Source organism: Ochotona curzoniae, unplaced genomic scaffold (genome assembly GCF_017591425.1).
Source record: "Ochotona curzoniae isolate NIBS_2020 unplaced genomic scaffold, NIBS_Ocur_1.0 contig_3819, whole genome shotgun sequence".
NCBI lineage: Eukaryota > Metazoa > Chordata > Mammalia > Lagomorpha > Ochotonidae > Ochotona > Ochotona curzoniae.
The window spans coordinates 6,479,458-6,604,439 of NW_024466004.1; the positions used below are offsets into that span (position 1 = coordinate 6,479,458).

At 47.2% G+C, this 124,982-nt stretch overlaps 6 protein-coding genes and 1 non-coding gene across 18 annotated transcripts in view; 5 read left to right on the forward strand and 2 right to left on the reverse strand.

The window, feature by feature from the left end:
- Positions 1–43,384: 43,384 nt before the first annotated feature.
- Positions 43,385–63,391, reverse strand: UNC5CL (unc-5 family C-terminal like). Of its 3 annotated transcripts, XM_040983324.1 has the most exons (11): positions 63,016–63,102; positions 59,522–59,649; positions 56,963–57,041; positions 48,685–49,124; positions 47,894–48,194; positions 46,965–47,227; positions 46,395–46,496; positions 46,065–46,132; positions 45,163–45,263; positions 44,869–44,982; positions 43,385–43,845 (listed from the first exon to the last, which is right to left on the reverse strand). In XM_040983324.1, exons 4-11 carry the CDS (start codon positions 49,073–49,075, stop codon positions 43,623–43,625), a joined length of 1,563 nt encoding a protein of 520 aa, XP_040839258.1. In that variant the 5' UTR covers positions 49,076–49,124; positions 56,963–57,041; positions 59,522–59,649; positions 63,016–63,102; the 3' UTR covers positions 43,385–43,622. The 3 variants fall into 3 exon arrangements, 1 of the variants encoding a protein (XP_040839258.1); XR_005884197.1 differs by lacking the exons at positions 43,385–43,845; positions 44,869–44,982; positions 45,163–45,263; ... (3 more) ...; positions 47,894–48,194; positions 48,685–49,124 and adding exons at positions 56,341–56,651; positions 63,323–63,391 and having other exon boundaries at positions 63,016–63,151; XR_005884196.1 differs by lacking the exons at positions 43,385–43,845; positions 44,869–44,982; positions 45,163–45,263; ... (4 more) ...; positions 48,685–49,124; positions 56,963–57,041 and adding exons at positions 58,692–58,888; positions 63,323–63,390 and having other exon boundaries at positions 63,016–63,151.
- On the forward strand, positions 61,395–66,553 carry TSPO2 (translocator protein 2). 5 transcript variants are annotated; one of them, XM_040983328.1, is made up of 5 exons: positions 61,395–61,416; positions 62,455–62,646; positions 63,003–63,144; positions 63,335–63,575; positions 66,154–66,553. In XM_040983328.1, exons 2-4 carry the CDS (start codon positions 62,474–62,476, stop codon positions 63,539–63,541), a joined length of 522 nt encoding a protein of 173 aa, XP_040839262.1. In that variant the 5' UTR covers positions 61,395–61,416; positions 62,455–62,473; the 3' UTR covers positions 63,542–63,575; positions 66,154–66,553. The 5 variants fall into 5 exon arrangements, with proteins under 5 accessions (XP_040839262.1, XP_040839261.1, XP_040839259.1 ...); XM_040983327.1 differs by lacking the exon at positions 61,395–61,416 and adding an exon at positions 61,704–61,748; XM_040983325.1 differs by lacking the exon at positions 61,395–61,416 and adding an exon at positions 62,059–62,163.
- Positions 66,554–73,015: 6,462 nt separating this feature from the next.
- APOBEC2 (apolipoprotein B mRNA editing enzyme catalytic subunit 2) lies at positions 73,016–85,829 on the forward strand. The gene is made up of 3 exons (XM_040983331.1): positions 73,016–73,280; positions 80,355–80,918; positions 85,450–85,829. The coding sequence occupies exons 1-2, from the start codon at positions 73,138–73,140 to the stop codon at positions 80,896–80,898; spliced, it is 687 nt and encodes a 228-aa protein (XP_040839265.1). The 5' UTR covers positions 73,016–73,137; the 3' UTR covers positions 80,899–80,918; positions 85,450–85,829.
- Positions 85,830–87,587: 1,758 nt separating this feature from the next.
- On the reverse strand, positions 87,588–94,478 carry OARD1 (O-acyl-ADP-ribose deacylase 1). 3 transcript variants are annotated; one of them, XM_040983332.1, is made up of 6 exons: positions 94,036–94,455; positions 93,501–93,580; positions 93,020–93,164; positions 90,844–90,902; positions 89,756–89,868; positions 87,588–88,468 (listed from the first exon to the last, which is right to left on the reverse strand). In XM_040983332.1, the coding sequence occupies exons 2-6, from the start codon at positions 93,537–93,539 to the stop codon at positions 88,366–88,368; spliced, it is 459 nt and encodes a 152-aa protein (XP_040839266.1). In that variant the 5' UTR covers positions 93,540–93,580; positions 94,036–94,455; the 3' UTR covers positions 87,588–88,365. The 3 variants fall into 3 exon arrangements, with proteins under 3 accessions (XP_040839266.1, XP_040839268.1, XP_040839267.1); XM_040983333.1 differs by having other exon boundaries at positions 88,389–88,468; positions 89,734–89,868; positions 94,036–94,474; XM_040983334.1 differs by lacking the exons at positions 89,756–89,868; positions 90,844–90,902 and having other exon boundaries at positions 94,036–94,478.
- Positions 94,479–94,672: 194 nt separating this feature from the next.
- On the forward strand, positions 94,673–121,115 carry NFYA (nuclear transcription factor Y subunit alpha). 4 transcript variants are annotated; one of them, XM_040983336.1, is made up of 10 exons: positions 94,673–94,780; positions 100,935–101,082; positions 102,762–102,848; positions 105,515–105,661; positions 112,071–112,202; positions 112,407–112,512; positions 113,728–113,894; positions 115,524–115,697; positions 116,457–116,558; positions 119,320–121,115. In XM_040983336.1, the coding sequence occupies exons 2-10, from the start codon at positions 101,008–101,010 to the stop codon at positions 119,371–119,373; spliced, it is 1,044 nt and encodes a 347-aa protein (XP_040839270.1). In that variant the 5' UTR covers positions 94,673–94,780; positions 100,935–101,007; the 3' UTR covers positions 119,374–121,115. The 4 variants fall into 4 exon arrangements, with proteins under 4 accessions (XP_040839270.1, XP_040839272.1, XP_040839273.1 ...); XM_040983338.1 differs by lacking the exon at positions 102,762–102,848; XM_040983339.1 differs by lacking the exon at positions 102,762–102,848 and having other exon boundaries at positions 113,746–113,894.
- LOC121158896 lies at positions 117,676–117,782 on the forward strand. Its single transcript, XR_005884267.1, has one exon. It is a non-coding gene; the product is annotated as a U6 spliceosomal RNA (small nuclear RNA).
- Positions 121,116–122,859: 1,744 nt separating the features above from the next.
- Positions 122,860–124,982, forward strand: part of LOC121158364 (adenylate cyclase type 10-like) — a 21,368-nt gene continuing 19,245 nt past the window's right edge. The window contains exons 1-2 of the mRNA XM_040983060.1: positions 122,860–122,923; positions 123,416–123,520. Coding sequence (XP_040838994.1) covers positions 122,860–122,923; positions 123,416–123,520 — 169 coding nt within the window. The remainder of the gene's footprint in view (positions 122,924–123,415; positions 123,521–124,982) is intronic.

Consider the following 124,982-nt stretch of genomic DNA (forward strand, 5'->3'; position numbering starts at 1 on the left):
AGCAGTGAGTTATCACTGCCCAGCCCTCAGAGCACCCCTGGAGCCCATCTGTCAAACATAGCTGAAATTTCCGTCAGCCGGACTGGCCCCTTGCTCTGGACAGCCCTGGACAAACAGTGACAGATCATTGTTCTTCAGGGCCCCCTTTGCTCTAGGCCAGGCACAGCCCACCCGCTCGCTGAGTGCCTTCGTTGTCCACACAAGGCACACCATGATCAATTATATTTCACAATTGATTAGCCTTCACAAACATGGACACTTAGCTCTGTTATGCATGGATTCTTCTTGCGAGTTTTTCTTTCGGAGAACAGCCACCGCATTCTGAGAACGAAAAACGGAGAAAATGAAAAATGCTGTGACCAAATACTCTCTGACCTACAGACTAATTATACCTCATTCCCAAGCCAGCAGTGGTTCTTGACCCTCAAGTGAGCGCTTTGTGTCAGGAAAGGGTCCAGTTGGTGTCCTCGCTTTGTGAACATATTGGGTAGCGGTTGTGAGTGGGACGACGTGATGGGATGAGACCAAAAACACACCGGGGGTGGGCAAGCCAGTGCTGGCACCAGGACAAAAGGATGACTATAACGTAATTCAGTTGGCTTATGTAATGGCCGTGTGCAGCCTACCTAGACCAAGGACTACCTGCTAGGGAACAAAACCCTCTGACTGATCGCAGAACTTTCTGGTACTGTGTGTTACAGCAACAAGTACACTGAGCACCTCCAAAGTTCTGGCTGTCATGTTACATTTTCACCTGCATGTATTAGCCATCCATTGCTGAGTCATCAATTGCTCTCCAAGACTTAGCAACCCTCAACCACGTACAGACATGGCCGTTGCGTGGCCCGAGGCACAGCTGAGTCCTCCGGCACACTAGGCTGCCATCTCATCTCAGGGCGCCTCTGAAGAGGACCCATTTCCAAGTTCACTGGTGCTGTGGCTGTTAAAACTGGCTCCTCTGGAGCTGTTGGACAGAAGCTTCAGTTCCTCACATGAACTTTAGGTTGGAGACTTCCCCGGTTCCTTCCTGTTTACAGGCCTCCCCAAATCTTCCATATCAAGGACACTCACTTCATCAGGACAAGCAAGAGAGGGCCAGCAAGTGCTAGCCAGGGGGCAGGCACAGCCCTTTGTGGTCTACTCAGGACAATAACATCCCATCCCTTTGCCATATTTCATTTGTTAGAACACAGTCACTAGTTCCTATGTGCCCTCAGAAGAAGGGATATGGAAGGGGTGAGCACCAGGTGGTGGGGATCAGGAGCCACAGCTAAAGCATGCGGTCTCCTCAAGCCATGATCTCAGCACAAAAACCTCAAGGCAACCCTCTGAGTTAGGAGGAGCCCTGTAGGATGGAAGGCACTCCTGCTTGCTTCATTTCCTAGGTGCAAAAGCTGAAACTCAGGAAGATTAAGCTCTCTGCAGTCCTACAGTTCATGGCTGGTGGAATTAGAACTGGAAATCCCTGTTTCATAGCCATTCACTGTGGGGCTGGCTCCTGGCTAATCTTCCACCTGCAGCACCAACATATCATATGGGTGCGGCTTCATGTCCCGGCAGCCCAGCTTCCCATCCAGCTCCCTGCTTGTGGCCTGGGAAAGCAGTCAAGAAGGGTCCAAAACCCTCACATGGAATACTTAGAAGTAGTTCCTGGCTTCAGATAAGCTCAGCTCAACTCCAGCCTTTGCAGATATTTGGGAAGTAAACCAGTGAATGAAAGATCTTTCTCTGTGTGTTTCTCCTTCGCTCTGTAAATAGGCCTTTCCAAATAAATATTTTTAAAATATTAGAAACAGAGCCATTTACGGAGTCCAGCCTGCTCAGGTGATTGTCCCATAGCAACACCCTTGTCCTATTGAAAGGAAGGCTGCCCATTCTGTCACTGCGTGAAGCTGTTTACCACTGATTTGGCATGAGGCTAACTTGAAGGTTGCCCAAATATTGGAGATCTTGAAGATTCACGTCTGGGCCTCTGCTCTTGGCCTTGCTACAGGAGGGAAGCTCCCCCTGCCCCTCCCCCCGTCAGCGTCAGGCAGTGACTCACTGTGGGTGGCTAGCAGGTTTCCCTACCTTGTTACAGTAGCTGGTGATGACACGTGTCCCCTTGGCAATCTGTCTCCTGTTCTGACTCTGTGACTACCTGCATTAGTTCAGTCACATATCATAAACACTAATGAGGGCCTCCATGCCACCCTCTGAGTGATGCAGGGAGAACTCACACCCTGTGCCTCTCCTGAAACTACTCAGAGCTTCTTGACTCCACCGCTGCTCCACCCAGCACTGTGGCTCCTGCCTATAGGTGGCTGCAGAACTGTTCAGATGTAGCAAGGCTGAAATGATATGTGCTGACACTAAAACAGAGGTGGATCTCAAACACAGTTGAATTTTAAAAGAGAGAAAGAGAGAGAGAGAGAGAAAGAAAGAAAGAAAGAAAGAAAGAAAGAAAGAAAGAAAGAAAGAAAGAAAGAAAGAAAGAAAGAAAAGAAAAGAAAAGAAAAGAAAAGAAAAGAAAAGAAAAGAAAAGAAAAGAAAAGAAAAGAAAAGAAAAGAAAAGAAAAGAAAAGAAAAGAAACCAGTCTCATGGAATAAATGTTAAGATGATAATATTTTGGGCCCAACGAGGTGGCCTAGCGGCTAAAGTCCTCACCTTGCATGCACCAGGATCCCATTTGGGCACTGGTTCTATCCCAGCAGCCCTGCTTCCCACCCAGCTCCCTGCTTGTGGCCTGGGAAAGCAGTCAAGAATGGCCCAAAGTCTTGGGACCCTGCACCCACGTGGGAGACCCGGAAGAGGCTCCTGGCTTCAGATTGGCTCGGCTCTGGCCGCTGCAGTCACTTGAGCAGTAAATCAGCAGGCAGAGGATCTTCGTCTCAGACTCTCCTCTCTGAATATCTAACTTTCCAATAAAAAAAAAAAAAGTAAACCTTTAAAAAAAAAAGATAATACTTGAGGCATATTAGATCAAATGAAATATACTATTAGAATAAATTTCAATTCTTGGTACTTTGTTAAAAATTCATTCATGGCTCAACTACATGGCTCCGGTCACGTCTCTCTTGGGTGGCACCAGGGGGGGAGGTCACTTGATTCCAACAGCCACAATTTATTGAGGGCTCACCATGTGCCCCGCCCTGTGCTCCCAAATCTCTCCAAGTCCCTCTTTCCTGTGTAAGGGGGGGAACTCACCTGGCAGTCACACTAGGCCTGTTTAGTACTCAGGTGACCACCTGCAGAACTGCTCATTCTCAGGACAGAAGTAAGCTTTGTCCTCTGGTACTTTCGACAAGAACATGCAGGGGCACTCTGAGCCCATGGCAGTCTGCTTCTCCAATACCTGCATATGGCCTCCAGCTAGCACTTCCAAATGTCCATGGCCATGATCTCCTAAGTCCTTCCCTCAAATGCCAGTGGGGCCTTAGCTGGCTCTGGGCCCTTGGTCACTCCCTCCCGATTCAAAATCCATCATGTCCTGCATTATAGGATCGGGCACGCTCCAGGATGCTTACCAGGAAAATTCCCGTCTCTCCATACAAAAACCACTTCTCCTTGAGCAGCATGACTTCCAGGCTTTTCTCTTCTCCCTGGGACCCCTCTCCTCTTCAGCGAAAATCTCATTCCTGCGTCCCTCTATGGCTCACATACAATCTCTCCCCTTCGAAGGAAGGCCCTACCCAGCCTTCTCTAACCCTCTCCAGCCAGCCTTCTGCAGTCTACACTTCCCCGGTGGCTTTCCCCTGTCCCATCTATTGTTTATTCTCCTGACGAGCCTTCCTCATCTTCCCCAATGGGCCTGGAATGTACTTTTCCGTCTGCTCTGCTCCCAGGGAAATCCCATGCCCCTTCAGGGCCCTCAGAAATGGGAATGTGACTTGGGTAAAGTTCCTTGAGGTCCTCTCCCAGCAAGAGAGGCCCCCTGCCTCCTTACAACTTCTTGCAGTGTGAACTGCTCATCAGCATCTCATCTTTCTGCTGTTCTATTACAGACCTCAATCCCGAGGACTCTAACCGAAGCTCACAATGGCAGAGAGTATGAGAAATTGCCTTTTGTCTCCCTTGCAGACCCCAACACTATGATCAACCCTGTGATTGGCGTGATGGGTTTTCCCCCACATGGATTTGAACACCATGGATACTTCCTCCAACTAAGACAAAGTAGCCAGGCCTGCTGTGAGCTGCGTCACAGGGTAGTTCACTTGTTCTGCAATCTTAGATGCAAGCAGGGGGATGAGGCCTTGGTGTCCCTGGGAGCAATGCTGTTTGCTGGACCCACCAAGGACCCACAAGCAACATGCAATTCTGTAAGGAACCACGTTGTGCCAGCAGCTGTGCAGAATCTTGCCAACCCTCTTGAACAGCGCACTGAGCAGGGCTCTCAGGGGTACCCTAGCTCCACGGCTGTGGGATATCTCTGAGAGGCCTGGGTTGCCCCCACGTGCCAGGTAAATACCACTTTCTGTGTATTCTTGAGAAGAAAAGGCCTACAAAGCTCTGCTTTATGGGAGTCCTGAAATCCCAAGGCCCGGAGTCTTGAAGTCTTCATCCTACGGAGGGTTGTAGAGATAAGCACCAAATCAAGAACTCATAGATGAACAAAAAAGGATAAAATGGGAGGTTCCAAAGGGAATGGGCTGTGTTGAAAATTGTGAGGAAAGTGGAGATGGACCGGGACAAAGATGAAGTGGACTAGACAGGATATCAGGAGGGGCTGGTGTGACATTAGTTGTGGCAAGAGCAGAAGACAATGGGTTAGAAAAGGAACACATGGGATCTGTGTGGAGGAGAAGGGAGCCAGGCTCCTCCCTCAAGCCCTCAGTGACTTGCTCAGTGTCTCTTTGTCACATCGCTCTTCACCCTGACTGATGGCCCAGCACAGATGAGCCTCATGTTATTTGCTGTGTGTGCAAACAATGTGACCCCATCTGCCTTGCCAGCTGACTCGGTTCAAGGCCCTGAGTGTGACTGATACACCAAGAAAAGCCCATTGATTGGGAGGATTCCTTGCTTCATGATCTACTGTCGAATTTTTGCTTTATTTCCCAGCACTAAATTTAACTTCAGGATCTCCCCATCATTTCATTGCCCATTGACATCCTAGGTGTCCACACTGAGCCAGCTCTAACTCTATCTACCTGCGTCCCAGGAACTGTAATGGCCCACATTGCCCATTTCCAGCTCTTTTTATTTTCCTGTTCCTGTTCCCAGCAAGCCCTCTGCCTTTCCAGGTCCCACTCTCACAGCTCAAAATCCTTTGCAATTTGAGCTGAAGTCAAACTTTTTCTCCTTTGCCTTTGCTTTCCCACCTCCTGTGGCCTCTCCTGTCATTTATTATTTAATTCAGCCACTGCATTATAGATGCACAAGAACCATTTCAGAATATAACTGGAAGGAAAAATGAGGACCCAAATCAGAGACAAGTTCAGCTCTGCCCACCCCACGTCACAGCTCCATTGTCATTCTGCTGTAATCCTGGGCTAAAGAAGCCAAGCAGCAAGCATAGATCTGGCCAACAAGCCCTCAGATGTTGGGTTTGGGGCCTTGGGAAAGTTCTAGATGGCTTCTTGTTGATATTCTTCAGTGTCTGTTAGAGATGCCTCTTTGGAGATGGATGCTTGAATGGAGTTCCCTGTGTAACGCTGAAGGTGCTATTGTGAGTGCAAAGCACACAGAGTGATTGTTTCAGGACCCAGGTGCTTTTCTTTAATAGCCATCATTAACTTCCTCCTGAACCTAGAGCAAGACCTTTAGCCTCACAATACCTCAACTTTCTCATCCATAAAACACAAGGGCCATTCAATAGGTCCTTAGGCTCCTTTCGGTGTGAAACGCCACTAAAAACTCACATTTGCCCAATGAGCCATGGAATTCCATAGGAGATCCATCCCCACAGTTAAAACTCAACTCATTCGTGATCAATAGGTAATTATGGAGCACTCATCACGCTGCAGCTGCTCATTAAAAGAGCTTTTGGATTAACCCAGTGAACCTCTCATCTTAAGTATGAAGATACCCAAGACCCAGAAAGAAGTAGCAGTAACCCAAAGTCACATAGCCAGGGAAGAGCAGGGTCTGACTAGAATTCATGGCCCCAGACACTTCCCCTTGTAAGCATGACTGCAATATCCTGATGCCTGCTTCTACTACAAGATGGCTTTGCAACCTTATTCTTCATCCGGAGTCGTCCTTGGCTCCTTCCACCAACAGAGTACTTGGAAGAAATGCTAGTATTAGTCATGGTGAAGGCAGAGAAGGCCATGCCACCTTGTGTTTGGCTCTCAAAGAGCCTTGAGCCCCCAAGTGAGCAGTCCAACAGTCCAGGGCTGGCACGCTCCAGAGAGGCCACATGAAATGACGTTGACAGCCATCTCAGCTGAGTGCGTCCAGCAGCCAGCCCAGCCCAGCCAAAGCATATATGTGCAGGAACTCTACATAAATAGGGAATCCTCTGGCACCCCACGGTGAAAAGAACCCTAGCCATCAGAGTCCCCCAGCCCCACTGCTGCTGCCATGAAGGGTGGACCCAGACCAGTGAGTGCACTTTCTAAGTTAGAGATACTATAGTCTCCCCAGCTCTGCCCAGAAATGCAAAACACCCACCTGGGAAAACCTAATGAACCAAGGAAACTCACCCCAACTGAGGAAATACTGCAGTTACACATATGTTTCTGGGACTGCAAACCATACTGTTACAGGAAGCCTCTGGGCATCCTACCCACAGCTTTCTCACAAGTATATGGCAATAGTCACCTTAACTGAGTAGGTACTTCCACTACACATGTACCACTCAATGTCAGCTTGTTGTAGTAGAGTTAGCTTTGATCTACTATCCGTTCTGTTTGCTTTATGTTTTGTGATATCCTTGTGTTTTAGTGAAGGCTTTTAGTATCTATAATGCCACCTCCTATATGAGCAGAAATCATCCTGAGCATTTGGAGGTGGCTTTTATGCATAGCTATGGTTTAGTGGGACAGTTGAGGACGTGTGGCTTCTTGTGCCTGAGTCAACAATGCTAGAGTGTCACAGCACAGGCAAATACCTGTCCTTTGCCTCATGTTCCCCTACCTGCCCCAACTCTTTCACTTACATCACTATGAGCAAGATCTGGAGAAGACATGAGGCATTTCCTTGGGCACATGGTCAGCCCATAGTAGACAGGAAATAAGTGTGTGTGTGGAATTCAGCAGACAGACTCCATCTGCTTTACGTTAGTCCCAGAACAGGGAATTGGAAATACCTTGAGTTGTAGGTGGAGCTCTACAAGGAGGGCTTGGAGGTGGGGTGGGAATGAGTTAAGCCAGGGAGGAGGAGGCCAGCTGGGACCAGGAGCAGAAATGAATGGAAGCATTCTGGGAACTGACTTGTGGGTTTTTTCGTTGTTGCTTTTATGAGCATACATGTCCTAAAACCCTGGTTAATTTTCTTGTTCAAACACTAATTTAAAATTACTGGCTCTGGGAGAGATATTGTCCTTCAGTAGATTCTGTTAGAAACTTTGCAACTCCAAGGTGTGATTCAACAGTAAGCTGGAAAAGTTCCTCGTTGCTAAGAGACCAGAGAGCAAATTACCAGCTCACAAAAGGACCTGACGAAGGCGAGTTAAAAAAAAAAAAAGTAGGAAATGGAACTCCTCGAAATCATCAAAATAGAATACACAAACCCCAGCTAAGAAAATGCCTGATTGGAAAAGACAATTAAGCGTGTTCTTCCCACTGAGAGGCAAAAATGCAGTGTGCACAGCTGAACTCAATCTTTATGGGTTCTGTCCCTTAGCAGCAGGGGAACCCCTTTCCAGGCATGAAAGGCTGAATCATGAGGCACAGGGAAAAACAAACTGTCCCAGTCGATAAGGCGGCAAAACAAGGCATGAAATAGGCTGCTTCGTTCATGATCTCTCCCTGCCGAGATGGTAAGTGGACTACCTTGGCCGTGACCCAGAAACACCCCCACAAGCCACCCTCTAGGACAGGTCTCCGTTCAGGGCCGGCCCCCACATCCACCCTCAGCCAAGCAGAGGAGCTTGACTCCGACAGGAATCAGACCCAGGCTGGGCATCTTTCAAAGGTACGTGTTTGTCAGGGTCTAGCACAGGAGGGAGTCCATGGCAGAGTAGAAAATGGGTCCCTGGTGTTTTGTTTGTTTTGCCAAAGTATCCCCAGAGGTACAGTGTTCAGTGATGTCTGTGTCAGCCAGATGATAAAATGAAACATCTTGTCAAAATTCTTGCTAATATAAGGAGAGAAAAAAAAAACATGCCAGATCTTTGGTGAATTTTGAGCATTTCTGCATTTCTTTGCATGGGCCAGGGGATGGGGGATGATGGGAGAAGCCCCCGGGAGAAATGACCAGCCTCCTTCCCTCCACCCTCCACTCCCTACCATGGGACAATTTTGAAAATCTCAGGCATCCACATTGGAGGCACAGCTAGCCGGGTTTTTCAGCCTGGAGAAGCCAAGTGGAGGCTTTTTTAAAAAAAAATAAAGAGTGCGAGTCAGGAAGTAAAGAGATAGGAATTGAGAGAAAGTGAAGCCAGTTAGTGTATGTGAGTCAAGAAGCTGTGTAGGATGTCACCAATGCCCACATGGCACAACGGTTTCCACTTACCGATACCTGTTGTACAGCTGAAGCAGAACGGGCCCAACAAGCATGAAATAATCTTCAGCGGGGGGTGGGGAGGGTCACAATTCCGCACCTGGCAGCTTCCTTCAGATCTTCTCTGACAATCTTGTGTGTCAGAAACCCACACAGTGGGCAACTGCCAGCAGCTTCCTGAAAAAGATTGCGTGAGAGGACTTCAGAACATTCATGGGAAAATGGGATCAAAGATAGGTTTGGAGCAGGCTCTGGCATAGTGGCTATACACCACTTGGGTCACTGTGTCCCACGTTAAAGTGCCCCAGGGTTCAAGTCCTGGCTCCACTTCTGATTTCAGCTTCCTACCAAAGTACAACAGGTAATGGCTCAAGCACGGGGGTCCCTGCCAGCTGGGAGACCTGGATTGGGGCCCGTGTCCTGGCTTTGCCTGGCCTAGCCCCTGCCGTTGCATGCATTTGAAGAGAACCTAGTGGACAGGAGCGCTCTTGTTCTCATTCTGTCTCTCTCTGTTTCTTTCCATGCACAATTTCCTCACATATGCACCTGTGTCCATAGGACTTGCTTTGGCTCATGGGATCTGAGCAAAAGTTACTCTTGTATGCAGATTTTAAGAACATACATGTGGGCCTCTGGCTGTGCTTTCTTCTCCTACCATAGACTAGAAATGTCCTAGAAAGGGGTCATTCCATAGCCTTGGTCCCCAGGTGCTTGGGCCATCTTCCACTGCTGTCACGAGTTCATAAGCAGAGAGCTGGATGGAAAGTGGAACAGCTGGAATTCAAGCCAACATCTATAAGGGATGCTGGTATAGTAGATGATGACTTAACCTGATGAGCAACAATGCTGGGTGCCCCCTCTCAGTTATTTTTATTTTTGCCCCAAAGCCTTTCTTGCCAACCATGGCCCACAGCCACTCCACTTTAAGATTGGTCTTCCCCACAAAGTCTCCTCTTCTCTTTCCCCACAACCCAGGCTGTATCCCTATCATCTGTCCTCCCTCCTCCTATTGCCATGTGGTTGCTCCATTCACCGTTTTCCTGTTCTCCCCCTCACTCATGCTCCACCCATTGAACAAAGTCCAGGCAGTAGGTCTGGCTCAATACCACACAGTCTCCTAAGAGGGAGGAAGTAAAGGAAGGGCTCGGAATCTTTCCAACATTTTGTTCCTAACTCGTGGGAGAGCCAGGTTGGAAATCAGCAGTGCCACTCACTAGTGGCAGACAGACTGTGGTGAGAGCGCTCGCTCTCCAGCAGGATGCAAAGGCAGAACCTAGGCTATGGCTAACCCCAGGAGCCAGCTGAAGACCCCAGCAGTGCCTCCAGGTCCTGAAATCAGTGCACTGATCTCAGGGGTCTTCCGTCCAGCAGGCCCCCAGACCACCAAGGGGTGAGGTGACAGAGCTCTTCCACAGCAGAACCACCAGAAACAAACTGGTGAGGGATGTCCCTTTATTTGAAAGCAATTACAAGCTTATATAGAATAGGAAAAAAGGAGCGAGCAGAAGGGCAGTCTGATAGTACTCTTACCCAACAATTACGTTGTGATATCTGGTCTATTTCTGTGGACCCTCCAAACAAGTTAAAGGTCATGTTTTACAGCAGGGCAGCAAGGTGTCTCAGGGAAAACTCGTTACATGCTGAAAAACATGATGAACGTAACATTTGCCTTCCTAGACTTGTTTACCAAGGAAATCCTAACACAGCTTGTTTTAAGAGACAGAGAAGAGAGAATAGGGGGCACTCCAATGATCTTGCATGCCCAGGGAACAGGTCAAGTTGGAATCTTGGTTAGCCGAGACTGTCAGAGGTTTCCCCAGGGATTTCCCCGGGGACACAGTGTGCCATGTGCCTTAGGCCTCCCGCGTAGGCCGGGTGAACTCCCACACACTGAGCCAGAGCTCAACAGAGAGGGGGCTCAACCAACAGGAAGCTTGAACATGTAATGAATGGGATGTAAAGGGGGCATTTCTTGCAATCTCAGCATTTTGCAGAAGATACTAATTGGAAGAGACTAGATATAAGTGTTCCCCACCCTGGTATATACAGTGGTTTAACAGACCAAACCTCTGTCTGCTAGCACCTGCATCCCATATGAGCAAAGGCTCATATCGTCCCAACTGCTCTACTTCCTGATCCAGCTCCCTGTTTATGCCCTGGGAAAAGCAGCAGAGGACGGCTCAAGTCCTTGAACCTCTGCACCCACATGGGAGATATGGAAGAAGCTTCTGGCTCCCAGGTTGGACCAGCCCAGCTCTGGCTGATGCAGCCATTTGGAGAGTGAACCAGTGGATGGAAGATCCAGCTCTCTCTCTCTCTTTCTCTCTCTGTCTCTGCCTTTCTTCTATCCATAACTCTGACTTTCCAAATAAAATAAATAAATCTTTTTAATTAAAAAAAAAAATGGGCCCAGCAGAATGGCTCAATTAACTATCCTCCCCATTCTTCAAGCGCCAGGATCCCATATGGGCATTGGTTCATGTCCCAGCTGCTGTACTTTCCATCCAGTTTCCTGCTTGTGGCCAAAAGGCAACAGAGGCTGGTCCAAAGCCTTGGGACCCTAAATCCACATCGGAGACCAGTTAAAAAACTCCTGCTTCCTAGCTTCAGATCAGCTTAGCTCTGAGTACTTGGGGAGTGAACCAGCAGACGGAAGATCTTTCTCTGCCTCTCTTTTTCTCTGTCTCTCCTTCTCTCTGTCAGCATCTTCCTGTGAGTCAGGAGTTGGCATCCCAGTGGGTGACGCTGTGTATGGTGGAGATTCCCCAGCTCTCCCTTTCCCATGAGGGCAGTAAGGCTGCCTCTCCTTGTCCTCAAGGGAGGCACAGGGGGCAGAGGGCAGCTCAGATACCCTGCCCAGCAAGATGCCTGCTGAGCCACAGAAGCCAGTAGCCTGTGGGAGCCAGGGCTGTGGCCTTGTCCTTGCCCCCTGCTTCTGGAACAGTGAGGTCAGCCCCTGCTTCTTATACAGAGGAGCTGAGGGACACATGGGGAACTGCCAGTTCAGTGAGTGTAAGGACAGTTTCCCTCTCATTGGGGTTGCTGCATGAATGCTGGAGGGTGACTCATTCCCCCAGGGGTCTACTATGACTTTCTGACATCTGAAATTGGAAGCCCAGAAGCCCTAGTCTTGCCCTAGGGGCTGGCAAGAACACTGCAGAAAAGGAGTCCTCCCCAGCACAGGCTTGGGTGGAGGGAGGGGAAGAGGCAATAGAAGCCTTGTGTGTGAAGTGAGATTGAACTTTTGACTTAGCTGGGGACAGATCTTTCAGTGCCTGAAAGTGAATTGCAACAAACCCAAGAAAGCATGATTATCAAAGCACAAGATGACCAAAGACCTGTCTGAGATACTGTCAAGGGCAAGGCAAAGAAATTCAACAGGGCCAAACATGATGGCTGTATTGGCTAATCCTCCCCTTGCAAGTGCTGGGATCCCATATGGACACCAGTTTGTGTCCCTGCTGCTCCACTCATCGAGAGTGTGAGAGAGATCACACTGGATCCAAGTGTAGGATGTTAGGAGGAGTTTTTATTTCCCAAGCTTGGTGGAAGCAGCTCCCACTGTACTCCAGAAGCCAATGCGCCGAATGGGGCAAGTCAGGAGTTTTTAAGCTGTCATCCTCCAATTAGATTGAGAGCCACGCAGTACAAGATTCTGGGAAGAAAGGGAGTTACCAGAGCCCAAAGTTATCTTGTAGTTACCCCAATCCAGTACACTAGGAAGCAGGAGGGGCCAGGTGCACTTTTCACGCCTTCAATTAACTTGAATAGTGTTAGAGGAGGTAGGAAGAAACTCTGTTCCATGCCCTGTCCACTGTCAATTAACCTGACAAGTGGTGTTGCCATCAATGGCGGTGCCCCATTACACACTTCCCATCCAGCTCCCTACTTATGACCTGGGAGAATAGTGGAGGATATCCCAAAGCCTTGGGACCTGCACCCACATTGGAAACCCAGAAGCTCCTGGCTCCTGGCTTCTGCTTAGCTCTGGCCATTGCGACCATTTGGGGAGTAAACCAACAGACAGAAGATTTTTCTCTTCTTCTCTCTGTAAATCTGCCTTTCCAATAAAAATAAATAGAATAAAAAAAGAAGGAGGGAAGGAGAGGGAGAGAGGAAGGAGGGAGGAAGGAAGGGAGGGAGGGAGGGAAGGAAGGAAGGAAGGAAGGAAGGAAGGAAGGAAGGAAGGAAGGAAGGAAGGAAGGAAGGAAGAAAGAAAGAAAGAAAGAAAGAAAGAAAGAAAGAAAGAAAGAGAGAGAGAGAGAGAAAGAGAGAAAGAGAGAAAGAGAGAAAGAAAGAAAGAAAGAAAGAAAGAGAGAGAGAAAGAGAGAAAGAGAGAAAGAGAGAAAGAAAGAAAGAAAGAAAGAAAGAAAGAAAGAAAGAAAGAAAGAAAGAAAGAAAGAAAGAAAGAAAGAAAGAAAGAAAGGAAGGAAGGAAGGAAGGAAGGGAAGCAGAGCTGGAAAACACTTGGAGGAAAGGAAGGCTGCTCCCTACATGTACCCTAATTGGGGTCTGATTAGCCAAAAAGTCAATTATGTCAGGAAGTGTAATTCACCGAACAGAGAAATTCTGTCCAGAGAACCTGCCCCGGGGAAAACGTTGCAGGACATGGGTGCCTCCAACTCCTGTCAGTATGTATTGTCCCCACCCAGTGAGAACTGCTTTGGGAAGGGAAGGGGGAGTTTCAGAAAAAGCTTTAATAAAAGATGATTATTATTTTATTTGTTTTTCTTGTTTAAATTTTATATTATTATTTAAAAATCTAAAGAGGAAAAAACAATTTTTTAATAAAGTACCAGAGAGTATATCTAGGCTAAAGAGAAGCAAAGCTCTCCCTGGGGGTGGGCTGGGAGAATCTGTAAATTCTAAGTTCAACACGCACCACTCCACCCTTGCCCAGAGCTGGCATTACCTGGCAGGCTTTAGATTTCAGGTGGCACTGCTCCCACTGGCTTCGCTGTGATAGCCTGCCTTCCGAGGCCTTCATCCCCTCCCTATTCAGGTGTCCTTTTCACAAGCCACAAGAGAACTTCCTTTCACATATTCGTGTAAAGAAAAGCTGTGCTTCTCTGGAGCAAACAGCTTGTTTACCTTCTAGTTGTATCTTTTGTGACATTCGCTATTCATATCTCAAATGCTATCAAGTTTCCCTTTTTGCTTTGGCCACAGGAGAGCTCAGGGCACTTGCAGGAATGGATAACAGGCATACCTGGAACTTTGTCTCTAACTGCTCTTCACATTTTTCTACATGCCATTTGGTCTGAATGTTCTCAACTGGGTTTTAACTCATTGCCATTCCATGGATCTTTACAGGCCTCCTAAAGTCCTTTGTGGAATACATGCTGTGTAATAAGGCAAGAGGAAGACCACCTCTGCCTCCAAGTTTCCTTATACCGTCATTTTTTGTCTAACTCAGTGCAGAACTGAAACATGCTTCATTAGGTTCTGTTTTCATCCTAATTTTCTGGGACATCAAGGTATTGGAAACTTAACCCGTAGCCCAGTCTTTCGCCAGTTCTATGTTACCCTTTGTGTCAAGGAACACACACACATCTGCCTTCATCCAAGTCCCTGACAAACAGGCTGAATGGGGCGTAACTACCCAAGACCTCCTTCCAGCCACTGTCAACACCTCAGTCCCCTTTCTCTTTCGTTGTGATTGAACCTGATGTTGATCTACCCCATTTTGCCTACTACCGGGATGGCCAAGAGACTTGCTCAAATGCCTGTCTGGACTCCAAGTAGCCTCTGCCTGTGTATTTTCAGGCCTATTATTCTCAATATCTTTGCCCCAAAAGGAAGTAGACTGGTTTTACATGCCAGATCTCAGCCCTACTGCAATTGTGTTGCTGTCAAATCTACATTAGAAATTGGAAATTATGGGCCCAGCGTGATGGCTCAATTGACTAATCCTCCCGCCTTCAATCACTGGGATCCCATACGGAAGCCAGTGTGTGTCCCAGCTGCTCCATGTTCTTTCCAGCTCCCTGCTTGTGGCCTGAGAAAGCAGTGGAGAATGACCCAAACCCTTGGGACTCTGCACTCAGGTAGAAGGCCCGGAAGAAGCTCCTGGCTTCAGATCAGCTCAGCTCCAGCCATGGCAGCCACTTTCGGAGTGAACCAGTGGATGAAAGATCTTTCTCTCTGTTTCTCCTCTTTGTAAATCTGCCTTTCCAATAAAAATGAATACATCTTTTAAAAAAGAAACTAGTCATTGTATCCTCAGAACAAGAAGCCTGGGCTGCCAGGCTACACCCCAGGAGTTTTGCGTTTGCTTCTAAATTGAAGTCCAGTGTGAACGTTCCCACTGGTCACACGAATAGCCACACTGCAAGGGATGCTAGGATCCCAGTCCTCTGGCTTCTGCCTTGAGACTGAAGCTTTCACATGTTGGGAATCCCTGCAAGGATCAAAACAGTATTCAAAATGTGATAAGCAGGCCTGGCGCAGTAGCCTAGTGGCTAAAGTCCTCCCTTTGCAAGTGCCAGGATCCCATATGAGTGCTGGTTCTAACCCCAGCGGCCCCACTTCCCATCCAGCTCCCTGCTTGTGGCCTGGAAAAGCAGTTGAGGGTGGCCTAAAGCCTTGGAACCCTGTACCTGCATGGGAGACCTGGAAGAAGCTCCTGGTTTCCGGATTTGTATCAGTTTAGCTCCAGCCATTGCAGTCAATTGGGTTTGAATCATCAGACGGAAGATCTTTCTCTGTCTCTTCTGCTCTCTGCACATCCACCTTTCCAATAAAAATAAATAAAATCTTTTTTAAAAATGTGCTAAACAAACAAATGAGCTGACCACAGTTGCCCCACCCAACCCAGCCTGCATCCTGCCCAGTCCCAGGCTCTCCTACGAGTTTCCAGGAGAAGAACCCCAACAACCTTGTGTGGAGTGCTGACCATGGACAGACTCTGCTGTTTGGCCAGGGAACTGTAGGGTCAGGCCATGCTGTGGAGGCTGTCGGAAAATCTCTCCAGGCCCCTTGGAATCCGTGGCCAGCTCTGCATGCGTTTAGGAATCACCCCCCACAGCCTCCCTTCATCGATGTTGGTGGCCTTATGAGGGGAAAACACAGCCAGGCCTCTCTCCGGGATGTGCCCAAAGAGCTCCCCCAAAGCTCCCGTCAGCAGGGCTTCGTTTCTTCCTCACCCACCTAGAACTATCCCACTTCTTCACCTCCCTGCCACCTTCCCCAATACACTTCCTAACCGCTGGACACGAGATTTCTGCTAGGACCCACTTCGTAGCAAGCAAACCATGAGAAACAGAGACGATGACTATCCAAGACCCATGGTGGAAAACCAAGAGTTATTGCTTGAGAGACAATCATGAGAAGCCCCTCCAAGCACACATCTGCCTCTTCTCCAGATCCCTCCATTCTGAAAGGGAGGCCTGCACCTCAGACCCCCACCTTGGGGCTGCCCTAATCCAGGAGCAGATGTAGAACTCAAGGCAGGCTTGGCATAGGGCACACTCCTTCCCACAGTCCTACTGCAAGAACATTCCAGCTGCTTCCCACAATTCCATTGGTGAGAACACCCTAGCTCATAACCCTGTAACTTCTAGAATTCACTCTTTTCTGCTTTTGGAATGTCAAAAACTCATATGCCCATCTCTTGTCTTTGAACACAAAGTCCCTCCTCTATAATTTATCAGAGATTAATGACAGCAGCTCAGAACTCACATGCCAAGTCCTCCGAAGGTTGCAGGACATAACTCATCAGGCTCAGAGCCCCAAGTTCATTACAGCTGCTGCTGCTGGCTTGGCAGCCTCCTCACCTGTCCTTGACTTCAATCCCCTCCGTGCAATGTTTGTTCTACCCTTTCCAGTTGGAAGACCACTTTCCTCATTGGAGAAGAAGGAGGTAAAATAGTAATTAGGCAGCACTTGCCTCACTTGGTCTTCAGTGAACATTAAATCATTTCCTCCAGGAAATGCCTGCCTTTAATCTTTGCCTGCTGGACAGAGATAAATGGGATTTCTCGTGGAGTTCACAACCCCCAGGTCCTCCGAGGCACTCCCAGCCAAACTGCTGGATCCAGTCCTCACCCGGAGTCATCCCGCAGGGCACCTCTGAGGACCATTTCACAGAACTGTAATCTCCACGGCCACCGCTGAGTCACAGGCCATCCAGCTTCCAGCAGTCCTGCCGATAGCTGTCACTCATGCCTTCTTTGTCCCTTGTCACCTCCCTTCTTTAAGGCCAGGCCAGGATGTCCTTCCTTGCAGCCCCAGGGGCCCCGCCCCTGAAGGCTGGGTTCACTGATCTCCTATTCCACCGCTTTGTGGGGAGGGGGCACCATCCCCTACCATCCTCTAGAAACTCCCCACCACTGGGGAAGCCCACAGGCAATCAATCAATCATCTTGAAGGTCATCTGAAGGTCTAAGATGAGAGCCTAAGAAACCCCTGCTTCCTGGGCTTCCAACTCTCGTGCCCACCACCACCTCCCCCATTTCACATTGTTCATTCTTAAAATGTGCCCTAAGATAGAGCCACTGGCTTTCTTTAAATGCACCTTCTCTTCTTCAGCTGGATCAATGGTATTTTTTTTAAAGATTTATCATATCTATTCGAAAGGCAAAGTTTACACAACAACAATACCAGGAAGAGTAAATGAGAAGCTAATCAAAGTAGTTCTCTACGGAGAGTGAGTTTGGGAATAAGAATGAGACTTCTCCGCATACATCTGGCTGGATTTTGGCTTTACTTTGTTTTGATCATTTAAATGGTTCCACATATCAACAACCAAATTAAATCAGTAAGGAGGAAATCCTAAAGTTGAGTTGTGACAAAAATAAGTACATCTAGCTCTATAGAACAAAGTAAGAGTTGAAGCAATTTTGGACATAGTACCCTGACCAGACCCTGTTAAGGGAGGATATTTTAGATAAGAAGGGTCACCAAGGAGCCGAGAAGCCTGAAGTGTGAGGTGGTCTGTAGTGTGATCTGTAGTTACTGGGGCAGTAACTGAAGCTGCTTGGGTCTGTTGCAAAAGATCCGTAGCTAGATTGGCATTGTCCAGAAACAACTTCTCACAGTCACTGCAATGTATGGAGTATAGGAAAGGAAGAGGCAAAAGGGTGTTGAACCTGACTTGGGAGCATACAAGTAAGTGAATTCGAGATTTTTTTTTTTTAAGAAAGCATTTTCTAGCTCCTTCCACTGAAAAGGCCCATGGTACCAATGCACCAACAGGAATAAGCACCCCACACACCCAGACCATGGTGTTTAATATACTACGCCATAAAGGAAATAGGGCTCCTCAAAAAGATGCCCAATCTACTTCTGGAACCAAGTGTAGAGTGAGCCCAGAATGTCTGGTTACACAGAAATCAAGAAAGTGCTCAAAGACAAACAGATGCCATCTGAGGGGCCCCCACTGACCATTGTAGCGTAGGAACAATCTGAGTGTTAATAAAACAAGGAATTATAACACATTTAATTTTTAAAAGCTCATCAAGTTCAATGTGGTATGCCAAAAGGAAAGGAAACTCTACAGAAGAATGCCTGTTAATGAAGTAGAAGGAATGATAGAATTAACAAATTGCCATCGTACAGTGTGATAATTTACTCAGCCAAGGGTCATTAGTGAACTCTGCCACATCTGGGTAATACTTTGGTCAGCTATTCATGCAATCAACAAGTAAGTCATATGAGTGATCATTGACCTGAAATGACTCCCCATCTTCAGCAGTGGAGAGTGCCCCTTTTCCTTGCAAAGTCCTCAGAATCAAGTTCAACCTGAATTCCATCAGAGGAAAGAATCATTGCTTCTGATGGGGTCATACTCCAAAGCAGGCATAACATGGACCCTTCAAAGATGCCACTGTCAATACAGTCCCAGACACCAAGCCGGGCCAGACTCCAACACCATCTGGTGCTCTGGAGGACCAGGATAAATGTGTGACAGACTAGGCTAGGTCTCAGCCCTTACTTTGCCATGTGTGAGCTATATGTGGGTATGAAAGAGCCGTGACTGGGTTGAAACATCCAACAGTAAGAACCAGATTGAGTTGAAGGCCAGTCAGGAAAAGTCACTGTTCCTGCTAGGACAGGAGGTGAACTGAGTAGGGCTGGCTCATGGACCCACTGGTATGCATGAAATCTGGCACTGGGAAAGCTTCTGATGGAGGAGCCTGGACAACTTCTCTGGCAGGACACAGTCCCTGCAGGTAAGCGCAAGAAGCACAATAGGAAACAGCCCAGAATAGGTAATGGAAATTATCCCACAGGCATACATGGGACCTGTTCACATCACCTGCTGGCGAATCCGAGCACCAGAACAGAGTATGAGTCGAGCCAGGTTTGGTTGCGACACATACCAGTACACGTTAAGCAATGCCAAGGTGAGATGAGCCATACCAGATGTGGTTGCAGCGCCCAAACAGCACATGTGCTAATCAGGGAGAAGAGGCAAAGCCGGCAGGGCAATGTGGGATCCCCTGCTGGACAACTACTTCCATTGGAAAGCATGAGTTGGGATGGGGCAGATCAGACTAGGAAGGGCTATAACACCTGTGGGCCTTATGTGAGCTAGTTAAGGGAAAGGCCACAGTGGGCAGACTGTTCCTACTGGTGCAAGCAAAAATTAGAGTGGGAGGGTTGGTTGGGCTTAGCCTCAGCATTAGCTGGCAGAGGCTGGAACTAGGAGCTAATTCTGTTAAGTTAAATGCCAGAACCACCTGGAGAATGCATAATCCAGAAGTTGGAGCGGCTTCATAGGGAGATACTGGGCACCTCCTTCGTGGGGTTACCACTCTCACTGGAGAGCACGAAAACCAGGACAGGAGCAGGTGTGGCTAGACAGAAAGGCACCTGCCAGCAGGTGTATGGGCTGGATAGTAGGTTGGTTGGGTTGAACTAGGCTTCAATGCCCACTGACATGTGCGAGAGCTAAATGGGATGTGGGACAGATTAGACAAGTCTGCGGTACATACTGGCAAGCATGGGAACCAGGATAGGGGGCGGGCCTGGCGGGGGTTATGGGGAGTCACCCCAACTAGGCTGCAGCTCCAACTGGTTTGCGTGAGGACCGAGTATGAAGTGGGGAGGATTGAGCTGTACTACAATACCCATTGGTTCATGAGGAAGACAGGGCTGGAAACAGAACTGACCCAGCAATTGCAATGACCAGCATGAGCATAAGCTGATTGGTATGACGGACAGTGTTGGACTCTGTACTAGCAAACTCATGCAAGAATCAGTTCTGGGATCATCTCAGATGAAGTCTCTTTGGAGATCCCTCCAACTGAACTGCTGCTCTTAGAACCCCAACCATGAAGAGACTGTCAGCCAGTGAACTCTAAATAGGTTTCATTGCTATTAGAACTTCAAGATTGGCAGCAACCCAGAAATGATGAACTATCAAAACTGTTTGAGCAGGACTTTTGGAGTGCGCCTCCCGTTAGGGATCTGGGATGGGTGGAGGCTGGGTGGGGCTTTTCCCTTTGTTTCTCCCCTGACCCCAGATACAGGGGGAAATGATAATATTAGTGCAGAAACAATGGTATTGCCCACTTTCACCCTTATCCCTTGACCCTTTGTACCCTAATCAACAAGATCATTTTTAAAATAATAATAAATAAATAAATAATACAGTCCCAGAATGCTGGGTGAAACCCTTCTGAATTACAGGATGTTAAAGAGACAGCATGATCTTTGAATTGAGGCAAAGCAGAAGAAGCTCCTTTTCCTAGGCCACAAGCAGGGAGCTGGATTGAAAGTGGAACATCTGGAATTGAACCAGTGCTGCAGGTGGAGGCGCAACTGATTATTGCGACGGCACCGACCCCATGAAATGTACTTTTAAATTCCAGTTCTTACAAACTTTTTTAAGTACCCTGTATGTTTGCATGTTAAATATTTCAGCCTACTTCTGCTTGAGACACGGTCCTCCATAATTACTGCCTACCACACTCAACACATGCAATGCTGATACACAATTGAGTGTGCCCTTGGTATTCATACTTGCTCTGTGGTCGTCAGAATGCCCTTGTAGCTCCTCTTCCTTGCCCTGAGTCAAGGATCACGCAGAAAAGTTTTGCAAAAGGCTCCTGGAGCCTGGTTTCAGCTCAGCCCAGTCCCAGGCACTGCAGCCATTTAGGGAGTGGATCAGCAAACGGAAGACTTCTCTCTCTGTGTCTCTCCTTCTCTCTCTGTAACTCTTTCATATAGATAAATATATCTTCAAGTGGGTAGGGGAGGGTGTAGATGGCACCTACTGTAAGAGAAAAAAAGGAATTCCAAGTGTTTGTCACCCAGTGTCTTCAGTCATTGGTCTCTCCCTCCTCTCTCTCATTGTTTCATTCATTCATTCAGGTATTTTTGAATGAATAGGCAGGGGGAAAGCAGCAGAGTACAGCAGAGCCTCCATGGACTTCTGCTTTGATCTGAGAAAAATGAAGAGAAACAAAATAGCAGCTAAATGACAGAAGGTAATATGGAGGATGATAGGGCAGGGGCAGGCCAGAACAGGATGAATCTGGTCTGAAGAGAGGAGCTAATTAGGGCCAGGAACTTGGGGTTCTTGAGGGTTAAAATGACCTTCAAAACTGGACCTCAGTGAGATGACTGAGAGGACAACAACCATGGATGGTGAGCACTCTGGGATTAGGGAAGTGGCAGAGACAGAAGGGGCCAGGAAGAACCCAAGGCTGCCAGACGGTGAGGAGGTAAGGGAGAGGGTGACCTGGAAGCCCAGCCTGGAGAAGACAGAGGGAACTGGAGGCAGTGAATATGGATGGATACCCATGTCGGGGCTGGGGAAGTCCGGCTCAGGGTCCCCACAGCAGCTGGAAGGCCCAGACAGAAGCCCATGTTTCTTCAGTGTTTGGGTCTCCCCATGTACTACAGGTTCTTAATTGATTGTCAGAAATGGGAACCAGGGATTATGTCCTGCATGGAGGCCAGGCAGTGGTGGGCAATTGTCCCTCACCTCTCAGGCCCTTGCCACAGGCCTTCAGAGACTCCCAGGACAGCCAGCAAGGCCACGGAGTCCTTCTACCCCTGGGATGTGTCAATGTGCTTGCCCAGCAGGGCCTAGGATGGCTTCACCCCTAAAAACCACTCGTGTGGGCCTTCCTGACTGTCCGATCAACCGAAGGCAAGAAGAGAAGTCAGTATTCAGGAACAGGTGGAGGCCTGATGGGGGAGGGCTGACAGAGAGGAATAGCCATCAGGGAAGACAGCAACAGTCATGACCATTGCCGGCATCTTCTGAGCTCTTACTCTGTGCCACAGAGCCCCTGCTAACCCGGGCTCTTCCTTCATCTCAGTCGTTCCTGGGAGGAAGAAACCAGCTGGCCCACCCTGTGATGAGCATCCTGAAGGTCCAGGGCTGGTCTTCCTGAATGATTGGGCAAGAGAAGATAGAGATGGGGAATATAAAGGGCAGAGACAGGGCCACCACTGAACCGCCATCACAGCAAGAAGGGCCGGTCCAACTCCCACAGAGTTCTCCTCTTCCTCCTTGACCATCATCACTGAGGACACAGAAGCTTCCTGAACAAACTCCTGACTCCATTAGCTGGCCCTCAGCCAGTCTTCTTGTGATGTCATAAGTTCACCCTAATGGACATCAAACACACACACACAGGCATGCGTACACATATATGCACACATACACACACAGATCCATATGAGGCTACTACACAAAGCTCATGGCAAATGGTATTAAAAAGTAAGTTCAGGGTCCAGGGCGATAGCCTAATGGCTAAAGTCCTTGCCTTACATGCACCAGGATCACCTATGGGTGCCAGTTTGTATTCCAGCTGCTCCATTTCCACCTCCCTGCTTGTAGCCTGGGAGAACAGTGGAGGATGGCCCAAAGTCTTAGGACCTTGCACTCATATGGAAGACTCAGAAGAAGCTCCTAGCCCCTGGCTTCAGATCAGCTCAGCACCAGCCACTGAGGCCACTTGGAGAGTGAACCAACAGATGAAGATCTTTCTTTCTGTTTCTCCTTCTGTCTATAAATCTGTCTTTCCAATAAAACAAAATAAAATATCCTTTTTTAAAAAGCAAGTTCATTTGGTGTAAGAAGTAAATTGAAAGATTTATTGTTTCTTTGTAATATGCACTTAACATGAATGTTTTGAGACCCCTCACATACACACACACACACATGCACACACCAAGACAATTGCATATATCTCTCCCACAGGCTTGCCTCACATCTGGAATTCCTCCAAATTAAGGCCCAGTGGAGATCTATAGGACTGTTAATGTCAATCAATACATTTGCACTCATTGCACCTCCTAGAAGTCAGAGTTTAAAAACTAGAGGAGTAGAATGAACGAGAGGACAGTTTTCCCACTGGAGGGGTTGGTAGCAAGATAGAAATCACCCTGGGAGTGTGAGAAGGGCCTAGAAGGAACAAGCACCTATGGAAAGGATGGCCTAGCCTTGGATTCAACCTGGGATTTTCCATTGCAAAGTCCTGCCCGGGCCCCAAAAACATTCTAGATGTTCTCAGCCTTCCTCCCTACCCCTACCCAAGGAAAGCTTCCCGGAAGAATCAACACAGCACTCAGGGGCTGCTCTGTCATATCATACTGGGAACAGAACAAAGCACTGGGAGAAATGTCACCAGTTTCACACCCAGCCAACCGTTTATCCGGGGGAGGGGGAAAAAGGACAGAAAAATCAGACTTCATTTCTCTATCAGCCCCAGTTAAAAAAAAAATGTTCGGGCCTGGAGCGGTGGCACAAGTGGTTAAGTCCTCGCCTTGCATGCCCGGGATCCCATATGGGCACCGGTTCTATCCCGGAAGCCCCACTTCCCTTCCAGCTCCCTGCCTGTGGCCTGGGAAAGCAGTCGAGGACAGCCCAAAGCTTTGGGACCCTGCACCAGCGCGGGAGACCCAGAAGAGGCTCCTGGCTTCAGATGGGCATAGCATCGGCCGTTGCGCTCATTTGGGGGGTGAATCATCGGACAGAAGATCTTCCTCTCTGTCTCTCCTCTCTGTATATCTGCCTTTCCAATAAAAAAATAATAAAAATAAATCTTAAAAAAAAAGTTCATGTTCCGTTATTTCTTGTGATGCCCACCTGCTCTATCAGGTCTGTTTCAGCTCTTGGATCTCAACTTTTCGCTGAGGTGCCCACCTGGCCAATCAGGGGTACTCTCTGTCAAACTGTGTCACCTTGCTTCCCCCAGTTGGAATGCCTAGACGCTTTCTCATACAGTCTATCTGCAGAGATGCCCATCTGGTTCAACCGATGCCCCACCCAATAAACCTTGCTACCTCACTGCCAATTCTCGTGTCTCACACCTTAATCCTTTCTTGTGTGAAGACATGACCCTCTATTCCAGACTTCGCTAACTTCTCAAAAGGAAGTGAGGCAAACTGGTCTGGCTGGAAAGAGAGCAGCCCTGGGGGAAAGACTGAGAGTGTCTTGAGGGATGGGAGTTCAAGGCGGAAGAGAAAAGCAGTCAGAATGTCACGACCTGCTCTCCTGAGGATGTGCTTGGAGGTCACGATGGAGAGCAATATCACACAACCAGGGCTCAAATCCTAGCAGTGCCGCTTGCTAATTATGTGGCCTTGGGAAACTTAATCCTCCTATCTTTATTGCTGGATTCTTATAATGGGGATAAAGATAACCCAGATCTCACAGGGTTATCTTGAGGCATCAATGACATAATCCACATAAGGTGCTTAGCAGAGTTCCCAGCACCAGAGTAAGGGCTCTGTAAATGTTTAATATTATGATTAATATTTAACTGAAGCCTGGAGCCTGCCCCCACTCCCAGCCTTTCCAGCTGTGAGCTTCTCTTGGAGTTTGCGAAGGATCCTAGGGTTCGCTGATGCGCTGGGTGTGAATCATTGTAAACAGACAGGGCTGTGTCTTTGTGTCTGAAAAGATTATCTCCCGTTTTTCCATCTGGCAAGTTTCCTGGCAGAGCAAAGGGAGGCTGAAGTACAAGAAAGTCTGATTCTCCCTTTGGGAAAGAACAAGAAGAACATGTCCCAGCAGCACAGCCATGTTCCTTGACCTTGTCCTTGTTCCCAGATGCTGCAAGGCAGAGGAAGGAACACTGGGGATAAAGAAATTGGCACAGCCTCTCCAGAGAGCAGAGGGCTAATAACTTTGAACACTCCAAATGCTCATGTTCTTCGACCTAAACATATCACTTCTATGTTTTCTTGACAAATACATTTACATACATGCAAAATGACCCAAGTGCAATGTTATTCATGCCAACGTTGCTTGTTATTGAAGAGATCAGGAAAAAAAACATCTAAACGAACATTTTTTATTCAGTACATTATGGTCTATCCATATAATGGTGTGGTATGCAACTTTAGAAAAATAGGAGGCAATTTATGTACACTGATTTATGTAAAGCTCTCCCAATTCAATTTTTCAGTGAAAAAAAAGGAGGGTAGAGAAGAACAGTATGTAGAGTATAAATCTGAAGGAAAATTTAAGATACAAAACATTGTCTCTGAGGAAGAGAATCCAAGAGATCAAGAGGCAAGAGGTGGCTTCTATACATTTTGATATTTAAAATGTTAAAAATGCATGACTTTGGTTGAAAAGACCTGGACTCCTGGACTTGGTGTCAGACAGACCTTAGTTCAAAATCAAGGTCCAAAAAAAAGATGGCTCAAGTGGCTGCATCCTCACCTTGCAAATATTAGGATCCCAGCTACTCCATTTCCCTTCCAGCTCCCTGCTTATGGTCTGGAAAAGAGGATGGCCCAAAGGCTGTGATCCTGCATCCATGTGGGAGACCCAGAAGAAGCTCCTGGCTTCAGATCAGCTCAGCTCCAGTCATTGCAGCTACTATGGTAGTGAACCAATGGATGAAAGATCTTTATCTTTTTCTTTTTCTCTCTGTAAAACTGCCTTTCCAATACAAATAAGTAAATATTTAAATAAACAAATAGATAAGTAAATAATTAAGATCAGAGCAGGCATCTGGCCTAGCATCTAAGATATTGGTTAAGATGCCAGTGTCCTGCATTGGAGTACCTGATCCAGTTGTCCGGCTCCCACTTCCATCTTTCTGCTGATCCACACGCGGAGAAGAAGCAGTGTTGGCTCCAGTAATTGAATTCCTGAATCTTCTTAGAAAGACCTGAATTTAGCTCCTGGCTCCCAGCTCAAGCCTGGCCCAGTCCTGACTGTTGCAAGGTGTTCAGGGAGTGACCCAATGGATGGGACCGCTTTACTCTTGCCCCCCTCCAATAACTCTACCTCTCAAATTTTAAAAATTGCAATAATAAAGATTTTACTTTAAAAATTTATAAAACCTCCAGATATACCCCAATTTTTTTTTTCTTAAGAAAAATTCAGCCCACTGGTAGTATAAGTAGGCTAGGCACGCCATCTCCTCTGAGCCTTAGTTGCCCCATAGGCTATACGAGCATGACAACACCTTTTTCACAGAACATTTGTGAACACTCACTGAGATGAATTTTTAAAGTACTCCGTGAGGCCAGTGTTGTGGCATAATGGGTTAAGACTCTGCAGTGCCAACATCCCATATGGGTTCCAGTTGGTGTCCAGCTGCTCCACTCCCAATCTAGCTCCTTACTAATCTGCCCATTTAAGATGATCCAAGTCCTTGGGCCCTAAACAATGTGGGAGACTTGGATGAAGCATCTGGCTTTGATCTAGCTCAGCGCCTAGCCATTGAAGTCATCTGGAAGATAAGCCAGCATATGGAAGAGCTTTCTTCTCTCTCTCTCTCTCCCAGTACCCGCCCCCTTGATAAATAAAACAAATCTTTATAAACAACACCCCATATGGAAGTGGCCACCGAAAAGATAGCCTTCAATATCTAATTACACATTGAGGCTGTGCACTGAGAGTCAGTGAAGGACTCTTCACTGGTAAGGTAAAGGTGAGAGCGGCTGTCCTACAAAGAATGGAGGGTGGCACACGCACTGAAAGCCCACCAAGTCCCTGTGTGTAGTACCGCTGCTTGCTGTGGGCAGTTCCCAACACTAAGTCATTGGAAGTTCACTAAAGCCAGAGTCACCTGCTACCATTTGATAGGAAACGACATGAGGTAATAGGTCTAAGGTTGTTCATTGAACAGATGCAACTGGAAAAACAGCACACATCAACAGGAAGAGATCATGGGTTCTGGGAAGCAATGAACTCCAGCTGCTCACTTTATCACACTATGTCTCAGCTTCCACGTGTACAAAACAGGAGCTGGCTGGTAGCTGGTATGTAGGATGCTTGTGAATTAGAGCTTCAAGCACAGTAACAAGGACATGGCAAAGGTTCAGTCCATGGAAGCTGCAATTACTGGTGGGGGGAGTTATTGTTGGCAGAGGGGATGAGTGTGCTTGAGTTCCCCAAAATGCCCTAACAACTCAAATAAATAATCTTTCCCCTCAGGGAGGGCACAGTATATTTACTGAGACAGAGGCAGGCAGAAAAAAATCAATATGATACAATTGCATCTCTCCAACCAGATTCCCTTTTAATAAAAACGTAGTTTGCATGTGAGGATGTCTGCATACGGTAGCCTCCTGGCTGGTTGAGTTCTAGTTGCTCCTCTTGTCCATGTCCAAGGATTGGGATCTGGGATCAGGGAAGGAAATGTACTATAAGACAGGATGCAGAGCAGGGAGGAGTTTCGCAAGGATCTTTGGACAATAAAGGAAGATGAGAAGGGGTCAAACAGCACCTTGGAGGAGCTTCCCTTCTTGAGTTGTGTGAGAAAGGAGCAGGGTGAGGTATGCCTGCAAGGTGTGTAGCAGAGACCTTGGCAGCAAGTGTCTCGCAGCAAGTATCTTAGGGAACAAGTGAGACATTAGAGCCCCAGGTGTGTTGAAGATGTAACAGGTGTGTCCTCTGACTTTCTTCTCTTTCTTTCTCAGGAACCTTAATTATTCCAAGGTTGAGTCAACAGCCCTGAATCGTAAAATCAAGCAACCTTGACATCAGGATGCTGATAATGGCAGAACATGGTACACTTAGTCCTTTGGAGGTGAGTTCCTCTGTCCTTTGTGACAACACAGAGAACAGGGTGCTGTTTTTATGCCCTCCTTCCACCTCATTCTACAGATGGAGAAACAAGCTCAGAAACATCAAATTATCCATGACCCTGTCACATGGCTACTCAGTGGAAAGACCAGATTCAAGACCAGATCAACAGGTCTCTCCAGTGACCACATTTATGGGACTTGTACATACCTATGGTGTGTAGTATAATTCCTCACATGTGCATGATGGGTAATGTAGTTGGCATTTCCATCTCCTTGAACATGCATCATTCTATGTATTGAGAAACTTTCAGTTTTTCTCTCCTGGTTATTTTGAATTTTTTAATTACTTTATTTATTTGAATGGTGAAATCATGGTGAAAGAAACATAAAGAGAGATCTTCCATCCTTTGATTCATTCCCCAAATGATGGCAGTGACTGGAGCTGGGCAGTCCAAAGCTACAAGTCACAGTGAGAGTCCTATATTTTGAAATTTAAAATAAATTGTTGTAAACTATAGTTACCCTACTGTGATATAGAACACTGAGACTAACTCCTCCTCTCTGTGTGTTGGTACCCTCTACGAACTTCTCTAGCTCCCCCTCTTTGATGCTATGAGCCACAATAGATTTAGATGTGATGGTCAACTAATCTGTACACAGGATAAACTGTTATTGAATTATGAACAAAGACATGCTTGCACAAGCTGGAGAGATCTAAGGAAGGTCAACAGCCTCACTGATAATATTGTGTCACTGTGAAATTTCTGGCTGGGATAATGTGCTCTATGCCCCTTTGTGGGGAAATGAGGTGACAAGTCTATGGAAACTCACCATACTCTCTTCTGTGTGTCTGTAATTTTCTCAAAGCACAAAGGCTGGGGAGAAGGGAAATGCCTGTGGGAAGAGCCTGTTGGAAAGGCAGGGCCAGAGCAAGGGTGAGAAAACGCTCAATAGTACCTGATGAGGAAAGGGCAACACTGGTGCAGTGCAGGCGCAGCCCAACTCAGGGTGAGTTTTACAGTGATACAAAGCAACATACATTCAGTAGAAAGTGTCCTTTGAATGTTGGGTTTGGGCATTTTCTGGCCTAGATGTGTGCTCAGTACAACTCTTCTGTGACAGGTTAGGGAGCAGCAGTAAATCAAGGTACGTTGTAACCCACACGACCACAGAGGGAACAGCAGTGCCCCACAGCATACAGTGCGGCCAGCATTTTTTTGTGTATTGTGTTTTGTCTCTTTCCATCCCATTGTGTCTGTGTTAACCCCATATGTGCTTCCTGCATCTGATAAGAAAAGGCAGGCAATTACTCTAAAGATAGAATTCAAGATATATGCCCGGCAAGAAGGCAGTTAGCCAGTAGCAGCTATCCCTGGTGAATCTGGACTTTCACAGTCGATGATTTTGACCATCTCATAGGCCAAGAGTGTATCAGCAATGCAGTGAGATCATCAGTATTGAGCCCACAGTCATCAGCAGGAACATATCTATTGATGACAATGGAAATCACCCGTCACGTGGATGGAAAACCAGAAACAGAAGCACATACCACCCAGCCTTCTAAAGATATAGCTTTGGGGCTCATATGGTGGCACAATGGATAAAGCTGCCACCTGCAATTCTGACATCCTGTATGGGTGTGGGTTTGCATTCCACTGCTCCAGTCTCTATCTAGCTCCCTGTTGGTGGCCTGGAAAAGTGCAGTGAATGATGGCCCAAGTGTTTGAACCCATGGGAGACCCAGGTGAAGCTCCCAGCTTCTGAGTTTCACCTAATCCAGGACTAACCACTGTGGCCGTCTGAGAGAGTGAACCACCAGATGGATGATCTGTCTCTCTCTTTCTCCCTTTCTCACTTTTTCTCTCTCTCTCAATTTCTCTCACTCTCTCCCTCTCAATCTGTAAGTCTGGTAAATAAATGAGTCTTCAATAAAAAGAAAAGATCCAGTCTAACATAACAAGCCTTCAACACGCTCAAACACACACTGAGGCTCCCATCTACCCACACGCAAATATGTGCAGAGTATCACAGACGGTTCCAACGATTGGAAAAGCATCATCATTTCCATAATATGGATGTCAGCGGTGAGGCAGCAAGTGCCAATACTGAAGATGCCAGAGATTTTAAGGAAAAGCTGCACAGAGTAATTGTAGAAGAGAAATATTTGCCAAAACAAATATTTAATGTTGATGAAATGTGCTTGCTCTCGGAGCATATGCCAGAGCAGACATATATTCATCAAGGGTCCAAGACAACGCCTGCCAAGATCTAAGGAACTCAAAGACTGCGTCATACTGCTCTGGTGGAAATCTTGGAGGGTTCAAGTTAAATCCTTTCTTGGTCTATCTCTCAGAGAACCCAGGGCCTTAAAGACTATGAGCAGAAAAAAAAAAAAGTCTTCCTTCTTATCGTTTATTTTTTCCTAACAAGAAAGTCCAGATGACATCAAAATTAAAAACATTTTTAAAGGTATATTTGTTTCATTTGAAACTCAGAGTTGCCAACTGAGAAAGATCTAGCAAGAGCTTTCATCCACTGGCTCACTCCCACATGGGTCAACCTGAAGCCAGCAACCAGGAGCTTTGTGAAAGTCTCCCAGAGCAGGGCAGGGTCCAGCCTTGGGCCATGCTCCACTGCATCCCCAAGCCACGAGCAGGCAGCTGGATCAATAGTGGAGCAGCCAGGACTTGAAATGACTCCCATAAAGAATACTAGTGCCACAGATGGAGAATTAGCTTACCATGCCACTGTGCTAGCCCCTGAAGACTGATTTTTTTTTAAACCATTTGACTCTACAAGTAAGAGAATATAGAAGACTGAACAGCATCTGCAAGGTTCTTCTGGTTTTCAACAAGGTTCAAGAGCCTTCTGATGTAAATGCTGTGCGTTGGCCACCAGAAATCAATTGTGTCCATTTAACTAATGGACCAAGGGGCAGTAGCTGCATTCAAAGCATATAATATGTACCAACCCTCAGTACAGGAGGCTAAAGCCACTGATTCTAGCCAACCACTCAGAAAGCCAAGGAAAGCTTTTACCATTCTAAATGCTATCTGGAATATCACTACAGCAAAGCAACCACAAAGCCATGCATGAACAGCATTTGGAAGAAATGTGTGAACTCACTGAGAGCCTTCAGCAGAGATTCTGCTGTTGATGGAATTCTGCAGCATAATAGCTTTCATCCCAAATGTAAAAACAAAAACTTCGTAGCTACCCCCTTACTTGATAACCTCGTTTTATTATTTTGTTTCAAGGTCAGTCGAGTTTTTTAGCCTTACTTAGTGACAAAGGGGCTCCCTTTGCAAACATCACTTACACTTCAACGGACTTTTACCCCTACTTCTACCGCACATCCTGCCCCCCCGGGCATTGCTGGGATCCTCTGCAAGGGTCTCATATAAGTCCACTGGCCATGCACTTGTGGTATGCAGCTGCCATCCCCCTATCCACAGACACTCCTGGTGTTGCCTCAGTGGGGCTTTTGAGCCAGAAATGGAGTGTTGAGTCTGAGAACACCCTTTTGATATGGACAATCCTGAACACAACTTCGCTGCACTCCCTGAGGACCCGCGGCGTTCCACACGGGAAGGTAAATGTAGCCGCACAGGTCCAACAGAGCCCTTGTGAAAAGAGCTCTCAACTCCTCCAGTCAGTGATGTGTGCAAGGTTTTGAAACAAGCCTATTAAGAGCTGACATGGACTGAGCATTTACTCTGTGCCAGGCTCTATGCCAAGCAACTCAGATGGGTGGTAAATGCCTCTAGTTCAGATAGCTGGAGAACATACAGAGCTAGCAGAGAGAGGGATAGAGAGAAATGATAGCAAAAAGAGCCAATAATAGCATGCATTTCTCCAGGGGGACTCTCAGTACATTCATAAAGACATTGCTTGGAATGCCTACACCCCTTAACAGAGTGCCTGGGTGGTATCTACATGTGATGGCTCAGTCACAGGGTCCCTGCTGCCTACACTGGACACCTGAATTGAGTTCCTATTTCCTGCCTTCACCCTGGCCCAGCCCCAGCCATGGCAGGCATTGGAATAGTGAGTCAGCAGATGGAAGAGTGAGCTCTCTCTCCATCTCAAATAAATGAGTAAGTAAATTTTGAAATAAAATCTGCTAACTATAATTCCTTAAAAAATAAAAAAGAAGTTAATAAAAGCATTTCTGTCTCATGTAATGCAAAGGAACCTTACGAGGCACAGTCAGCAGGCAGTTCTGCTTCCTGTAGACCCAGGTTCTTTCCATGTCATTTCTCTTCCACTTCCCAAGAACTAGTCCTCTCTTGCAGAGTGGACGCTACATTACTACCAGGCTGAGCACAGCTGCAACAAAGGGGAGGTGAATGGAGGAGACATGCTGACCCCACTGGGCACTGGGCCTGGAGACCTCATCCAGTACCCACTCATGTTCTGCCATGGAGAACATCTTTTACCAGGCTCCCCCTGACTGCAGGGAGACTATGGAGACTAGGAGCGGGTGTTTGGGGAAATTCTCATCTACTGAAATAAGGGGCCACACTCTGGTGAAGAATTGTCACCCCAGCACACTCCTTTGGGAATGCCCCCAAGACGCTCCAAAACGCAGGCACTCACCTTGGGTGACAGTTATTTGATCTGATAGAGTAAATTCACCCAAGGTGGTAGAGATTAGCCCTTTTTTTTTAGGAATCTGGTGAAAGTGCAAGTCTTACCCCACATGCACAGCTTGGAAAGGGGGAGCAAAAGTCTGGGCATGCCTGCTTGAAGGGCATTAAAAGCTTTAGGGATTAAGAAGCTTGGATTTGAGGCCAAGTCCTACACTTAGAAAGATCCCTAAGTCTCCCAGACCAGCCCTCAGATCTCTGCAGGATGGCATTCAAGAAGATAATGAGGGAGGCATGAACCTGTAAGTGGCAAGAGGCTGTCACACCTCAGGAATCACTTTTGGTTTGGGAAAACCTGAACATCTCACTTCAGGATGTTCTCCAGGAAGGTAGTAGCTTAGGATGAATAGGTTTCCAAAGTTCAGCCATAAAGAATGCAACAGTGGGTTTCAGTGAGTGTGTGTGCGTACCGGGACATTTGTGCATTGCATATGTGTGTGCACACACGGGTTGTTTCAGCCAACAGAGTAGCCATTATTCTCGTGGATGAATTCATTTTTGATGGATTGAATCCCTATATCCTAAAGGCCTCCAGGAAAGAGGATACTGCAGGGAACTCAGTATATTTTGGCAAACTTGCCTTCTTTAAATGCTTTAAATGCTAGAATAATAAACAGAAGAAGGTCCGGGAAGTAGGCCTGCTTTTCCTCCTGGATTTCCACACACAACAGTGAGCGTATTCACCAGCAAGTACAGGCCAACCCATCACGCAAATCAATAAGAAACTACATCTGTCCAGTTCTCAATAGTATTCATTTCAACCCCTCACATTTGCTGAACATTCCTTAAATACCAGTTGCTATACATACCACCATGAAGAACAGCAATATTATGCCACTGTTGTTAGCTCATTTTACAGACACAGAAATGAAGGCAGACAGAAAGCAGCTCAAAGTTATACAACTTGTATGAAACACAGGCCTGATTAATTGCTGGCACTGTACCCTAATGATATTTAATTCTCACTGGCCATGAGCCTCTTTCTCCCCATTTATGAAATGAGACCACTATGTCTAAAATAAAATAGAAACAGGACTCACAAAACTAAGTCCCCTCAACCTGTCTGTGCCCAGCTCCGGATGCAAACTGATCAAGAATATGGAATGGCTAGATTCCAGCCACACGACTCCTGATTGCCCTGTTGAATACTTCTCAGACCTTCACTTCTGTCCACAATAGCTTCATGCGACCAACATGTGACCTTCATGGTATGGCAGTAGTGAGCAACACCACCACTTCGAGTGCTCAAAACAAAACCAGCAGCACCTGCACACAGCTGGTTTCAAGCTAAAATAACACGTCACATGCCAGGTGAGAGGAGCCAGAAGTCCAGGGGCACTGAGTGCCATGTCACGAAAGCACCCCATTAGCTCATACGAGGAGCCAGTTGATAGATCACTTCCCATTGTGTTGTCTCCCTTGTGCTCAAGCATAAGCCTCAATAAACCTTATCTGAGTTGCACATCAGCCTCCTGTCCATTTCTATTTGCAAGTGAGCCACAGAACTGGAGTGGGTAACACATCCTGCTCTGCTTGCCCTATTCTTGTGAAGAAATGATTGCCAAGGTGAACAGTCACAGGATAAACTTGCAAAACATTATGCAAAAGAATAAAACAACATTGCTCAAAGTTTTTTAAGATGATTTTACTGTAGGCAGCTGGAGAGTAAGACAATCAGACCAAGATTAAAGTAAACCTCCTTTTACTACAGTTCCTAACAATTCATTTTATTCTTGAAAATCTCTAAGACAATAGAGTTAAGAGCTCCCAGAACAAAGGAGAAGAAAATGATAAGCATGTGAGGTATTGCATATGGTAATTAGCACAATCTAACCATTCCACAATATATGCGTATTTTCAAATATTATGTTGGAAAAGAAGTAAGTTAATAAAGCAGTCTCCTCCATCGGAAACTTCAGAAGGGATTCTGCTGACTTAGCATTCTGAGCCTGGGAGCTTACAGCTGCTTTCATTCCTGACCCTTAACCCGAACCTCTAAGAACCAATGACGCAGTTATTATGTGGTGGGGACCCCACAACTAAGAAGTCCTTCAGAGTGTCCAAAAAGATGGACATCTGGACCAACAGTCAACACCACCATGCCAGCCATGTGCACAAGTTACTGTGCATGCACACCCTCCACTCCCAGCCAAATGTCAGATGCCAGCAACTTCTTAAGGGCCACTGACCAAACTGCCCCTGGGTCCTTGACCCATAGGAAAGTGAGATGTAATGTACTGCTGCTTTAAGCCACTGGGTTTAGGGGTAATCTTTTACATAGTAGGAGCTAACAAATACCATGTGGGATTCAGGCAGGGGAAGACCACCGGAAGAGGGACAGAGTATCCAGGCAGTTTACTCAGAAGAGTTTGTTTTGCAGAGTCTGCTGCAGGAGGCATATTTCACCCTAGATTCAGAGGGGCACTTAGCACCACTCATAAAAGCTGCAACACACAATATAGGTACATGTAGCTTGCTAACAGGAAGCATGTCCTGCTCCTCTTTTTCTATATCCTGGGCATGCTCCCAATCCTTGGATTAAAAGCCTTAGGCTACTGCTTCTCACGGAGGAAGCTTCTCTAGCAAATGCTACCTTCCTACTGTCTCCTTTACATGCAACAAATAAATACATCTCCCACATGAGGCTGATGACTCAGGGACACCCCAGACGGATGGATTCCTGCGTCTGCTAATAGCAACAGTGGGGGCCTACCTACACAAAGGCTGCATAGCACTGGCACCCCACACGGGCATTGTTTCCTATCCTGGCTGTTCCACTTCTGATCCAGTTCCCTCCTTTATGGCCTAGGAAAGCAGTGGAGGATGACCTAAGTCCTTGGGAACCCACACCCACATGGGAGACCCAGAAGAAGCTCCTGGCTTTGGATCGGTCCAGCTCTGGCTATTGCAACCATTTGGGTAGTGAACCAGCAGATGGAAGATCTTTCCCTGTGTGTCTCTCCTTCTCTCTGTAAATCTGCCTTTCCAATAATAATAACAAAAAAAAGTAGTATCGGTATAAGGGTAAAATATTCTCATCAGAGTTCTTGGCTGCAAGCAAAAGAAACCACTTCTGGCAAACATAAGCCAAAAGACCTTTTCTGGATCAACACCCTACAGAACCCTGAGAAGACCAAAGGCAAGGCTCAGGGTCCCCCTGCCACCTGAGAACAGGATACCTCCAGTCCCAACACAGGCAGAGGCCCACCTGTGTAATTCTAAGGTACCACTAACCCCTAGATACATCCTGAGTCTTCATTGAGGCTGCCACCACAGAATTTCATAGTCTGAGTGACTTGAATGGCAGACATTTATTTCTGGAGACTGGGAAGTTCATGATCAGGATATAGGCAGCTCTAGGGTCTGGCAAGGTCTTCACACATCCATCATCTTATTACATCTTCATGTAATATTCAGTGGAGAGGAGGGAAGCCAACTGTCTCATGCCTCCTCCTAACAGGGCACTAACTCCTTTCCAGGACTGAGAACCACCCCTTGATGTCACCCCTTGAGGGGTAGGATTTCACCTGAAGAACATGGTGAGGACCCACATTCCTGAACACAGCACATCCTCCATCGACTATCTCAGGATCCAGTGTCGGCTGTGATCAGCGATCATGCCCTCCCGTAGGGGCACCCAGGGCAGGACAGCAAGGATCTGGCCATCAGTTTCCTTTGCCTCTGGAGCACCTGCCAGTGGGCAAGATGGAGCTGGGGTGCTTTGGGAAGGAAGTTGGAATCCTTTAACGCCAAATGGTAAGTAGAGCCCAGGGCCCTGCCTGGTGTTATAAAGGAGACAGGGGTCCTTGATAATCCTGAAGCAGACCACCTGTGGGCTCTGGGCTGCAATTCACAGCCTCATTGACCCTCATAACGCTTCCAGGGAGGATGATATGAGCCCCAGCCCCCAGAGTAAGCTCCAGAACCTCAAAGACATGATATGACTTTCTGGGAGGTGCAGGAGCCAGTTTGAAAGTGTAGCCAGCCAAGTCTGGGAGGCCCTAGACCCTTTGCTCATTTCATCTGGCTTGCAAGAGTGGGTTTGAAGGGAATGGAAGCACATTCTGCTTTGATGAGATCAAACACATGGATGGGAGTTTACTGAAGGAAAGGAACAGACGTTGAATTCAAGGAGTCACCGGATCTACTCCCAAGGAGGAACTCACCTGAGTCGTACCTGACCCACCTAGAAGGAAGTAGAGTGGGGTCACAGGCAGAAATGACAGCTGGAGCAGGCAGTGAGCAGCAGTGTCCAGACCTGACCTTCCCAAAGCCTCCAATCCTATGCCCTAAAAGTGGTCCCCTGTTGCACGCTGTCCACAGGTCACAAGCACTGTCTTCAGCAAGATGGCCAGAAGCTTGACACTGCATGAGCAATGCGCGCAAGGATTCCCTGCAGATTCCTAGACAACCAGGTCCCCTTCTCTGTCAAACGCTTAGCTCAAGCTTCATTTTTTTTTTAAAGATTTACTTGTTTTTATTGGAAAGGCGGATCTACAGAGAGAAAGAGAGAAAGATCTTTCATCTGCTGGTTCACTCCCTAAGTGGCCACAATAGCCAGAGCTGAGCCAATAAGAAGCCAGGAGACAAGAGCTTTTTCTGGCTCTCCCATGTGGGTGCAGGGTCTCAAGGCTTTGGGCCATCCTTTACTGCTTTCCCAGACCACAAGCTGGGAACTGGAAGGGAAGTGGAGCAGTTCTGGCACAAATCAGCATTCATATGACATCCTGACATCCTGCAAGGTTAGGATTTAGCCATTTAGCCACTGAGCCATCACACCAGGCTCTTGGCTCCAGCTTTGTTTGGGTTCCCATGCACAGAAAGACTGGCTCCTGTCTTAACCAGGCCGTGGACCAACCCCCACCTTCATCTGCACCCTCTGCTCCATGGAGAAGCTTTTTATCACCCTTTCTTCATCCTCCTCAGCATTGCCCAAACGTTATTCTTCATTTTCTGATCACATCTTTCTGAGTTTGTGTAGACACTGCATCTATTCCCACCTGAAGATCAATTGTTAATATTAAGCCTATTCCTGTCCGTGGTCTAATGTCTTTATGACAACATAGCACTAATCAACTAGGATTGATGTCAGCTGTTTGTCAGCCAAGAGCCATGACATCTCTCATGGGCTGGATTAAAGCCAGCATGAGAAAGACGACCTAAAGATAAGACAATAAAAAGAAGGTTCCACCATGAGTCAAAGCACATAATAAACCATCAAATATGAGCTGAGAAAATGACTAACCATACATCCATAAGACTTCAAAATGAACATGCAACACAAGTCTCATGGAAAACCACTCAAAGGCTGCTGTATATCACAGGTCAAATATATATTTTGGTCTGTTTCTTTTTTTAATTTGGGGAGGAGAAATCATTGTAGGAGTAGTCTATTTTGGCTAGGTAGGGACATTTTAAGAAAATTGTCATCTCTCTCACTGTCCTTTCATAATAGTCCCTTACATGCCAGCTGAGCAGCAAAAGAATGATCACAGAATAAAGGAGACAAACACTCTATCGGTCCATTGGCCGGGAGTCCTGACGGTACACAGTGCACTTGGTGTCTAGCCAGTTGCTACACAAATATATTATAGAGCCTGGGTAGTTCACCAGTGACAATGAGGAGTGCAAGAATATTTTTGAAGCTGAACTTGTAATTCTTAAAAATATGAGGATCCATCTTGAGTCTTCATCTACTCTCCACTTGATTCCATCTCAAGCCCAAATCCTGCATGGGTTCAGCCGATTGACAGTCGATAAATATTGCTACACCTTCATCTGCCAAGCAGTCTGGGAAATCCAATTTTCTTTCCAACCCTTGCAGCTCATGAAGGCTCATGAAGCTAGAGGAGCCATCAAGTAAACTCATCCACCGCTGCTGGCGAACACTCACCGGACACTGATGGTCTTAGTTCACTCTGGATGCAATGACAAAAGTGCCATAGATGGGATGGCTTGTAACCAACTGAAACTTACTTCTCACAATGTTGGAAACTGGAAGCTCCAGCACAATTGTTGCCTGCTAAGGGTCTATTTGTGGAAAGGGTTCATAAATGGCATCTACGTGCCATGTCCTCACACAGTGGCATGAGTGTGGGGGTAGGGTCTCTGTCCTAAGAGAGCTAATCCCATTTCTGAGAACTCAGTCACTTCTCCAAAGTCCTCCACCTCCTAATACCTTCACTGTGAGCATTAGAATGTCAACATATGAGTTTGGGGTGGACACAAACATCACCCCATAACATTTATGAGACATTCCAAAGTCTGATTCTGGACTGAGAAATCACCATTGCGACCGCTGGCAGGAGAGCCATTCTCGAGATGTGTGCAGTCTAGTTTCGTTGAGGAGACTAGAAAGGTGAGGGCCTCACGCTGGTACCTTCTAAACATGGGATTCTGCTTGCGAACAGTTTGTCAGATGAGGCACAGCATTTACTACACCGTGAATGCGGGAGACATCTGTCATATTCATGACTTTCAATCAACTTAAGCAAAGATTTTATTTTGTGCATTTGAAATGCAAGGGAGAGGGAAAAACAGGGAGAGATAGATAAAAGGAGAGAGGAGAGATCTTCCATCCACTGATTTACTGCCCACATGGCTCGAATAGCTGGAGCTAAGCCAGACTGAAGCCAGGAGCCTGGAGCTCTGTCTGGGTATCCCATATGGATGGCAGGAGCCCAAGGACTTGGGTCATCTTCTGCTACTTTCTCAAGCATGTAAGCAGGGAGCAGTTTCAGAAGCTGATCAGCTTGAACTCAAGTCAGAAATCCTATATGGAATGTTGGAGTTGCAGCTAATAGCGTAACATGTGGCACCATAACACTGGTGCCTTGTCATTTATTTTTTTTCTTAAAAGATTTATTTTTGTGGGCCCAGCACAGTAGCCTAATGGCTAAAGTCCCCACCTTATGCATGCCCGGGATCCCACATGGGTGTCAGTTCTAATGCTGGCAGCACCATTTCCCATCCAGCTCCCTGCTTATGGCCTAAAAAAACAGTCGAGGATGACCCAAAAAGCTTTGGGACCCTGCACCCACGTGGGAGACCCGGAAGAAGCTTCTGACTGTGTTTCACTGATTTGTCATAAACATTAGCAGGGAGCTGGATCAGAACTGTAGTAGCCAGGACTCCAAATGGTGTTCACACAGGATGTCAGCAATGCAGATAGGATTTTAACCCACAAAACCACTCTTCCCATTCAACTTTTGAGTAACTTTTCCTTACATGGGAATATTTGTATATAGTGGCTCCCTCCTCCCCAGTACTGAAGTCAAAATGCCAATTTCCAGACATCTTTGCAGCTGGGACTCAGGCATGTGGACTTGGAGTCTGACAGCCTGTTACCCCTACCTGAGATTCAACTCTGAAGAAAGCACCATGAAGATGCAGGTGGTGGCTGGAGTTTCCTCTGGGCCTGGACAGCAGCAGGCGCCTCACATCTCAGAAGTGAATGTCATTGGTTCCTGATTCAGAAATAGCATGGAGAGTGGTGACAGCGATGGTTGCAGAAAGGCCAAGTTCCTGATACCTAGTGTTCAGAGCCAGCAAGCACAGCGATCCCAGTCTCTCCACATGAGGTGACCCTGCAGCAGAGAGTAGGGTGTTGTTCCTGGAAACTTGACCTCACACCATTTCCCAAGTCCTTCAAATGATCTTTTATCCTCCAATATCCTTTAAGAACCCCATCTTCCTCAACCAGCCAGAGTGGATCCTGTGAGTAAACTGGAATGCCTGGTGCTGAATCCGTGGCATTTACACCAGGCTGTAATGTGCACCATCTCTGCAATAGAGAATGCTGGTTTGGACTACCCCGCTAATTTTCTTCTTGAGTCAGGTGCAAAGAATCATGGAAGGAAAGTGCCTGCCCATTTCTCTCTAACTCCCACTATCCTAGAGGTTGAACTGCTATTCAACTCCTTATTGAATTTTTATCATCAGCAGTTTGGGCAGGACTTAGCACACAGTGGGTATTCTGCAAATATCTAATGAATACATAAATGCCAAAATATATTCAACTGGATCCGTCATCTGGACCTTGCCTGTCCATGAATGATACCCACCAGCTGCACACAGCTATCAAACATTTGAAATATCACTAGTGCAACTGAGGAGCTAATCTTTGCTTTCATTTTAATTAACTTAATTGATATCTAATTCCACTTCTGGAAAGCTTTTGCTTAACTTGTATGTAGGCAAATGTAATTTCCCATTTGTAAATTTTATGAAAATCTAAATACAGCTTAGGTATTTCCAATAAGAAGTTAGTATTCAATTCGAGGCATTCTGCAATGGCAGGTATATACATCAGACTCCAAATAATATGACAAAAGAGCTTATAATACACCATTAATTGCATATTGATTATATGTGGAAATGATGATACCCTGGATAGATCAGGTTAAACAGAATATTATTAACATTGACTTTGGATCAGGCATAGCCTAGAGATTAAGACACCAGTTAAGATGCCCACATCCCCTATCAGAATGCCCGGGTTCAAGTCCCACTCTGCGTGATGCCAGCTTCTTGACACGGCAGATCTGGGAGGCAGCAGGTGAGGCTCAAGCAGTGGTCCTTGCCACCCACATGGGAGAACCAGATGGAGGTCCTGGGTCCTGACTTTAGCATGGCCCAGCCCTGACCACTAAGGGCATTTTGGAAGAAACCCAGCTGATGGGCTGGTTCTCTCTCAATCTCTCTCTCTCTCTCTCTTGCTGCTTCTTGAATTTAAAAAGTGGGTGAGTGGCTTCACCTGTTTCTTTTACACTTTTTAAAGATTTATTTATTTTTATTTGAAAATCAGAGGAAAAGAGAAAGACTGGGAGAGGAGAGAGAGAAATCTTCCATCTGCTGGTTCAGTGCCCAAGTGGCCACAACAGCCAAGGTTGAGTCAGACCAAAACCAGGATCCAGGAGCTTCATCCAGGTCTCCCACCCAGGTGATAAGGACCTAACCACTTGGGCCTTCCTCTGATGTTTTTCCCAGGCCATTAGCAAACTACTAGGAAAGTTAAAATTATCTATGAACTGTTGCCATATTTTGGTTGGACAGTGTAGATGTAGATGCTAGTGGGGGTGTGGCTCTTCAGTTAGAGGATGCTGAGGACATGTGACCTGCTTGCCCTGAAGGCTATCAGCCTAAGGCAGAGGCCTGGCCTCACCCTGTCACACTTCTCACCGCACCCAGCAGACCCCAAACCCAACAGGATGGAGTTTGGACAAGAGCTGCTACAACATGCATATGAGCAGAAGTCACAAATGTGGTGGTTGTTAGGATCCAAGCATGTAGCCTAGCAGGGAAAGAGCTCAAAGTGGGACCTCAAGCAGTGTTCTGTTTTCTATATACTCCAGGGTGACGTCTCCACGCATGCCCGTGGGATCGAAGCAGGATTCTCGGAGACCCCTTAGGACACTGATCTCCCCTCCCCCTTCTACTGTCTCAAGGCAAGGATGGAGAGTCTGAAACCCTCTGGGATGAGAGCTGTTCTAGTTGGTGCCAGAGCCAGGGTAAGTGTTAAATTTCCCATCTCCTTCAAGAACACTCCATCTCTCAGTTGTAGATGCCAGCAGATACCTGCCAATCGATTCTGACTTGAGAATCAAAGCCCCACTACCACCACCACCACCATCTGCCTCAAGGAATCATGCAGCCTACACCTCCCTTCCCTCAGAATTCTCAAGATCCCCTTCTGCCGACACTGGAAACTCATTCTGAGAAATTCGAGTTTCTCATTGTGAGACACTGGAATGCCAAAAAGCATTGCACCCCCTCATAGGGCCTCCCTGGCTTCTATTCACAGCTCCAGCAGAATTAAAACTCTAAACACAACTTGTCCAGGTGAAGGAAGGAGCATAAAGTTGTGTCTCTCTCTAGCTGCGAGAGCACAGACAGAACCACAGGACTTCAGGGGGCAGGGCTGGCACTGAAGGCAAAGCATTTGCTCTTTGCACCCCCAGCCTGAGCCAAGCAAAAGAGGAAACTGCCAGGGCACCCACCTGCAGTGGGTCTCCCACATAACACTTAGACCATACTCAGCTGCTCCCCTCAGCCACATTAGCAGGAAGCAGGCTCTGAAGTGGGATAGCCTGCACTCGAACTAACGCTCCAAGTCACAGGCAGCAGCTTAACCAGCTACACCACAACACCGTCCCCTGACAACTTTTCAGACAGGAAGCCCAGTCTCCAAAAGGTTTCCTTCCAGTCCATCCCCATTGGTACTCTTTTACCCAGTGAAACCAATCATTGTCACCTAAATGAAACAATCTGAGCAAAACACAGGAAGATAACTTTCATATTTTATTATATAATATTTGTCATAGGAAAAAAGCTAATTTATTTTCATTAAATACAGAAGCAAACTGTTAGTGTTGCCAAAGAGACTGCCTGCCCTGCAACAAGCTAACCACACCTGTTTGCCAACAAAAGCATTCCAAGAGCCCTTTGTTTTCTTTTTTTCAGTCCTGAGTTATTCATGCCTTTTGTCAGCACCATCTTACACATAGTAGGCATTGAATCAGTACTTGTTGACTGAGTGGGGCATTCTTTCATCTCTCTCCTCTATTTTGTGGCTCTAAACAGTATCTTGCAGGAAGCTCTCCCCACCCATCCAATCCTCCTGGTCAGGTGCCTTTCCACAGCCTTTGATGCCTCACGTTGGGAACATAGCATTCAGCCCTTTGATTCCTAACACTGGTTTGAGACACTCGCCCGAGGGGAAACACCCAGCTTGCAGAGGCTCAGCCACCAGGCAAGACACATGGCTTCAAACATGGAACCAGGAAAACAAAGTCAAGATTAAAAAAAAAAAAAAAAAGCCGGGCAAGCCCTGCCCCCAACGCCCCTGATGGTGCATTCTCTTCCAAGGCCCCTGCACACTTGGCTCCTCCCTTCTCTACTCCTCCAGGGTCCTTCCACACTCATCTGATCCAGCCACAGGGCAGGGCGGCTATAGGGTCCGCCCTGGGCTCCTAGGAGCGCGACTTGACCCCTGCACAACAAGGGTGCATGGGGACTGCCCCCCCTCCCTCCGCTCCAGTCTCACAAATCCCAATCTCTCCAGGCTGGAAGCGCCAAGGATCGTATCCTGCTACGTGCTTGTGAATACTGGGGACCTGGCCAGTATTCACCCATCACACAGACCCGGGCCGATGGGTGAGGTGAGAGAAGCAGCTGCGGGGAGCTCCCCCAGCCCACCCCAACGAGCAGCCCTGGCCATCTCCTGGGCTCCCGCGCCCCCTGCTGAGCAGGAGCGCCCTGCACGCGGGGCAAAGTCCGCCAGCCCCAGCTGGCGGGAAGCCGGCGGGCCTCCCCTTGCACCTCCGAGAGTCCAGAGGAGGAGGCGCAGCCTGGCGCTGCTGCTGGAGGCGTCCAAGGACACGAGGGGGCGGGGAGAGGCACCCTGCCAGTCTCCCCGTGCCCACGCCGGCGGCTCAGAATTTCTCGTCCAGCTCCACGCCTCTGTTGTCCTGGGCGCCCCCGCGGGCCGGGGCGGGGCTGCTGGCTCGCGATCCGCTCAGGTAGTTCTGGATGGCGGAGGCACAGTCCAGCCGTTCCATGATCGTCATGAGGTAGTGCAGCTCCTGCAGACTGCCGTTCTGCTCTTCGAACAGCTCCAGGATGGCGGCAGCCGGGCTGCGTTGGCAGGACAGGAACCTGGTCCCGGGGCGGGCCAGCAGGCAAATGAGAGGAGGGAGAAGAGGAAGGAAGTGGCTCCTCCTCTCGCTGCCTCTGGCACTACAGCAAAATCCACAATTCCCTCCCCCCAGAGTCCTGGTGCTTGCCCTGCTCTGGCCTGCCTGCCCAGGGCGCTGAAGCCTGCAAATGGCCTATTTTAAAACTCCTTCTATCTCCTGTTAGAGTAGGAGCTCCCAGGAGCTCATTCATCTTGCATCCCATAGTTTGCAAGTCAGAGCAGGTGCATAAGACATGCTTCAATAAACAGGTGACTTTTTTTTAAATCCACCTGTGCCAGGGGCCAGCGCTAGCCCCACCTCTCCAGGTGAAGCTTCTCTGATCTCTGCACTCAGTCTATGTGCTGGGTCGCAGCTCAGAGTCCTTCTCCAGCAGCAGCTGCGGAGCATACCTGCTCGGTTAGGATGCCCAACCTGCCTCCAGGAGGCCCAAGAAGGAGCAAGTGATGGCTCCACTACTTAGGTCCTTGCCACTTAAGTGGGAGACCAGGACTGAGCTCCCAGCCCCACCCTTTGCCAGCACTTGGAGAGTGAACCAATGGATGGTTCTTTCTCTAATTAATTAATGATGTTAATAAAAGGAATTTTCTCCTGCTGGTTTGTAAATTCCTTCATAGGGCTATGGCTGTGTGGCTGTTATGATTAACAACATTTATTGAATTAACCCGTGCCAAGCAACCAAGCATCCTTAGACATGCTATCCTATAGTATTGCCACTCTGCTCCTCGGGACACATCCTGGCAAGCACTAGGCAGGAATGCAATGACTTCCAGGGCGATTGATTTCTGATATACATTGGTTTAGGACCTACTAAAAGTCAAGCATCATTCTTGATAGGGAGGACACAGCAATAAACAGGAAGATTAACCTTTTTAGGGAGAATAGGGGTCCCCGACTTCCAAGTCACCCCCCTGACTGTGTTCTGAGGATGCCCTGAGCCCAGCCAGCCTCCTCTCCCATCTGCAGCCCCAGGCCCTCTTCCTACCGAATTTTCATGCCACAGAGCCCCAGATGGGAGGCCAGCCGGCGCCAGTCATTGCCCGTGATGCTGTTTGGCTCCAGCAACATCTGTAGCTGCTCAAAGAGCTCTGGGGGCAGCCTAGAGTGAGGGGAGAGGATGCTCTCGGAGGGAAAGGCCAAAGAGACACAGCATGGGAGACACACACGCACACTCACGCACGGCAAGTGCTAGACTCGCCCTGGGGACTCCCAGACTTCTCACGGGCAGCCTCCACCAGCAAGACCCACCCAGACATCTCACGGGCAACCCCCACCTCACCTGTTGCATGGAGGTGACTGGGACACGGGGGGCGGGGCTGCCCAGGATTCCTCCTCCGATGCCTGGAATCTGAGGATCTCCATGTACTTGGTCTCCAAGCCCTGAGTCAACCACAAAGGGGCAGGGAGTGATGGGGGAGGGGGGGTGTGGTAAGGTGGTCCCTGGGCCTACCTCTGTTCCTGGACCTGTTTCCCAGGGACACTTCACCACTACCACCATCACACTCACTCCCCTGGCCTCAGAACCCCACCCTCATCAGCCCCTCTGGGAGCAAGGACATGATGACCAAACAGTGCCTTTTAGGCCACCAGGAGGAGGTCTGAGTGGAATCATGGACCAGGGAGAGGAACAGAGACACTGAATTCAGGCACATCCCTCTGTTCCAGCCTGCCTGGCTTTCCTCCTGTCAACCTGGGAGTGTCTCCCTGCAGCTGGCTGCCACTGAACAGGTGGGTGGGATGGAAGATCGGTGCGGGAGTCCTCCAAGATTCTCCACCCTGATTGCATCCTGTCCTTGGGGCGGGCGGGAGGGGGAGATAGCCAGGTCCCATCCTAGCACCTCAAGACCTCTTTCCTATTACTCCCCCATCACAGAAAACATTGCCTCCGAGATGCAGGCTGTCATCCTAGAAAGAAACCACGTTTCCCCAAGCCCCAGTTCTCCCAAGTGGGGAGAAGGGATGATTCCAGTTTGGGTTTGTTCACCTCATGCTGAGTTTATGCATGGAAAATTAAGAAAAAGCAAGGCAGGAAGGCTGCCCTGGAGGCCAGGCAGGCTAAGCAACTCTAAGAGGCAGCGGCCCCAAACCCTTACCCATTGTACCCAGGCCATCCCCCTCCCCCAAGCCCTTCCCTCCCCCCTCCCCAGGCTCTTCCCTTCCTCTGCCCTTCAGCCCACTCACATCCTGGAAGGTGTGCATGGTGACAATGATCTCATTGGTTAGTGCAGAACAGTCTTCACTCTCATTGGCTGCAAAGAAAAAGTCGGAACATGGCTGCTGGGAGAAGAAGAGGCCCAGGGCAAGAGAGCTGGAGAAGTCAGTGAGAGTCTCCTGGAAGGCTTTGGAGCGAAAGTAGTGGAGACTGGGCCTGGATATTGTTGCCTCGTCTCTGTCAGGAGCTACTGGAGCTGCTGGGCTATAACAAGGGAGTGGCAGAGCTCCCAACCACTCCCCGGAAAGTGAGCAGAGAAGAGAGGTGTTGCAGGGGGCCTGCCGCAACAACTGGGCTACCTGCTTTTCTCCGGAAGCAGAAGGAACGGAAGGGGCACTTTCCGTGCCAGATGTGGAGATGGGGAACCAGCTGGCAGCTGCTGTCATCCACATTCTCCCAACCTGGGGAGGAGGCAAAGCGTGGGGAACTCAGGGACCAGTAGGAGTGAGTGGGAAGCGCCAGAGCCTGGGGGAGGAGGGACAAGAGTGAACTTGCTCCCATCCCACACAGTCACGACCCACCCCCCTTCACCCCCTGAAGCAGACACACTGTGTGCCCTGCCCACAACCTCAAAAACACAGGGGCCCTCACCAGAAATCCCAGGAGCGTAACCCACAAAGCAAAGAGGACCGAAGTAGAGAAGACTGGGATACCTCCATTTCCTGTCCTTCCCACCCAAAATCTGGCCTCATCCTGTCCTGGGGGCCCTGGTAGCAATAACTGAGTGGGCAACTGAGGGAAGAAGTTAAAAACCAAGAGATCTCCTTGAGTCTGGGAGAAAATGTTGGGATTCCAAAGGCCCAATGGGAGGGACCCAACACTCTCCACCTTAAGGGGCTCCCCTTGACCCAGCCCCCCACCTCCCTCACCCTCAGAGATGTACTTGAGCTTCAGGCACTGGTCGCCCCTGGCCCCAGCGAAGTCGAAGAGCTGGCAAGGCCCACGCAGGCGCCCTCCATGGGGCTGCTCGTTGGTCACAGCCCACTGCAGGGCACAGGGAGTGTTGTTGAGGAAGTAGACACGCAGCTGCAGGTGTGTCTGCCCCGGTGCGAGCGGCGAGCAGAAGATAGCTAGCTGCAGCCACTTGCGGGCAGCCTGCCCCCGGGGGGCCTCCAGCACGCAGGTGTACAGGCTGTGCAGGGAGAGGTGTGCAGGGTTGCCAGGGGAAGCAGAAACCCCAACCCCCAACTGCAAAGCACCCACTGGCAAGGGGGCTCTGTGGGGGCTTCCCCAGGAGGGAAGGAGAGCACGTGGCACAGGGGCGTATATGGGAAGGTACTGGGGAGGGGTGAGGCAGAGAAACAAGAGTGAGCATATGTGAGCAGGGTGGCACACCAACAGGTATTGTCTGGCAGGGGAGAGGGGGAAGGTGAGTTCAGGATCCCCATGCTGGACAGGGCTCCCACAGAGGAAACCTCTTCTGATCAGTGGATTGTCGGAAGATTGGAAGGGAGCGTCCCCAAGACTTCAGAAGGCAACAAGATGGAGAGAAATGAGATGAGAGATTCCTGAAGAATGTCAGGAGTGGGGCTGATTCTTCAGTGTGTGGGAACAGGCATGACAGAGGCACAGGGAGTAGTGGGATCATTTCAGAGCCAGAGGTGGAGATGAAACAGACTCCTCCAGACAGGCAGAGACAACCGTGGGATGCACCATCCAGCACAGGGTTGGAATGGGACCGTGGGGACAGAGGACCTGGAGAGGTACTTTGTGACAAAGAGTTTACAGGCTGTGCCAGACAGAGCTGTGCCATACGGAGAGGTTGGGGCGGGAGGCAAACCAAGGAGCACCTGCCTACCTGAAGTGGGACAGCTGGATACGACACTCATCCCGGGAGGTATACGCCCCCTGACGACCCAGGGGCTTCCAGGCCTTGCTGTCCAGTAGGGTGGTATTGCTGCTATAGATGCGGGCTTGACCAGGCTGCTGGGCACAGTGCTTGAAGGTCAAGATGCAAGGCTGTAGGAATGAAGCCCCATGGGGACCACATGCCACCACAGGGCTCACCAAGCCCTGGCTTCGGGACAATGCCGGTGCATCCGACAGATCCCACACTAGGATTAGGGACACCCGCTCCTGGCGGCCCACAGCCACAGCACCTGCAGAGATGGAGAGCTGGGATGGATTTTGAGTTTAAGTATTCAATTACCCCTGAATGAAGTTAGGCTAGAGTGTGGGGGAGGTGAGGTGGAGGTGGGCACCCAGTGGAGAGGGCACCCAGTAGGGCACATGCAGGGAAGCAGCCTGGAGTGAGACCACAGTGAGCCATGTAGGATATACTCTGAAGCAAGCCACAGCCCTTCTCCTCAAGGCCACCACCATCCCTCACAGGGCCTGGTATGAATTTATGAAGAGTGCTCTTTTTTCTGTTTATTGGAGACCTGTCACTGTGGAGTCATTCATTAAAACAGGCACTCTATTTCCACCTGCTGGGAAACTGTCCTACAAGATAGATGCTATGTCCGTCTTGGAAGTTGATATCTTCAGAAGTTGTGCCTTCAGAAGGGTGCAGATGTCTGGGGAATAGTGGGGTGCCCAAATGCCCAGGCTGCACACCTGGCTGCCAAGAAGGGAGTTGGGCGCCATTACCTGGAGGGATGAGCAGGGAGATGCCAGCATCCTGGAGCATCAGGTAACCGCCACGATGATCCACCTCCCGGGCAGAGAATACAAGCAGTTTGTGCATTAGCTGGCGGACGATGGTCTGGCCCTGGGTGGGCGTGTGTAGCTCCTGGTAGAAGGCAGCCATCTCTGACAGAGTGGCTGGCGGGCACTGCCTTGGGGGCTCATCCTCTGGCAGGGGGATGGGCTGGGATACTGGCTCCTCTTGGGCATCTGGCTTCCGGCAAGCCCCTGACAGCCACCAAGGACAGTGCCATCGAAGGCACTGGACCAGAAGGAGGATGCTGGCCATGGGAATGCCCACCAGCAGGAGAATCTGGGAGGGCTGGAAGAAGGTTTCCTGAGCACACATCCACATGGTCACTCGGTGCTGCTGGCTCTGCTGCACCCCTGTGCCAGCCAATGTCCTGTGGAAAAGATGGAGTCAGAGCCAGGCACAACTTTGGGTAAGTGGTAGAGGTCAAGGTTTGATATCCAAAGATGACGACTGAGTCAGATCTCCCACCATCAGTCTCCTCACGGGAAGACCCATTTGAAAAGCTTATTCATGTACCAAGCAACCTTTCCAAGGGGGAAGAAGCCTGGTGAGGGGTCATAGTGGTTTTAGTGCAATAAAAACAGAGTGAGCTGCATCGCCTTATTTTCTGACTATAAGCAACACAAATTGGAAAAGATGCCTCCTGCTCAGGTGCAGAATGGGGAAGGATAAGGTCCAAGCCTTAGGGCCAGGTCTGCTATAGTGAATCTAGAAGTAGACCTGATTCCAAGTCAGTGTCTGCACACTGAGCGTCTGGAAGTACATTAACCAGTTGGCCAAGGTGTTCCCTCCACAGCCTGTCCTAAACCTCACCCAGTAAAGTGTGGAGGAAGACTCACCACTGCGGAGTGAGGCAGGAGTATGAATCCAGCACTGGGTGGTGCAGAACAGGGAGATACACATGGGGAAGCAAGCACCTGGCATCTGTTGTTCAATTTCTCAAGGTCAACCCTGAGCCAGGAGGGACTTGACCCCACCAAGAAATGTTGAAAAAGCTGCACAGACACTAAAGTGCCTACCTTAACCCAAAGCCAGCACAATATACCACCAGCACCCTGGAACCCTGCCAGCAGAAAATCCTTTACTGTGAAAATCACTCCACAAAACTAGTAGAAGCAACTGCTCCACCAGAAGCCAGAAAACCATCCCAGTGACACAGGAAGCATGAAAAAGGGGGAAACGTGACATCCCTAAAGGAATGTAACAACTCTCCAGGTGCTGATCACAAAGAAATGGGGAATCAAAGAATCTTCCAACAAAGAATGCCAAAGAATAATCTCAAGAAAGCTTAGTGAGACACAAAGCTAGACCATTTGAGAACATCAATGATAGGAATTAGAAAGTGATCAAAGAGAGATCATTAAAAAAAAAAACCAGAGATTTTGATGCTAAATAATTCAATAAGTGAAGTTTAAAATAGAATGGAAAGCCTCAACAACAGAACTGAGCAGACAGAAGAATTTCTGAACTTGAAGACAGTAGCAGGTCTTGTGAAAAAACCCAGTGAGCTAAAAGCAAATTTTAGAAAAAGAAGAAAACCTTCAAGACTTAGTGGACCCCAGGAAGCAAACAAGCACTCACATCATCCAGTATTCCAGAAGAAAAGAAGAGAAGATGTACAGAAAACACACTCGATGGAAGAATTACTAAAAAGTTTTCCAAATTTAGGGCAAGACTCAAATCCAGGTCCAGGAAGCCCCAAGAACCTCTAACAAATTCAACCAAAAAAAAAATTTCCAAAGTATATTATAGTCAAATGGTCAAAAAATAAATTATTGAAAAGCTAGACTTCTAAAAACAACATAAAAAAAGTGTCAGACCATTTATAATGGAGTGCCCACTAGATTAATCGCAGACTTCTTGGATAAAACTTTACAGGCCATAGCTGGGCATTGGGCATGGAGTAACATGCCTCTTGGTACACTCACATACCACATGGGAGCACCTGGTTTGGCTACCTCTGCACCTGACCCAGCTTCCTGCTAATGCCTACCCTGGGAGCCTGCAACAATGGCTCAGGTGCTTGATTTCCTGCCACCCAAGGAGAGGACCTTGGATTGACTTCTAGGATTGTCCAGCTTTCACTGTTGCAGACATTTGGGGAGTAAACCAGTAGATGGAAGAATTCTGTCTCTTCCTCTTGTCTTCTCTTCTCCCCACCCCCAGCTCTCTGCCTTTTATAAAAAGGGAAAATCAATTAATTTTAACTGAGGGGGGAAACACACATGCCAGGAAAGGGTGGGATGAAACACTCAACTTCTGAAACAAAAAATGCCCTCACCCAAGGATTCTATACCCAACAAAGCTAGCCTCTACAAATGGAGGAAAGCAAAAATTAAAGGAATTAATCTCCACCAGATTGACTCAAGAAATGCTTAAGGGTGGCCTATATTAGAAGTGAATTGGTAGTAACTGTCAAGATGAGAACACGCAAAAAAAGCACAAAATTTGGGGCTGTTGCTGTGGTATAGTGGGTTAAGCTGTCAAGTACATGGCTGGCATCCCACATTAGTGCCAGTTGGAGCTGCTCTTCTTCCAAATCAGCTCCTGCTAATGTGCCTGCACAATCAGTGGAAGCTGGATCAACTTCTTTGGCCCTCATATCCACCTGAGAGACCCTAATGAAGCCCCTGCCTCCTGGCTTCAGCCTGGTCCAGCCCTGGCCATTGTGGCCATCAGGGAAGTAAGCCAGTGGCTGGAAGATCAATCTCTTGCTGTCTCTGTAATTCTGCCTTTAAAATAAATAAAATAAAATAACTTTTAGCTCACAGTGCTATAGTTTAGTGGCTAAATCCTCATCTTCCATACACCAGGATCCCATCCAGCTCCCTGCTTGTGGCCTGGGAAAGCAGTAGAGAATGGCCTAAATCCTAGGGAATCTATACCCACATGGCAGACCTGGAAGAAGCTCCTGGCCTCAGATAGGCTCAGCTCCAGCTATTGTGGTCACTGGAGAGTGAATAAGCACATGGAAGATCTTTCTGTCTATCCTTCTCTCTGTAAATCTGCCTTTCCAAGAAAAATAAATATATCTCCAAAACAAAATCCTTTCCTCTACCGATTTAAAAATACACAGTGTTGCCTGCACATACTGTCACCCTGCTATGCAGTAAAACAGCTCAACTTGTTCCTCCTGGTTCATTGCATCCCTCTCTAATTTCCCCATTTCCTCTCCTCATCCCTCCACAACCTCTTGGAATTGCTATTCTCCTCTCGACTTGTATGTGATACAGTTTTTAAATCCTGCATTTAAGTGAAATTATGTGGTGTTTGTCTTTTGCACTGGCCTTATTTCACCTAACACAATGCCCTCCAGGCTCACCCAAATTGTCATGAATGACAGAATTTTAATTTCTTTCTGTGCTTTTCTGTTGTGCATAGCTACCATTTTTCATTTTGTTGTTGTTGTTGTTGATGGATCTGTGGGTTGATCGCATGGTCTGGCAGTTGTGAGCAGTACTCCCATAGACATGGGATGCAGATGTTTTTTCAACAAAATGGTATCTCTTCTTTTGAATATATAGCTAGTAGAAGGATTGTGAGATTAAAAGATAGCTCTATTTTTAATTTTTTGAGAAGACATTAAATAATTTGACAATTTATGTGAAATGCACAAATTTCTTCAAAAACAACTGCAAAAAAATTAATGTGAAAAGAAAATCATTCCTTTTAATCACCTCATACTCTTTAAGAAATTAAATTCATTTTAAAAATCTCCCCTAAAGTTAACTTAAGGCCTGAATAGTTTTACTATTGAATTCTACTAACCTTTAAAAAAGAATAACAACATAATAATATGTTCCTTCAGAATACAGAGAAATATCAAGCACTTTCCAACTCATTGTAAGAAACCTGCATAACTTTGATATAAAAATCTAATGAGTATAAGAAAAAATGTATAATATAATCCTGAATAATACCGGTGAAAACTTTTAACTGAGTATATAGAGAATCAAATCCAAAAAAAGGGTAAAATTAAAACATGAGCTATTAGATTTTTCTGTATTGATGTATCTTCTTTGTCTTCTAATTGTGATTTTTAAGAGATTTTTTAAGATTTATTTATTTTTATTAGAAAGGCATATGTTACGGAGAGAAGGAGATAGAAATAGATCTTTTGTCTGATAGTTCACTCCCCAAGTGGCTGCAACAGTCAGAGCTGGGCCAATCAGAATCCAGGAGCTTCTTTCAGGTCTCCTACATGGATGCAGGGTCCCAAAGCCTTGGACCATCCTCTACTGCTTTCCCAGGCCACAAGCAAGGAGCTGGACGGAAAGTGCAGCAGCCAGGAAACCAACTGGTGTCCATATGGGATCCTAGCCCATGCAAGGTAGGATTTAGCCACTGAATCATCACGCCAGACCTGAAGAAAGGATTTTGAATGGCCCATAACAAAGAAATGAGAAACATTTAAAGTGATAGAAGTGGTAATGACTAATTTGATCTTGGCACAACGTATACCTGTGTAAAACATAACATTGTACCCCACAAATATGTATCATTATGTGCTGACTGAAAACTGTGTTCAACCAATTCACACAAGCAAAGCAAAGCCTTGGCATCTAGGGAACTGCACAAGGGAGCCAGGTGCCTTTATCCCAGGGCACCAGCACACCCCAGTCAGATCAGTTTCTCTACGTAAGCCTCACCCCGTCCTTACTCAGAAAATCACCACGGCCCTTCATGACCAAGGAGAGCTCCTCTGACACAGAAAAAAATTGGGTCTGGACTTAGAGGAATGAGTTTAGAAGCCACCATGGCCTCTGTGGGAAGCTCATCCTGTTGTTTAATGTGCCTCATTCTCCTCTTCTGCTGGTAAAAGTGCTAATATAGAAAAGTGTGTGAAAGCCCAGCATCGTGGTGTAGCAGGGTAAGCCATGAGATACCGTCGTCTCATGTTCAAGTCCCGGCTGCTCCACTTCCAGCCCCACTTCCTACTAGCGCACCTGGGAAGGCAGAGGAAGACAGCCCCAGTGCTAGGTCCCTGCCAGGCACATGAGACTACGATGAAATTCCAGTCTCCTGGGTTCCTCTAGCCATTGTGGCCATTTGGCAAGTGAACCAGCAGATGGAAAATGAAACAAGAGAAATCAATACCATATTTTTTTTAAGATTTATTTATTTTTATTGGAAAGTCAGATATACATAGAGGAGGAAAGACAGAGAGGAGGATCTTCCATCCACTGATTCACTCCCAAAGTAACCACAATGATTGGAGCTGAGCCGATCCAAAGCCAGGAGCCAGGAACTTCCTCCAAGTCTCCCACTTAGGTGCAGGGTCCCAAGGCCTTGGGCCATCCTCAACTGCCTTCCCAAGGCACAAGCAGGGAGCCGAATAAGAAGTGGGGTCTCCGGGAAACAAACTGGCGCCCATATCAGATCCTGGCTTGTGCCAGGCAAGGACTTTAGCTGCTAGGCTACCATACCAGGCCCAATACTATATGTTTTTAGCCCAGTATATTTGAAATGCTATTATTTCAACAGATAAGCAATATCAATGTATCAATGAGCTGTTTTCCATTTTCTTTCCGTTCCAAGCCTTTGGAACCTGTGTGAATTTTACACATGTGGCATACCTCACCTGGAATTTGCTGTGTTCTTAGAGTGCAGCAGACATGTGGCCTCATGCTTGCCACCCCAGACAGGGCATGTCTGGAAGAACACACCTGCAGACCATTCTCATGGACCACAACTCAAAAACACAACCACCTGAGAGGGTGGGAGGTGTGAGCAAGAACTTTGAATTGCCTTAGATCACATTTTCTATATTCTTTGAATTCCTCATACAAGTCATTTTTGTATTAACTTCAAATTGTTTCTGAAAGCCAATAAAAGGAAAAAAATGATCATTCAGATGAGCATGGGAATGGCTTGAGAGCACACAGAAAGCATTTGTAGATGATAAAACAGTGTCCTGGTGTGTTTGTTGATGCCCTTCCTTCTGCCAGGAAGAACTGCAGGGAGCTCACAGGAGACACCCAGTGGGAGCATAATCAGAGTTAACAACAGTAGAAGTAAAACAAGGAGGGAGGGGGGGAGGGAGTGAAGAGTGAGGGAGGAAGGAGAAGAGGAGGGAAGGAGGAAAGAAAGAAAAAGAGAGGGAGGGATGAAGGGAAGAAGGAAGGAAGGAAGGAAGGAAGAAGGAAGGAAGGAAGGAAGGAAGGAAGGAAGGAAGGAAGGAAGGGAGGGAGGGAGGGAGAGAAGGAGGGAGGGAGGGAGGGAAGGAAGGAAGGAAGGAAAGAAGGAAGGAAGGAAGGAAGGAAGGAAGGAAGGAAGGAAGGAAGGAAGGAAGGAAGGAAGGAAGGGGCAGGGAAGAAGGAGAGAGGGAGGGAGGAAGACAGAAATGAGGTCCCCCAAGGGGGCACCTGTGTCCCCTCCAATCTCTGCCTCCCACCCTCCTTCATTTCCAGCACCCACCCCCACACCTGGCTGGTTCCAGTCTCCGCCCTTCATCCCAGCTCTGTGTTCTGCTGCTGCCCTCCCTTGCCCTACCCATCCATTCATCTGTCCTCCCGGACAGCCCCTCAGCGCCACAGCACACACACACACACCCCTCCACCCCGACACACCTGCCTTTGACAATGGCAGCTCTGGTTGTTGCTCTGCCCTCCCACCACACAGTGATTCTGGACCCTATGCCATCATTCAGGTCATTCCTGCTCAAATGAATGTGAGCTGAGCACAGGTCATGTATCGGATACAACAGGTAGTACAGTCCTCAAGTCCTCAGGGGCCCTCTGGGAGCTGACCCACTGCTGTCTGCCCTGGAACAGCTTCTGGCATCCACTGCACCCCCACGTGCCCACCCTTCCTAGCCCCTCCCATACAGGGGCAGAAGCTATCTGCCTACCCCCACCACCCTCAGGGTTAAAGACCCAGGCAAGACGGGTAGTGGAGGCCAGGGATGTTTCCGTGGCTCTGAAGTCCAACTCTGCAGGGCCGGGGGGTGGCGGGGGGAGGCACAGCCCTCACTGGACCTCTCACAGAGCGCACAGAGGAACTGGAGAAGTTGACAGTGCCCTGAGTGTGGAGGATGCGGGGGTGGCGGCCTGGAGTCCTCACTGCTGCTTTCGCTTTTGCCACATCAGCAGCCTTGCAATCCTCACTGTACTACTACTAGGGCTCTTGGAGCTACACCACGTGCCACCGTGGTAAAGCCCTTGCTGTGGCTCTCTCGCTGGATCCCTTTATCTGCCTTTCACAGATCTTGAAGCCAGATTTTCCTCCCTGGATGAGGATGGGGGCAGAGGGTTTCACAGCCACACTAGGAAGACAGGAGACAAGATTGAGCAGGGATGACAGGCCCTCCATCGCATCTTCTCCCCCAGTTCTCCTTTCCTCCTTGGAAGACAAGGATAAAAAGAAAGGGACATCAGGGCCCATACTGGTTCCCACTCCCAGGGACCCTCCCACTCCCTGGCCTGCAGTGTCCACCACAATAGCAAGGGGAACAGGTTGCTCAGGGGAAAGAAGTGGGGGGAAATGGCTCACTGTTGCCATAGCAACCACCTTGCAGGGGGCCAACTCCTACTGGGTGGTACAGCAGGGTACCCTGGTTCTGGTGCCACTGCTCCCACTTCCGCAGCCCTTCAGGGCCTCCCAGGGAAAGCCTTCATTATCCCGACCTGGGAGCGGCGTAGCCCCCTGGGACACCGGGCAGCCTCAGCCCCCTGTCCTGGAAGTGGGGAAAGGGAGGTGGAAAGCCCCCCGGATTTGGCCGAGTGACACCTGCAGCCTTCCAGGAAGGAGTACAGGGTGCCAACTCCATGTGCCGCCTCCTGTTACCGCTCCTCCCTCCCGTGTTTCTTGCCCAAGGCATCAGGTCATCTTCAGTAGCCTTTCCTCCACTTGCAGTTCATGGAGGATGCTGGCACCCCCTGTCCCTAGGCGCTGGCTCCTGTAGCAGATTTCACTTTGTGGTCAGTTAAGGGAGCACTCAACCTGCTCCCCCACCCACTTCCTACACCTCCCTAGCACCTGAGCCATCACAGTGAAAAGTACGGTGATGATGCGATGCATCCCAGTGTGAGCCCCTGACGGACGGGCTCACCAGCACACCACACACGTGTTCAAACACACTCATCCGCCCATTCTTCCCTTCAGCTCCTGGGTAGTGGCCCTTGCCGGGGTTTCCTCCTCCTAAAATAGGCTCTGCAGGCCTGGCCCTTCCCCACCTAGCACCAGGTGACCACGACTCATGCCACCTACCTCCAGTGGAGCTGTGCTCAGCTGATCGTCCAGGTGCTCTCAGAAATTGCTGCTGGGTCCGGAAAGAGAAGTTCCTTCTCTGAGAAACAGAGAGGCCAGGAGATGGGCGGGGAATGCAAGCAGGAGTGGCCTGGAGCTTCCCGCCACAGCCCTGCCTCCCAGCAGCCCTGAAGAGAGGTAGGGGAGAGTGACCTTGCCTACTGGCAAAGTCAAGCCCAGGCGGGGAAATCAGGCAGAGGATCTCAGAGGCCAGTGGACTGGGCCCTGTTAGGTCAGAGGGAAGTCGGGGAGAGATAGAAAAGGGGAGCCGGAGACAGGTGTTGCACTTGAAACCCCTCCCTACAGCGACCTCTGCTGGTGAGTGGTGGCCCAGACAAAGGCTTTCAAGAGGCAAAAACCCTTAGCCCGAACTTGGCCAAATTATAAAGTGTACAGGAATCACCTTGTTAAAATGCGGTAGCAGTGAGGTGAGACTGGAGTCTGCAGCTCTGAGAAGCTTCGCGGAGATGCCAAAACAATTCTCCAGGACATTTAAACAGTTCTGCCCTTCAAGTCCCTGTCTGGGCACTCAATCACTGAGATAAAAGCCCAGGAAGTCACTCTTTTTTGATTAGCTCATCAAAACTGTACTTATATATAGGCTATGATGTGATTTTTCTTTTTAAGATTTATGTCTTATTTATTTGAAGGCAGACTGACAACAAAAGGGAGAGACAGAGTAAAGATTCTTCCATCCTCTGATTCATTCCTCCCAAAGTCCCTAGTAGCCAGGGGCTGGACAAAGCCAAGGGCCTGGAATTCCATCCAGGTCTCCCACGTGGGTGACAGAGGCCCAAACACTCGGGCCATCCTCCACTGCCTTCCCAGGTGCATCAGCAGGGAGCTGGATCCAAAGTGGAGCAGCCGGGACTCGAACAGGTGCTCTGAGAGAGTGCAAGGACCACAGTAGTGTGATGTTTTGATACTACATGCATTGGGTCCTCAGCGAAAGAGGAGAGGCAGCCTAGTCATCATCTCAAATGCTTATCTTTTCTTTGAGAACATTCAAATCCCTTTTTCTTGTGCTTTTGAAATTGTCCATGCCTTTTTTTCTTTAGGTACACACTTATTTTTTGTTTATTTGTTTGTTTTTTACAGGAAAGTGGGTAAAATCATTGTTTCCACATTTTTTTTTCAGTATCTGGGGTCAGGGGGTAGGTGAAGGGAGAAGCCCCACCCAGCCTTCCATCCATCCCAGGCGCCCAATGTGGGGCATGCACCGAGGGTCCTGCTGAGGTGGTTTTGATAGCTCAATAGTTCTAAATTCCTGCCAATCTCGCCATTTCAGGCATGATAAAATTTCTGCAGAATCCACTGGCTGACAGAGTTCACTTTAGAGTCTCCATTTGCCCAGATTTTCACTGCCAACACATGGCTGAGGTAATTAATTGATTTGTTCTGTTCTCTGTTGTGGTGCCAGGTGTCCTCTGCAGGTTCCTATGGACTGCCTCTCCTCCATGTGCAACTGGGTATGCTGTCACTGCTCCGTCTGAGCTTCTGAGGAGGCTCAGCTTTGACACATGCACTCCATGGTCAGACCATGGAACCTGCACTTCTCTTCATGGTTGGTTCTCTCCATGCCTTTTTTTGTTGAACTGGCTGCTCCCCATCCACCTGTGACTGTGAGGAGGCTCAGCTTTGACACATGCACTCCATGGTCAGACCATGGAACCTGCACTTCTCTTCATAGTTGGTGGGCCATGCCTTTTTTATTGAACTGGCTGCTCCCCATCCACCTGTGACTGTGAGGAGGTGGCTCTGGGCAGAGGCGCTGAGAAGACTGGAGCTCAGCAGCTGCTGCTGGTGGCCCTGCTGGGGTGGGCGCACATCTTCTCACCACCCAGTGCTCTTTCCACTGCCCACACTTGGAGATGACAAGGACACTGCCTGTGGAGAAAGAGTAGAACTTTGGGGCTGTTTGCAAGTCTGCATTCTTGGAGTCTGCCAGCAGGGAAGGTACCCCCAGTAAGGAAGTGTCCCCACTGTTTGCTAGGTCTCCTCAGCTCCCACTACAGATGCTACTGACTCAGTATCACATGAAGACTTGAATGAATGAATGAATGAATGAGTGAATGACCAGGCGGGAGGGAAGAGGATGCATTTGAGCTGCTCACCCGGATGATCCATTTGCTGGCCATGTACTTTTTAAATTTTTTTTATTAAAGAGCTATTTATTTTTATTGAAAAGACAGATTCAGAGAGAGCATCCATCTGCTGGTTCACAATAGCCAGAATTGAGCCAATTCAAAGCCAGGATCTCCCACACGGGTGCAGGGTCCCAAGGCTTTGAGCCATCTTCCACTGATTTCCCAGGCCACAAACAGGGCGCTAGATGAAAGCAGAGCAGCCGAGACACAAATCAACCCCTATATGGAATTTCAGCCATATAGTGAAGGATCAGCCAATTGAGCCATCACACCAAGCCCCATACACATTTTTTTTTTTAAAGATTGATTTAAAAGGCAGAATCACAAAAAATAAAAGACACAAGAGAGTTCTTGTAGCTGCTGGTTTACTCACCTAGTGACCTCAACAACCCAGGCTGACCCAGGTGAGAGCCAGGAACGCCATCCAGGTCTTCTCCGTGGTTAGCAGGATCCAACTACTCAGGCCATTTTCTGCTGTTTTCCCAGGCCATTAGCAGGGACCTGGATCAGAAATGAAACAGCTGGAACTCAAACTGGTGTCTGCAGGCAGCTGCCTTACCTACTGCACCAGTGTCGGCCTGGGCTGTGAAATCTTCAGCATGTAACTTGGACCCTCTCGGCCTTCAATCCCTTGTCCGTCAAATGCAGATTGCAACATCCACCTTCTGTATACTCGTCCATGTCGTTTCTGAGCTAATCCTTGCAAGGTGCCTGGTAAAGGGTCAAAACTGTCCTGATGGTCTGACCTCCTGCAGCTGAGGAATTGTGGGCTGAACGCCCCCTATCAGCCTCCCAGCCATCACCTCCTATAGAAAACAGAGAACTTCCACCATTCCCGTGGCTTCTATGAGATCGGAATGTTCCCACTCCATGTGTGCATGTGACCAGGTAGCATTTGTCTATCCGAGATTGGCTCAGTCACTAAACAGAATGTCCTCCAGCTCCATACACATTACTGCAAATGGCAGAAATGGCTTGTTTTATAAGGCTGAGTTGTGTTCTGTTCTGTTGTCAGTCAATGACCCTGGATGGATTTCATATCTTAGTCATTACAAATAATACTGTCATAAACAGGGGAGGGCAGACATGACAGCCTCTGGTAAGTGGACAGGCAGGTCAATGGGTACAAAGTTACAGTTAGATGGGGCAGTTAGAGGCGCAGTCTGGGGACCTAGTGCCTGGTCGGGTGACCACAGTCCACAGTAAGGCACTATATATAATGAAACCACTAGAGCCAAGAATTTTGAAAGTTCTCACCACAAAGGAATGGTCATAAATATTCACAGTGGTGGACACACTAATTACTCTTAATTTAATCCTTATACCAAGTATACCATGATCAAAATGTCACATTGTACTCTACCAAAAAAAAAAAGGTACAATTCTAGGCACCAAAGATAAAACAAAAAAACGAAGTGTTTTCCTCTACTGTTTTTGTACTTGCCCCTGACTCTAACACCCTCCCCTCTGCTTCCTTCGCTGGGTAGAGATAAGAAGGTACAAGACACCCTGGCCCAGGGAGTCAGGCTGGGGAGATGCGAAGGCACAGTTGGAGAACAGCCAGCCTGGGAAGATCAACCCAGCCACGTGATAAGCCAGGGTGAGGGAGGGAGAGGAAGTGGTCTCAAAACGCTGGCAGGGAGCAAAGCGAGCAGGGATTTGTCTTCATAGTCCAGAGCTCTGAGTTATCTGAGAAGTTTTTGCAAGATCTGTTGAGCCAGAGTTCCAAACCAGGGAGAGGTATGTTCATTGGCAGGCACCAGCACCCAGGCCCTGTGTCCACAATCATGAACTCATTTCCAAAGCTGGAGTTTGTCTCACGTGGGAGCAATTTCACTTGCAGGAAAGTTCTGGTGAAATTTGAGGACCCCTACCCACCACCTGCCTTCCCAGGCACCTATAGTTACTTCACAGAGTGCAGACACCATGGACACCAAGAATGTGTTGACCTGGAGCTGAGCTGTCAGAGGAAGCCCAGGCCTTACCGGATCAAATTCTCAAGCTACTGCATCAAGGCACTCCCTCTAGAGGCCAGCCATCCACTAGCATCTGGCAGACTAGGGTAGCTCTTTGGAGCCACTGCAAGCAGCAACCTAGACTCCCCAGCCAGTGTCACCACCCTTGTCATCTGAGAAAAGCAGATTGGCTGGGAACCCCACCCTTCACTCCTCCCTGTCTCCCACCTTCCATGCATCATACATCATGAGGCACTAGCCTGGAAGGGGTGCTGCCTAGGGGAGGCAGAATTCAAGCCCCTGGAACAAGGAGGTACTGGGAATGGTAAACAACAGGAGGAAAAGGGGTGGGGAAGGGAGGACCAGCCTGTCCCACACGGGACAGAAAATTAATGGGAAAAAAACTAAGTTACAGAGACACATTGATGGCAAGGAGCAGAGAAAGGCAAATGGGCAGATGTCCAGGCAGGTGCACTGGTCAGCCCTGCTCTAGGAACCTCCAGGACAAGGGTCCTGACCCTTGACAAGAAAGGGTGGTTTAAGCGGTTATTCCTAAACTAGGAAATAAGTACTTTTTTCCCTACAGTTTCCACCAATCATGGGGAAGGACACTGGAGTACCTTGAGCAAATGAGAATGATATTTGGTGAGGCTTTGGTTGGAGGAGAATCTATACATCAACTACATGCAAATGACAATGCAACATAGTAGGCAAATGAGCATGGCTGCTATTTAATCAAAAGTCAGACCTTTTTTTTATTTTTCAAAGAAACTCAGCATTAGATTAGCATCTGCAACCGCTCCTCTGGCAATGGAAAGGTGTAGGAGGACCCCCAAGTCCTGAGGCTCCAGGAGTCAGTGAGAATGCAGGCTGTGGAGTGAGGATATCCCAGTGTCGGTTGAGGCCAGCCTGGGTGGGCTGCGGGCAAGTGCCAACCTGGCCTGGTGAGATAAGCCTGGGGCCAAGGGGTTGGCCCAGCTGGGGACTAGAACAGAGACCCAGGAGCCTCTGGCTCCTGTTTCAGAATGTGATCCTGCCACGTCGGTCACTGCCAGCTCAGGTGAGATATTGTTGGCCTCCTCATAAACCTGCTGAGATGGTTAGCAAGATGGTCACACCCGACCCTGGTCTCCAGAGAAGAAACCTGGAAGTAGTTACCAGCAGCGGGCAGTGTCCTCCGAGTGCCCAGTGAGAGGGGTAGAGAGTGAGTTTGTGGAAGCCGGAAAACAGGCAAAGTGGGGGCAGGCTGGAGATGGCTCCAGACCAGGGAATGCCCTCGGGTTGGGCCCTAGAGACTGACAAGGAGACAAGGCAAAAAGACTCATCATGAGCATCCTCTCTGTCTCACCAGGTTTGTCTCCTCCGGGTGAATGCGGCCTCAGGGGGCTGTCTTCGTGGTCCTTCCCCACCTGGGGCTCATCCTGGTCTGGCTGTTCACCAGCAACCAGATGTCGGGATGGTGTGAGGGCCCCCGGAAGCTGGCCTGGTGCCCACCATACAAAGTTGTACTGCTCGTGTGGACCACCATCTTCTTCATCATTGGGTAAGCACCTGCCCCTCCCATGGGGCCCTGGGACCCACTAGAGTGCGACTCAGACCCTGTATCCTGAGTTCCACCAGCACACACCAGCTCACAAAGGGGTGACACCCAGCTGGCCTTCTGTGATAAATGCCCCAGATAGAAAGGCCCTGTGCCTGCTACGAGGGCAGCCAGTCATCCCCAAGCTCCAAGCATCCCACCTCCACTTCACCATGCCCTTCCCCTTTCACCACCTTTCCCATCTTCCCCTAGTGCCCACATTTCAGCCCACAAGGGTTCCTTCTTGGGAGCCCAAGGTCCCTATGGTCTCCTCCAACTACTCTCCTATTGAGTGCTTCGTCGATCCTTTCTCTCTACAGCTATGGCTCTTACCTGGTGTGGAAGGACCTGGGAGGGGGCTTTGGGTGGCCCCTGGCACTGCCCCTCGGCCTCTATGCCATACAGCTCGCTGTCAGCTGGACCGTCCTCATTCTCTTCTTTGAAGCCCACAGCCCTGGTCTGGTAAGCACTTGATAGCCCAAAGGCAGAGGTGGAAAAAGAGAAGGGAAAACCATCAGACCCCAGAAGCAGGTAATTTGGTGGATCCTTCAGGAGCAGGTGTCAGATTTCTCTGGCTCTTGGGAGCAGGATGCTCAACAAAGGTCAAAGGCCAGCATGCCTCTCCCCTCTTCCTGCCTACCTTTCTGCTCAGGCCCTGCTGCACCTGCTGCTGCTGTATGGACTGGTGGTGAGCACAGCACTCATCTGGCACCCCATCAACAAGCTGGCCGCCTTGCTCCTGCTGCCTTACCTGGCCTGGCTCACTGTGACAGCTGCCATCACCTATCGCCTGTGGAGGGACAGCCTCTGCCCAGAGAACCACCCTGGGCCCACAGCAGAAGAGCCTCTGAGGCCCTAGGACAAGGGAGAAAAGGGAGAGCAGGGAGAGCACGGTAGGCAGGAGTGTGAGAGAAAGGAGGGAAGGCGCCTGCATGCAGGGATGGGAAGCAGGGTGTGCCCCAATGCGGCCACCATCCTAGGTGTCCTCTTGTCATTTTTATTTAGAATTCGTAGAAATGGGAAGGTGGTTACTGTGCACTTCTATAAGACTCTGTCAGTGACTTCAAGTATAAAATGCATACAAGACGTTTGTCCAGGTTGGAGCTGTGGCATAGTGAGTAAAACCATCACAGGTTTGTAGGATGCTACAATCCTAGCATCACATATAGGTACAGGTTTAAGTCCCAACTGCTCCACTTCCAATCCAGCTCTCTGTTATTGCACATGAAAAAGCAGAGGGCAACCCAGGTCCTTGGGCTCCTATACCCACATGGGAAATCCAGATGGAGTTCCTGGCTCCTGATTTCAACCAGCTCTGGCCTTTGCTGCCATTTGGGGAATGAAGCAATGGATGAAAGAACTCTTTTTTTCCCTCTGTCTCTCTGTAATTCTGTCTTTCAAATAAATAATTTTTAAAAGAATATATAGTTTAGGCTGCAGTGTGAAAGAGAATTCTGCGTCTGTGTGTGTGAGACAAAAACAGAGAAAACATGTATGTGGGAGGGATGGACACATCATCCACTCACCCAGTGCCCTCCCAGACTTAGCAGAAAGGTCACAGTCTGAGATTTTTAATTACTTGACGAAGAAAATCTTGAAAAGTTATGGAAGAGCTAAGCAGAATGCAAAAAAGAATACTAATTAAGGTTATATGCTATGTATTAATTTATGTATGCCATTCATTATAGAACACATGAGTTTCAAAAGGCTCACAAAAAATTCTCATTTTCTTTTAATCACATTTTTCACAAACTTTCTGAATTCCCCTCATGTGCATCATGCCAAAATCTTATGTAATTATCTCTGATAAGTGAAATTATGGGCCATTTTTTGCTTTCATACAGTCTTATAATTTTTATAACAATAATTACAATTTTAATTTTTTAGAGTTTAAAAAAAGCAATATAAGCTTTGAGGTGCTAACAGATGAATCCCATAAGAGTTTCTTTAAAAAAACTTTTTATCTGGGAACACCATTGTGATACAACACATTAGCCACTACCTGCAACCCAACATCCCATATGGGAAACAATTCGTGTCTCAGCTGCTCCAATTCACATTCAGCTCCTTGCCAATGCACCTTGGAAAGCAACTGAAGATGGTCCAAGCCTTTGGGAGCTTCCCAATCATATGGGAGACTCAGAAGAGGCTCCTGTCTTCAGCCTGGTCCAGCCCTGGCCATTACGGCCATTTGGGAAGTGAACCAACACATGGAAGATCTCTTTCTCTCTCTCTCTCTCCATCTCTCCCTCTCTCTGCCATTCTTTCAAATAAATATGCGAACTTGGGTTTTTGTTGGGTTTTTTTTATATTTATTTATTTATTGGAAAGTCATATACAGAGAGAAGGAGAGACAGAGAGGAAGATCTTCTGTCTGTCGATTCACTCCCCAAGTGAGCGCAACGGCCGATGCTATGCTGGTCCGGAGCCAGGATCCAGGAACTTCTTCTGGGTCTCCCACATGGGTGCAGGGTCCCAAAGCTTTGGGCCATCCTCGACTGCATTCCCAGGCCACAAGCAGGGAGCTGGATGGGAAGTGGAGCTGCCGGGATTAGAACCAGCACCCATATGGGATCCCAGTGTGTTCAAGGCAAGGACTTTAGCCACTAGGCCACGCCACCGGGCCCTGCGAACTTGTTTTTATAAATAGTTTTGAAGAAAATCTAAGCCTTCAGTTTCCCAGCCTACCTGTGCCCCTAGCTCTTGCCCTACCCCCACCTCCTGGGTCTGAGCACAGCTTGAGCACACTTGCCTTCAGCTCCTCATCTTTTATTATCCAAGCTACCGCATGTAATTGCCAGACATGGCATAGATTCAACCACCCATGTCACATGTGTCTGCGACTTGGTCCTGGGGCAATATTTTCCCATTGCCTCTGGTTGAGTGTCTGAACATGATTGAGAATAGAGTGGCCAAGAGTCCCTCTGCACAGCGACTGGAAAGGTGTGGAGAGGCCCCAGGTCAAAAAGCAAACCCAGGAGGTGGCATACCCGATTCTCTCTCCTCACTCCTCCTCCATCTCCTCCAAAGCCCTCATTCTTCTCCACTTAGATGATTCCTGCACAATGGAACCAGAGAGTGGCAGACTGTACATCTGGCAGGCGTATGTCCAGTGGCCAAAGATCTGCTTGTTGGCTGGGCTGGGAAGCAGGAAGAGCAGAGGAAGTGTCCTTGTCCTAGTGCCTCCACCCACAGCAGCTACAGTTGATGGTGCAGAGGAAGCCTCGAGAGCCTTTTGATGATGTCAGGCCCAGACTAGGGAGGCAAGGTCTCTGTTCTGCCTTCATAGGTGGCTCCCAGCCACTGCATTATTGCACCCCATATAACCAGTGTCGGTCTTGCAGACCTCCCCTTTTTGTAGAGCCAGAGAGCAAGCCCAAGACACATTGTTTCCAAGGATTTCTACTGTTGATGCTCATGAGCATCTCAGTCCAACCCTGATTTTGCTGTTGTCTCATCCTTCTGCTGCAGGCAGTGGTAAGAACATAACAGTGTGACTTGATATGAGACAGCAGGAGAGACCGTGTGTGTCTAGACTCAAGTTCACAGACTGCCCGTTCCAGTGATGGAGATCAAACTCTGCAAGTGATGGTCTGCAAGTGGGCAAAAGCCCAAGGTCAAGGCTGAAGACTGTGAGCGAGGGTCTGCAGTTGGGCAACTGTCCAAGGCCTCAGAACTAGGTGCTTTAGGATATCCTTGAGTCAGTCACACACTGACTTCTGCAACTGGATCACAGTGTTGCTTCCTGATCATCCAGCACTGGCTGATGTACAGCAACATGGGACTTGACTGTCAACATTTGCACCACATCAACTGCTGTAATTTGACTCCCCAAGCATTTCAATAAAAGCTCAAGGCAGCGTGCCTCCTAGGTGAACTTCCTTCCCTTTGAGGGAAGGGGGTTTCCCTCTGGCCGCCTACTTCCAAAGTCTTTATCTTGTGTCTGTCTCTTTTCCTATTTTCTCAATTTCATGCTGGCCCGTCTCCAACGCTGGTCACGGCAGGCAGGCTGTGATACCTTCTTCCTCACCCTCTGGCAGAGCTTTCTAAAACATTTTCTTCACTCCAAAAACCCCTCTCCTTGCTGGAGACCCCATCAAAACCTTAGATCCCTCTTCTGCTGCGCAAGCAAAGAGAAGCCCCCTGGATCTCAGCAAGGATCTCAATGGATGTCTCTTTGGTGGTTTCATCTGCGCAACTGGTGTCCGTATCTGTGAGGTTTCCTGGCCCACTCAAAAATGCTCTCCTCCAAGGAGCCCCCCGAACAGTTGCCCTTTTCCTTTTCCATCTGTGTATCCTAGCACTTATCTCATTTTCAGGGCTTAATTTGTGCTCTCAAAAGTGGACAGGTACATGTGCGACTGCCTCCTAGTGGGATCCTTGGCCTTGCAACACGCCCCACACCCCGCTACTATTAGTCATCTTCATGTGCGTGGATAAGATCAAAGACTCCCAGTGCCAGCCGCCAGGCAGGCCTACAGGAGCCAGGTGGTGCCAGGACTGGTTGCCGGAAGGAATGGAGGACCGTGGTGACCAGGACTAAAGTCCTGGGTGTTCCCATCTGTCCCACCTGGCAAGGCAAGCACTGTGTCCTATTCAGAAGCAACCTGACACCCAGGGCCACCCTGCGCTTCTCCAATCCTAGCTTCAGGCTCTAGGAGACCCCTGCTCCCCCGCCCCCTGATAATGGCCGCTGGAAACCCTGGACACCCGGTGTTTATGTCAACAGAGCGGTTGCCAGCAGGGACAGGCTCCTGTCCACCAGGGGTTGTCTGGTGCCCGCAGCCGTTGTTTGTATACCTTGTCTCGGTAGTGACAAGAGAGGCAGGCATGCCTGGACTGGGTCTCTGAGGCAACGCGCTGTTGGGGTCCCAGCTGTTCCTGCACATAAAGCCCCCATTCCATGCTCACACCCCGAGGTGTCTCCTTTCACACAGTGAGTATTGCAACTTTCCCCTGGTGAAGCTCCTGTGTACCGCCAGCCCCTCTCCCCTGGCCTCTTCTCTCCCTGGGCAGCTCCATATCTGGCCAAGACCCAAGGAACCTTCATGCCCTACCCATCGCCTCCTCCACAGCTACCTCCCTTGGACCCTGAATATTTTCTGAAAGGATCATGGGAGATGGGACTGGCAGAGGTGAGCTGCAGCAGATCCTGGACCCACCCAGCTCCTTCCGATTACAGCCATCTCAGATGGGGGGTGCACACATCCATGTACACATATGTGTACACATACATAGACATACAAGCATGCACATGCCCACACATAGTCATACACACAGACATACACGTAGACACACATATATGTACATAGATGCACAATCATGCACATATACACATAGACACACATGTATGCCCACATACACACACACACACTCTCTCCTCACATGTCAATTGCTTCCCAGGCCCCTTCTCCCTGTAACAGCTGCTTCTGAGCCTCTTTAGCTGCCTCCCAAGGTCCTGCTGTTCCCCTCCTCCTTCAAAGTCAGGCCTCAGGGTTCCTGACGACAGAAGGGACTGAGTGGTGAAAGGGGCTAAGAGCCTGACTCTGAAAGAAAGGGCCAATTCCTTGGCTTTGGTTTCCTCACATAAAAAAAAAAAAAGGAGGTTCATAATAGTAGCCACCTGTGTAAGTACTCAACAGCTCAGTCTATATGATGAACTTAGGGCAATGGCAGACTGGCAGCAAGGGCTGTGCTAATGCCAGCTCCTCTGAAAGCCAAGTAGCTCACACAGTGGGGAAAACCTGGAGCTTGGAGGATGTTGACAGCTCTGGGTGCAGACCCCAAAACTTCACTGGCTCGGGCTGTGACCTTAACTAAAAAAAACCTTCCCGCGCAGTGTCCGCCTGTGCAGAAGGGCATGCTGATAAGGCCTTAGCTGATGGGGTAAACATGGTTGGAATGGGGAGAGGGGGAGGACCATGCCAACGCAGAGTGTAGTGACAACTGCAGGGGGAGGAGTCAGGCTCCTGGCACCTGACCCTGTCTTACCCCCCAGATTAGCTGCTGCACTCTGGGGCTGGCTTGGGAGCCTGGTCTGCCTTGGAATGGACAGCCAGGAACCAGCAAGGAATTCCGGCCCCTGAGAGGTGGCCATAAATAGCCTGAGCAGGTCAGAGGCCTCCGGGGATGGCAGATGGGGGGATGGGGATAGGAGATGTTGGGGTGGTGAGGTGGCTGGAAAGCAGCAGTGGAAGAGGAAGTCATCAGTTATCAAGCCTGCAGACTGACCCTGGGCTCTTTCCCAAAGATCAAAGGGTAAAATGTCTATGGGAGTGGTTGAAGGGAGGGAGGGGGTCACATTTTCAGACAGGCCTGAGCTGGGCCCATCTCTGTACCAGCCCCAACATCACCCAGAGCTCTCCAGAGTTGCAGATCACATGTCCTTAGGCCAATAGCTCAGCTTGGATCCCAGATGGGATGATTGAGGCCCAGAAGTGTCAAGTGGTTTGGGCCAAGATCACAAAGGGAGGGAGGGGTGAACATGGAGACACAATGATACAATGGGCTTGTGTGTGTGTTTCTACCTCCTAATCCTGTGTAACGTATGACCATCAAAATGTATCCATATGGAAAAGGTCTTTCCCAATAGGGAGCAGCCAACTGGAAGATGAGTGTTCCTTGCTTACCACCTTGTGGTTTTTTGACCCTTTCTTAGCTGAGCCAAGCACACCAAGGACTTTACTTCATAGCACAACAGAGACAATCACTCAGAGATACAGCGCAGGAAGTAGGACTGAACTTAAGCACGGGAGCCCAGGACTCAAATCCTTACATGATCTTGTGCAAATCACTACACCCTCCTAAGCCGCAAATACAGCCAATAAATCACACTCATGTGAGATGGGTATGCGGATCAAATAAGATCATGCACACTCCGGTGTCTAATTGGTGTCATAATGACAGCTTGCTCCTGGCCAGGAAGTGCTACATTCACCGCTCTATGATCAGCGTGGGACACAGACCTGGCACGTGGGCACTCCCACTGAGTGCCGACTGAATAAAAGAAAGAGGTCAGCTTTCATGTGTAAGTGTTATTTGTTGGGAAGGTATAAGCAAGCTGCACTGTTTGCCAGCTAGTACTTTTCATCATGGACATGGGCACTATTACCTCCACCTGTGCAAACATTCAAAGCGGTCCTCTCTGGCTTAGAATGCTCTTAGTAGGAGAGGGTATTGTGGTGCTTTGGGGTTGCCCACAATCCCATATTGAGTGCCTGTCTGAGTCGTAGCTACTCCATTCTTCCAATCCAGCTCCCTGCTAATGTGCTTAGGTGGCACAGTGGTTAAGGTCCTCGCCTTGCACGCCCGGGATCCCATATGGGCGCCTCTATCCCCGCAGCCCCGCTTCCCTTCCAGCTCCCTGCCTGTGACCCGGGAAAGCAGCCAAGGACGGCCCAAAGCTTTGGGACCCTGCATCCGCGTTGGAGACCTGGAAGACTCTCCTGGCTTTGGATCGGCATAGTATCGGCCGTTGCGCTCACTTGGTGAGAGAATCATCGGAGGGAAGATCTTCCTCTCTGTCTCTCCTCTCTCTGTATATCCGCCTTTCCAATAAAAGAAAAAAAAACAAAAAAAAAAACTAAAAAAAAAAAAGATTTATTTATTTGTTGGAAAGTCAAGTCAGATATACAGAGAGAAGGAGAGACAGAGAAGAAGATCCTCCGCGGGATGATTCACTCTCCAAGTGAGCACAACGGCCAATGCTATGCCAATCCGAAGCCAGGGTCCAGGAACTTCTTCCGGGTCTCCCACACAGGTACAGGGTCCCAAGGCTTTGGGCCATCCTCTACTGCCCTCCTAGGCCACAAGCAGGGAGCTGGATGGGAAGTGGAGCTGCCAGGATTAGAACCGGCACCCATATGGGATCCCGGCAAATTCAAGGAGAGGACCTTAGCCGTTAGGCCACACCAGCCCTAAGTAATTTTTTTTTAAAGTATAGTGGACACAGCATGATAGCTCAGTGACTAAATCCTCACCTTTTAACCGCCAGCATCCCATTTGGGCACTGGTTCGTGTCCCAGCTGCTTCACTTCCTTCCATCCCCCTGCTTGTGGCCTGGGAAAGCAGTAGAGGATGGCTCAAAACCTTGGGACTCTGGACCCATGTGGAAGACCCAGAAGAGGCTCCTGGCTTTTGGCTTAATATTGGCTCAGTTCTGGCCATTGTGGCCACTTGGGAACAAAATCAATGCAAAAGATCTCACTCTCTGCCTCTCCTTCTCTCTGTAAATCTGCCTTTCAATAACAACAAATAAATCTTTTTGAGAATGTTGATTTTAGTCCTTCATTGAACAGGTTCAGTGATTATATAATTGCTCGCATTGGGACACTTTTAAAAGTGACAGAAGATGTTTTGGTAATTGTAGCTGAGTAATAGGGAAAACCAGCGCCCTTCCGCTGCCGCAAGGCAAACCAAAACTCTGGTACCCACCAACCATCCAGCAGGTGTCTGCTGCTCAGGACCCTCAGGAGGAGGGATGTCCAGATTTTCCAAACCCTCATGACAACCCCACCTATACCCTGGAGTATTCCGTGCCTTCCATCTAACTCCATCTAACTCCATCGGAAGCTGTTTTCAAGTGGTGCACCTGCAGGTGCAAGTTCACTTGCAGGTGAACCTGAACCTTCTGGGTTTTCAAAGAATGTTCTAGAATGTTTGCACTGCCTCACCCACAAGAACTTAGGGCCTCTGCTGTCCATCTATCACATGAGCTACTCCGACTCAGGGCCTTTTCAGGGGCAAAGCCAGCTCTCTCTAGTTTCCAGAGTTCTCCCAGGTCCCTTGGTGCTCTCCTTTGTCCCTTTTTTTCCAGTCTCAATCACAGTAGCCAGGGCTGACAATGGGCCCCATCTGTTCAGGGGCAAAGGCTTTCCATCCTGCACCAAGAAAAAGCCAAGGCCCCTAAGGCCCCACCCTCGCCAGCCCTTCCTGGCACCGGCATCTCTGCCCCTAGGTCACCCTGGCCATCGAGGTGTCCTCGATAACTCCCCTAGTCCCCAGAGAATGCTCCCGTCTCAGGCCTTCACACCTGCTCTTCCCTTCCTTAGAACACAGGGGCGATCAAGAAATTTATAGAAATTGCAGTAAAAAAAAATTGTTTATATGAAAAAAAACCTTGAAATCCATGAACATGGGGTATTCTATAGTTCATGAAAAGGGCATTTTGAAAAACTACACAAGGATTTCAAAAACAACTTTTTTGCCATCAAAAAAAAGCTTATCTTTTCACCTCATTTTCCATGGCCTTTGTGAAATACCCTCCCCTTTTCCTCCTCGGTGGTCTCATAATTAGTTTCCTCTTTCCTGCAGATCTTTTCTCACTTACGTGCTTTCTGGGGTCCTTTCTGTATCTATCCTACAAACAAGGGACCCACCCCTCACACTGCCTCTCTGCCTTCTCTGCCTCTTACCAATATAAAAGAGACAGGCCTTGGCTTAATGCCTTCCTCCTCCAACCCCAGCTACTTGCATGAAGACAGGGATTCCCATTGGCTTTATTTTCCCTATCCCTAAAACCTGAAATAGTGCCTGGTAGAGAGTCACTGCTCACCAAGCACCCATGAAAGGAATAAAGGGACTGATTGTGACTCTACAGCATGAAGACTGAGTGTGTGGCCTCCATCCTGTTACTGCCACTTCTGAGCTGCCTTGACCTGCACCGAGGCCCTCAACCCTGCTATGACTTTCCCTTTTGCGAATGTCACACAGGGATCATACAGGTGGCCTCCCAGGGCTGATGACATCATGAAGTCTGACTTCACAGACAAACCACCCAACTCACTTCTGGCCTATTTCAAACACTCTAAGCTTAGTACAAGGCCACCACTGTCACCAGTGGAGGTGCCTGGTGGCTTTGATGCTGCAACGAGAGTTCCCAAAAGGCAGATCAGTTTCCACAAGCTCACGCTTTCTTTGCTCGGCATTTACCCACGTTCCCCAAACAGGAATGGTTGGATCTCTTTGTGGTTGCCCCTTTAAGATTCATCCTCTTCAAAACTCTTTTTATCTTTTCCCTAAGTCTCAGGACACCTACCCTGGATGCCCACCCCTACACTCAGGATGGAGGTAGAAACCTTGAGCGGAAAACAAAAGGAAGAATATATGGCGAGAGGAGGGAGACAGAGAAGCCAGGCCAAACCATGTGCACCTGCCAGCTTCCCGTCTTAGCCTACTGATAAATAGGGGATAGTGAGGGCCAGACTTTCCATTGCCCCACTCTGGTACCCGCCGTCACTCAATTAAAAAAAGACAGAGAGAGAGAGGGCCTGGGGGAGGGGCAGGAGGCCTTGGTTATAAAGCCTGTGACCCAGGAGGCCAGAGCAGGAAGCCTCTTTCCGTCATCATCTTCGGTCAGGCTTAGCTGCTGACAGCTGCTTGGGACTCTGCCGCCAGGCCCTGGCCCAGCCTGCCAGCTCTCCTCTCCGCCAGTGACTCCTGAGCCGCAGCCCTTTCATGGCTCAGAAAGAAGAGGCCCCTGCGGCCGCCGCCGCATCTGCCTCCCAGAATGGGGAGGGTGGGGAGGATCTGGACAACCTGGACGACCCCGAGAAGCTGAAGGAGCTGATTGAGCTGCCCCCCTTTGAGATTGTCACAGGGTAAGACTCATGCGTGGGCCATGGTCCTCTATCACAGGAGAGAGGAGGGGCTTGGGACCAGCCAGGGTTAGGGTCAGGCCCAGTGCTGCAGCACCGGGCCGGCACCTGTGTGTAGTACAGGGGATGAAGAGCACACCATGGCTCTCTCTCTCTCTCTCTCTCTGCTCTTGAGCTAAGCCAAGAATCGGTTGAGATAATAGGATCACATTAGCAGCAAGGGCCCAGAGAATGCCACCACTTGCCATGTCTCCTAGGATGGGCACAGGCACCTCTCTGGGTAGAGGTTAGCCCTAGGAACTATGGTGAGGATAAGATACATTTCAATATGGCTCCAAAGTACCACGCCCCTTCTCCCCATCCTCTCTATGTCTTCGCGTGAGTATTCCCTGTATCTGGTTGCGTCTGGCACTTTCTTTAGGGCTCCTCTCTGGAATAGGAGATCCTGGGACAGGGAAGCAAGAGGCCTGCTCTCCCAGGACCAGGTGGGAAGCTGGTTTTGCTCATTGAGTTTTTGCTGAGCCTGCTCAGGGTCCATCTACATCCAGGCCTAAGGAAGCACAGACATCACAGTACAGGTCACCTGGGCGAGGCATTCACAGACATTGGCACAGATTCAACACTTACAACTCTAGGCCAGAAAATCTGGGGCTCCCAGCAAAGGGGGCAGAGGCTCCAAACAGGCCAGGTGTATAAGATCCTTCAGTCTTGCCCCGATTATGCCATCTCTGGGAACAACCCTGAGTCAGTTTCCCCTTCTCCCCTTCATTTCTGCAGGGGACAAGCTTATCAGAGTCCTAAGCAAAGACTAAAATAGAACAGTGGGGTCACACTTTCTCCCTGTGTCTGAGGTTTCCTTCTGGAGGAGGGGATCCCCAGCAATGCCCACAGCAGGGAAGGCACAACTGAGAGTCAGGGAGGGCTGTGGGATGAGGCCAAGGGAGGGAAACCCAGCAGGGAGGGAAGTGCAGGGGAAAGGACTCACCCTGCCATCAAGCCAAGCATGCTGCATTAAGCTCCGTGAGTGTTTCTCCAGTCTTGGCCTCTGTTCGCATCATTTCCTAACATGAGGAAGTTGTGCTGGTGGACTCCTAAGATCCTGTCCAGCTCAGACATTTGTTGATCTCTAAGGACAAGTAGATTCTAATCCTGAACTTCTCTCTGCCCACCCTCACCCAACCACCCTCATCCTGGGATTAAGGGATCACCTGGGCACAGACTGACACAATTACAGGGAAAGCCAAGCCTCAGCTCCACCGGCTCTCTGGTGGGAGGATACCTGAGCCAGCTGGTTCACGCTGTCCTTAGTCACACGCAGGTTCCCAGTCCCCAGCTGCTTGCAAGGAAGCAGCACTGGCCAGGAGAACGAGACTTGTTTGCCAAGGTGACCCAAGAGCCAAGGGTTCCCAGGGGGTAAGGCTCTCTGCTGTCATTTACATTTGGTAATCCAGAGCTTGATCATCACAATGTGTGGGTAAGTGCATAAGCTCACTCAATTCTCAGCACTACACTCCAGCGAGACATTGAGACAATGAGATCGAGTGATCCGATCAAGACCCAGACCGCCAGAGAAGCCAGTCTGGAACAGAAGTGCTGGCTCTTTTCCTTCGTTCTGGCCCCAGGTCTCCCAGACAGAGCTGCCCCTCTGTCCAGGTGCAGGGTCCTCAGGGCCAGAGGCTTGCAGCTGAGAAAGCCTAGCACAGTCCAGGCACTCTGAGAATTCAGGTGAGAGGAGGGGCTCTGGCGCTTGCCTGGTCACAAGTGACAGCTGTGGACGTCTGTCTCCCAGGGGCCCTTCTGGGTAAATAGATGGCTAAAAATAGCCTGGAGGTGTGGCTGTGGTTGCACAGGCAAGGGAACACTTTCCCCTCCCCGCTGCCCAAATGCCCTGGAATCAGAGGGATGGATCAGCAAAGCAGCTTCTCCACTAGCCTGGGCTCCTGTGGGGAACAGCTCCCAAAGTGCTGAAGCTGGGTGAAGTGAGCAGGACACACCCAGTAGGAACAGGACAGTCACTCGTGGTGGCTGTGCTTCAACAGGGTACTCGTGAGGGAAAGCAGGCCGAAGCCTAATCATGACATTGGGTGGTAAGTGACCAGGTGGACCGGCAGGGCTACCCTGGCGGGCTAGAAACCCCACCATGTGTCTGCCTTCTCGGCTTCGCCCCCTACTTGCACCATGGGAGTTTGAAATCTCCTTGCACCATGGCAGAAATTGGCAGACATGAGACATCAGGACTCCTTTTCTGGTCATCCTATGTCTCAGAGAGCTGGGTGTTCAACGTATAGCAGCACAGCACTGCAAGACAGAAACCTCTGCAGGTGAGAGCAGAGCAGAGGAAGGAGGTAGGCGAGAGCAGGAGAGGGGCTGAGGCTTGGGGGAGGCCCCAGGCATAGGCTTGTACATAATGAATGTCTGCTGTTGTCCCAGGCTGGAGCTGCAGATTGCTTATGTTTCAGGGAAGGAAACTCAACTTTGGTGGAAGATTAACTTGCCCAATCTTAGTGGGATAAGTGGAATGAGAACCTCAGGACTGCTAGGCACCAGCTCACCACAGTGGGCCCAAAACACCAGAAGGGATTCCTTTTTAATTCACAAATTCTTACCAAGGAGGAGTTGTTCGTGAAAAAGTAGAACATAAGTTCATTTGAGTGCAAATGAAATGCCTACATCATCTTTCCATAATCCATGTCTTCCATGAATTTTTGGGGGGATGGGGAGGAAACTCCTTATGTATTTACTCCACTGGGACAAGACTTGAACTTTCTTGATGTTTTGTCCATATTACCAGGCTCGTAGCAGGGGCTCAGCTCCTGATTGGAGGATCCATTGTGTGTTAGGCTGCCTGCCAGACATCAGGACAGGGTATGGGCTAGGGGGAGAAGCTCCAGATATATGAATAGCAGGTGATGCTAGGTTTTGGTGAGCATATTCTTGGTTGCCTACCTCTGAATGTTGCAAGTTTCCAGGGGGTCCTGGTACACAGGAGCTAGTCGTCCCCCATTTTTGCAAGTTTCCACCCTAGTGAGGAGTGACCATAGCCTTGCTTTGCCATGTACCTGCTGTAAGTTGGTATTCAAATCTAGCCGTGTCGTGTGCATTTTTGCAGACAGTAGAACCTGCTAGAGCAAAAGGATTATGATGGAACAGAGATGCATGCCAGATGGAATGAGACTTCTCTTACTCTAGAATTTCAGGAACTGCCCAGAGAGAAGAGACAGGGTCCAGAGAAGAGAGATGTAGGGGGTGAGTGAGGTACCTTCAACATTACCACCATTCCCTCCCCTCCACCACCACTCCTCCAGCCTGGCCTCTGGAGCATGCAGGAAGTGTGTCATAAAGAAGAGAACCCAGTTCACTCACTGCCCCACTGGCTCCTGTGGAGGGCTAGTGGGAGGGCAAAGCTACAAGTAAGGAGGTGCCTGCAACTCCAGGCCCTCTGCTCTTGCTCTGCATGCCTCTCTGTGACTTACCCCACCCTGGCTTCTACTATGAAAGTGACTTGAAAAGGAGCGGCTGGTGCAGCGGGTACCTGCACCCCTACCACGCAGGTCACAGGGAGGACTACCCAAGGAAAGCTCAGAGGAGTAGCTGGGAGTAGATTTCCATGCCAGGTGTTGCTTTGCAGCTTTGGAGTTGAATACCTAACCAGCTTCTTGTTCCTTCCAGGTTGCTTCCCTTTCCCTGACAGACTGAGGGTTAGGAAATGGTCCTTTTTTAAATGGATGCCTGAGAAAAAAGATGTTATCACACTGACTCAACTCTTTCCCTCCACCAAGCAGCCCATCCTCCTCAGGTTCTGCTAGATATGAGGATTCTGGGTTTCCTCCGTGCAGAGCTGCACTGCCCAGCAGCCTAGTTCTAAGCAAATAAAGTGGGAATGGCTTTGTTGGCAAGAAAATATGAGGAAGTGGTACTTAAAGAGGAGCTATCTGAGGCTGAGGGGGAGGGGGGCGGGGACCACAAATCACGCTCTTGATTCCTATAACAGGAAGATTCTGTGGATGTGGAGGAGGATCCAGTTTCAGCATCTCATCTCTCTCCAGGCCATCACTCCAACACACACACACCCCATAGCACTTAAGGAGTAAAATATCTGCTGTACTTCAGCGTAAAGAGCTAGAAGTAAATATGGTACTTAGGCACATCCTGTTACTAGAAAAAAAATAATGTGATTCAGCAATTAGCGTCTCCCTTCCCTTCCTTCCACTAGCAGGCATAACAGCTTTGTCTCATTTTATGAGTCTACAAAATCCCCCAATGGATGTATGGTCATGTGACCTGGCTCCCTGGAGAATTCCCAGGCTCCGCCCATGTCTGTGCCCTTGGTGACACTCCAGGGCCTGGATTTTTCCTCAGTGGGAACCCAATGCACATTGTGCCTCATTTAGTCTGTGCTCATTCTTAGATCAACAAGCCCTTTGAGACTGCCTAGCAACCTGAGCAAGCCCACAAGCAAGCCTGGGAGCCAAAGGCCTTCCCTGCTTTCCTCTGCCCTAGGAGGCCCCTAGCCCAGGAGGACCTGCTGAGGGACCAAGTACACTCTGGGCTGCTGGCCCAGGAGAGGGGTTGGACATGGATATTTATAGGGAGGTGACCTTTCCACCTCTCCCTTGGGTTTCAGGTTTCTGTAGGTCCTCTCCTCTTGCCAAGGGTAAAGACACAGGGGAGGGGACATGGAGGGGACAATGCCAGCACATAAAAGAGGCTAGGGGAAGCAGTGCAGCACAACCCCCCAGCCAGCTTGCCACACTGGGCTCAAATGCAGACTTTCACAGCAGTGGGAGCTGGCAAAACTGGAATGATGCTTTCAGGGGTTCCAGCAAGAAACCCGAGTAGCCACATGGGCAGCTACTGCTGAAGCTCCCAAGCCAATCAAGAAGCCATACTTCAAAAAGAAGTCATTGGAACTAGAAGACACTTTAAGGAAATCCATAGGCAAGTTTATTGTGCGAAAATGTTGAAATTCATGCATAGTTTTTTTCGTAAGACGCATTTTTCCACGAGCTTTTTTTTTTACACCGCTTCATTTCCTGCTGCCATACTTCCAGGGTCTGAGAGACTAAGATTGCTTGGTGATTCTGGGTTGGACGGGGGAAGGAAGTGGGCAGAAAGGCTTTGCAGACCCAGAAGGGGTTTGGGCATGATAGGTAAAGCTTTGTGCTTCTCAGAAGCAGAAAGCTACTCCTTTGAGTTCAGGAGTCAATTAGCCCCCGGCAGGGTGCAGAAATGTCTGGGAGGAAGAATTCAGTGCAAGTGAATTTCCAACAGGGGTAGAAAGAAGGGAGGGGAAATATCAGGCCATCCACTCTCAGAAAATGTTAAGTAAATAATAAACACCTCCAATGAGGCACAAGGGACTTACAGAGCTAAGTATAGTACCCAAAGGACTCCTGGGGCTAGGTCTTCAAACACATCCATCTCCACCGTGGAAATTCAACTTGACAGCAAGAGGCGTGGCAACTTGAGTGGAGAGCATTTGGTGGAGGGGGCAGGGAGGAATCCAGCAGAGAAGGAACTTGGGCTTACTCAGCTCTTCGGCATCTGAGGCTTACCCCTAAACAACCCCGGGCCCAGGGCCCTGGGACCTCAGGGATTCCCCCTGCAGCCCAGGGATTCTCGGTGACCTTCCTGCAGAAAGAGAAGAGGAGTGGAGACTGGAGACGAGGGACAGCAGGGCTACCCTCACAACATGGTGCCTTCCCAGGCAGCCTGCATTCATTCCTTCCTCTCTTTGTGACATTTCAATCACCCTCCTCAAGAGTTCATTTTCTTCAACCTTTAAGCCTGCATGCTTCTTTCTGTTTTAGAAAAATGCACACACGCATCTGAAAATAATGTTAAAAAGGCTTCAACTCTTGACACCGTTCTCTCTCATTCTTCTTGTTTTCTCTGTTTATTTCTGCCACCAAACTTTCCACAAAGCCTGGCCTTTTCTTGCCCCTCTAATTTGCTAACCATCCCTCTCCTGCCCGAGGCTACTGGACACCTGCCTAATTGCCCCAGGGTCCGACATTCTAAGACGCCTTTGGGGCCTTGTGAGTTGCAGGCTTTTCCCAGTTTCACTCCATCTTACCTTCATGATAATTTTCCACAGACATCACTGTTACACATCCTTCTGCTGTAAGAATCTGTAATGGCTCCTGAATCAAGGTTGAACTCTTGAGATACTTTATCTGTCCTCTACCAATTCGCTTTTACCATTCCTCTGTTCTCACAGAGAACATGGGCATCTCTGTCCCGATAGAATCTAAAAGGCTGGATTATAAGCATTGAAATGGTAGAGGTCAAGTCTTATGAGATGTTAAAGCGACTCAATACTATACACAAGCTTAATTATCCCAAATGTTCCCACATGGTTTGGCCTCACAGACTGAAAAAAAAAAAAAATTGCTCAGCTGTTGACCATGTGACAATCCTTCCCCTAAAGGAATATATGGCCTGGAGGAATCGCCACTAGGAGAGTGTGGTCAGGCCATTCTATGTCTGAGATGCGATTTACAAGGGTCACAACAAGCAGCGGAATGAAAGCATGAAATTCCTGCAAAATTCCAGTCTTGCTCCCTCGTGAGAAATTTCACAAGCTTCCTACTTCGTAAAATTGCTATGCTTTTCCAACCAGGCCACATATTAGAATCATCTGGAGAGCTTTTTAAAAATACTAGGCTCCCTTTCTCTACAGATATTCTGGCTTGAATCATACAGTGTGAGACCCAGACACTGACATTTTTTTTTATTCTTGTGATTCTAAGCTATAGCCAGGTTAAAGGTTCACAGAGGTAGAAATGGGCGGAGGAGGGCTGGTGTGGTGTTTTGGGAATGATGGCATAGACTGTGTATGGGGACCCTTCTTGGTGCAGTGATCAGAGGGCACACCTCCATCCAAATTCTCTCTTCCTATCCCATAAACCCATCTGGATTTTATCATGCCTTTCTGTCATTGATGATCACATGGGTAAGCACTGTTCATAAGACAACTGCCTTCTTGGGGGAGGTCCTAGGAACCAAAACTTAACATTTTCTTTTTCTTTTTTTTATCCCTCCTTTCTCACTGCCCCCCCAACCTCCAAACTACAGGGAACGGCTGCCTGTCAACTTCTTTAAGTTTCAGTTTCGGAATGTAGAGTACAGCTCCGGGCGGAACAAGACCTTCCTCTGCTATGTGGTAGAAGTACAGAGCAAGGGAGGCCAAGTTCAAGCATCTCGGGGCTACTTAGAGGATGAGCATGCAGCTGCCCACGCAGAGGAAGCCTTCTTCAACACCATTCTGCCAACCTTTGACCCAGCCCTGCGGTACAATGTCACCTGGTACGTGTCCTCCAGCCCCTGTGCAGCCTGTGCTGACCGCATCATCAAAACCCTTGGCAAGACCAAGAACCTGCGCCTGCTCATTCTGGTGGGGCGCCTCTTCATGTGGGAAGAGCCCGAGATCCAGGCTGCTCTGAAGAAGCTGAGGGAAGCTGGCTGCAGACTGCGCATCATGAAACCCCAGGACTTCGAGTACGTCTGGCAGAATTTTGTGGAGCAGGAAGAAGGAGAATCCAAGGCCTTCGAGCCCTGGGAGGACATTCAGGAGAACTTCCTTTACTATGAGGAAAAGTTGGCGGACATCCTCAAGTAGTCGGCAGGGCTCAGCCTCACGTGAGTTTCCCAAGTGCCCTGGCACTGTTACTCTATTAACCTAAGTTAATGTGGCTATAAGGCTTGAGGTCAGGTGGGGTGAGTGGTATTAATGTTTAATTTCCCTTGTGAAAGGCTACATTTCTCAGACTTTGGTTGGTTGTAATCTTAAAACCACCTTGTCTCCTTTCCTAATTCTAGGTTTCTGTCCCTAAACTTGTTCCTTCCTACCCTTTCATATCAAACTAACCTCGGAAGACTAACTTGGTATACCCAGGCTTGATAACATTCCTAGGCTCCAATGAGACAGAATGGTCTTCCTTAGCAACACTTACAAGGAAGTTGCTCCTGAACAACAGCAGAGGCGAGAATGTAAAACCCCTAAGCCTGGTACTGTGTGCACATCAGCACGAAACCTGGAGGCCTCCCAAATGTCCTGCTCCCAACATCGTTTACCCTCCTACCTTTCCATTGTTTTCTCTGATGCAGGTCTTTCACTTCTCAAAGTGCAGTTTTTTCATTTTGAGTAACTTGAGACATCCCAAGTGGATTTTTTTTTTAAGATTTATTTTATTTTTATTGGAAAGGCAGATATACAGAGAGGAGAGACAGAGAGGAAGATCTTCCATCCGATGATTCACCTCCCAAGTGACCGCAACGGCTGATGCTATGCCGTATGCCGATCCAAAGCCAGGATCCAGGAACTTCTTTCAGGTATCCCACACGGGTGCAGAGTCCCAAAGCTTTGGGCCGTCCTCAACTGCTTTCCCGGGCCACAGGCAGGGATCTGGATGGGAAGTGGAGCTGTCAGGATTAGAACCGGCGCCCATATGGGATCCTGGTGCAAGGCGAGGACCCTTAACCACTGCACCATCACGCCAGGCCCGTGGATTTTTTTTTTAAATCACTATCAACTCCCATATTTCCAAATGACTAGGCTTGATGGGACGGCATTAACTGCTGGGGAATGTACATCATCAGATCTCAGGAAGAATGCTGACTGCAGGCAGGTGGGGTAATAAAGCAGCAAGCTAGTCTGCACAGGGATGTTTAAAGGGTTAAAAGATGTTTACAAATTAGGCGGCTTTCCCTAAAGTAGCCTCCTAAAAGATTAGCAGAAGTGATAGGGTGGGAAGTAAAGATTAGCTATTTAAGCAAATAATTAGGACACAATTAAGGCCAATTTGGCCTCTTGCTGTGGGTAAATTAGACTCTGAGATAAACAGGCCACTTGCCCTCTGGAAAGAGGGTAAGAAACTTTACTATTTTCTTTTGAATTTGGTCTGATCTCCTTTGCTCCCTCAGAAATGTTAAGACTGAACCCTTTATCAAGTCTGTAATTGCTGGTCTAGAGCTTCCCACAGAGGGGGTCTTCACCGCCCTCACAGACACCCTGAATTCTGGAGCAACACACACATTAACGGAGACCAACATGCTTCCAGCAAGAAGGCCATTCACTTTTGGCATCTCTCACATCTAACACCCTGAAGAGAAGTTGTCTCTTCCTCCACATAGTGGCAGGGCCTGAGTATTCTGGTGCTTCTTGTGGCAACTGTCTTCCATTTGCCATACACGTGGGCACCCATGCATCTGAGAGCTGAGCAGCTGACAATCCATGGAGACACTTACTTTCAGCCACTTTTTTTTTTTTACCTCTTTTTTATTATTGTCATTTTATGATACAGTTCCCTAGGCCCTGGGATTTCCCTTTTCCCCTCCCCAAGTCCCCCACACCCACTGATTTCCCCTATATTATTACTATAGCATAGCTTTTCCATACACAGTTATAGGTCCATCATTGCGGGCATGGACCATGACAGGGTGTCCAGCATCCTATTGTCAAGATACAGTAAACAGCTTCATTGGGAGTCCATCCTTGTATGGACATAGATGCATACTGCATCCTCACATCTGAATATGATAGTCTCTATTATACAGTTACTATACATCCCCTTAAATGAAAAGCCACAAAACAAAATCAACAGGAAGAAAAATAGAAATTTACAACACCATGAAGTTAAATAACATACTACTGAATAACTAATGTGTTGCTGAAGAAATGAAAAAAAATCAAAAACCTTCTCGAAGAAAAATGATGCTACTGTATGATCTATGAGTCAATGAAGAATTTAATCAGAAGAAAGTGTTTTGAAGAGATGAAACTGATGAAAAAAATCAAAATCCATGATATGGTTCCAGCTGATTTTTGTTGGTGAAATGTGTCTCCAGTCTACTAATCTATGACAGTTGATTGATGAGTTTAAGCCATTTACATTCAGGGTTAATATGAATGGGTGGTAATTTGGTCCTGTCATTTTAGCAATGGGTTATTCATTGATTTAGTCTTCTGTTGTTATTTTACTGGGATGTTCTTCACATTTGCCTTTGCTTTTGGATTTAATGAAATCATGAGGGAAAATTTTCCTAATCTAGAGAAAGAATTGGGAAACAACATCCAGGAGGGGCACAGAACTCTCAACAGGCTTGATCAAAAGTGATCTTCACCACAACAGATGATAATCAAGCTCTCTTCAATCAAACATAAGGAAAAAATCCTTAAATGTGCACGTGAAAAAAAATCAACTGACATGTAAAGGAATGCCAATTAAACTCACAGGAAACCTCTCACAGGAAACTCTACAGGCCAGAAGAGAATGGAGTCACATATATCAGATTCTAAAAGAAAAAAATTGTTGGCCCAGGATAACATACTCGGCAAAACTTTCCTTTTGCTTTGAAAATGAAATGTTTCCACAGTATAAAAAAAAAATTAAAAGAATATTCCTCTTCCAAACCTGCCCTACAAATGATACTTAAAGATGTTCTCTTGACAGAGAAAAGGAATAATGCCCAGCCATTTCTTTTAAAAAGCAAGGTCCAGGCCTTGCATCCAGTGAGACAATGGTAGGGTATTACCACACTTTGCTCACATCAGACCATACCATGCTTAGCAGTGTTCAGCAGTAGTGAAAATGACTTTCCAAGGGTGACCTCTGAAAATGAAACTCTTTGCTTTTAAATTCATTGAAGTACTATCACTGTAATTAAATTCTACAGACTGATAACAGGTTCCTAAAGTTTGACTCTAATGTATCTTCTTACACACCTTACATGGGCCACTTGTTTCACACACCTTACTAACAACTAGCAGATTCCCAGAAATGTTTTTTTTTTTAAGGAACTTTTCATAGAAATTGAGAATTTCATGGAAGACTGAAAAAATCTTCAGTTTTCGATAATTGAGGGTTGTATCTTACACTAAACAGAAGCAAAAGAAATAAATCCGCTTGAGAGCAACATCCATTTCTCTCTTTTTAAAATTTTCTATTTGGGAAGCAGCGAGAGAGATTGCAAGAAGATGAGAGCTAGCTCTCATCAGCTGGCTCACTCCCTAAATGCTAGCAAGAGCTGCAGCCCACAGCCAGGAGCCAGGAACACAATCCAGGGTTCCCACACAATGGCACAAATCCAATGATTTGAGCCATCACTGCTGCCTCCCAGGTTTTGCATTGGCACAAGGTTAGGGTTAGGAGCCAGAACTGGGAATCAAACCCATGTATTCCCATGTGGGATGCAGGCATCCTTACTGCTAGACTAAACACCTGCTCCCCTAAGTTGGATTATTTTTAAGCAGACTAATACTGGACATTTCACAAATTGTAAGCCTCCCTGTTAAGTGCGCAAAAGTAACTATATTATGTTGTCACGTTAGCATACTCCCTCCCTTTCCATTTGAGCTGCTCATGCTCCTTAAAGAATAGGTTAAAATGGACAATGTTTAAAAAGATGGCATGGAAAAGAGTTATAAACTAGAAGTTCAAAAGAACAACCTTGCTTAACTAAGGTGATCTCAAGAAGTAAGCATTCGTTAAGTAAAATTTGCTTTCATTTAAAAGAGTGACAGGGTGTGGGGATGTGGCCTCATTGGCTTTAATCACTTCTCAGGATGCCCACACCCTGTATTGGAGTGCTGGTTTGAGACTTGGCCATTCCACTTATGATCCTGCTTCCACTGGTGCACATCTGGAGGGCAAGAGGCCTGCCACCCGTGTAGGAGATTCCGATGGAGTCCTCAGCTTGATTTCACCCTTGCCCAGCTCTGGCTGTTGCAAGGCTTTTGGGAAGTGAAACCACAGATGAAAAATCTCTCTCGCCTATTTCTCTAGCAGAAGCCAAGAGCCTAACTCCATCTGGGTCTCCTGTGTAGATGGAAGGCATCCAAACACTTGGGTCATCTGCTGCTGCTTTGCTCAGGAGAATTAGTAAGGAGCTGGATGGGAAGGGAGTGCATGGGGCGTTAGCATTGCAGACAGTGACCTGACTGGCTGCACTATGATGCTGACCTCTAGAGAGTTTTAAAACAAATGACAGAATAGCAGAGTTACAGCAGATCTTTTCTGGGGCTTTGTGTGTGAGCCAAAGTACAATATGAATGAATGAAACAAGTCTATCCTGAATAAAGCTGAAGCCATGAGACTACAGGATGAAACTGGAAATAGAGGAGCTTATGGAATGGCAGGGCTTCCAGTAACATGCTTTGTTTTCTCATTAGGGTCTGCCTGCTGCCACCAACAGACAGCAGCGACATGTACGGCCATCTGGAACAAACCTGTCCTAATGTCACCTGGAGCTGGACACACAACAAATTCTACTAGACAAGGCCCTTGAAGACTCAAGATACACTTCTCATGCTATAATTCACTTAGGCTGTGCCTCTCTAAGGCTGCTATTGGCAAAAACAAAAGTTGGAGAGAGATGCAAGCAATGTGGGCACCAGGGGTCTGCGGGCTGAAGGTCCTAAGTAGCCTCCAGAGGGGCTGCTTAAGGCAGCAGGCCTGTCTAAAGACAGAGATCTTTGGAACGTGTCCAGAAGTTCATTGTGTGTTAACTTTTTAAAAAGAGAAACAACAATATTAATAAAAGAAATTGTGTGGTTCCCTGTGGCCAGGTTTTTTAAAGGAACTTGGACATCTAGACACTACCATGGGTACTAAGCAAGGCCCGGGCATGGGCTAACCTAGGGAGGGTTAATCCAGGACCTGTCTAGAAAACCTGAGACACTCCCATGAAGACTTCTCACTAGGGCCTTGATTAAAAAAAAAAAAAAAAAAGATTTATTTTTATTGGAAAGGCAGATCAGATTTACACAGAGACACAAAGATCTCATGTCTGCTGGTTCACTCCCCAGTGGTTACAACAGCCAGAGCTGAGCTGAACCAAAACCAGAAGGCAGAAACTTCTTCTGGGTCTCCCACATGGGTGCAGGGTCCCAAGGCTTTGGGCCGTCCTCTGCTGCTTTCCCAGCCAAAAGTAGGGAGTTGGATGGGAAGTGGAACAGCCAGCACTTGCAAGATAAGGATTGAGCCGTTGAGTCAACATGCCAGGCCCTCTTAAGAGGTATTCCACATCCTAGTAACCACCAATAAGCTAAGTCATTTGATTAGAGAAAGGTGAAAAGCAGGAGGAGCTTAATGCTCACATACATTGTGGGAAAGCTCATTCAAGTGGTACCTGACAGGATAGAATGCTAAAACTCTAGTTTTTACATGGTTGATTTTGAATCCTGTGTGGTAGAAACAAAATTCATGTGAATTTTTGTGTGTTTTCCAAACTCTAACTAGTATTCCAGGAATAACCTGTTGGTTCTGATTATCAGGTCTCCAGTGTGATAAGTCATCAGAATTTGACCCCAAGACCACCTGCAAATAACAAGCACTCAAGCACACACATGCTGAGTCTCAGAATTCCTCATACAGTCCATCCTGATGAGGTTTTGCTAGGAAAGTCAAGGCTCAGACTCCATGAAAAAAACCAGCTATAATCCCTTTGAAGATACAAAGACTAGAAAACCAATGTTTTCATCCAAGTGTTAAGATTTATTTGCATAGAATTAAACAACATACTTCCAATTCTTTTAAGTTGCCACTTATCACTCCCTTTTTCAACTTTGTGCAGCTTTAATATTCTTTATTCTCTTTACACATCCTCTTTTCAATTTTGTGTGGAAACAAAGCTTTAAAAAAAGCCTTCAGCCTGCAAGTCTGATGACAAACTTGCCCCTGCACTGCATCTACACCAATAACAGAGAACTTGTCTGCTCTACAGACATAAGGTGAAACACTTTTTGAAACTGCTGCCTATCAGGCTGAAATGTGGTAGGAACACAAGTCTAAAGTACAAAGATTACATTTAACCACCTTCCTGGTGTTGCAATTAAGTGCCTTCTGAAGCCTAGTGTTTTTACACCAGGCAATGAAGCAACTCCACTGGTGGACGCGGAATTGGCCCTAGAGAGAAAATCGATACTAAGTCTGGCTGCCGTTTTAATTCCCAACACTACAGAAAGGGGTGGGGAGGAAACAGCTACTCTCTGCCCACTGTTTCTGACCCTGAATCACGGGCTTAACTTCATGAACTTTATAATTCCCAAGAAAACAAGAGAACCTGTCCTCTTGGCATCACAAGAAAGATGAACTAATATTTACTCGATGTTCTTGAGATCACTTGGCTGTAATGATCAGGATCTTTCGTGCCGGTTAAAAAGAGAGAAATAGGGGCACCTCACCCAGACACCAAATCTGAAGGTTTTTTTTTTTTTCTTTTTTAAAAAATGGTCTTTACTGCTTTTTAAAGAAAGATTTCTGTTGAGGATCACTGACGTATTGAGTCACTCCTCCACGGCGAGCACTCTGCCAGTTATTTCCCATTTTATTTATTTCATAATTAAATTTAGACAATCACAGAAACAGTGGGGCAGACGGAAGACAGCAAGGTCCATCATAAAGGCATCACAAACACCTGCCTTTGACCACACTGATGCAGTTTCTGTCCCTTCATATTTTTCATCTTGTTACTCTTTCCAAAGAGCTCCTGGGTGCCTCAAAATCAAGTTACAGCTGAATCCTGTGACTCCAGTCCAGAACAACACCAGCACAAGCACAGAGCTTCAGGGAACCCCAATATTTATTCTTCTGTTTTTATCACCCACATTCACTGTGAACAATACAGAACTCAATTTTGTAACCAAAACAAAACCTGTATTCCTCTCCTAGGATGAGTCTAACGACATGAGGATAATTAAAATTCAGTGTACAAATGACACCAGATATCAAACCAATGCAAAAGCACTTAAAATTTCTCTCAGGAAACAGAGAAGCAGAATCAATGCTGGCACCTAGTGGCCAGCCAGAGACGCCAGCGTACTACAAAACTGAGGTTGTAACCCGTCTCCCTGTCTGGAACAAGGCCATCTCTCTCGAACATCCTGTGAAAAGCACAGCAACATATCCCAAGAAACCCTCCATCTGAGCCCAGGTCAAGTGCTGGAATACAGTGACCAAGACTGGCCTGTGACACAGACCGACTTCACATGAAATTTTCCTTTGCCCATTTAAAGTCGGTTTGCCAGTCCTAAGGCCCAGTAGGGATGACAAGGGAGATCATGGACACGCCCAAAATGTGCATCCATTCAGAGTGTATACACAGTGATCTTGATATCAGTAGCCTCAAACACCTCCTCAATCATCGCAGACACATGTTCCCACTGCAGACGATCAAGACCGCATCCAATCCTGAAAAAGACAAAACACCTCCATTGGCCGTGATGAAGGAATCCTGCAAAGTACTCTTTCCCCTTTACCTCTGAGCTGCACCTAACCACAGCATAAAGACAGGTCATCTCATCTCCCACACACAGACCCCACAGAAAGAGTCTGGAAGTCGATTCTTGCTGAGTCACCCAAGACTTTTCCTAGACAGATCCAGCATCCAACAGCTGTATATTTCCTTTGCCCACAAAGTCTCCAGTTATTTCATCCTGCACTTAGAACTGTGCAGCTCCGCCATGACACCAGACTATCCTTCTACATCTACTGATGCAAACTGACTGTGGATCAACAGGAAAAATTGTACTTATGATAATGGAATGTGAAAAAAGAAAAAAAAAAAGGTAAGAGGGACAAGATCTATGCAAAATAAGAGAGATTTGAAATGACATGCTGGCTGCAATCCAGCAGTAAGGTCCTTGTAACACTCTGGCAAGCAACCTCCAGCAGCCCATAATATTCTACGATCTGACACCTCTCTTCTAACATGTTACTTTATTGATCTTTAACTTCCTTAGAGAAAAATAAGGCCTAAAACTGCTAATTTCTTATCATAATGTGATAATTAAGTTCCTGAAGAACTATGACACATACACAAGAGTTTCTGATATATAAGCCATGAATATACTGAAGACCAGTTCAAGAATGGGGACACTGTAGCCACAAAGTCACAAAAAATCAGAGTAGCTCAGGGCTTTGAATCAATCTGCATGCCATCACTGACTAAAAGCTACTCATGCAAGAGGCACTGCAGAGGTGAGGCCTATTTCCTGAGAAGGAAACAAAGGGGCTAAGGAACCCAGTTTTATTGCCTTAAATTCCCAAAAGCAAGTCTAACAAGTTACATCAGGGACAGATCTCTTGGCTACCACCAGAGCTGACACGGTAAAAGTGGTAATGATTTACATACAACTTGTCCTGCCACAAGATTAATGGGGCACAGAGACAACAAGTAGCTTTGGTTTGGTTCTCTGGCTAAAGGAGCAGAGGCCAAGCCTCAAGCAGAGAATGCAGGGACTTCAACAAATGTGACTGAATGATGTTTCCTCACTAGCAAGGAGGCTGAGACAGGGAATTATTTGGCTCATTCAAGTCAAGCTAGAAAATGCCTATTTCTTCACATAAAGTCAAACTGGGTCACTGGCATTTTGAAATTTGCTCATCTGGAAATCCTCCTCTGTTGTTCGTCTCTGGATAACACAGTAAACCCCACCAATGAATCAAATCTTCACCTAGAACCCCAGCTTTCCTTGCCTGGGCATGGAGAGGTCAGTGACGCCATTTTGGAGACAATGGGACTTCATGGCCTCTAAACTCTTTCGTAGGTTTTCATAAGTCGGCTTGTGTGAAACCCTTTTCTTTGTAATCTGAACACAAAGAAAAAATTCAAACTTTGTTATTCCAAAATGATAGCCCATTAAAAAGCATTACATTTGCCCATATCCTCATAATTTAACTTGCATTTTTGCAAGATAATTAATCTTGAGTAGGGAGGACAAATGTCCTACCGCTCCTTCTATACTGTTAGAGGAGATTCCCAGGAAAACCCACTAAGAGGGCTAAGACGTCTACACTCAGCCTACTGAGAAGTTTCTTTTTTTAAGGAATGACAGGTTGCCCCTACTGTCACTTGCTGCTAAACCAAGTTAGAGAATATCTTTGTGTCACTTCCAAAGATAAGGGGAATATCTACAACAAGGAAGAACTGATACCACCTGCAAATCCTGTGAACCTGTCTCTGGTTGCTCAGAAACCATGCTTGCCTGCTTTTGGTTTCCCATAAAATAGCAACAAGTAATGTTCCCAACTCTAGAATGAAAACTCTAGCAGTCACACCAGCCTTAAAGAATCCAGGGTACATCTCCCACTTAGTGCACTGTGCACATCAAGCTGACAGTGAGTAGGCTGTACCATGACCGAGGAAGCTGGCCCTTGCTGAAGCCAAAGGCCATCTGGTTAGCTGGAGACTCCCACACTCAGGAACAGGCAGGAGAAGAATGGGTATTACTTAACACAGGATTTGACAGGAGGGAGTCAAAGAGAAACTCCTTTGGAGAATCTGGCTCAGGAGACACTGCCGTTTCCATCCCACCGTAACCAGAAGGAAAATATGGGAGGCATCCTGCAAGTCTTGGGACAAAAGCCTGTAGTGGATGGCACCATACTGTGTCCACAGAAACGGGATACAGCCACTCATTCCTTTTTAACCCAAGGATCCCCACAGCACCACCACTGAGCTGTCACATGAGCTTTCTGACATCCTGGCTATCTAGAAGGCAGCACTGTGCTCAACACAGTGTGGCCCAGCTGTTTGCACTCCTCAGAACTTGGCCCCATCTTACCAAGTAATATACATATCGACCATCTCTCTTCAGAACAGCCACTTCTCCAGACTTCTTTTCTACAAAAAACAGTTACTTAATACTAGAGGGGGGGAAAAACCCAAAAAAACCACAACATCACTCTGCGTTCCTCAATTTTTTAGAGTATTTACAAATCATAGTCTACCTCAAAACTACAACTGATTTTTCGTCAAGGAGAAACTGTCTCCTTCAGACTCTGTTCCTAGTCAGTGTCCCGAATGCTCTGTTCCGTAACTGAGGCTTTCCCACAATTGTGCGTCTTCACACTCCAGCTTTCTTCTGCCCCTGATTTCAAATTGAGGACACTTCAAAGACTTTGAGAAAGTTGAACTGAAGAGTAAGTTTACTATACTACAAAAAAAAAATTCATAACCATGCATAGTTTTTTCACAAGATATATCTTCCATGGTCTTTTGAGAGTACCTAGTATGCACAAATTTCAAATATTTTTGCACCAAAATATACACTTTCTGGTTCTACTTGCATAAACACTTAGCCATTTCAAAAGTTTTACATTGCCTTGAAAATTTCAGAAAAGCACATTATTTTTCACTTGTCAAATGTGTACACATTCAATAACCATCTTTTTTTTTTAGACGTATTTATTTTTAGAAAGGCAGGTTTATAGAACAAGGATGAAGAAAGTTTTTCAAGCACTGGCTCACTTCTCAAATGGCCTTCACAGCCAAAGCCGGACTGGTCTGAAGCTGAGAGCCAGGAGCTTCTCCTGTATCTCCCACGCTGTGTGCTGTGAACCAAGGACTTGGGCCATTCTCCACTGTTTTCCAAGCCATCAACAGGGACTGGATCAGAAATGGAGCAGCCCGCAAGAGATGCCAGTGCTGCAGGCAGAGGCTCAGCCTGCTACATCACCACACCAGTCCCTCAACAACCATCTTTTTATGCACCAATAGTTGTGAGAAACATTATGAGAACAGTTTAAAAAGAAAAATCTCAATGCACCTATGCTACGAAGCAGAAGGAAGTTGTTTTAAGTCTAGCCACAGAGTCACTGGCAGATACTAATCTGGCAGGCTCGGAGTGATCTGAGAAACTACTGCAGAGGCTTCACCTGTGACACCAATGCCCATCTCCGCTCTAGTCACTGCCGCAGTTACAGGAGGAGTCCAGAAGGAAGAGCCTTGTGAGGAGTAAGTAGTGGACTAAGAAGCAAGAGCATCTTGAATCCCATGATGATACTGAGGCTTTAAGAACTCTCAAGGGCATTAAAGTTTTCAGAGAAGTGCAGTTAACATTATCAAGACAGTATTAATGATCATGCAGGAAGAGATGAGTAATTTCTACAAGAATTCAGGTTTAGGGACCAGCACTGTGGCACAGCTAGTAAAACTGCTGCCATTAGTGGTAGCGCCCCATATGGGCACCAGTTTCGAGTCGCTGGTGCTGCTCTTCCAACCCCACTGCCTGCTGACGTGCCTGGGGAAGCAGAAGATGGCCCAAGTCCTTGGTTTCCTGCACTCATGCTGGAGACTCAGAGGACGTTTCTGGCTCTTGCAGTCACTTGGCGAGTAAACCCAATGGATGGAATCACCCCCTCCCAACCCAGGGCACTATAGCTCTTTCCATTAAATAAAAAAAAAAAAAAAAAAAGAAAGAAAGAAAGAAAAAAGAATCCATGGTTGCATGGTTGGTGTTGTAAGAACTTAAATTAGTAATTATTCTTCTGGAGGAAAAAAAAAAAAAGATACTCTGGGCCTGGCACAGTAGCCTAGTGGCTAAAGTCCTTGCCTTCCTTGCACGTGCCAGGATCCCATATGGGCGCTGTTCTAATCTCAGCAACCAGGCTTCCCATCCAATTCCCTGCTTGTAGCCTGGGAAAGCAGTAAAGGACGGGCCAAAGCCTTGGGACCCTGAACCTGCATGGGAGACCCAGAACAGGCTTTGGGCTCCAAGCTTCGGATTGGATCAGCTCTGGCCACTTTTGGCTGCTTGGGGAGTGAACCATCAGACAGAAGATCTTCCTCTCTGTATATCTGACTTTGAAATAAAAATAAACTGTAAAGAAATTTTTAAGAAAAAGGTAATAGGAAGCTGTAAAAGCAGTTAGTCTTTAGAAACCTCCTCCGTGCTTGCACAGCTTAACAATTCAAGCCTGACAGCAGGGCAAAACAGGGATGCTGTTTTCAAAACTCACGCTGATTCAACAGTTCCTGCACTCCTCCAAATTTCTTCTTGAAGAGCACAGCTATCCCGGCCCCCATGCGACAATCCTCGCTGATGCAGTGGGCTAGGGAGTCCGTTTTGGGGCAGGCAAAAAGGTCTCCTTTCACATAAGTGATCTACAATGGGCAAAGGGAAACACAATGGTTCATTAGAGGCGGGAAAAGACTTTGGTTTCCCCCGTCTTCCGGCGCCCCTCCCACCCCGCCCCTTGCTATGGCTCCATGCCAAACCAAAATCCCGGGCTGTGAGGGGTTAACTCCCGCGAATTCAAGCACGTGGAAAAGGAAAAGTGATGGATGGTGCCTGCCTACGATTCTATTAGCCTCTCTCCAGTAAATCAGCTGGAGAGGAAAAGAACAATTCAATTATTGGCTTAATTAAAATGTGTTTATGCGCTTGACCTCAATTATTCCGAATTTCAGTTCACCAATAAGTTAATAGTCGTTACGCACTCTGCTTCCTTCTGGATCTTCATTAGTGCTGCTGGCCATGATACGGGATCGCTATTTCCAAAATTTAAGCGCTTCTGCAGCTATGAGAAAAGAAAAGCAGCCTCAATGATGATCGCGAGGGCCCTGAGTCCAGCTATCTTCTCCCACACCCCCGCAAAACGTTTGCCGCCGAGAGCGAGGCGGCTTTGGGTCAGGGAAGAGCCTGGGTCGTCTCCCGAGCTGCCTGAACGGAACCCGGGGCAGGCAGGACCGTCTCCTTTCCCCTGCAGGACGCCCCCCGTATTTCCCACTGTGCCTGGCTTAAAACACACGAGCAGGGCGTGGGGCACGGTCCGTTACACCGCTATCAGATGACGTGCGGGACAAGGGCGTACTGTGCCGCAGGTGCGAGAAAAGCGGCCTCTTTCTTTGGGATGAGATGCAAAAAGGCCCCATGTCCCCTATCCTAAGGCGGGCTACCGAGAGTGCAGTGCCTGTCTTGGGGTCCCCCGGGGAGGCTCGCTGAGAGCCTCCACGGACCGGGGCCAACCTTCACCTGGGAAAGAGTCCGCCGCTGGGAGGTGCCCGCCGGATCCGACCCCGGTAGGTGGGCAGCGGCGGGCGAGCCCCGACGAGGAGCCAATCCCGCCACAGTCCTAAATTGCGCGCAACTAAGATGGCCGCTCCCCTTCCCCTCGCCGCCACTCCGCCCCCGGTGGCGGGCGGAAACGAACTCCTCTCTAGCCAGCCAGCCGAGAGCGCAGCTCTTTGGTGACGGCCGCCGAACATCCGGCGGCAAATTCCGCGGTCTCCCGCCGCCCGGGCGTGCGTCAGGAGCTCGCAAGTCGCGAGCTGGGCGTGCGGCGCTTGCGCACTAGCTGCAGGGGTGTGTCCCGGGGGCCGCCTGGAAAGAGGTGGGCAGTTGGCCAAGGCGCCTGCGTAGTGCTGGACTTCAGGCGGCCGTGGACCTGCAGGGCGGCGAGGTCCCGAAGGCGCCTGCGTATTCCTGCGACCGGAGGCGGAGTCCCATCCAGGAAGCGGGCGTGGCGACCTGGGACGCCTGCGCAGTGTTCCTCCGCCGCGGGGGTGGGGCGAGCCCAGCGCCGGGGCGGGGGGCGTGGCCTTCAGGGCGCCTGCGCGGAGGCGGTTGGAGGGAGGTCCGATTCCCCTTTGTTCGGGTTCGCCATTTTGCGAGGCAGCGGCAGTGGCGGCAGCAGCGGCGGCTGGAGCCTCTGATTGGGTTTCGGAGTCCGGTACTGGAGCCAATCAGCGCGGGCAGCGAACCGGGGGAGCGAGGCACGGTGAGTGTGAGGAGCCAATATCCAGCGGCCCAGAGCCGGCCCCAGCGCCCCGATTGGCGGGTCTCGCTGACCACTCAGGAGAGGCCCAGGCACCCGTCGAGCCCGGGGAGTCGAGCTGAGCCTTAGCCGAGCCGGGCGGCGGGGGGCCCCGGGCCGGAACCGAGCGGCGCCCTGCGGGTCACTCCCGGCCCAGGCCTGCAGGGGCCGCCGCGCGCGCGGGCTGTCAGCCCAGAGGACAGGCCTCGTCGGGGTGCAGGGAGGGACGCGCGCCCCTGTGCGCCCCTCTTGAGGTCCAGGGAGGCTCTCGGGCGCCCGGGCGCGGGGGCCGCGGGGGGCGGCCCGGGCCTGGTGGAGACCTCTCCTGCCGTTCCCAAGCTCAGGCCGTCAGGACAGGAAGTGTTTTCCCTCGTTGCCCGCGTCCCGGAGGCGTGTGGGTCGGCCGCAGGTCTAGGTTAGGGGGAGACGCGCGCCCCGCAGCCCCCCGGTGCCCGAGCGCGGGGTCGGCCCGCCCCCGCCCGGCTGCGCGGCGTCCCGAGGCCGGGTGGGGGGTCCGTTAGCTCGCCCACTGCCCAGCCCTGCCCCGCCCGCCGGCCCGCGCGCGCGGTGACCACCGCCCCTTCGGGCTCGTCATTTCCTCCTTCCCGCCCCGGCACGCCGGGCAGCACCGCACACCTCGGCCTTGGTGTCTGCTCCGTGCGTGAAGGCTCAGTTCCTGCAAGAGGCATATTCCTGTGCATTCGTCTTAAACCCAGAGGCTGCTTCGTTGCAGCCCCGCTCCTTTGATCAGTGCCTTTCAAATACTTGGACATTTCGTGGTTGCTTGAGAGTGTCAGGTGTGAGTGTTGAGCTTACTCCCAGTATCAGTTGATTGGATGTTCCTCCAACCCCCGTACACTCCCTAATCCTTTCTTAATAGTTTCTGAGCAGATGTTTAGAAAACGGATAGTATTGGAGTGAGGGGAAGTCTCGCTTGGCAGCCAGTTCTGGAGCCAAGGGTAGGAGCCTGGGAATCCTCTTTGTGTGCAGCTGGAAGTCTCTAGGAGTAACTAGGAAACATTTCTGCCTGCTAGAGGTGACAGGTGAACAGCTAATGAGCGCCCAGCAGGTGGTGCTGCAGAGGGAGCCTGTCAAGGCTGTGGACTTCCCTACCAGCATCCGCGCTCACGTTCCTGTTCATCCGAATGAATGAATGAATGAATGGAAAGAGCATTGCTCGCAGAGAAATAAACTTGTGCACACGGATGAGATTTTGCTGTGTTTGAGACAGAAAGATGGGCTAGAGAAATGACGGGTGTCAGCGTTCAGGCAGAAAAACCCAGCTGGCTAAAACTCTAGCTAAGGAAGTTTTCAGCAGTTATTCCAAGGTTCAGGTAGGAGGAGGACTTGATTCCCCGCCCCCCCAAGATTGGGAAAAACAAGGTTCTGACTTGCTGCTTCTGTCTCATAACAGCTGCCTTCTTTCCAGGGAAAAATGGTACACTCCCCAAGCCCCCCTCCCCAGGACTCTTAAAAATTGTGTTTACTAGGCCTGGCGCGATTGCGTAGTGGTTAAAGTGCTCGCCTTGCACCCCAGGATCCCATATAGTCGCCGGTTCTAATCCCTGCAGCTCCACTTCCCATCCAGCTCCCTGCTTGTGGCCTGGGACAGCAGTTGAGGATGGCTCAAAGCCTTGGGACCCTGCAGCCGTGTGGGAGTCGTGGAAGACCTCCTGACTCCTAGCTTCAGATTGGCTCCAGTTCCAGCCGTCGCGCTCACTTGGGGAGTGAACCATTGGTTGGAAGATCTTCCTTTTTGTCTCTGTATATTCACCATTCCAATAGAAAAGAATAAATCATTTTTAAAAATTGTGTTTACTGCTCTGAAGCATCTTGTGCAGGTCCTGGCCGTAGCAAGTGGGTCTTCAGTATGAGTTGCTGGTTTTGGTGATCATACTGACTTCTGTCGTGAAACGGACTGACACAGAGCAAGAAACCTCTTGGGCCTTCTGGTATTCCCTGTCGGAGTGTCTGGGCCCCTGTCTAGGCTCAGCTTCCAATTCTAGCTTCCTGCTAATGCATAACTTAAAGAGGGAGAGGGGGTGATGACTCACCGTGTGGAAAGTCTGTTTGGCTCCTGGTTTCTGGCGCTCAACCTTGTTCTGGGGAGTCAGCCCGGCTTTGAGAGATCTCTATCTCTCATCCTTTTAAATTAAAAACAAAAAATCTAGTCCAGTGCTCTTTCTACTACCAAAACAGTTTATTTCACTTTCAAGAAAGTTTTTCTTTGTTTAAATCATTTTCCAAAATAAAAATACTTTTCTAAATCGTTTAATGCTTACATTATTAACATCACCCGATGTATCAACATGGCTTAGATTTGCCTTTGGCGGTCCTTGTTTGTGCTCATTTCCTTTGGAGTGCTTCACCCGTTCGTTGTCTCCTAACTAACCTTCTCGCCCTGAAAGAGCAGCTCAGAAGCCTACCTGGGTTCATCCCAACCTGAAAACTGTCTGCTGCGGGTTGCCGCAGGTTGCTGCGCCAGGTTGACTTTGTTCCCAGTGATTCCAGTGCAGGCTCTTCCTGCCTTACTCAATAGGCAGGGTTAGGTCAGGCTCTTCTCGGTGATTTTGTTTCTAAGCATGTAGAGTAGGGTCTAGCACATGGCATGTTCCTGAAGAGACGGAGCAAATTAGGGATGCTCGAACGTAGAAACCTCTAGAGGGATGAGAAACTAGACTGTTAGCAAACAAAGTAGCCTGGTAGAACTTGGTTTAAGGTTTATTTTATTGGAAAGGCGAATTTACAGAGAAAAGATCTTAAATCCATTGGTTCATTGCGCAGGTGGCTGTAATGGCTGGAGCTGAGCCGATCCAAAGCCAGGAGATAGGATCGTCTTCCTGATCTCCCACATGGGTGTGGGTCTCCAGGCTTTGGGCCGGCCTCCACTGCTTTTCCAGGTCACAGGGAGCTCAATGGGAAATGGAACAACTGGGGTGTGAACCAGCACCCGTGTGGGATCCCAGTGCATGCAAAGTGAGGATTTAGCCACTGAGGCATTATGTTGAGCCCAAGCTCACTTTTTTAAATGGAGTGGTAAATACTGAGGTGCATGTTAAGTTTTTCTGTTATGTTTATATGCTGTTTACCCTCACTTATAGTAGGACAAAATATATTTCTTACCGTAGTTGTTAGAAATCCAAAGTTAGAAAGCTGCACTTCAGTACTTGATACTTGTTAAATATGCTAATCTAGGGGCTTTTCCCTACTTAGACTTTACACTTTCTGGAAATGTTTGCTTTTAAGTGTGTAGAGCCGCATAAACTGAGTTCCTGGTGCTTGGCTAAGTGTCAGCTTCTGCATTGAAACCATGGGATGGAGATTCTTTAGGAAGAACATTTTCTTTCATGTTAGCCAGAATCAACCCACATTGCAAATCTTTTTTTCTTTCCTAGTAAAATGTATTTACAGCCTTTGTTAGCAGCAAGAGCTAGACAGACAGGCAGACTTAATTTTGTCATAACCCTGGGCAGAGAACTACTTCAGCGTGTCAGACTGTATTACAGTTCTGCCAATTGACGTTCCCAGTAGCAGGAACATATGGCTTCCCTCTAGGCCCTCACTGTTGGCAGGCTCAGCATCATGCTCCAAGCTGAGTGACTCCCTCAGCAATGGGAGACAGTTGCTGCTGGATTCGTAGCTGCTTGCTTTTACTCGGAAGTACTATCAGTGGGTTTATATGTTCTTAAGTTGGAATGTTTATAGTCAATTCTATATAGTTCAGGTTATCTTTTAGTCTTGCAATTAGTGGATTTCTGGGAACTAGTCAAGGAAAGATCTTACATAGGCAGGGGATTTGGAGGTTGGGAGGCTTTTTAGATCAGCTTCACTGAGACATAGTTTAGGACAAACATCGTTTTATGCATTGATGAATTCTGATAAGCATATACATCTGTATAAACACCAATACAGTGAAGATGTAAAACGTTTTCATCATCCCATAAAGTTCTAATTGTGCAAGCCATTCAGCCTCCTGGAGAACTCTTTGTTCTCCAGTCCCAGGGAACTGCCGATCTACTTTCTGTGGCTAACTGCTGTTGAATTCTCAGGGTGACACATAAATAGAAGCAGGTACATCTCTGCAAGCCGAACCACTTACCTGACTGAAAATTTAATTTTCTGTACTGTTCACAAAATTTCCTATGTCTACTGAATTTCAGAATAAAAAGTGTCAGATTTGCTTCAGCATAACACAGAGAAAAAGTGGAAAGTGGCAGAAATACAGGGAAGCTAGGATTGGTCATGGTGAAGCTGGGTACTGGGTATGGAGGTTCATATACTATTCTGTTTTTGACTCTGTGAAAACTACCATGATTAAGTTTAAAGTTCTACAAAGAGGGTAGATCATTGTAGATAAACAGATTCAATTAATGTCTTGAAGTTCTTTTTAAGAGAAAAGCGTCATCTTTATAACTTTTTTATTGGAAAGATTTACAGAGAGAAGGAGAGACAGAAAGATCTTCTATCTATCCCCTCCCTAAAAGGTGGCAGTGCTTGGAGCTGAGCCAATTCAAAGCCAGGAACCTCTTTCTGGTCACACATGAGTGCATTGTCTTCAAAACTTTGGATCATCTACTGCTTTCCCAGTCCATCAGCAGAGCTGGATGAGAAGCGGAGCAAGCCAGGACACAAACCATTGTCTGAATGGTATGCCGGCACTTACAGGCAGAGGGTTAGCTAATTGAACCATGACATGCGGCCCCAAGGAAAGCACACTCCTACAGAAAGTCATTTAGAAGTTTTTCTGAGACAGTTGTTTGACCTTTCCATTAAGGTGTTAGTGCTTGGGATGGCTGTATCTCATATCAAAGTATTTCGGTTCCATTCCCTCTGTGCTGGTGCAGATCCTGGGAGGCAATGGTGATAGCCCGGCTGATTGCGCTGCTCTCCAAGTAGAGGACCTCAATCGAGTTCTGATTTTCCATTACTAGTCTCAGCTAGGAGGTTAGAGATTTCCTAAAGATGGTCATCTGGTATCCATTAGTCATACTACCTAAGACTGTTGCATAAAATCAAGATTATATAGACACAAGCATTGCTGTACCTACCCAGGTTGACCTGCTAACCAGGATAGCTGCTATGTAATTGTTGGACAGGAAAGATATATGGTGTGGGCACAATGGGCAGAGGTGTGCCCCAAGTCCTGGGTGAGGCATGGCGTGGCTTAATTCATTGCACTACTCAGAATGGATTACAGCTTAAAACTTATGGATCATATATTTCTAGGATTTTTCCACTCTCAGACCTCAGCTGATCAAGGGTAACTGAAACTACACCTAAGATGAAACTGGATGAGGAAACTATTGTATCTTGTCTATAAGGCCCATTGTCATTGGTTTCTTTTTATTCCTTGTTAAGATTAAAATACAAACTCCTAAACCTTCATTAGAGCTTATTTATTTGGCTTATTTGAAAGGCAAAGTTACAGAGAGAAAAGGGGATCATTACCCACTGGTTCATACTCCGAAATATTTAGGGGCTGAAACAGCCAAAGCCAGGTGCCAGGAACCTGGGTGGAAGGACCCAAAGATGTGGGGTATCCTGCACTACTTTCCCAGGCACATTAACAGGAGCTGAATCAAAAGTAGAGCAGCACCCATTTGGGATACTGGCACTGCAGGTGACAGTCTAACTTGCTGTGCAGCTCTGACCCTGATGGAACTTTCTTAATACCTCTTAGTAGACATTCTGATAAGCAAAATTTCTGACTTCAGTTCTGAGATAAACTAAAAAAAAAAATGCTTACGATATGTGGTGGACCAAAGTAATATGACTGATAGATAAGCAAATGCATTTTATAAATTAAAAAAGCATTTTCTGAAGTATTTCGTACATGCATTAAAATCAGTGCTACCTAAGTCCTAAAAGAGATTTTAGGTAGAAGTGTGCTCTGGTAGTATTGAAAAGTAAGACTGCCAATTAGAAATTACTAACAGCATTTTTAAAATGTGAAAATAGCGTTATTGTTGCTATGATTGTACATATAATCCTAGTTGAAAAATTATTTCCTATTCTCTAAGCCTGTTTTGTTGTAGATAAAGTGCAGTGGAGAGTTGTCAAGGTTAACTTTCTGACAAGACCTTTGTTGACAGTCTCGTTTTGTGCAACTTTCTGACAGGAGCGCACCTCCCAGTCACCTAGGATCTCCAGAGTGAAGCTCCCTGTGGGCAGGATCCGACCTTGGCAAGACTATGGAGCAGTACACAACAAATAGCAATAGTTCAACCGAGCAGATTGTTGTGCAGGCTGGACAGATTCAGCAGCAGGTATGGACGTGGAACTGCTTACCCTATGTCATAGCACTAGGGCTGGGAACAGCACCACCCGGTTGGCCTGGCACTCTGGGGAACCATCAGAGAAGCAGATCTGGTGATACCCCACGTTTGAGGACTTGTGCTGAAGTGTTATTTCCAGTGCTCTAGCCACTCGAACCTGCCCTTCATGGGGGCCTGACTTACATTGCCCCCTTTGCCCCTTGTATCTCACTCAGCAGAATATCCAGTATGCTTGCAGATTGAAATTTGGAATTTGGCTTTTTCCTGGATTTGATTTACTTGTTTCTTTGTTTAATTCCATTTGTGGTTTAATAGGATTTGGCTATCATAGACAAACTAAGGTAGTTGGCTTTCAAGAAATCCACTTTTCTTTTATTTGATCACAAATAACATTAGGATAATAGACAGCTACTTGTGGATAAGCACATACTAAAATTTCTTCCTGCTGGTTTATTGTTAAGATAGTTTTCTTGAACTTACACCTAGGTTTCTTTTAATAAAACTTTAGTCATCCCTACAAGAAAATAAAGATTGTTTCCTTAGGCCATGAGTAATACTTTGTTTCCAAGCTAATATAGAAAAGTAGTTGGGGGTGGGGAGGGGAAGAAAGTTAATCCAATCTAATGGTCAAGCAAAAGACAAATCTTGATGAAAAGATTAATAATCTAAATCCCTTGCTTTGTCCTGGCATGGTAGCCTAGCAGCTAAAATCCTCACCTTGAACACGCCGAGATTCCATATGGATGCTGGTTCTAATACCTGCGGCCCCTGCTCCTCATCCAGCTCCCTGCTTGTGGCCTGAGAAAGCAGGCGAGGATGGCCCAAAGCCTTGGGACCCTGCACCTGCATGGGAGACCCAGAAGAGGCTCTGGGCTCCTGGCTTCTAATTGGCTCAGCTCCGGCCATTGCAGCTGCTTTGGGAGTGAATCAACAGATGGAAGATCTGTGTCTCTTCCTCTCTATATATCTGACTTTGAAATAAAAACAGTTTTTAAAAATTTAAAAATAAATTCCTTGTTTTGCCTCCTTTCTACACAGCTTTTTGGTTCTGACAGCTTTTTAACCTACCGTCTTAATGAAGGGTTTTACACACAAAGGACCTTGCATTCAGACCACGGCCGGATCTCCTGCAGGAAGGGATCTGGAGTGGGGAGAATATTTGTTTGATGGTGAACCGGTTGGGTAGACATAATCTTAATTTGGGGGCATGGGGCGGTGATCTCATGCATGATGCTGCTGTGGTTTGTTTGTTTGTTTGTTTGTTTATTCATGGTGATTGCTTTAAGCCCCAGAATTCTTTTGTGTTGCTTCATGGCTGTTAAAACCTGATAACTTTGTTCTTGGTGAACTCTACAAGGAAAGAACAGTAATTGCATGAGCAGAGAGATCAAATTTCTGGTTTTGGAGGAAAGGAGTACATTACAATAGTTTGTGTTAAACTGATGACAGCTATTTTGACTTTCCTGAGGGGTGCGCAGGGTGTCTCACATAGGTTTAGAGGGCTACTATCTGTAATCCTGCTGTCTTCAACAAAAACACTCTCAGTAGAGGGAGTCTGTCCCTTTTGAAAAGACTTCCCTCCTTCTCTCCCAAGAGGTAAGGTGTTCTCGCGTCTTGTAGTTCATTTCCCTCCTGACACATTTCAAGCTCTTTCCTGTTCCTGTTCTCAGCAGCAGGGTGGTGTCACTGCTGTCCAGTTGCAGACTGAGGCCCAGGTGGCATCGGCCTCAGGCCAGCAAGTCCAGACCCTCCAGGTAGTGGTGCCCTCTCCTACTCTGCGTGAGCACTGCATGAACTTCTCTGTTCCTCATGTCTGGTGCTGTTTGTGTTAGGTTCTCAAGTAGGAATGGCGAAGTCAGTTGCATGTCTTTGGTGCTGCAGTTTGTCTATGAGGCTTTTAATATGCCACTTTCTAATGCTTTGTGCCAAGTCAAGTAGTGACTGACCCTTGTATCAAATGTGTGACAACTGCATTTGGCTAGTGTATTTCTTTGGGAGTATTTAGAAAACTGTATGAGTGATTCTTATGAAACCACATGAATCATGTTTTAGAAGTGGGCATTTTAACTTAGCCAGAGCTTAAACTCTGAAATCCAATTGCATAGTCAAATTTCTTGAGTATTACAGTGTAGGAAGATATATAGATATACATACACATACACGTAAAATGGGTGCTTGTGTCTTACTTTTTTTAAAGGGAGACAGCTACAAAATAACCTATTGCACTTACTAAGAAGCATCTACACAGTACATGTTGATTTCTTGTTACTTACTGCTTTTTCATGACCTTTTCTGTGGAGATAGTGATCTATCTTATTACTAGAGCCGCAGAGATTACCTCATGTACCTCTTGGTTGGACAGAGTGGAATATGCTTTCAATTTCTGGTGTTAAAGCCATTGTAAAAACTCTTAGCTAACCAGCACTGCTCTTCAACGTATGGCCGAAGTTAAACATCGTAAATTGAAACAGTAATTTGGCCAATTCTATGTAAAAATAAGAGGGGGAGAACTAATATTCCCCATATCTTAGGTAACTTTGACTAAAAGGAGCTCATTTTTGGGAACTGGCCAAGAGTTGGGTTTCCTCCTTTGTCCTCCCACACCCAAATTAACAGTGGCAGTCAGAGCAGAACCTAGACATCTCGATTTATCCCTAGTGCCACTGAGTACCTGCAGTGAGCTGTGCCTCGGTCACTGTTCCCTTTCAGTCCCCATCCCAGCTCTGGCCTTGGGAGTATTTGGTGATGATATATAACCCGTTTGAACACAAATTAAGTTAAGAGAAGCTGAGTTTCTGGTACTGCTGAACTGTAATTAAATCTCATAGCTGTACAGCTTGTTCATGTTTTCATGCTTGCTTCATCTTACTGATAAACGAAACAGTATTTTGGATTGTCATTAACCTCTTGTGGAATGGGAATGTGACATGCTCTTAACTGAATGGCTTTTTGTCTAATGCATGTATCCTTCAGATCATTCTTATGCTGTGGATTTTTTGAGTCTAAAATAGTTAGTCATGTATGTATATAACATGTCAGTGGGGGAAGAAATACAGATGATGGGTAACCATAAATTTTATTTAAAAAAAAAACTTTATGAAAATAATATAAATCTTTTCACTACAGGAATCATTCTATTTGGAGAATTTTAAATAGTTCCTTGACAAGTTCCTGTAGCAAGTATTCCCGAGAAGTCCTTCCTGATAAAGCATATCCAGTGTAACTGAGGGAATTTAGATAGGGCAGGCAGAAGGAGCAAGCATAAGACAAGCTGTGAAATCCTTTAAGGTAGAAGTGGAGTTTCTCGAGAGAAAATTTTATCAAACATAGGATTTAAGCATTACTGATGATTCTGATGATGGGTGGTGGTGATGGCAGGAAGACCTTATTGTCCAATTTAATCCTCTAGGGTAGATTGGTGTTTTATTTGAATGTACTTTTACAGTTAATTTAGTTGAGCGTATTTTTATTGTCATTAAGAATTAATGTTTTAGTCATGAGACTTACTTTCTACCAGAAGTTATTCTTCAAAACCAAGACAATCTGAAAGTATAAGTTTTGAACTTTTAACTATTTTGTCGATCGGTTCACTCCTAACGTCTTGACTTTTAGAAAGCTTTCTGCTGGGTATTTTTACCTTGGAACTCCAGAGGCGGCAGAGCACTGGAAGTGACCTGGCTCCCAAACATGTCTCTTTATTCATAGACCTGCCTGGTCTCTATAATCAGTATTACTGCTTTTGATCAAGAAGAAACTATACAGGTATTTTAAAGTCCAGTGTGAAGAGCCGTGCCGTGGAGATTACAAACTGACAGAAAATGCTTCCAAGGGAGTCTTTAGTATACTGGGATCTTTAAACAACAAATATTCCCAGATTTCTCAGAGCAAAGTGAAGAGCATAACAGGTGTGCAAGTTCATTTTTGCCTGAAAGACTGTGGAGAAAGGATTCTTTGCACACACTTGAGAGCGGCTTGCTTCGCAGCCTCCTGGCATCATACAGGGTGCAGTTTGCTGAGCTCCCCTCAGACACTTTACTGCCATCACCACCATCCTTCTTCATGTGATTCCCTGCTGCAATTTTGGATACCACACCTGAATATTGTCTTTAACAGGCCAACAGTCTTGATGTTTTGATAAATATTTGGAAGTAACCTGTGTCTGAATGCCTTATTATTTATTGAGACTTGCCAAGGACCCTAGATACACTCTATAGTATCTGATTTTAAAGTAATCAACTTGACATTTAGCCAAAGATATCATAGTTATTTGAAGAAGATAACTAGAGGACATACAATTTATCTATTTAGTGCCTCTCCTTGTTCGTTCTAGCAAGGCATCAAAATAGGTCCAATAATTTGTGTTTTGATAAAAAAGCAATATTGTCTCTTGTTACTTCATTGTTGTTATTCTATTTCATTCTAGGTCCAGGGGCAGCCATTAATGGTACAGGTCAGCGGAGGCCAGTTAATCACATCAACTGGCCAGCCCATCATGGTCCAGGCCGTCCCTGGTGGACAAGGTCAAACCATCATGCAAGTGCCTGTGTCTGGAACACAGGGTTTGCAGCAGGTAAGTGACAGAAAACAGCTGAAGCAGTGTGTCAGCATAGAGATTTTACAGAATAGGATGTCCCAATAAAAATAAGTAAATCTTAAAAAAAGAATTTATTGAAAATTTTTTGAAAAAATGAAAACAAAATCAGAATTCATGAGCTATAGTTTCCATTGATCTTTGTTAGTGAGATGTATCTCCTGTAGGCAACAAGTAGATGGGTTTTGTTTTTAGTTTTAAAGCAAGATTTATTAGGGGTTTTGTGTTTTTAATCCAGTCTGCTGATCTATGTTTGATTGATAAATTCAGTGCTCATTTCAGCAGCACACAGTAAAATTGGAATTATTGATGAATTTAAGCCATTTACATTCAAGGTTAGCATAATAGGTGGTAATTTGTTCCTGTTATTTAGTAGTGAATTGTTCATTGATTTTAGTCTTCTGCTGTTACTTTACTGGGATATTCTTCACATTTACCTTTGTTTTTGGTTGCTGCTATTCCTTTTTCTGTCAAGAGAACACCTTCATCATTGTAGGGCAGGTTTGGAAGAGACATTCTTTTAACTGGAATATCTACCAGGCAAATTTTTAAGTTGACAATTTTGTATAGTCTACAGATGATGTTATAATCAACTAAATGACCCTTCGCAGAAAAGATTCCCCACCTCTATTTATATTTTAAATATGTAAACCTTTTTATATAGCAGTTTGTAATCTAATGTTGTCTACAGAAAAGCCAGCAGTAGAGAGAAAATGCATGAATACAACACAGTGTTGCACATTAGTGAAAAATATATCTGTATGTTCATTAATAAGGCTAAGGAAATGATTGAATACAAGATACTCATATTGGAGTGTAATTAAACAGGAGACATGATTGACTTAATAGTATTTTTAGAGAAAAATAACTGCAAAGTAATAAATGCTATGTGATCTCATCTTTGTAATTAACCAATTTACCACAGTTATATATGACATGAACGTGGAAAGGAGGTGAAACAGGCATATCAACATACTGGATAAGTAGGAAAAAATCAGCCACAATGATATGCTTGTAAATCAGAGTTGGAATTTTGCCCATTTCTTCATGTTTATTTTGCAAAATTTTGGAACATAATTGTGGCACAGGTAGTAAGAGGTTACGTTATTTAATTCTTTCATAGTGTTCAACCAATTCTGATGAATCAGAATTTCTCCGCTACAGAGTGTATTTAAGAGTCTTGCTGGTTTTTACTGTTGTGGGTAAGCTTACTGTAAACAGTTGGGCAGGCTCTTTCTTTTTCAGTTGTTATTACAGTAATTTCTTTGGAGTGGAAATTGCCTGGGCAAAGGGTAAGAGTACTTTTAAGGCAAAAGGCATTCTTTTGCCAAGATACAGTTGTAGTTGGAATTAAAAATAGTTTCCAGATTTCTCAGTACATAAATGAGGATTTAAATATATTTTCACTGTATGACACTTTCCTCAATTCGTATTGCTATTTCATTTCGGTGCTTCTACTCTTGGCCTGCTTTTTAGCCCCCAGCCCCCCTTTCCTTCTTTTCTTCTCTATTGAATAGAAAATGTAATGCAGGACTGGAAACGGAATACTGTTGAGTGCAGTGAGCCAACTTCATTCCCAGGTCTGCCATTAAACAAGTTTACTGATTCTGGCCAACTCATTAATCTGAAAATGCAGTTTATATCAGGTGATCTGTAGGGTTCATATAACTGTGGTTTATTTTTTTCCTGTAAGAGAATGATAAGATTGTTTCATTTCCCTACTTCAGGTAGGACTAGAACTAATCAAGTTAAAAATTTATTTTTTGATATGTAAAGCTCTAATTAGATTTCATAGTCTTCCTTAGACTTGTTAAAGCTTTTTGAGATCCATGCTAATGGACAACAGGCTAAACCTTCGCCTGTGGTGCGGGCAATCCTAATGGTGCTGGCTGGGTTCCCAGCTTTTCCACTTCCAATCCAGCTTCCCACTAATGGCCTTGGGAAATCAACAGATGTCCCAGCTTCGTTCCACTGTATCTCTGGCCATATGGGGAGGGTGAACAGTGGATGGAAGATCTCTCTATAACTCTGCCATTCTGATATAAATAAATCTTTTTTAAAAAAACAAATGTTTAAGGCTTTTTAATCCCTTTTAAGCGAGAAATTCTCCTAAATGTTCTTTGAATAGCCATTTTTTCCAGAGGACTTGTAAATCATGTTTGGATTACTTTCAGTTTTAGAATTCCAGTGAACTCTATGGTGTGTTAAGAAATGGTGCAGAAAGATTGTATGCAAAACATTGCAGTTAGTTTTGTTTTGGGTTAAGATCCCTGACCTGGTATAGATAATGAAACCAGAGTAGAGACCCAAGATACAGACATGGAATTATTGGGTGTTGATATAAAGCAAAAGTAGGATATTATATCGTTAGAAAAAGGTTTAAGAATGATACAGAAGGGCCCAGCGCAGTAGCGTAACAGTTAATGCCCTCACCTTGAACATGCCAGAATCCCATATGGGTGCTGGTTCTAATCCCGGCAGCTCCACTTCCCATCTAGCTCCGTGCTTGTGGCCTGGGAAAGCAGTCGAGGACGGCCCAAAACCTAGGGACCCTGCATCCTGGTGAGAGACCCAGAAAGAAGTTTCTGGCTCCTGGCTTCAGATCATTGCAGCACCAGCATTGCGGCCACTTGGGGAGTGAATCATCGGACAGAAGATCTTCCTCTCTGTCTCTCCTCCTCTCTGCACATCTGATTTTGCAATAAATAAATAAATCTTTTCTAAAAAATAAATAAGAAAAAAAAGAATGATACAGAAAAAGACAATTGATTTCTATTTTATATTCTAAGTATTTGCCAAATGTGTTAAAGACCTATATGTAAAAAACAATGCCTACAAACTTAGGGGACCTTCTTTCATGTTATAGGGTAGAGAAGGATTTTTCTTTTTTTCTAATTGTAATTTGAATTTTTTTTTAAAGATTTGTTTATTGATTGGAAAGTCAGATATACAGAGAGGAGGAGAGACAGAGAGGAAGAGCTTCCGTTGGATGATTCACTCCCCAAGTGGCCGCAACAGCTGATGCTATGTCAATCTGAGGCCAGGATTCAGGAACTTCTTCCGGGTCTTCCACACGGGTGCAGGGTCCCAAGGCTTTGGGCTGTCCTCGACTGCTTTCTCTGGTCACAAGCAGGGAGCTGGATGGGAAGTGGAGCTGCCGGGATTAGAACCGGCACCCAAATGGGATCCCGGGTGCGTTCAAGGTGAGGACTTCAGCTGCTAGGCCACGCCGCCGGACCCTGAAAAATAGAATTACAAAGAGAGGGAGACACAGATATTTTCTATTTGCTGATTAACTCCTCAAATAGTCACAGTGGGCAGGGCTATTCTAAGCCAAAGTCTGGAGCCTAGACCTCCATCCAGGTTTCCTACATGGGTAGTAGGGGCCCAAGAGCTGCTTCCCCATGCACTTTGGCAGGGAGCTGGATAGAGCATGCCAGTGTCACAGACAGCAGCTTGACTTGTGCTATAGCAGCAGCCCTGACGGAGATTTCTTAAAAACATAAAATCCAATTGATTTTACTATTCTGAAATAAAGACAGTGATTGTTGAAAATAAGTTGATAAAGATGCATAATAAGATTTTTGGGCCCAGCGCAGTAGCCTAGTGGCTAAAGTCCTCCCCTTGCATGCACCAGGATCTCATATGGGCGCTGGTTCTAATATCAGCGGCCCCCTGCTCCCCATCCAGCTCCCTGCTTATGGCCTGGGAAAGCAGTTGATGATGGCCCAAAACCTTGGGACCCTGCACCCACGTGGGAGACCCAGAAGAAGCTCCTGGCTCCTGGCTTCAGATCAGCTCAGCTCGGGTCATTGTGGCCACAGGGCAAGTGAATCAACAGACAGAAGATTTTTATCTCCTCCTAAAAAAGATACATAATAAGCTTTTTAACATACATAGCTGATTTTGTATCCATGGTGTATTAAGGAACTTACTCCAATAGATATTGAGCAAATAGTGTAAGTGGGAAGAAGAAGGAACCCTGATGGTTTGTATAAATTGTTACGCCTTGCCGAGTGAGGAATGAAGTAGTCACATAACCAGATAAGCTTGGGGCTATTTGCTCATTTGCCAGTTCTTCCTAGGTATAAATTATAAACTAAATATTTGGGAAATATAGTTATGACCTAGGCAAGGACAGGTTTTTTAGTCTAGCACCTAAGACATGTGTCCTGGGGCCACTGTTAGGATGCAGTGGGTCGGTCACACCCACAACGTCACCGTCCCAGTTGAATCCTGACTGCTCCGCTTTACATTCTGCCCATTCCTGGTGCACTTGGGAAGGCAGCAGAAGGTGACCTAAGTAATTGGGAAACCCATCCGGAGATCTTGGCTCCTGGTCCATGTGGCTCTTTAGGGAGCTCTGTAGCTCTACTTTCAAACGGATATTCTGTAACACACACACATTTACCTGCATTCCACATTGACTGCCTTGGTTCCCGTCCTGGCTTCCTGCTAATGCAGTCCATAGGAGGCAGCTGGCCAGCATTTGAAGAAGGAAACGGGATGGCAGCTGTCTGTCTGCCTCTGCCTTTCAGAAAAGTGGGTGAGTCAGTGACCTTAACAGTGATGCAGCCACCAGTGTCTCCAGAGTGCATAGTCCATTGACTTGATTTCCTGCACCTTTCTCTCCATCAGCAGGCCTTTTGCCTTTCGGCTGATTAAGTTCTGGACACATTTTCTTTTTTCCAGACCAAGTAGGTTCCAGATGAAATTACAGGAAAAAGGAATCTGGCTACAGAATTGTGTTTCTAGAAGCAGCCTTTCTCCAAACTGCCAGCTCTGAAAGCAATGCATCAGAAATATCTATTGATGAATAAGTGGCATCAAAGCAAAGTGGGATAAACTTTTGAGTGTCAGAAATATAGTTTGTAACATGGCCTTAGTTGTCAGTTGCTGCATACCAGATTATTCTAGAACTTTGTAGCCTGGAATAGCAACACTTGATTTCATGGTTCTGTGGATCAGGAATCCAGACATGGCTTAGGTGCATTATCTGACTTGGTGGTTTTCTGATCCAGATTCTCTTCAAAGTGTCATGCCTGGGCTACTGTAAGCTCAGCATTTTAACTATAAGATAATACAGTTTGAAAATCAACTTATTATCATTTCATCTGTAAAAAGTACTTAAGGATGAATTTTAAAGGAGCATACTGTTTTTTTTTAAAGCATATAAAGCATGCAAATGCTATCATGTTTTTTTTTTTTTTTTTATTATTATTTTTTATTGGAAAGGCGGATATGCAGAGAGGAGAGACAGAGAGGAAGATCTTCCGTCCGATGATTCACTCCCCAAGTGAGCCGCAACGGGCCGATACTATGCCGATCCGAAGCCAGGAGCCTCTTCCGGGTCTCCCACGCGGGTGCAGGGTCCCAAAGCTTTGGGCCGTCCTCGTCTGCTTACCCAGGCCACAGGCAGGGAGCTGGAAGGGAAGCGGGGCTGCCGGGATTAGAACCGGCGCCCATATGGGATCCCGGGCGTGCAAGGCGAGGACTTAACCACTTGCGCCACCGCGCCGGGCCCAATGCTATCATGTTTTTAAAAACTAATACTGATATGTCTAAACATTGTTTAAAATTCCTTGGGCCCTACATGATAGCTTAGTGGCTAAATCCTTATCTTCCATGCACTGGGATCCCATATGGGTGCCAATTTATGTCCTGGCTGCTCCACTTCCCATCCTGCTCCCTGCTTGTTGCCTGGGAAAGCAGTCGAGGATGGCCCAAAGCCTTGGGACCCTGCAGCCACATGGGAGACCGTAAGTAAACTCCAGGCTCCTAGCTTTGAACTGGCTCAGCTCCAACCGTTGCTGCCACTTGGGGAGTGAACCAGTGGATAGATCTTTTCTGTCTCCTCTCTGTAAATCTGCCTTTCCAATAAAAATCTTAAAAAAAAAAAAAAATTCCCTGATGATTTCTTCCTGGTAGGCCTGCTTTGTTTATGTAATTTATTATGAAAAGCAGAGAGAGTAATCTTCCATCCTTTCACTCCCCAGATGACCACAGCAGCCAAACAAGGTCCAAAAAGGGCTAGGAATTTTCCCATCTTGGTCTCTTGTGAATGACAGGGGCCTAAATACTTGGACTATGTGCTGCTGGTTTCCCAGGCTTATTAGCTGAATTAGAGTGGAACAGCTGAGATGTTGTCGTACTTAAAACTCTTCAACATGACACTGGCCCCTTTGATCTTTTCCTGAATAGAAGTTAATCTCTAATTTATAGTTGCCAGTGAAACAGGACTCCTCCTGTTCTTTTCCTCGTTAGAGTAGTTTTTTGTTTTGTTTTGTTTTGTTTTGTTTTGTTTTGTTTTTACAGGAATTTGGGTAATTTTCAGAGCCCATAGGAAACCAGTGTGAGTAGGGTACAATCTTTATGTTCACTTCCACAGATCCAGTTGGTTCCTCCTGGACAGATCCAGATCCAAGGTGGGCAGGCTGTGCAGGTGCAGGGCCAGCAGGGCCAGACTCAGCAGATCATCATCCAGCAGCCCCAGACGGCTGTCACCGCTGGGCAGACTCAGGTAACATGGGCACTGTCAACACAGGAGCACAGTTGATACAGGGAAGGGGTCAGCCAGCCTGGTAGTCCATGTGAGTGGAAGTAGGGGAGAAAAGCATCAAAAATGTTTCCTTGAAAAGTGTCACGTGGTCATTTTCTTAATGGGGAACCTTTGGGGTCCATGTAATTGTGTACACATTTTCATTTATGTGTTGATTTCCCACAGACACAGCAACAGATTGCCGTCCAGGGGCAGCAAGTGGCACAGACTGCTGAAGGACAGACCATCGTCTATCAGCCAGTTAATGCAGATGGCACCATTCTCCAGCAAGGTAAGGGTGCCCCTAAGTTTCCCTGTACATCTTGGGGTATCTAAAAAAAACATCAACAAAACAAGGTTTCCTCTGGATTTTCCCAAGTTGGGTCTTTGTCCTAGGACATGACCGGTGTTGATTCTGTGGTAGTCGTAGGGAGGACTGGTCCTAGGGAGTATGTGAGCTTTCAGGGAGGAAATGGTTCTGCATAGAAGATGGAAAATATACACTTTGCTTATTAGTAAAGAAATAGATCAGAAAGCAAATAGGCATTTAAAATGCTGTTTCTGTTTATGCTCACTGCCTTTCCCCATCACTCTATAATTAACTTACTCCAAATGTCTTATTAAATGCTTACTGTGGGTACAGCACTTTATACATAGGATTTAATAAAATGGAAAGAAGAGTTCCCAGAGAGCCTCTAATCAAGTAAGAGAGACTTAAAAAAACAAATGGAATGTAGAGAGCTCTTTGTAAGTACATTTTAGAAAGAGATACAAAAATACAAGAAGTGTTTAAAGAGGAAGGATACTTGAAATGGACATGTTTTAGAAGGCATGTGTCAGCTGTTTAGATAATCAATCCAGGAAGGGTGTGTCAAATTCCATGACAAAAGTTTGACTTGTGATAAACTTGTGCAGTACTTGAGATGTAGGGAGTGCATTAACTATATGCACTGTCATGATTCGGACGTTCGAAGCCTGAATTGGATTCAGTCGTGCCAAGAGCTCAAGCAAAGTTATGATTAATTTCCTCAGTGATGCTAATCATTTCAGGATTTGTAGTGCTTGATTTAATTTTAAGCTTTAGTCCTGCAGCTGACTCGTACTCCAGGATGAGCAGATTTTAAGTTTGTAGACTCTGTCCTAAAGCAGGCTGCTCCATGTGTAGTCAGTGAGGGTAGCTGTTGTCATTCTGAGCCGAGGAAGGGCAGGCTTCCATTTCTCACTCCCTTTGGAAAACTGTTGCTGCAATGGAGAAATGTCTTTTTAAAGAATAGAGTTCCTCAAAACTGGGAGAATCAATAGAATTGCAAAGAGGATTATTACCTGGATTATTTACAGCAAAACAAGTGGGGAAATGTTAGCATGGGAGAGAGAATTCCCCCCCCTTGTATTTTTTACTCTTCCCAGGGTGACCGTGTGTATGTCAGATAGAAGAGGGACTAACCGTGTTCCCTTCTCTGTTCTTTGTGCCTGTTTTTTGTTTGTTTTATGTTTTATTTTCTTAAAGTTACAGTCCCTGTTTCAGGCATGATCACCATCCCAGCAGCCAGTTTGGCAGGAGCACAGATTGTTCAGACAGGAGCCAATACCAACACAACCAGCAGTGGGCAAGGGACTGTCACTGTTACCCTGCCAGTGGCCGGCAACGTGGTCAACTCGGGAGGGATGGTCATGGTAAGAGCACTGGTTCCCCAGCTGACTGTTCTCATGCGATGAAATTTCCCACATGCCTTTAAAGATTTTGTGAACTTATAATTTGACATCTCTCATAAAACCTATTTATAATGTTGGCTTCTTATTAGAAGTGAGATTAATCTTTAAGACACTTACTCGGATCTGCTTTTACCGCAACATCACAATAAGCCATGATTCATTCTAAGAGTATGTTGGTGCACAGGATTTAAAATGAATGAATTGAGAAAGAGTGATAGAATTCTGTGCAAAGCTGGAAGAAGCTACTAGAAGAATCTGTACCATTGTAAGTGCTGGTTGTGATTGGAAAGTGAGTGGCAAACAGGAGCTTGTTAACTTGTTTATGTGTAGTACAGTGGTGTGTGTGCTTGTGTTTTGTTTTTTAAGAAAAAGAAAACAATTGAATAGTAAGCTAGTTATTTAATTAAGTTGAATTAATTGACTATATCTTTACATTTAATAATGCTTGGTCAGTCTGTGCCCACCTTGCTTTGGTGTTTCATTGTTTTGGCACCACTGTTCTAACCATTATATAGCAGCAAACATGTCTAGGAAATTGAGCCATGGATGGGTGTGAATTTAGGCATGGTTACATCACTTCTCAGTGGTTCAGAGCCCCTGTGTAGAATCATCTGCGATGTTTTTATAATGTATTGCAGACCTTTCATGTAAATGCTTGCCAAGAATCTGCCAGAACCCTATAAAAGTTACTTTTTTTTTTCTTTTAAAGATTTATTTATTTTTGGGCCCAGCGCCGCGGCCTAGCGGCTAAAGTCCTTGCCTTGAACGTACTGGGATCCTATCTGGGCGCCGGTTCTAGTCCTAGTAGCCCCGCTTCCTATCCAACTCCCTGTTTGTGGCCTGGGAAAGCGGCCGAGGATGGCCCAAGGCCTTGGGTTCCTGCACCCACGTGGGAGACCCGGGGCAAGTTCCTGGCTCCTGGCTTCAGATCAGCACAACAACAGCAGCTGTTGCGTTCACTTGGGGAGTGATTCACTGGAAGGAAATCTTCCTCTCTATCTCTCCTCCTCTCTGTATATATTTGACTTTGCAATAAAAATAAATGAATCTTTAAAAAAGATTAAATTAAAAAATCTTTTAAAAATACATTTATTTTTATTTATTTATATAAAGATAAATAAAGCTTAAAAAGATTACATTAAAATCTTTTTTTTTTTTAAGATTTATTTATTTATTGGAAAGTCAGATATACAGAGAGGAGGAGAGACAGAGAGGAAGATTCTCCGCCCGATGAGTCACCCCAAGTGACCACAATGGCCAATGCTATGCCGATCCGAAGCCAGGATCAAGGAACTTGTTCCGGGTATCCCACACGGGTGCAGGGTCGCAAGGCTTTGGGCCGTCCTCGGCCACTTTCCCAGGCCACAAGCAGGGAGCTGGATGGGACGTGGGGCCGCCAGGATTAGAACCGGCACCCATATGGGGATCCTGGTGCTTTGAAGACAAGGACTTCAGCTGCTAGGCCATCACACTGGGCCCGAATGTTAGTTTTGAGACGTTCAGAAGAAGAGAGATTAATAGGGACCAAGAGACTGTTAGCTGGGTCCACACATCAGGCCATTGATAACCCCTGGTTTCCTGTTAACACAGATGGTGCCTGGAGCTGGTTCTGTGCCTGCCATCCAAAGAATCCCTCTGCCCGGTGCGGAAATGCTTGAGGAAGAGCCTCTCTATGTGAATGCCAAACAGTATCACCGTATTCTTAAGAGGAGGCAAGCCCGAGCTAAGCTAGAGGCAGAAGGAAAGATTCCAAAGGAAAGGAGGGTGCGTATCACACAGACAAGGATATGGAAGGACAACCACATTGTTCCACTTCGGAAATTGCCTTTGATTTCATATGCTTCTTTGAGTGCCTTCCAGACAGACTGATATTAGATAAAGTTAGCATTTGTTATTGTTGTATATAGCTTCAACTACAATTGTGACAGCAAGTGAGTAGCTTCAACAGAATTTGAATTTTTTGTTGTATAAAAGCAGTCCAGCAATAATTGTCCTGAAGTGGGAGCACTTTCCACCTAGTTCCCAAGACTTGACTTTTCTTGTCTTTCTGCTTCAATATTATTAGTGAGCTCACAATCAATGGTGGCTCTTTGCAACCCAAAGAGCTTAAACAAGGAAACAAAAATGGCATCTGGTCTTGAAACGTTTCCTACACTTCTCTTAAACCAGTGGTCTACTAGGAAGATAGGAAATGCAGTCTTCAGTGAGCACCCATTTGCCTTACTAAAATGTGATATCTTATAAAACAGAAGGGGAAAGATGTATGATCGTGATCTCTGCTATACTTTGCAGTTTTTTTTTTTTTAATTCACTTGAATTTGACAATCTTATGTTAGCTACATATACTAACTGCTCTCTTACTGACTTTGCAGTTCCCTCCAGCACGTTTTTGCCTAATTCAGAATCCTAATTCTGCCTTATGGCTTTGACCACAGCCATCCTAAATTTTCAAGTCTGGGATTTGTACACTAGGTAACCATTCTCTTTCTACTTAATAGTTAAACTTTATTTCTGCTGTTTTAGAAATACCTGCATGAGTCTCGGCACCGTCACGCTATGGCTCGGAAACGGGGTGAGGGTGGACGATTTTTCTCTCCAAAGGAAAAGGATAGTCCTCATATGCAAGTAAGAATATGTATATACTTTTCATTCTTTGTTGCTTTATGTTTTCTTGAAGTGTTCAGGTTTTTCCTCATGTTTTGACACTCAAGAAACTAATATTCTCTAAAGTGGATGCAACCTGGGTCTGTTAGATTCACTTTAATCTTTTTTTTTTTTTTTTTAAGATTTATATTTATTGTTATTGGAAAGGCAGATATACAGAGAAGAGGAGAGACAAGAACTTTCGTCCTATGGTTTACTCCCCAATTGGCCACAATGACTGGAGCTGAGTCCATCTGAAGCCAGGAGACTACTCCTCCAGGTCTCCCATGCAAGTGCAGGGTCCCACGGCTTTGGGCCGTCCTCGACTGCTTTCCCAGGCCAATAGTAGGGAGCTGGATGGGAAGCGGGGCTGCTGAGATTAGAACAGTGCCCATATGAGATCCCAGCATGTTCAAGGCGAGGACTTTAGCCTCTAGGCCACCATGTCTGGCCCTGATTATTTTTAATATTAAAAACCCAAAAAAGTCTTTGCTCCAGTGGCCTTTCTTCCCCCTTATCTTTCCTAGTTATTATTAGTAATATATAGATTTTTTTGATTCTCACTTGTCTTAAGAGCCAAGGAACAAGTTTTATTGTATTTTATTGTAATTACACTACTAGTAGCAAACATTGATCATTATATGACAGGTACAATGTTAAGGATTTTGGTATCTACTGCTTCACTCCCCACATGCCTTCCCAGCTTCGGCTGTACCAAGGCCAGAGCCAGATCGCCCATGTAGATGGCAGAAAACCCCATTCCTGAGTCATTACTGCCTCCTCCCAAGACCGTGGGACACTGAAGGCTGGCTCCGCAGGGATAACTCTTTAAGTTAATCTTTATAGCAGGAACCTTAGCCCCATGATGAGAATTATTCTCTTCATTTTACAATTCAATCTGAAGTTTAGGGAGGTTAGTTAAGTAATTTCCCTAAGGTAAAATACTAAGATGGAACAACTGAAATGCAAACCCAGGTCATGTAATTCCGGAGTTTACTCTTTTAATTACCTCACCAGCTCATATGCCAAAAACTATTCCCATTCTACAGGGATACTTCAAAACATTTGTGAGGAAATGTAGTTTAAAAATAAACTATGAGTGCTTGCCTCGGTAGCACATATACTAAAATTGGAATGATACAGAGAAGATTAGCATGGTCCCAGCACAAGGAGGTTCATTCTTTCCATGAGCTTTTTGAAGAACTGCCCCCATATTTGCTAGAAATATGGCATTAGTCAAGTTAGCCTCTTATCCCTTTCTTGAAAAAGTGGAGTACTGTTGAACACATTCCAGGAATATTGGAGAAATCTCATCTATCTGAAAATCAGTTACCCAGAGAAATCTTCCATCTGCTGATTGACTCCCCAAATGGCCAAAGCAGCCAGGCTGAAGCCAGGAATTTCTTTTGTGTCTTTCACATATGTGGCAGGGACCCAAGCCATCCTCCACTGTTCTTCCAGGCAGTTAGCAATGAGCTGATTAAGAAGTGGGATAGCCAAGACATGAATTGGCACTCATATGGGATGTTGGCATTGCAAGTTGCAGCTTACTTTCTATGCCATAACATCAGCCCCTACACTGCAGATCTTAAGGGCAAAAGCACCATAGGGTTTACTGGAAAGAAAATTAAATGGTAGCCAGGTGACTGGGAATTACCCAGTGCTGGGTTCCTGACTCATTTTCTGACTTAATTCAGGCAAACCACTTGGCTTGTCCCAGCTTCAGATTTGTTTTTTGTTTTTTGGGTTTTTTTTTTTTTATGTGTGTGTGTGTGTGTGTGTGTGTGTGTGTGTGTGTGTGTGTGTATAAAGATTTATTTATTTTTATTACAAAGTCATATATACAGAGAGGAGGAGAGACAGAGAGGAAGATCTTCCATCCGATGATTCACTCCCCAAGTGAGCACAACGGCCAGTGCTGTGCCAGTCTGAAACCGGGAACCAGGAACCTCTTCCAGGTATCCCACACGGGTGCAGGGTCCCAAAGTCTTGGGCCTTCCTCGACTGCTTTTCCAGGCCACAAGCAGGGAGCTGGATAGGAAGTGGGGCTGCCATGATTAGAACCGGCGCCCATATGGCATCCTGGCGTGTTCAAGGCGAGGTCCTTAGCCACTAGGCCATGCCACTGAGCTCCCAGCTTTATCTATGTGTGTGATGTATGGAATCTGATGTATAGAATCTGATCTTTTTCCTGCCTCCTAGGTACTCAGAATTTAAATGTGACTATCAGGAAATAATGGCCCCCAAATACCTCAGGACATAGTTCCTCTGTATCTGTTTCTTAGCTGCCAGAATACCCTTCACCCTTAAGGATACAGCACATTCCAAGGTGCTTAGAAAAGAGGTACACTATCAACTCTGGAGTATTTGGTGATGGAGGCCCAGGTAGATAAGGTTGGGGGAGGGTTAAGCTGCTGTTGGGATGTCCACATCCATTTTCTAAATTGCTTCTGATGCACCCTGAGGGGATAACAGAAGATGTGTCAAATACTTGAGTCCCTGCCACCCCCATTGGAGACGCAGATGGAGTTTCTGGCTCCTGGCCTCAGCCTTGCCCAGCCATGGCATTTGGAGAAGTCTGTCTCTTTCTGTTTCTCTACATTTCAGATTAATTCATTAGTTAATTAAGAGAAGAATGTCACTTCATTGCTAATGGGGTTGCGATGGTAGGTGTTTGAGGTTTAGAGCCAGGAATTGCTTTTGCAAAGGACTTTGATCATTATCATGCTGTCTTTGCCTCTAGGATCCAAACCAAGCTGATGAGGAAGCAATGACACAGATCATCCGAGTGTCCTAACCCCAGACCACGTGACAGAGCTGATCACAGTCGGGTTCCTCACCGCTGTTCCAGGAAATTGATCAACTCTTCCAGTGGGACACTGATGATTGATGATGACATTCTGCCCTTTTCTACAGGACAGAAACCACTTAGTTTTTTAATAAGTGGCTCAGTATTATATTTGCAGCAGTGGTGTCTGGCAAATTGAAGTTGCAAGCCTTTTGTCCACCCTTCCAGTCAAGACCTATCTCAGATCATCGATAACATTGACATTACATGGATTAAAAGGATGCAAGGAGACACATGCCAGCCCAGCAGTACACAAAGCACTTACGTTAACTGGTGAAGCCAGCCCGCCATCTCCACAAGGGAGAATAACCTTCTCGACCTAGACTGCACTCAGGGAGGGGCAGTGCACAGCTTTCCATGGAATCTGGACAGCATCCATATCCCTGCTGGGGAAACGCAGGCTGACTCACTGAATAGACTCTTTGTATTCAGAGATGGCTTCCAGGCGAGGAAGTTCTTTCCATCTTGTGATATGGAAACAATAAATTCCCTGACACACGTTCATCTGATCTGTGGTAATAATAAGAATCTGTCTGTACAGATGGCAGGTTGATATTTTTGGACTCCAGCCAAAAAATGGCTTAATTCTGGGAATAAAGGAATAGAAGACTCAAGCACTAACAATACACATTGTTGAATCTCTTTGTAGCTTTGACAAGTTTTGGGATGCTTGTCCCTCTGTTGACAGGTCATCTGGACCATAGTTCCTGCTGTGGCTGCTTTTAAGACAAATTCAAGGGTATCAAGCCTTAAAACTGCCTTTACTAAGTAAAGAACAAAGCTCTTCAACACCGTCTGTGCTGAGGCACTGAGGACACTGGCAGTGATTCCTAAGTGGGGAGCCAGGCCAGGGACTGGGGAGTTTGGAGATTCGTGTGTGTTTGGAAGGAGACAGGCAACCGGTAGTAGCTATCCCATGTTTTGTTTCAGAGTGCGAATTTCCAGGGGCTGGATACCTGGAGTCAATCCTTCAGATGAAGAGACTAAATCACATTTACACTAAGGAAGAAGTCTGAGATTTGGCCTTGGACAATTTCTGGAAAGCAGTGTTTAGTCACAAGAACTGGTTACTTGATAGATCATGAGGTAGATGTTAGCTTCATTCGTGCTGGCCTCAGAGAGCAAACATTGTCCCCCTTCCCATAGTAGTAATTCTCTGGAGCCAGTTTCCATTTCTTTTCCCACAGGGGTTGGGCACAGAGGTTTTCCCATTGCATGCATGTTGTGGGAATAACTTGCAGACCGGAAACAGAACGCCTGCGGATTCAGGAACTGGTCCGCAGCTCTCAGAGTGGGTGGTGCTTCAGCAGTCCATCTGTTTCTCCTAGATGTTGAAGTCAAAGAGAACTATGCTAAGGTGTTTCAGAAGAGTGAAAAGAAAGAAACAAACATCACAAAGGGAGATGATGGTGATGGCCAAACTAGATGTACAGAACTATGCAAAATTGTCTAGGAGCGGAATGGCTTCCTCAAGCCAGGAATTGATCCTGTGTCTGGGCTTCCAGCAGCCAGAGAGGCTGACCCCTTTTGGTAATGTCACTAGGACCTCCTGGCTCTTCACATGAGTTTCAGATACCTTCATTCATTCAGTCCCATGAAACAGTTTTCTATCCCTTTGGTGTTTATAAGTCTAAGGGGCAAAATTCAGCAAGAAATTTCTCAGACCTGATTTATAGTGCTTAAGCCAACAGCAACTCTAAAATGCTATTTATTTGTGTTTGTAAGTTTGTACATAATACAAACCTCAAATTGTTGCTCAGCTTTTTTTTTTAATTGGGGGTGTGGGTCAATTTGAATTTTGTTTGAAGTGTCATTTGTTTATTGTAGTCAATGGAACATGTTCATAGCACACCTGTAGAGCCAAAGGGGCTCATGTTTGGATTCCTTGTTACTAGTTCTTTTTCTCATTTGTCCTTGGAACTGTAGTGATGACATCACAGATGGCAGGTGATTGGATGAATGATTGGCTTCCTGCATTGTCGTGTCACTTTTTGAGTGCTCTCTTTGCAGGATAACTGTGTGTTTTTAATCACACTGGTACATTAACCATATCAGTGACTGTACCACTGAACCAATAGCGTTTTCCTGCTACAGGGTGCCTGATGATAATGTCTTCGTTTTCCTTTGGGACATACCTATCTAGGTTCCCCTCCTCACCCCGCTCAGCCTCAGGGGGAATACTGGGGATTGGATATTAATGTCATTGCAATTGTTATTTTTAAAAATAAATTTGTAAAAAAAAAAAAAAAACAAAACTGACTTGGCTTTGGAGAAGGCTGCAGCCCCTCGACTCTAAGCTTTGCTGACAGTGAAGTGTGCGTTGGACAGCATCCGGCTGCAGTGTGCAGACAAACCTCTCGGCTTCAGCTTCCCTTCAGGTCTCTCCTGAGGATCTCCCATCACGTTTGGGCTGAGCACTTTTTACTCGTAATTCTAGGAGTAAAATTGGCCCTTTCCTGATCACACACACACACAAATGGCCTTGACTCAGTGTTTTAGTGAAAATAGTCCTTTTGCAAAATTTTAAATTCAGACAACAGAACAAAAACATTGCTGGCTGATGACCGTGCTTATAGCCTAGGAAACGAGATGAAGTTATCCTGTATTGGCAGATGAGTAGAGAGAAAGTTGCTAAAAATCAACGGGACTAGAGTTTTGGATAAGCTTGTTCGTCCTGCCTTAAAAAAAAATCCCGAACTTAATTGTTAGATTTATGCCGGGTATACTTGCTCTTAAGTCCAGACATAACCCGTTTTGGAGGGAAAGACTATCCCGAATGGCCCGCTTTATTTACGTTCAGGAGGATTAGAACGGACAGGCTGGGGGGCGGGATTCCCAGCCTATACGAAATTGTACCACATAATTCAAAATAAATATATTAAAATTAAAAACCTAACAGGCTGTTCTCGCCCGCCCGGCGTCCCGCCCCTTACCCGGAAACCCAGAGCGTGAAAGGGCGTGTCGCCCCGGCCGCACTCCTTTGGGAGTGCTTCAAGGAAGTCTGTGCGGATTGGCTGGCGGGAGGACGCCGCTAGTGCCGCCGGTGCGGATTGGCTGCCGTGCGAAGCGCCTGGGCTTCCGGTGGCTCCGTGGGCAGTGCGGCCGCCGCCGCCATGACCACCGGCGGGCGGGAGGTGGCGCCGCCTCTGTGGCCTGTGGAGGCCCGCTTGGCGGCGCTGCTTCCCGACCTGGTGGTGTTCAGGAAGCCGTGGGGATCGAAACCCGAGCTCGCCACTGCGCAGGGTGTCCTCCTCGGCGTCCACGTGACGGGTGAGGCCCCAGGGAGGAGCCTCCGTCCCCGGGGGCGGTTGGGCCGCAGCTGCCTGAGGCCGCGACGGTTCCCCGGCGGGGTACGGCTCCGGGCGCGTGCCGTAGCGGAGACACCTGCTGAGCTGCACCGGCCGCGGACCCCTGAGCGCATCTGGACTTGATGAAATGGAAATTCCCGAGGAGGGAAACGAGTCTTTTCCTGACACCACGCGGCGGGCTTCAAGCCCGGGTGTGAGCGGTTTCCAGTCCTGGTTCCGCCTCTTCGTGGGAGTTAATGCATCCTTTTAAGTCATTGTTTGAGTCCGAACGTTTGTGCCCATGGTTGGCGTTAGCAACCTAGCAGCCACGTACAGACATTCGTTTACTATTTGTGTAGTTTGTTCTCCAAGTGTCATGGATAGGAACATGGGTAACCCCTTAATCTAGAATTCCTTCCCCCATCCATGTTTTTCTCTAACCCTGTTGGAGCAAATCCTGTAATTTAGCGGGTCGGAGGAATGGGGAAGCAGGCTTTCTTTAAAAGGGGATTCTCTTCGCCGTCCGCATCCCCGGGAGGCAGAGGGTGGCTCCAGACACGTTAGCAGAAGCCCCAGCCCCTAGTAGGTAATGGCCACTCTGTGCATAAAGGAATTGATCGGAAAGGATGTGTTTTTCATGCTGACGGATGGGGCTGGCATTCGGGATTTGCAGCTCTAATGATAACCTTTGCTCTGTCGGTCAGGGTTTACAGCTTTGATGGACAGGCTAAGCCTCACCTGCCAGTTGGAGCATGACATAGACAAACTGGCCCACATCTTCAGTTACTACATTAGTGACATCGTGGAGCGTGAGTGACCACAGCAAGGGGAGCAAGGAGGTGCTGGGCTCCTGGTGGTTGGTACAATAAGAAGACCCGGGGGGTGGGGGGCTTGAAAGTGTGTACTCAGGAGTTAGCTAGAGCCTTAAGGGCCTTTAGTTGCCCAAGATGGCAAGCTCCATTTCAGCTTGTGTCTGCCTTTCCCTGCCCCACACCCTTCGGTCTCACATCCTGCTGCCTGAGAAGGCAGAGAAAACCTAGATTTCGTTATCAGGTTTGTAGTTTCTTTAAAAATACAATGTTCCCCAAGTGGTGTCTTCAAACAGTAATATGCATAACATGTATATATAATCGATACCACAGGGCTTTCCATTTTGTTACTGCAGTTTGACTCTGTGTTCCTGGATTTAGTCCTTCTAGGACTAGAATGTGTGTGTATTATATTTATATGCACATATATAATATAATAAATAATTTGCATATTTATCTAAGGAGGCAAAATCGTCTTTGTGTGCTCTATTAGTGTGTTTTGAGTGCCTGCACTGTACATGCTCTGTGTAGGGACAGGGAGGCAGAAACCCACACAGGAGCCTTTTAGTTTGGCTTGACCAGCATGGCATTTAATCAGCACTCAGCATTCTTTTTTTTTTTTTACTGATCAGGTCCATACAAATATGTTTACCATTCAAAGAATCATTGCTTTGGTGGCATCTCCCCTCTTTAACCCTGCAGAACAAGCATAGGCGATTCCCTTTGTCATCAGATTTGGGTGACACCACAGTTACGAAATGTATATTGTGCATATCTTATAATATGGAACTAGAAACACAGGGGCATTGTCAGACTCACCACCTGTCTTTGAAGTGTTTATGTTTTAATGGGAAAGACAGATAAAATCAGTATAGCTTATACATTCTCTTAAACTGCAAGGTATTTTTTAAGATCATAATAGGGTGAGGGTTTTCTATGTGAGACAGTAGTCATAGGATGCTCCTCAGAAGAGGTGATACTTAAACAGAGGTGCAGGGGATGAGGGTTGCGCCTTAGGAAGAGCATGTGAAGAAGACTAGATGCGCCAGTTCTGAGACTGGAGAAGGCTTGCCTGTTCTAAGAGCTGAGGGAGGACCAGTGTGGCCCGAGTGCAGCCAGCAGGAAGGTAAGGTTGGAAGAAAGCAGCTGCTGTCAGACCATCAAGCTCTGAAGCCTATAGCATGGAGTTTGAAGGATACATTTTGACCCAAAGGGAAGCTATGGGGAGGTCCTGGCAGGGAAGGAACAGGCTATGGTGTGTGTGTATTGAAGCTTGCTTTGGCTGTCTTGCGGAGGTTGGGTTATAGGGAGCTGGTGGAGAGTGACTGTTAAAGGATGGAAACGAAAAGGCATTGGAACCTGCTCGCGAGGTGATGGTAATGGGGTCTAGGGGAGTAGTTCTCAACCTCAACTACACATGCAGTAACCATCTGCAGAGCTTATTCTTGTTGCCTAGGCTTCA

Excerpts from the sequence above, each read along its gene's own strand:
- TSPO2 (XM_040983328.1), top strand. The coding sequence starts at position 62,474 with ATGCGGCCTCAGGGGGCTGTCTTCGTGGTCCTTCCCCACCTGGGGCTC. Across the intron at positions 62,647-63,002 it reads ACCATCTTCTTCATCATTGG|CTATGGCTCTTACCTGGTGT; the intron begins GTAAGCACCTGC and ends TTCTCTCTACAG. Across the intron at positions 63,145-63,334 it reads AAGCCCACAGCCCTGGTCTG|GCCCTGCTGCACCTGCTGCT; the intron begins GTAAGCACTTGA and ends CTTTCTGCTCAG.
- OARD1 (XM_040983332.1), bottom strand. The coding sequence starts at position 93,539 with ATGGCCAGCAGCACTAATGAAGATCCAGAAGGAAGCAGA. Across the intron at positions 93,165-93,500 it reads AAGATCCAGAAGGAAGCAGA|ATCACTTATGTGAAAGGAGA; the intron begins GTGCGTAACGAC and ends TGCCCATTGTAG. Across the intron at positions 89,869-90,843 it reads GTCGATATGTATATTACTTG|ATTACAAAGAAAAGGGTTTC; the intron begins GTAAGATGGGGC and ends CTTTGTGTTCAG.
- NFYA (XM_040983336.1), top strand. The coding sequence starts at position 101,008 with ATGGAGCAGTACACAACAAATAGCAATAGTTCAACCGAGCAGATTGTT. Across the intron at positions 112,513-113,727 it reads TGGCACCATTCTCCAGCAAG|TTACAGTCCCTGTTTCAGGC; the intron begins GTAAGGGTGCCC and ends ATTTTCTTAAAG. Across the intron at positions 115,698-116,456 it reads AGATTCCAAAGGAAAGGAGG|AAATACCTGCATGAGTCTCG; the intron begins GTGCGTATCACA and ends CTGCTGTTTTAG.
- APOBEC2 (XM_040983331.1), top strand. The coding sequence starts at position 73,138 with ATGGCTCAGAAAGAAGAGGCCCCTGCGGCCGCCGCCGCATCTGCCTCC. Across the intron at positions 73,281-80,354 it reads CCCTTTGAGATTGTCACAGG|GGAACGGCTGCCTGTCAACT; the intron begins GTAAGACTCATG and ends TCCAAACTACAG.
- UNC5CL (XM_040983324.1), bottom strand. The coding sequence starts at position 49,075 with ATGTGGATGTGTGCTCAGGAAACCTTCTTCCAGCCCTCCCAGATTCTC. Across the intron at positions 45,264-46,064 it reads CCATGCACACCTTCCAGGAT|GGCTTGGAGACCAAGTACAT; the intron begins GTGAGTGGGCTG and ends TGGTTGACTCAG. Across the intron at positions 43,846-44,868 it reads CTCTGTGGCATGAAAATTCG|GTTCCTGTCCTGCCAACGCA; the intron begins GTAGGAAGAGGG and ends CCCCGGGACCAG.